General features: G+C 38.2%; 3 protein-coding genes across 4 annotated transcripts in view; 2 read left to right on the top strand and 1 right to left on the bottom strand.

Moving 5' to 3' along the window:
- The window catches only part of LOC115425538 (P2X purinoceptor 7-like), a 14968-nt gene extending 8756 nt beyond the window's left edge, over positions 1 to 6212 (top strand). Inside the window, 5 exon segments of the mRNA XM_030143169.1 lie at positions 1920 to 1985; positions 3120 to 3224; positions 3323 to 3447; positions 5478 to 5571; positions 5573 to 6212. Of these exon segments, the coding sequence (XP_029999029.1) occupies positions 1920 to 1985; positions 3120 to 3224; positions 3323 to 3447; positions 5478 to 5571; positions 5573 to 5980 (798 nt within the window). The 3' untranslated portion in view covers positions 5981 to 6212.
- A 28016-nt stretch (positions 6213 to 34228) lies between these two features.
- Positions 34229 to 35970, top strand: LOC115425106 (probable G-protein coupled receptor 21). The gene has a single exon (XM_030142459.1). The coding sequence runs from the start codon at positions 34651 to 34653 to the stop codon at positions 35722 to 35724; it is 1074 nt and encodes a 357-aa protein (XP_029998319.1). The 5' UTR covers positions 34229 to 34650; the 3' UTR covers positions 35725 to 35970.
- Positions 35971 to 82842: 46872 nt separating this feature from the next.
- Positions 82843 to 140716, bottom strand: LOC115425288 (spermatid perinuclear RNA-binding protein-like). 2 transcript variants are annotated; one of them, XM_030142722.1, is made up of 17 exons: positions 140675 to 140716; positions 134138 to 134418; positions 129254 to 129434; positions 122098 to 122242; positions 113849 to 113991; positions 107560 to 107655; positions 105820 to 105931; positions 103531 to 103628; positions 99085 to 99178; positions 97524 to 97592; positions 94123 to 94331; positions 93373 to 93522; positions 92350 to 92484; positions 89914 to 90054; positions 87948 to 88071; positions 87797 to 87847; positions 82843 to 83092 (listed from the first exon to the last, which is right to left on the bottom strand). In XM_030142722.1, exons 1-17 carry the CDS (start codon positions 140675 to 140677, stop codon positions 83004 to 83006), a joined length of 2121 nt encoding a protein of 706 aa, XP_029998582.1. In that variant the 5' UTR covers positions 140678 to 140716; the 3' UTR covers positions 82843 to 83003. The 2 variants fall into 2 exon arrangements, with proteins under 2 accessions (XP_029998582.1, XP_029998583.1); XM_030142723.1 differs by lacking the exon at positions 82843 to 83092 and adding an exon at positions 86388 to 87689.
- Positions 140717 to 144179: the final 3463 nt, after the last annotated feature.

The raw sequence follows: 144179 nt of genomic DNA, 5'->3' as shown, positions 1-144179 counted from the left end.
TTAAGCCTTTACACAGTCTTAATCGTCCTCTGTAGTTGAGTTTTTCACTGTAAAGCCTGTATTTTCTAGATTTAATTCACATACATGTTCATTAAGTTCAAAGGAAATTCAAAGGCTATTAAAAAAACAAAACAAAACTGAGGAAACTGAAGAAAAAAAGGAACTTTTTCAGCTAAAATAGATCATTAACTGATATAAAAGCAGACTTCTACAACTTATTTAATAATTTTTTTATTCATTTTTCTTATATTTTATTAATTCTGTTAGTTTTTTTATTCATTTTAATTATTTTGTTTGTTTTGGTTATTTTGTTTCCTATTTATGACAGTTTTTATTTAGTTTTGTGGCTTATTTAATCCTTTTTTTTTTTTTTTTTTTTTACTTCATTTAGTCAATTTCTTCTTATTATTTCCACATTATTTGTTATTTGAACATTTGTAATTTTTTTTTAAAACTATTTTATTACTTTGTTAATTTTTTTCATTCTTTTTCATTTTTTTATTATTTTTGATTAATTTTGTTCCTATTTTATGACTTTTTCTTCCACTTTTATTCAGTTTCTGGTTATTTTGTTCATGGTACATATTATTTTGTTGGTTTATTTTTCACTTTTGTCCAGTTTGTAGATTAAATTGACTATTTTTATTCATTTTGTAGCTTATTCTATCCTGTTTTTACTTCACTTAGTACCTTTATTTGCTTATTTATTTCACTTATATATTTTTTGTAATTTTGATTCATTTTTGTTCATTTTATATATTATTTAATCCACATAACCCCAGTGTGTCCATCCACTGTCACGTTCAGCTCCATGGGTTTTACTGGTGAATCATGCTGTAGAAGATGACTGTGTTTCCACAGTAACTACGGAGCCTCTGATGTCAAATATGGTCATATCTGATGACCATGAACATATGATAAACTGTATTTTACACCAATTATTTCCATGTATTGATCAGATTGTGGATCAGCAGGTATTAAACAGTTTAGATCAGTGGATGGTTTTGGTTAAAGTGTGGACGTTGGGGTTTAAGAGTGTTAAAAATCATTATTTTTTTTCTTGTTTCTTTGATTAAAAACCCAAATCTCTTTAAAAAAATGCCCCAGCGCCTGAGCAGTGTGTCTTCCTTGTTCGGCTTTAACTCTGTGACCTCAGTTTGTCAGTTAATCAGGTTTTCTTGGCTCCGATCTGCAGTGAGTCGATTTAACGCCGAGCTCTTATCAGCTGATCCCAAATGAGGCGCTGGTTTAAGTGGAAAGTTGTGGGAAAGCCCAGAGCGACGGGCGGCACTCGTCCAACTCTGCTCATCTGTGATGGTATTATGACTGGGATTTTACGCTTCGTCCGTCCATTCTGGAAAAAAAAGAAAAAATAAGGAATCAAATGAAAGTTATCGACTCCGAACGGGTAAATGAAAGGTGGAAAAAAACAGAAAGAAACAAAGGAAGAGTCAGTGAAATGAATAAAACTAATGAAGAGGAGGTCAGGTCACCTTTAGTTTGGTTTTTCAGGGTTTTAAGGGGTTCACGGTTTTTATTTTCGTCTCTTTAGAAAAAAACAAGAACATGCAGAAAGAAATATGTGCATTAGAATTAAAATACACAAAACATACAGATGTACATGTTTTCTGGCAGGTTCATGTCAGTATTTAAAGTGAAGTCTGTTTGGATTTAATTCATCTTGAACATCTCTAGAAGTTTTTTTTGTTTTGTTGAGTTTTATTTAAACTGGAAAAAATCCCATTGACATTAACTCTTAAAGGTCTGAGCCTATTCTGGCCATTTTGAGCACTTTTGATTTTGCCTTTGTATATTATATAAAGAAATGTTTACTATAGATAGAGGGATGGATGGATGGATGGATGGATATTTCAGCGATGGTTCCTTTCATATTTCAGACCTTGTTCTTTGTTTTTCAGGCAGGTCGGTTCAGTTTCATCCAGCTCATCCTCTACATCGGATCCACGTTGTCCTACTACGCTCTGGTGAGAACAAACGTACAGTCTGTTCAGAACATAAACAACTTCACACAGAAACAGCAGGTTTTTAGGATGTTTTGGTTTATAAACTAATATAATCTTTTCTGGTGTGGTAGACCTCAGTGGCGGCTGCTGGTCTTTCAGACAGGGGAAGCTCACTGTCGACTTACATCCAAAAATATTGTCGAGTTATTTAAACACAAACTCGTCCTCCGTTCCTGTTTAAGAAACTGCTCAGTGACCTTATCGTACCAAGTAAACAAGAAAACGCTGAAATTATGTTGAATTGAAACAAGGAAGTAGAATGAGTGTGTTTTATTTACAGTGTAAGAAATGAACAAGTAACGTCGTCGTGGTTTGTGTGATTTCACAGCAGAATGTGTGACGGTATTAAACTGAACTGTGTCAGTGAAGGAGCAGATCTGAAAACAGCTGTCAATCAAACCGCATTCAGCCTTTGGACCCATCCTCCAATCAGCACGTGGAAGCTCAGTGTCCGGCCCGGCTGAGCTCCGCCCACAGCTCCGCCCACAGCTCCATTCACCCCCAGAGACGCTGAGCGTCCGGGGGCGGGACAACATGGTGTCATTTATCCAATGCTGGTCCAGTTTAGAGTCAGTCTAAACCAGTTCCACTCAGTCCCATTGAAGTGCATGGACGCTGAGCGTCTACGACAAATGCACTGAGCAGAGATGGAGGAGAAAACACAGACACGGGAAGGGAGGAGAAGTGAACAACATCCAGTCCACTGATCTGGGATCAAACTGATTCTGAACCAACTGGTCTGAGAGATGAACGTGTTCCAACACATTTGGAGTCAATGAAATGAAAACAACTGAACAGATTTGAGCATTTAATTTCCTAATTTTAGGGGCAGCTGAGCTTCCACTGCAGTCTGACAGAAACCACCTCTGGTAGACCTCCACCTGGGGTCTGGTCTGGTCTAGTCTGGTGTGGTAGACCCCTCGTCCAGGTCGTTGACAGTTGAAGTCTACCTTTGTCTGTTTGGAGTCCGTTTCTGTCGCAGATGTTCCGTTCCCGTTGCAGATGTTCCGTTTTCCGTCGCAGATGTTCTGTTAAACGTTGGACCTGTTGTTGTTAAAGCGGTTTCCGTTCATCTGGGTCTTCTGTTCTCCTCAGACCACGGTTCTGTTGGACTGGCTCATCAACACCAGCTGCTACTCCGCAGATGTCGGAGAGAACTACGCAGAGATGAAGGTGGAGTCGGTCCGGGACAGGCAGAAGGTGATGTCAACAGTGATGTCATCATTGTGGGACAGTGTTTGGGCTGACCCTGTTACTGAACCGCCTGTTGTGTGTGTGTGTGTGTGTGTGTGTTCCAGTGCATCCTGTGTGTGTCCTACGTTGACGACAACTACGTCCGACTGGTCAAACCGTCGCAGAAGAAGAGTTTACAGGACGTTAAAGCGCTGTCGCTTCAGCTGCGGAAGGTAAAGAGTCCACAGGTGTTCGCATCTGTGTTTCCGATCTCTGTGAATATACTTTGTGTTTTAAAGTTTGTGTATAAAGTGACAAACTGTGATCATCGATGGTATTTTTTGGTATTTAAAAAAACAATTTGTCAGACACTCTTCACCTGATTTTTTTCAAATTTGACACTTGTTCTTTACATGTGCCTGCAGAAGCCGATAATGTAATAACAGCTGATATCATAGTAACGGTCGATAACGTAATAAATTTGCCAATTTTAAAATGTAATAAGACAGTAACGTAATATCTGGCCAACATCGTAATAAAAGTCCTGAACCGATTACGTAATATCTTTGGTCAATAACGTTATAACTTATTGGCTGCTTATTACGTTATTGGAATGATAAAAGAAATTCTTTGCAAAATGTAATAACTGAGCCGATAACGTAATAAGTTATAACGTTATTGGCCAAAAAACTATTACATTATCAGTTCAGGACTTTTATTACGTTATTGGCCAGATATTAGGTATGGGCTTATTACATTTAAAAAAATGGCAAATTTATTACGTTATCGGCCGTTATTACGTTATCGGTTGAGATTACATTATTGGCTTCTCCATGTCTTTTCTCAATTCTTGCATTTTTTGTTTTTTTTTTTTACACATTTTTGAAAAACATTTCTAAAACATGTTGTTAAAAAAAAAACATGTTCTCTGACAAAACTACAGGTCGAATTCATTTAAAATTTTAGATGTGTCTTCCTTGGACAATTTCTACGAAGTTTATTCACAGTTTTAAGAAATTTCGATTTTTGTTATTTTTGTCATTTTCAGTTCACCATATGTTGATGGTTTATACATGTAAATATTTACAGGTGTCAATATAATTCCTGTTGATCACTGATAGAAGTCATATTTGGATTTCATTTGGGTTCATGACCTTTGACCTTGAGTGACCTTGAAGGGTCAAACTGAAGGTCACCATCATTTAGATTTAAACAATCTTTTTCTCTGAAATTACTGGTTGGATTTTCAAATTTCAAATTTCAAAATTTTTATGCATCTTCTTTGGGACAATGTCTACAACATTTGTTTGCAGTTTTGAGAATTTTGAATATTTACATTTTTTTTACAGTTGTTTTTAATTCTTTTTTTTTTTTTTTTTTTTTTACATATTTATTTTATTAAAGAAACAAAAAAACATATATAATGCATTTAGGACACAGTGTCTTGAATTGTTTTTCTTCATTATTTTTGACAAATTTTTGACAGATTTTAAATTGTTCCTTTCCTTCTACTGGTCCATATTTTAATGGTTTTATATCATGTAAATGGTTCCAGATATCAATATATAACATTAGTGGTCACTGATAGAAGTCATATCTGGACTGTGATTGGATGAGTTCAGTTCTCCTCAGTGAAAGTCCCGCTCACTTCTATAGTTAGATTGATCTGCATCCAGAACCACAGGGACTGGAACCTAGAACAGAACCAGGACTGGAACCTAGAACAGAACAGGACTGGAACCTAGAACAGAACCAGGACTGGAACACAGAAAACAGAACCAGGACTGGAACCTAGAACGAACCAGGACTGGACACAGAACAGAACCAGGACTGGAACCTAGAACAGAACCAGGACTGGAACACAGAACAGAACCCAGGACTGGAACACAGAACAGAACCAGGACATGGAGCATAGAACCAAGTACTGGAAGAACACAGAACAGAACCAGGACTGGACCACAGAACAGAACCAGGACTGGAGCATAGAACAGAACCAGGACTGGAACACAGAACAGAACCAGGACTGGAACACAGAACAGACCTACACAGAACACATTCACCTGGTTCTGATCCACAATAGAAACAGACGCTGACGTACAGGGACACTGGTCCTTCTGTTGGTTTGTTCTGGTCACTGGGGACCAGACTCCGGTCACTGGACCAGACTTGGACTTGTAGAACCCAGATCCATCAGGTCTTGACCAGGGTCTGTACTTATCCAGTCTGAACAGGTTTGAACTTCTCTGTAAAATGATCCCACCCGTCTGGTCCGTCCATCAGTGAGGACACCGGACACCTGGAGGCCGTCCTCTGCCTTCCTGCAGTCCGACGCCAAAGTGGAGTTCGTTCCCCCGGCGACCGCTTCCCGACCCTCCATTCAGGACCCCCCCGTTCAGGACCCCCTGGTCCCCTGCCGTCCCGCCTGGTGTCGCTGCGGCCGCTGCGTCGCCTCCTCCGTCCACCAGGAGGAGCTGTGCTGTCGTCGCGGCGACGGCGCCTGCATCACGTCCTCCCCTCTGTTCCAGCGGCTGGTGTTGAGTCGCCCGCTGCTGGAGGCCGTCCTCCAGTACCGGGACCCCCTGTGGGCTCCGGCCGACCCGGCGGCGGCGCTGCGTCACTGCGCCTACAGACAGTACATCCGCTGGAGGGTCGGGGTCCCGCCTGACGACGCCCACCCCGTCATCCCCAGCTGCTGCGTTCGACGAATCAGGGACAAGTACCCGAGTCCTGACGGGAAATACAGCGGCCTTAGGACGGGCAGAAAACCCCCCACCCAGACCTGATCGAGACCCCCTACCCAGACCTGACAGAGACCTGAGACCCCCCCCCCAGACCTGACAGTGACCTGAGACCCCAACCCAGCCCCACCCAGACCTGATGAAGACCTAGGACCCCCCACCCACAGACCTGATAGAGACCTGCAACCCCAACCCAGACCTAACATAGACCAGACCCCCCACCCCCACCCAGACCTGATAGAGAGCCATGACACCCTGCCCCCCCAGACCTGACAGAAACCAGGGACCCCCCACCCAGACCTGACAGAGACCCAGGACCCCCCACACCCCCACTCAGACCTGATGGAAAACCAGGACCCCCCCCTGACCTGACCTGACAGAGACCAAGGACCCCCCACCCTCACCAAGACCTGATGGAGAAGCAGGACCTCCAAATCTGACAGAAACCAGGGACCCCCCACCCCCTACTCAGACCTGATGGACCCCCCCCCACTAACCCTTTAAACCCTCTAACTCTCTCTCCACTCATTTGTTGAAGGTGCACAAACTGGTCCTCAGTGAATAAATGGGATTTCCACAAACATCCTCTGACCGTTTCCTCTGTTTAAAAACAGCTGTTTTCACTTTAGAACCAGAACAGGATCAGAACCTGCTCACATGAAGGAGTCCACCTTCTGGAAAGTGTTCAACAAATCACACAGAAGGACGAAAAATTTATTCCTACATGAGACGCATCGACAAGATTAAAAAACACGAGCTAACATTAACGCAAATATGGAAGTAAATCTGTCTCATCAATTAAGTATCTGATTTTTTTTTGCACTAAAATTAAGGATCTGAATTTTTGTCTCTCAATTTTACTTTGTTCATAAATTTAGAATAAAAAATTCCGATCACACATCCAGGACACCAAGGATAATAAGTGATTCCATCTCAAGTCGAACTGACGGCAAGCCAATCAAGTTACGTAGGCTGGTCATGTGACACCGAAAAAATTCAGATGCTTAATTTCAGTGCAAAAAAATTCAGTTCTATAAATTCAGTGGTTTTTATAATTCAAAATCTGATGAGACAGATTTACTTCCATACACAAACTGTCTTATATGGGATTATCAACAACTGATGCCTTTGATCTTTGACCTTTGACCTTTGGAAAAATCTGAGAAAAACAGGAAATATGCGCACAGCCTTAAGACACATAAACAGACACTAACCCTAACTTTAACCACAAAGACTCTTATGAACGACGTTTTTTTTTTTACGAAATCTGGATGTCGTAGACATGCTCCCTCCATGAACAGAGGTGTGTATTGGCAAGAATCTGACGATACGATACAAATCACGATACAATATATCACGATATATCATGATGCTGTTAAAAAGGCCATTTTTTTGGTTTGTTTCTTTTTTTTTTTAAATTATTCCCTTGAAGAATTGAATTCCAGCAGAAATCTGCACAAATATTAAACACATTTTTATTTGATCCCAACAGGATCTAATGTTTTATCACAAAATGTTCCTGTGTTCAAACTGAAATTCTGTTTTACAGACATTAGTTTCAGATCCTGTTCAAATGTTCAGATTCTATTAGATCAGAACATTATTTTAGTTCAATTCCAACAAAGGAATTAGCATTATTTAATAAAACCGTATTAAGTAAAAAATAAAATATAAACAAAAAAGAAAAACAAAAAAACAAAAATGAACCTCCACAATATCTGCATTTGAATAAATACCTACAAATATCCCTACAGTACTTTTAATATCGGTACAGTATTGTGAAAGGAAATATCGCGATATATTGCAGAACTGATATTTTCTCACACCCCTATCCACGAATGTCTATGAACTCCAGTTTTTGTACAAACGGGAAGATTTGTACAAACCCATCGTTCGTAAGAATCTTTCCTTGAAAATGACCACATCTGGTCTGAGAAAAAGAAAAAATAACAGCTGTTTTTGGTCCGTTTTTCCATTTCTGTCAGGTAGTAACTTTATTTTTTGTTATTATTAGAAGGAAAAAAACAAAAATCAATCAGTTTTTTTAAATTTAGTTTATCTGTTCTGACACTGAAAAAGAAAAACGCCTTGAAATTCAATTTAAATTCTTCTATTTTAAAACGAACATCAATGAACCACTAATTTTCCTTTTGTTCCTGCGAAGAAAATCCAATTACCAACAGATCCTCGGACCCACACGTCCACACCAGTCAGTTTCCAGGGAAACCAGGTCCGTTACGCCTGTATTTGACGTCTTTGACGTTCAGCTCTTAGCTCCGCCCCCTTTAGTTTAATAAATACAATAAGTATAAGTATGAGTACAATAAGGTGCCTTTGTTAAACTGGGCCCCGTTGACCGCTGCTTTTGTTTGATCAGAACCTGCTGTCGTAATCTGCTGTCGTTTTGGACCGTTTTATTTCATTTGAGTTCATAAACGGTCCAGATGATGAACGAGTTCATGAACAGGAATAAAGTGGATTAAAGGACACACGTCAGCACAAAGGGCCCTGAATGAGTCTGTGTGTGTGGGTTTACGTCACAGCTGAATGGACGTACGGCGTTAAAAACCAGAACAAATAAAAGGAATAAATGTGACCCAGAGTCCACCTGGACATGTTGGAGACGTTGGACCTGAACTGAAGATGGAACTGAAAAACAGCCTCAAATTTAAAGAAAAAATGTAAATCCTAACGTGAGCAGAGGTCTGTGTCCAGAGCCAGTCACATTATTTCATTCTTATTTTCTTTATTTCTATCACGAATTTTCATCCAAATAAAAGACAATTTTATTCTGAAAATATCCTGATTTCTTCCAGTAATAAACTGAGTTTTTTCTTTTCAATTATGACATTTTTCTCTAAATATTCTGACTTTTTCCTTTAAAAATAAAAACACTATCTTCTATATTTAGATGGATGTGCATCCAAACCACAGGACTAGAACCTAGAACAGAACCAGGACTGGAACACAGAACAGAACCAGGACTGGAACACAGAACAGAACCAGAACTAGAACACAGAACAGAACTAGAACTAGAACTAGAACTAGAACACAGAACAGAACCAGACCTAGAACACAGAACAGAACCAGGACTGGAACACAGAACAGAACTAGAACTAGAACACAGAACAGAACCAGGACTGGAACACAGAACAGAACCAGGACTGGAACACAGAACAGAACCAGGACTGGAACACAGAACAGAACTAGAACTAGAACACAGAACAGAACCAGGACTGGAACACAGAACAGAACCAGGACTGAACACAGAACAGAACTAGAACTAGAACACAGAACAGAACCAGGACTGGAACACAGAACAGAACCAGGACCCGCCCCGTGGATGCTCCACTTATAGCACCAGTGGCGCCAAACCAATTAAGTTTAAACATAAAAATGGGAGAAATATGACAAAGATTAGAAAAATAGTGCGCAGTACCTACCAGTACCAGAGCCAATCCCAGACACTGTTCCATGAACTCCTTCTCCTCTTGTTGCCACAGTACTGGGCTCATATATGCAGTATACTTCTGGTCATTCTTGGTGCATTTTTCTACCACAGTACTGTGGCAACTGATGGAAGAAGCCACTAAGTAGCGATAGTTTATAGTATAGAATAGGAGTTATTGTTGTAAATGCTCTGTATGTTGTTTCATGGTGTTCTTTGCTCTGTGCAGTCAGTGAGGCTGGAGAAGGTGGGTGGAGCTACATGTTAGATGTACCATGTGACTTCTCAGTTCTGTGTCCGTTCAGCGCTGTGGTCTGAATTCTGCACACTGACCACTGTCGCAGTGGCAGATTTATATACATATTGGATTTACATACCGGCACCCTTGGTGCTGTGCCCCCCCCCCCCCCCCCCCCCATCACCACCAGCATTTAATAATTTGTTTCCTGAAAATATTATCCAAATCCGTCCAAAACTTTTTGACTTATCATGCTAACAGACAGACAAACAGGCAAACCCTGATGAAAACATAACCTCCGCTGTTTCTTGGCAGAGGTAAAAAAACTAGAAATGTACTCGGAGAGCGTAGACCTCCACCAAGACAGACCCCCCCCCCCCCAGTCACCACTAAAATTTCATAATTTGTTCCTTGTGCCAGTATTAACATTTCCTGAACATTTCATCCAAATCCTTCCATAACTTTTGGAGTTCTCTTGCTAACAGACAAACAAACCCAGATGAAAACATAACCTCCTTGGCAGAGGTTAAAAAAAAAGAAGCTATTTCAATTGGGAATTGAACCAAAGACTCAGTAATAGGATTCACTGGGTCATGTTACCAAGACGAAGCCTTTACTTTTATAAGCGTCAGTCTGCTGCTTCTGGCTAAATGTTTTTTTTGTCTTATGAAATTTAGCCTCTCCATTTCCGATGCCCTAGCCCCCGCCTATGACGAGGGTGCTGATTGGCTGTGTGGTCACAGACAAACCCATATTTCGTGCCACAGTACTGTGTCAGTACCCAGTTTGTTTTTTAAAGCCAGCTGAAGCAGCCTCTAGTGTCCGTCTGCGGTATTACACTGTGACACGCTCCAGTATGAGCTTCACTGTGGGTTGGATGTCGTCGTGTTCAGTGGTGGACGCAGCAGAAGCCGTCCCTTCTGTTCTGTTTTCTGTTCATGTGCTTTTCTGTCTTTGTGAAACACTTTGTTCTCCGTCTGTTTCTGTAAATGTTGTTATAAATAATCAGATGGAACTGAACATGACCCGCCTCCTCCTGGAATACAGGTGAATATCTACAACTGGAAACCAGTCACACACTGGTTTTTGTGTTTTCAGGATTTTTTTTGCTGTTTTCTTTCTTTTTTTTTGGAGCAAATTTGGTCGACATGTGCTTTAACCGTAAAGACCCAAACATCCACTGTCGACCAAAACCATCTACTGATCAGAACTGTTCAAATAATCCGATCAATACATGTCCATAATTGGTGTAAAATACAGTTCTTCATCTTTTCATGGTCATCAGATATGACCATATTTGGATGTTCAGAGGCTCTGTAGTTACCATGGAAACACGGTAATGGTGCACATATCAAAACAAAAATAAACTCTGTCCTTTCCATGATAATAATACTCATATTAAAAACAAACACACAATCCATTCATAACAATAACGCACAAAAATAAACTATAATTTCTTAGCAGTAATATACTCGTAAAAAATAAACTGTCCTTTCCATGACAATAATACTCATATTAATAAACACAAATAAACTCTGTCCATTTCATAACAATAATACACATATTAAAAAACACAAACTCTGTCCTTTCCATGACAATAATACTCATATTAAAAACAAAAATAACTCTGTCCATTTCATAACAATAATACACATATTAAAAAGCAAAATAAACTGTCCAATTTCATAACAATAATACTCATATTAAAAAACAAAATAAACTCTGTCCATTTCATAACAATAATACGCATATTAAAAAACAAAAATAAACTGTCCGTTTCATAACAATAATACACATATTAAAAAACAAAAATAAACTCTGTTTCATAACAATAATACACATATTAAAAACACAATAAACTCTGTCCATTTCATAACAATAATATTCATATTAAAAAACAAAATAAACTCTGTCCATTTCATAACAATAATACGCATATTAAAAAACACAAATAAACTCTGTCCTTTCCATGACAATAATACTCATATTAAAAACAAAATAAACTCTGTCCATTTCATAACAATAATACACATATTAAAAAACAAAATAAACTCTGTCCATTTCATAACAATAATACTCATATTAAAAAACAAAATAAACTCTGTCCATTTCATAACAATAATACGCATATTAAAAAACAAAAATAAACTCTGTCCGTTTCATAACAATAATACACATATTAAAAAACACAAATAAACTCTGTCTGTTTCATAACAATAATACACATATTAAAAAACAAAAATAAACTCTGTCTGTTTCATACCAATAATACACATATTAAAAAACACAAATAAAACTCTGTCTGTTTCATAACAATAATATTCATATTAAAAAACAAATAAACTCTGTCCATTTCATAACAATAATACGCATATTAAAAACCAAAATAAACTCTGTCCGTTTCATAACAATAATACACATATTAAAAAACACAAATAAACTCTGTCTGTTTCATAACAATAACATCTATGTGAAAAAAACAAGACAATCAAAACACAAACTTTGTCCATTTCATAACAATAATCCGCATTTAAAAAAACAAATAAACTCTGTCCATTTCATGACAATAATACACATATTAAAAACAAACATAAACTCTGTCCGTTTCATAATAATAATACACATTAAAAAACAAACATAAACTCTGTCCATTTCATAATAATATTACACCTGTCATAAACCAAAATAAACTATCTGCTTCATAACAGTGAAACCCAAGTCAAAATAAACATTCCATTTCTTAGCAGTGATATCCATATCCAAATTAAACTTTGTCCATTTCTTTGTATTTACTGAACATTTTGGATTTAATAGTCTTTTTAAATGTGTTATTTGATTTAACTGCGTAAACATAAACAACACTTTGTATTTGTCATCACTTATAGGTTGTTCTGTTCTTATTTGACTGGTTCTGATCCACTTTAGATCACATGGGTCTGAATGTGGAACCTGAACTTAAACATGGTTGATATGTCTGATCTGGGTCAAACCTCAGGTCAGAGCAGAGTTAAAAATAATACTGAGTCTTTTCTGGTGAAACACTGAAAACCATCAGTAAATGAAAACAGTAACTTTTATCACTGAAGACTTAAAATGACTCAGAGTACTAAACCTCTGGGGTCAGTGACTGAATATGGTCAAAAGTATCACATATCGTGTCAAATCTGTGGACTTCCTGTTGGGTTTAGGGTTTGGACTCTGGAGACTTTTCTGTGTGGTAGAGTTAGAGTTAGGACCAGATATGGACAATAACATAAGCAGGATTTAAATGTCACATGCAGCCAATAGTAAAAGAGTAAAAACACACACAGCACACCAGACAAAAAAAATAAATAAATAAAAAAATTATATGTATTATTATTTTGTGCTTGGTCAAATGTTTATGGAAGAGGATAGGGCCAATGGAAAAAACATTAAGGTCCTATATATATATATATATATAATATATATATATATATATATATATATATATATATATATATATATATATATATATATATATATATATTATTTATTTATTTATTTATTATTTTTATTTATTATTATTATTATTATTATTATTATTATTATTATTATTATTATTATTATTGAGATAAAAGTCAGAATTCTGACTTTTTTTCTCTCAGATTAATCTTAATCCACTCCTGTACATCTGTCAGTGATTCACATCAACATTAGTTCATATTATTATTGTGTTTGGTTACAGGTCAAATGTTAATGTGTGTATTTTGTACTCACTTGGTAGAAGGGTGTTAGTGTAGGAATTTAACACTGTTTATTATGGGATGGTTTTAGTCGATGGATCAGAATTTTAAAAATTAGACAAAAATGAACAACTGTTGAATTCAGACCTAAAATAAACTGTGTAAAATAATCTGATGCTTAAAGACATAAAGTTTTAAGTGTGTTTATATACTCACCTTCACTGTAAAAGAAAAAATCTGTAATTTAACACAATTTTCACTATTTATTTTACAAATTTTTTTCTGTATTTTTAAGATACAGGAAAAAATTACAAAAAAAAGACAAAAATAGACTCGTGATTTTACATATCAAATGTAAAATAACATGAAAAAACTGTAACTGTGAATAACCAGAAAATTTCCATTTTTTAAAAGAAATTTTTTCTTTTTTCACAGAAAAATGCAGTTAAAATACATTTGTAAATGTTTCGTAATTTCACAAATATTTCTTTTCTATTTATGAGATTAAACTGTTAATTTAAAGTTTAATAATGTAAAAGAATAATAAAACAAGATACAATTAATGACAATTAACCATAATAGTAGTATTAGTTCTGTCAGTTGAACCAGACTTGTTTGTTCATTGACAAATATCTTGTGTAATTACAGGAGGTTTCACAACAAAAATGTTGCATAAATGTATTTTTGTGAATGTATAACATGTATAAGCACTGATAAACTGTCCAAATACAGTTTTTATCAGTGGATTGGACAACTGAGTCTCACTGAAAATTATTTATATATATATTTATAGGTAATTTGATTGTTTTAATACATGTAAATATTCTTTATTAAACATTAAAATGTAAAAAAAAAAAAAGCAAAATCTCATGTAAAGTTAGGGCAAAAAACTATATTTTAATTATTGAAAATTACCGTATTTTTATGAGATGGTTATTTTCCGTTATTTAACAGTATTTTTTTGGCACCCCAGCTGCCGGAATATTGTCGTTTATTTATTTATTTATTTACAGTGTGGACGCCACAGGGTTAATCACAACTGTGCAAATGAATTCAAGAGGTGGATGTTTTAATTAAAAGCAGATCTGGAATCAGCTGTGAACGCTTGGGCCTCATTGGTCAGATTTCACTGTAGGGGAGGGGTGGGGGGGGGGGGGGGCATGTCCTCACTGGGTAAAGTGTGTTGAACCTACAGGGACCGGTCTAATCCGGAGCCATAAACTGAAACAATGGGATGTAATTATGATTATTGAGTCGTTAGGATGGTCGGCTGAGCAGCTGACGGCGCTCTGGGCCTCCTGGGTTCACTGGAATTATGGGTAAATCACATACAGTCAGTGAACGCCTCATGGAAATCCAACTGCGCTGCTTTTCATTTGTCGTGTTCAACCTTTTCATAGCGTTTCCTGGTTTGTTGATTCAAATGGAACGTCTCAACAGCTGATACGTGACCCAGTGCATCCAGGAGGTCAAAGGTCACCGCGCTTTCACCAGTTCCTCGTGTTGTTTTTCTGACACCACGATTTTCATGTGAATTTATGTAACTTTGGTGTAATCCATCTGACTCTGGTGCAGATTAATGATCATGACCAAACCAATGAGCTCATCGATATTCTTGAGTTATTAAACCATAAAATAAAAAAAATTTTAAAAAATCACAATATTTAACTTAGAAAGACTCAAACATCCACCAGGAACCAAAGGAGATTCACCAGTAAAATGTCGTCTTCATCATCATTGTCTATTTTATCATCGTCTTCACCAGCCTCATTATCTTTGTCATCTTCATTGTTGTCTTTGTTGTCGTCATTGTTGTCTTCGCCAGCATCATCATCTTCACCAGTGTTGTCATCTTCTTCGTCATTGTCGTTGTCGTCTTTGCCACCTTTGTCGTCTTTGTCATCTTCGTCATCTTTCGTTGTCATCTTCGTCATTGTCGTCTTTGTCGTCATTGTTGTCGCAATCATCTTCGTCACCTTCGTTGTCTTCATCTTCGTCAGTGTCATCACCATCTTTGGTGTCGTCGTCTTCCTCGTCTTTGTCATCGTCTTTGTCATTGTCATCTTTATCATCGTCATCTTCATTGTCTTCATCATCATTGGTGTCATCGTCATCTTTGTTGTCGTCGTCTACATCATCTTTGTCGTCGGCTTTGTCACCATCGTCTTCGTCATTGCCATCGTCGTCATCATCGTCTTCGTCGTCATTGTCTTCATCATCATTGTCTTCATCATTATCGTCTTCGTTGTTGTCGTCTTCGTTATCTTTGTCATCGTTATCGTCGTTGTCGCCTTCATCATCAAATTTGGATTTTGACTTTTTGGTACATTTTTGTAAATATTCTTAATGTTCCTGTCTTTCTACTGGTCCATATTCTGATGGTTTAGAACATGTAAATGGTTCCAGATATCAGTCTAGTTCCTATTCAACTGGTTCTGATTCACATAGAACATGAGGCTAACGTACAGGGACTCTGTTTTTATTTTCTCTTCTGTCATGTTACCTAAAGTTACCTCCATGTTACACAAACATGTACAGAGGAACTAGATCCAACCAGAGCCAATCCATCAGACAGAGTGTTTTCATGCTTTACAGACGGCTCTAGTTTCCCAGTGAATGCAGGTCAAAGGCTTACGGTAAAGTTTACGAAATGAAAACTCTGCTCTTAAGTGGAAACATGGGATGTTTTTACTGTGACTGGACTGTTTTTCACATTATCAGTGTTTTCTGAAGGTCATTATGTAAAAGTAGAGTCTGATACAAACTCATGTCAGACTCATTTTAGTTCAGTTCCACATTCAGTTAAATCTGATCTGCAGTGGGCTGAACCAGGAAAATGATAACAGAATAATATATAAATAATGTCAACTCCAAACTTTTCTCTATGGTTTACAGCAAAAAAAACAAGTTTACACAATGAAAAGGTTTACATCTCCAAACTATCCTTTCAAAAGATGTGAATAACATGAACAAACTGAAAAAATAAGTGTAATTTTAACAATATTCTGCCTCAGTTTATCATTTACACATGTTCATTATAACGTACAGATCACAGTGGATCTACAAACACACAAAACATTTAATAACAGGTGTGAAATTTTTAAAATTCTTAAAATTATTGTTAAAAGACTTCTCTTAAGAAATTTCAGGTTGTTCATAGTTGTTCAGGTGATTCACTTTTTTTTTGCGAAATTATACTTTGTTTTATTGTAAATACATGAAAATATTTACATTTACAAAAAGAAAAATTTGGAGTTGTCATTATTTCTGGAGATTGAATTGGTCTGAATGTGGAACCTGAACTAAAAGGATTGTTCATATCTTAGTGTAATTTTTGCATTCCACTAATTCATCCCAAGGGCCGGATTTGGCCCCCGGGCCGTTGTTTGACACCTGTGGTCTAATAGAAAGACACCATATGGACAAAAGTATGTGGACAGGTCGAATTCAGGCATTCCTTTGGACATAGAAACATCAATATTTTCTTAAAGTTTAATGGGAAGTTAAGATGGTTAGTTGTGGTAGAAAATTATTATTTGCAGTTGGAGCATGAAAAATATTTTATAAATTTTGAGGAAGAGCATTTAAAATCATAGTCATGGATAAAACAAACAAACAACAAAAAACACCTGAATTCAACATGTCCATATACTTTTGTCCATATATTGAACCAGTGTGGCTTGGTGTTTGTTCTTCAGTGTGAAACGTCTCTACAGCTGATGGACAGATGTTCTGTCTCTGCTGTTCCACCTTGTGTTCTTCTACGTCCCATTTGGTCGCTGACATGTCAACTCAAGGAAAACTAAAAACAATTGCAGCTCAGGTCGGGCTTCAGTGCGTCGGTGTGATTCTGGTGTATTCAGTCGGAAAGCGTCACTAATGCGATGGCAGATTCATTACGCTGGATTCACAGCAGCAGCGCGTGGTGATGGGAGGAGGATACTGGTGTGGAAGGTCACGCTAACGTTCTGAACAGGACGAATCCAGTCAGTGTGGAATCATTTCAGATACAGTTGAATTCAGTTTCATTTAAACCCTGACCACAGATGAAGACCTGCAGTGGGCTCTGAATACATACTATGAAATACTGGCTCTGGTACAGTAGGTGTGCATTATGGGTACTGTAGGTGTGCATGATGGGTACTGTAGGTGTGCATGATGGGTACTGTAGGAGTGCATTATGGGTACTGTAGGCGTGCATTATGGGTACTGTAGGTGTGCATTATGGGTACTGTAGGCGTGCGTTATAGGTACTGTAGGTGTGCATTATGGGTACTGTAGGTGTGCATGATGGGTACTGTAGGCGTGCGTTATAGGTACTGTAGGTGTGCATTATGGGTACTGTAGGTGTGCATGATGGGTACTGTAGGTGTGCATGATGGGTACTGTAGGAGTGCATTATGGGTACTGTAGGCGTGCATTATGGGTACTGTAGGCGTGCATTATGGGTACTGTAGGTTTGCATTATGGGTACTGTAGGCGTGCGTTATAGGTACTGTAGGTGTGCATTATGGGTACTGTAGGCGTGCATTATGGGTACTGTAGGTGTGCATTATGGGTACTGTAGGCGTGCGTTATAGGTACTGTAGGTGTGCATTATGGGTACTGTAGGCGTGCGTTATAGGTACTGGGTGCATTATGGGTACTGTAGGTGTGCATTATGGGTACTGTAGGTGTGCATTATGGGTACTGTAGGTGTGCATTATGGAATGCTTCAGTAGCAGCTCACAGCTCCTTATGTGTCCTAATTGTGCTAAATGCTAATGTTACATACTGTAGTGTGCATTGTGGGTAAAATGCAGAGACTGAGTTTCCCTAGAGGAATGATAAACTGTAAAGTATGTTAATATCCCCTCAGTCTGTACATTATGTCCATTATCCACCAGTATAATATGACTATATCTGTTCATTATATCTGTATCATTCATTTTTTATATTCATATACTATGTCTAGTGGTATTACACATTAATTTGACCTGATCTGTATATTATAGTCTGTAGAGTATATTTATAATAACCCACATATCTTCTCCAGTATATTTATGTGCATACTGTACTGGTCAGATGAACTACATTCCATGACCTTGTACCACAGTCCTGCACTGGGTCGGGTACCCGCGGATACCTGATGGGTAACCCGCAAAAACATGCGGGGGCGGGTAAAAAAAAAAAAGAATTTTTGCGGGTACGGGTAAAATTAAATGAAATGCGGGCGGGTAGTGAAGTGATAAAAGGAAGGGAAGGAAGTGGAAAAAATAAAATTCATGGATGAAAATAAGGTGCAGGACATTAATTAAGAATGATCATCTGATCCGGTTTGTTTTATTTTGAATGACCTTCACCTCTGTTTACTTCCGGCCAGTGACGTTCACTGAGCAGCGCAGACATGTACTGGCGGTGAAAAAGAAAAACACTGAAGAAGTTATGACTCAGAGCCAGAGCACCACAGTGGATGACAGAAAGACAAAGACAGCCACGGAGAATGCACAGGTGTGGACAGGCGGATGTTTGGCAGACAGGTAGGGTACTGCTGGACAGAACACATGTTAGCCTTTTTTAACCTTTTAAAATTAGCGCAGGTGCTATGCTAACTTGTAATCCTGTCATCCTATGGTGTTTTTCATTATATGTTAGCATCAAGCTAACTGTCCATGTCCTAATTATTGTCTATATATAGTTCATAGCAGTTATGCTAGCGATATTTCAAGCAGTTTAAGCTGAATGTCAGTCTATAATGGGCTGAACATGCTTCAGTTGTAATGATTCTAATATATATATATATATATATATATATATATATATATATATATATATGTATATATGTGTGTGTGTGTATATATATATATATATATATATGTATATGTGTGTGTGTATATATATATATATATATATATATATATATATATATATGTATATGTATATGTGTGTGTATATATATATATATATATATATAGATATATATAGATATATATAGATATATATATATGTATATGTATATATGTGTGTATATATATATATATATATATATATATATATATATATATATGTATATTTAATTTAGTTTTACATTCATTTATTGCGAGGCAGAAACTAAACAACTTTGAGAACTGTTTACCCATCTGACAAACTAAAGTGTGGATTGGGGGGGGGGGGGGGGCAGAAAATCTACAAACACTCAGAAGTGGAAGAACACAGAAATGCTTTTTGAGTAATGGCCTGAATTTCCCTGAAGAGATAATAAAGCAAGTTAACCTTTGACCTTTAACAGACAGCCCACGGGTCAGATGTGTTTTATAACATCTGTATTATGGCATCACTGAGTCCATTAAAATAACACTGGGTCTTACAATGTTGTCATGCTGTGTCTGCTGATAGTTTACATTATAGCTCTGTTAGCTTAGCTCTGTTAGCATAGCTCTGTTAGCGTAGCTCTGTTTTTAGACTGTAAAACCACTAATCACCTCCATTTCCTTTCCAGAGTAACCAGAGCTCCAGATGGAATGAGGACGAACACTGTGAAAGTGTGAAGATGGTGACCACTGCTGAGGTCAGAGTCAAAGGTCAGTCTAGTTACCTTGTCCTTCACATCACAGATTTTCCTCAACAGATTCTTCATTCAGGTAGAACACTGGGGAGACATCTACTTCCATGAGCGCTGCCTTCAGGGACTCACTGGTATGAAGGGTCACAGTTATACACTCACACACCGTCGTCTTTACTGTCAGTTTCTCAAACAGAATAAAACATGTGCATTTAATAATAACACACTGGTTGTGTTCGTGCGTCCGTCAGCGGCGAGGACACACTGTTGGTGGTGCAGACGGCGACTGTCGAATGTAATTGGTGGTGGCACCGAACAGGGCCTTCGCTAAATGAACCTAGTGCCTCGTTTTATTCATTAGGACGAAGTCTTCAGCAGGGTCCAGTGTTTGTACGGATGGAAATGGAAACAAAGAGGCAGGAAGTGGATCATGAGCACTGAATGATGCATGAACGCATGAATTATAGAGGAACACGGTAAAAGGGTTATGAACAGGGGGGTGGAAAGTGTTTTTCAGTTTGTAAATAAAAAAGAAGACGGAGAAGGTTTGAAAATGAACTCAGATTATGTCAAAGAATTCAGAATGATGATGGTTATTAGTCTTTTCTTTAACACTTTTAAAATGTTTGTTTTATTTTGAAGATGTTAACCCTCTTGTAGCCAGGCGAGCAAATTATCACACTTTACACTTCATGTTATTAAAGGTTATATTATTTTTCACAATTTGTTTCACGTCAGAATTCAAAGTTGTTCATTTTTGCATATTTTTTTTAAAATTCTGATCCATCCAGTAAAACATCCCATAATAAACAGTGTTAATTCCTACACCAACACCTTCTTCTACCAAGTGAGTACAAAATACACTGACACATTTACATTTGACCTAGAACCAAAGTATAATGGATATTAACCAGTGTTGGTGTTAATCACTGCATATGTACGGAAGATGATTAGGCCCTGGAAAAAAAAATAAAAAAAAGTTAAATTAAAGGTCCAATATATATATTTTTTATTATTATGCTGAAGAAAAAAAGTCAGAATTCTGACAAAAAAAAGTCAGAATTCAGACTTTTTTCTCAGAATAATAATAAAAAAATATATATTGGACCTTAATTTTTTCCCCATTGTGGCCCTAATCCTCTGCTGTACATATGACAGGATGAAAATTATAAAACAATAAACAATCAATATTTATGTTGATATTGAAAAAAAAAAGGTTTTGCATCAAAAAATAGGGTTTGTTTACATTATAAACATTTAAAGTGTTAAAAATATGACAGTTATTGAGTATTTGGTATTCTGTTTATGGCTCAGTTGATGAAATACAAAAAATGACAAAAAAAAAACACCCAATAAAAACAAATGGGTATGTGAAACATTTTGACATTACTGTGGTGTTGTGCAGATTATACACTTCAGGTGTTTTAAGGACGTCTATAAAAACCAGAGGGTTAACCAACGTGTGGAAATTTAGTAAAAATAAGTTCATAAAAGACACATTTACCGCAGTGACCTGTTTATTATTACACGTTTACTGGTTTAGATTCACCTGTTTGTTTGACCCACTTTAAATGAAAGTGTTTGCGCTGATATTTACTTTTAGTTAGTTTATTAGTTTATTATATTGTGGACAATCCCAATTAATAAACTGTATCAGTAACAGTAAAAAGTGGCAGTTTTAGCCAACAGGGCTGGTATCCTGCTGTAGCCACGGCCTGATGAGTAATAGACACCCGAAAAAAACAATATTTACAGCACATTAATTAAAAAAAGAGAGTTAAGACAATAAGAGGCAAAATAATCAATAAAGATAAAAAAGATCAAATTTAACAGATAGATTTAACCCACAGTTCTTTATATTCAATGTCCATTCACACTGATTAAACACCTTTTATTCATATCAGTGTGTGATATTTAGTGACATCTGTTGTTGCAGACTGGAACCAAATGAATATTCCTCAACTTGCTCCTATGACGATTAAATTTACAGTTTTTCAGTGTAGAAAACTTAAATTAGGCTCCGTTCACACAGCAGGTCTTAATGCACTCTTGGGATTTTTTGGTGGAAATCCAATTTGTTTGTGTGTTTCGTTCATATTCTACATTAATGCGACTTCTATCAGTTTTGAGTCTGAACTGAATGTGACCCTGACGTGGACCCACATGCACTAAAGAGGTCCTGAAGTGACCCCCATGTACCAAAGAGGTCCTGAAGTGACCCACATGCACTAAAGAGGTCCTGAAGTGACCCACATGGACTAAAGAGGTCCTGAAGTGACCCAATGCACTAAAGAGGTCCTGAAGTGACCCACATGTACCAAAGAGGGCCTGAAGTGACCCACATGCACTAAAGAGGTCCTGAAGTGACCACATGGACTAAAGAGGTCCTGAAGTGATCCACATGCACTAAAGAGGTCCTGAAGTGACCCACGTGCACTAAAGAGGTCCTGATGGAATACGAGACCACGCAGACACACACTGTGTTTATGGAAGGAAATATGGAGGATGAAGAATTATGATGTTTGTCACATTTCAATGACGTAAAGGTCGGATAATGCGACCTGGATGTTCAGACTGAAGTCACATTGGAAAATATCAGATACATGTCAGATTTAGGACCACATATGAAAGACCCACTTTCATATGTGGTCCTCAATCTGACCCGGACTACTTTTATATGTGGTCCTAAATCTGACCCAGACCACTTTTATATGTGGTCCTAAATCTGATATGTATCTGATATTTTCCAATGAGACTTCAGTCTGAACATCAAGGTCGCATTTATCCGACCTTTACGTCATTGAAATGCGACAAACATCATAATTCTTCGTCCTCCATATTTCCTTCTGTAAACACAGTGTGTGTCTGCGTGGTCTCATATTCCATCAGGACCTCTTTAGTGCATGTGGGTCACTTCAGGGTCACATTCAGTTCAGACTCAAAACTGATAAAAGTCGCATTTAATATGAAATATGAACGAACACACAGAAAAATCGGATTTCACCACAAAAAATCCGACTTGTGCATTGAACGTAGTTTTTGAAGATGGCGCTGACATTCAGGGACAGTGGAACTGTTTTTTTTCTACTCTACTGGGTTTTTTTTTTTTACCTCCACATATTCTTATAACGTCGTCTTTAATGTTTGCGATAAACTCTGCGACCTCGTCCTCAGTGCGCTCCTGTTCCTTCTAGTGTTCAGTGTATTTCAGAACCTGACAGAACACATGCACACCAGTGTTTGAACAGATCAAATGTGACTCTGCTCTGAAACAGTTGTAGCTCGGGGGCCGGTGCCATAACCGTACGGTCTGGATCTCTTGGCTCCGCCCACCTGGCCTCCAGTCACAGACATCACATTGGGTCACATGGTGGCTCCTCCTGCCGGCTGTTTGCCCGTCGCCTGGCAACGCAGCAGCGGCGGCGGCGGCGGTGCAGACTCAGGCGGCATCGGACACTGACCGCTTGTTCCTGTGTTGCCTCCATGTTCAGCCTCATAACCCCGGCAGATGTGCCCCCCCCCCCGACCTTTGACCCCAGAACATAAACCAGGCGTAAACATGGCCGCTGAGTGCGTTTCCAGCTCTGCACTCACCATATGTTGGGCTGGTGAATGGGGGCTCTGTTTAACGGTGGCGGCGCTGGTTTGATGCGGTCGATCAGCAGTTCGGTGGTGACGCACGCCGCTGGAAAACCTGGCGCGTCTTCCACTGTTTTGGCCTTTTGTGTTTACGGCACCGTTCAAACCCAGCTTTCCTTCGGTGCTTTCCAGGAGAAATTCTAGAAAAAAAACATCTGACTGTTATCGGTGATTTTTCACCGCTTTATTGTCATGTGATCATTAGACGTGATCACAACGAAATACAGTTACACATGAAATACACAGTAAAAAAATCTGTAGTTTAACAGACTTTTCACTGTTTATTTTACAGATTTTTCCTGTATTCTTAAGATACAGGAAAATATCAACGAATTGACAAACAGACTGTGATTTTACATGCCAAATGTAAAATAACATGAAAACACTGTAACTGTGAATAACCATAAAATTTCCATTTTTTAAAGAAATTTTTTCTTTTTCACAGAAAAATACAGTTAAAGCTCTACCCTACTGATGTGGCATTTCTCACAGCACTTAGTAAAAGTTTGAACATGAACAACCCGCCTCCCTCCAAAGCCCCGCCCCCTTCCCTCTGCCTGAGCTCTGAGGCTCCTCCTCCTCTCTCCTGATGCGCGATGGAAACGGAGGAGGAAGCAGAGGCGGAGGTCCGGTCCGTTTTGGCGTGTCTGCGGACCCCTCCCTCAGTAATCAGATGCATCATCCACCTGCCGCAGGCCCGCGGCTCCTGTTCCATCAGTAGACCTGTTCCATCAGTAGACCTGTTCCATCAGTAGACCTGTTCCATCAGTAGACCTGGTCCATCAGTAGACCTGGTCCATCAGTAGACCTGGTCTGTGCAGTACTGGGTCAGTGTTTTCACTGCAGTGCCCAGGGGATGGGCGCGCGCACTGTGAACGCACGGCCTCCGCGAATTTTCCGTGGACATTTGAAGTTCCATAGTCCATACAATTATCATCCTACATCATCTTACATGTGTGACACCATGTACATGCACATGTATGAGTCCCACCGTCATAAAAGCTGAGCTTTATGCAGACCTGTTCAGTCCAGTACAGCTGACTTCCGGACTTTTATCTCCATCCTTCATTCATCAGACTCCCGTTTGTGCCCCTCAGTTGTCGTTTCTGTTCATAAATCCGTTTCTTCCCTTCCACATGTGCATGTCAGTTCTATCATACACATCCTAGACAGTAGACTGTGGTCAGTGGTCAGTAGAAGCAGCGCCAGTGAAGCGTCAGATTCAGAGGGACACATGTCGGATGTGAGACGGAGATAATGGATCGGATGCTGGACGGCCGTAATGGATGATTGACAGGAGGCTCAGCCAGGTTCGGCCAATTATTTCATTCGGACCGACTAAAATGATTGGTCAGACTTTTAATATAAATATATGAGAATTAAACATTTTTGAGTTTCAATACCTGGTGGATTTCTTTTACATTTTAGTTTGACACACACTTATTAGGAGCATTTTAAGATGACAAAAGAAAAGTGTAAAAATGCCACATCATACGGTAGAGCTTTAAAATACATTTGCAAATGTATCGTAATTTCACAAATATTCTTTTCTATTTATGAGATTAAACTGTTAATTTAAAGTTTAATACTGTAAAAAAATAATAAAGCAAGATAAAATTACTGACAATAAACTGTAAAAGAAGTATTTGTTCTGTCAGTTTAACCAGACTTGTTTGTTCATTGACAAATATCTTGTGTAATTACAGGAGGTTTCACAACAAAAATGTTGAATAAATGTATATTTGTGAATGTATAACATGTATAAGCACTGATAAACTGTCCAAATACAGTTTTTATCAGTGGATTGTACAACTGAGTCTCACTGAAAATTATTTATATACATATTTACACACACCCACACACACACACACACACACACACACACACACACACCCACACACACACACATATATATATATATATATATATATATATATATATATATATATATGTATATATATATGTATGTATATAGGTCATTTGATTGTTTTAATACATGAAAATATTCTTTATTAAACATTAAAGAGTAAAAAAAATATGCAAAATCTCATGTAAAGTTAGGGCAAAAAACTGTATTTTAATTATGGAAAATTATCATATTTTAATGAAATGTTTATTTTCTGTTATTTAACAGTATTTTTTTTGGCGCCCTAGCTGCCGGAATAATACCGTTTTTTTTACAGGTTTTTTTTACAGTGTAGGATAAAATAATAAATAAAATAGATAAACGCTAAATAAAACTGAATAAAAACTAGCATATGATAAAATAAACCTTTGAATATGTACAATACACAGCAGCAGGCACAACTTAAGGTGATAATTATATTAATATTTTCAATAAAGGTCGACCGGTATGGGTTTTTCTATGGCCGACGACAATTTTTTAAAAATTTGGTCAGCCAATGGTCGATATCTACAACCGTTATTTAAGACACATTGACTGTAAAATACAATTAAACACTCAGATAATTAAGATTTTTATGTACCAATATAAATGAAATTATTAATACACGTACACATAGCACTCTTTTAACATTTATTGAACTTTAAGTGCTGCCCACACAGGTGCTTGATCAAATGTTGAATAACATTTTTACAGCTGATCAAATATCACCTTTCAAAAAAAAAAAAAAAAAAAAATTAAGGCCAATATTGAAAAAATCACTATATTGGTTCGATATATCGACCGTCCAATATATCGGTCTACCTCTAATATTCAAACATTTCATTAGTGAGTCATAATTGTACTCATTGCTCATTATTTACTAATATTTTATAAATTAAGTAATTTGATGGTTTTAAAAAAGTCTGTTGTCGCATTATTTTGTGCGACTGCGTATTAGGGCCACATAAGAAAATAAAAATACTTGTCACTACGAGAATAAAGTCATAAAATATTGAGATAAAACCCATAATTTTCTGAGAATAAAATCGTCATATTATGAGAATAAAGTCGTTTTCCAAAACAAAAACAACTCATAATTTAATGAAAATAATGTGCTTTTATGAGATTAAAGTTGTAATATTTTGAAAATAAATTTGCAATAGTGCGATAAAAAATCATAATTTATAAATCATCAGCCTTAATCCTTGTTGATGACAGAGTTTCCAGTTCCAGCAAACGGAACAAACAAAGCATCAACTTTCACTTCTGCTGGAGCGGGCGACTAATGCGTTGATGGTGGGCGGGGCTAATAGTCTCAGTATTTGGTGGGCGGGGCTAATAGTCTCAGCATTTGGTGGGCGGGGTTAGTAGTCTCAGTATTTGGTGGGCGGGGCTAATAGTCTCAGTATTTAGTGGGCGGGGCTAATAGTCTCAGCGTTTGGTGGGCGGGGTTAGTAGTCTCAGTATTTGGTGGGCGGGGCTAATAGTCTCAGTATTTGGTGGGCGGGGCTAATAGTCTCAGAATTTGGTGGGCGGGGCTAATAGTCTCAGTATTTGGTGGGCGGGGCTAATAGTCTCAGTGTTTGGCCTTTGTGCGTAAACCCCAAATGAAAGTAGAACCTCACACAATGTTCCAGTTCTACATACATTATGTGACGAGTGAGTATGACTTTTTTTCTTGTAAATTATGTTTTTCCTACCTGATTTTAAATTACGACATTATTCTTGTAAAAAAAATTTTTTTGGGGGGGATTCTAAATAATGTGGGAAAAATAAGCAAAACATTTTCTAAAATAAAATAAAAATGATTAAATAAGCAACAAAATTTACAAAAACGGTCAAAGTAATGAAAAACATTTATTTATTTATTATTTATTTGAAATTGGAAGTTGCTGTAATCAAGAAAATGTGCAAAATAATGAACAAATTGAACAAAATTATCAACCTAACCTCTGTCCACTGTCCTTGGGGGAGGTAATGAACATAAATGAAGAAAATAATTAATGAAATTAAGAATGATGAGACGATAAGATGAGATAAGATGAACAAAATAATGCACAAAATTAACAAGACCAATCAGTTTTAAATAATTATGGTGATTAAAAAGGTAATAAATAAATAAACAGATGTCCTTGTGGCTTCTCCAACATTGATTGTCCAGTCAAACCCATGCAGTTGGATCAGTGCCAGTGGATGGACACACTGGGATTATGTTCAGTTCATGACAGACTGGACTGAAAAAGACACTTTTCTTCAGTTTTCTCTGTTTTTGATAAAATAACCTTTGAATTTACTCTGAGTTTTAACGAACATCTACATGATCAGTGAATTAAATATAGAAAAATGCAGGATTTACACTGAAAAAGTACAAAATGCAGAGGATAATATCATAATAAATGGTGTTAAATCATTATAAAACAGTTCGATCTGGACAAACACTGAGCTGTGGATGGACCACAGCAGAAGTGTTACTGGGTCTGTACGCTTATGAAACTGGTTCTAGAACACACAGGAGTGTATTTGGGACAGAAATAACCATGTGTTTAGTGTGTGTGTGTTTTTTTCCTCTGGCTGACTTTGGTTCATGTGACGTTCACGTTACACAAACTCTTCATCATCATCTTCCTCAGCTGTTGTTTGCAGATGCTCTTCCACTCGTCTTCACTACATTATCCTGAACCTCATTTGTGTTTCAGACTCAGAGCTGGGAAAAGTTCTCACACTCTGTACTTAAGTAGAAGTACAGCTACTTATGTGAAAAAATACTCTTGTAAAAGTAGAAGTATTAATTCAACTCCTTTACTTAAGTAAAAGTAAAAAAGTACTATTTCTCATTTGTGATAATGTACAAAAGTAAAAAGTAAAACTACATTTTTCCTTTATTTATTTATTTATTTATTTATTTATTTATTTATTTATTTATTTATTTTTACATTTTTTTACATATTTTTTAAAGTGAAGCAGAAGTGAAAAAAATAAGTAAAAGTAAAAAAGTACTACTTCTCAATTGTAATAAAGTACAAAAGTAAAACTACATTTTTATGTTTTGTTTTTTTTATCGTATTTCACATATTTTTTAAAGGAAGTGGGAGAAAAAAAATAAGCAAAAGTAAAAAAGTACTACTTTTCAATTGTAATAAAGTACAAAAGTAAAAAGTAAAACTGCATGTTTACCTTTTTTTTTTTTTTTTTTTTTTTTTTTACATATTTAAAAAAAAAATTTTTAAGTGAAGTGGAAGCAAAAACAAAAAAAAAATTCATGGATGAAAATAATTTTCAGGACATTTAATGATGATGTTCATCTAAACTGACGGTTTCACCGCAGCCGGTTTGTTAGATTTTGCAGTGAGCTTCACCTCTGTTTACATCTGCCCACAGACGTCACTGAACAGCACAGATTACAGATTTATTGATGGCATGTGTTTTAGCCAGAAATACAGCCCTTAAAAGTGAGTTACTGTGCAGACAGTGCCTTTAATCACAGGTCAGTCCCTCCTCTCCTCTGGTTTTCCATCTGAAGCGACATATTTTCCGTACTGTCACATCCATTTAGTTTGAAAAAGTAACGAGCCTATTCTGAGAATGTACGGAGTAGAAAGTACAGATATGTATGCAAAAGGGGAGGGAGTAAAAGTAAAAAGCTGCCAGAAAAATAAATACTCAAGTAAAGTACAGATGTCTAAAAAAATCTACTAAAGTACAGTAATGCAGTACTTCTACTTGGTTACTTCCCACCTCTGCTCAGACTAAATATTGTGACTAAAGGTTGTTTATTCTGGTTCCATCGTGTTCCATCGTGTTTGTTCCACTGGTTTTTAACTTTGTGTTGGAAAACTCGGAAAATCAGCTCTGATTTACTGCCTGTTATGTGTGAACAGACTCATGACACAAACATTCTGATAAAAAAAAGTGACGTTTGACATTAAAATATAACAAAACAAAGAAGACGTTAAAGCAGAGGTGTCAAACATGTGGACTGTGGACCAAAACTGGTCCATCAAAGAGTCCAATGAGGGACAGGCTGTTAATACACATATATATATCCTACATCGTACATGTACATACTGTGTCTATCTATCTATCTATCTATCTATCTATCTATCTATCTATCTATCTATCTATCTATCTATCTATCTATCTATCTATCTATCTATCTGTCTGTCTGTCTGTCTGTCTGTCTGTCTGTCTGTCTGTCTGTCTGTCTGTCTGTCTATCTATGTATAAGTGCATGTGTGTGTGTACATATATATATATATATATATATATATATATATATACACACACACTGTACATATACATACAAATACATATAAATGGTATTGATTATAATTTTTATTTTTTCATCTATCATTGGTTCATATTATTATTATTTTTGGTTCTAGGTCAAATGTTAAATGTGTCAGTGTGTATTTTGTACTCACTTGGTCGATGGGTGTTAGTGTAGGAATTTTTTTTTCATACAATTTGTTAACTTTTTTTTAAAACCTTTTTTTGTATTTAATCAACTTCAGCCATAAACAAAAAATAGCAAATATTCAATATTTTTAACCCTTTAAATGACATGTTTGTACAACGCTGTATTAGGGCCGCATAAGAAAATAAAAACATCTGTCACTACGAGAATAAAGTCGCAAAATATTGAGATAAAACCAGTAATTTTATGAGAATAAAGTCAAATACAAAAAGACTCATAATTTTACAAGAATGAAGTCATAATATTATGAGAATAAAATCTTAGTTTTAAAAACACTCTTAATTTAATGAAAATAATGTCGTACTTTTATGAGATTAAAGCCATAATATTACGAGAATAACGTCATAATTTAAAAACAGGTGAAAAAATATAATTTACAGAATCCAGTCGTACCCACTGGTCTGATAATGTAGAACTGGGAACATTCTGTGAGGTTCGACTTTCATTTGAGGTTTACGTACAGAGGACAAATACTAAGACTATTTGCCCCGCCCACCAAATACTGAAACTATTAGCCTCGCCCACCATCAACACATTAGCATTAGTCGTCGGCTCCAACAGAAGTAAAAGTTGATGCTTCGTTTGTTGTGTTCGCTGTAAGTGGAAACTGTCATCATCAAGGTTTAAGGCTGATGATTTATAAATTATGACTTTTTATCGCACTATTGTGAATTTATTTTCAAAATATTACAATTTTAATCTCATAAAAGTATGACATTATTTTCGTTAAAGTATAAGGTTTTTAAAACTACGACTTTATTCTCATAATAATACAACTTCATTCTCGTGAAATTCAGGGTTTTATCTCGATATTTTGAGACTTTATTCTCGTAGTAACAAGTGTTTTTATTTTCTTCAGTGGCGCTAATACACGGTCGTATGTTTGTAATGTAAACAAATCATATTTTTTGCTGCAAAAACATGAACATCTTCAATATTCTACAAATAAATGGTATTAGTTATTTTTATTTCTCCATTTTGTCATATGTCAGTGATTAACACCAACACTGGTTCATATTATAGTTATGTTTTGGTTCTAGGTCAGATTTTAAATGTTAAATGTTTGTTAGTGTCGGAATTTAACATCGTCTACATTGGGATGATTTTAATGGATGGATCAGAATTTAAAAATTGAACATCTTTTGAATTCTGACATAGTACAATCCATGATATAACATGAAAACTGAACTGAAATAATGACGTTATTATGTAACAGTTGTGACAGATCCAGTGGTTGCGGTGGTTTTTGTGTACCTGACGGTCCCTGAAGGCATCATGTGGACCCTCAGCAGGTGTTTTAATGCACATGTGGGGGTGGGGGGTTCTTCTTCCTGTCTTCCACCTGTCCTCTCTGCTCTTTGTGTTCATTTGTCGGATGCCGGTAGCTGCAGGGCTTCTGCTCCGCTCATCTACAGACCTGCCGTCTTCATTCTGCGCTCGCGTGCGTCTTTGCACATGTGCAGAACATCCCCCGTCATGTCTCTGAACACGTGTGTCCGTGCGTTTCCATGGTCGGCTTCATATGTGGGGGAAGCATGCAGGGGCGGGAACGTGTGTGCACGTGGTCGGCCCAGGACGGGGGTGGGGCCCACCAGAGGCTGCCGGCGGCTCATTGGTGGACAGACTGGAGGGGGCGGGGCTTCCTCTGAGGGGGGATGCAGGGAGATGGAGGAGGAGGAAACAGGAGAAAAGATGATCAGTTTAACAAACAAACCTGAACATTTCATCATTTTATAGATTTTCCTTTTCTTTTTTGTCAGACATGAAAAAAACTAAAAGTAGATTTGTACCTTTGACATGTTTGGGCTCCAACCTGTGGCCGTCCTCTGAACAGTCACCACATGTTCTGGTTTTATCCAGGAATGACAGACAGCAGGGGATGACTCCGCCCCCTGTTGTCTGTCGTCCTATGGAGGACAGCGTCCCAGGTGTGTGATCAGGTCTAGGATCAGGTCTAGGATCATCCAGGACCACTGTGGTGTGGGATCAGGTCTAGGATCATCCAGGACCACTGTGATATGGGATCAGGTCTAGGATCATCCAGGACCACTGTGATATGGGATCAGGTCTAGGATCATCCAGGACCACTGTTGACAGAACTACAGACTAATGGTTGGACTGGACCTGGTGTCCTTCTCTGACACCATCATCCATCTTGGACAGTGATCCTGCCTGATCTGGACCTGATCTGAAACCTGATCTGGACCTGATCCTGCCTGATCTGGACCTGATCTGGAACCTGATATGGACCTTATCTGGACCTGATCTGGACCTGACCTGGAACCTGATCTGGACCTGACCTGGAACCTGATCTGGACCTGATCTGGACCTGAACTCCTGGTCAGTCTGAATCCATGGATCCTCTGCTCCAGAAATAATGTCTGTGAAGTGGGGACAGTAGAGTCCTGTTGGTGAATTCAGATTCGATGGAGAAAGAACAATCGTACGGTTGGATTTCGTGTTTGTAATTCTATCAAAACTTCTTCACTCGTATTCTGATAAAATACAGACAATACATTTTATGTACGACTGAACTCATTCAACAGTTTACAAATATTAATTTTTTGCACAACTCTGGTCTAATGTGCACACATACTGTATCTGTCTGATGCACATGTATATTTTGACAGCTTCCTGACTCCATACAGTTCAGTCAGAATTGTAGTCAGTTTGATTCTTTTCTAACTTTGTTTTGTCATAAAAATGTGAAATGTGTAGGTCTCAATGAATATATTCAAGTTATGTTTTTTTTTTTTAATTATTATTATTATTCATGTATATTATTCCTTTATTATATTTAATCCATATGTATTGATTATTTATGATTTATGTGTTTTATTTTGACATTTTTATTTAATTCATATTTGTATGTATTATTTGTGTTTTACTTTTATATTTTCATTAATATTTATGTTAATTATTTATTATTTATGTGTTTGGCCACCCCAGGTTCTGCACATTAAAGCTGTTAAATGGACAGTATTTGTCATGTGACATGTCTTTGAACCTCCTCAGACCCAAGAAAGTACAAGTTTTGGCTTTTTTTTATTCAATAATTGCCTATATAGGAAACATCATGATGCAACAGTTTTTTCAGATGCGTTTAAAAAAAAGAAAAAATGGAATGTCCTTTGTGGTGGACAGTTTTTTTTGTGTGTGTGTGTGTGTGGGGGGGGTGTTGTATGAAGTTGTCAAAGTCTTGTCCACAAACATGGACAGAAAACCCACAGCTAGGTCTGAGCAGGTTAAGTCTAACAGTATGTTATGTAATGTAACGGATAGTTTACTTTTGTTTTTAATATGTGTATTATTCTTATGAAGTGGACAGAGTTTATTTTATTTTTGATATGTGCACTATTATTGCTACAAAAAGGACAGAGTTTACTTAAATGTGATATGCTGCTGCATAATTGACAATCTATCTTTGATATGTACAGAAATTTAGTGTTTTGTGGAATTTTGGGTCGGTTGAAGGATGGGGTAAGGGGGCGGTAGATTACAAGTTAAACTTCCTCCTGCTCCTTTTCAAATGTTGGACTTTCTTTTATATAATCCTTTTGTTGTTTGATTTTAATACAAATTTGAAATAAATAAATGAACAAACAAACAATATATATATAAATGCCACAAAACTAATGGAATCATGTGGTATCACCAGCACTAATGTACAGATACTGGGGAAAGAGTTAAAAGAGGAGGGAGAGAGAGAGAGAGAGAGAAAAGGGGAGGGAGTAGAGGAGTGTAAGAGCGAGCAGGGGGAGGAGAAGCTGCATCTTCATCCTCCTCATCATTACCACTACTGGAGCAGAGCGAGTTTGCTCTGTCAGAGTCCAGAAGCTTCAGGACCTGCATCTGCTCCTTCTGCTGGTCTGGACTGGACTGTCCCTGGTGGGGGGGTCTCACATCAGGTCTGCGTCGTCGCCCCCCCTCCTCCCCTTCTTTAAGGAACGGAAGTGCTCTGGTGTTTTCTTTCTGGTGGCTCGGTGCTGGAGCAGAGTGCTTACCTCAGGATTTACAAAGAAGCAGCAGCAGAACAGCACAGGAGGCAAGAAGTGAGGAAGGAGGGGGGGGTCGTGGGGGGGGGTGGAGGAGGGGGTGGGGGGGCGCCGGATGACAAACAGCGAGGGGAGGATGGTTTGCACTGCAGCATCAGACTGGCATCTCCCCCGTCCAACACCGGGGATCCTTTCTTTTTTTTTTTTTTTTTTTTTCCCTGTGGTGGTCGAACACATGCGGCGTACGATGGCGACGCCTGGCTGCGTTCTGTGGACGCTGACAGATTACTGCTGCTTTAAGCCAAGCCTCTGGAGATCAAACGCCGGTTTAGGAGGTGAAGGAGCATAAACGTACTGAAGAAACAGCGGAAACATCCTTAAAATTCACTGACTCCGGCTGTTGTTTTTTTTTCCATTTTCAGTCTGAGGGAGCCACATTTATTTCGGTGATTTTTGATGTAGCATGACTGTGTTAGCAACAGGTTTACTGTTCCGGAGTTTCATCTGCGGAAAAAACTTCCCAGACATTTTCCAAAACAGTAACACAATGCTGCATTTGTTCTACTTTTTGTTTTACCAGACGTGTGTGACGTAGTCTGGGGCAAAACCTTCTTCAGTCCGTGAAGCGTTTGGTTCCAGCCCCTCAAATTTGGTCGATTACCTGAAATTGCGGCAACTTTGCGTCTCTAGAAGTGTTGGTAAAGAGGCTTTGTAGGATGCCGGCTGCCTCTAGCTGAGCTTCCTCCTCCTCCTCCTCCTCCTCTTCCTCCTCTTCCTCCTCCAGTCCAAACATGAACTCTTCTTCCAATGTGAACCAAAGCAGCGGCGCCGCCACCTTTTGCCTGCTGGGCGCTGTGGGCTACTCCCACAGCCTGGATACCTGCGTGCTGGAGGTGGTCGTCATCCTCTTCCTCACCGTCCTCATCATCAGCGGTAACCTGGTGGTGATCTTTGTCTTCCACTGCGCCCCCCTGCTGCACCACCACACCACCAGCCACTTCATCCAGACCATGGCCTACGCCGACCTGCTGGTGGGTGTCAGCTGCCTGGTGCCGTCGCTCTTCCTGCTTCACTACCTCCGAGACCTCAACGAGGAACTCACCTGCAAAGTTTTCGGCTACATGGTGTCCGTGTTGAAGAGCGTCTCCATGGCGTCGCTGGCGTGCATCAGCGTCGACCGCTACATCGCCATTACCCGCCCGTTGTCGTACTCCACCTTGGTGACCGCGTGCCGCCTGCGGGTGTGCATCGTCTTGATCTGGGTTTACTCCGCCCTCATCTTCCTGCCGTCCTTCTTCGGCTGGGGGAAACCGGGTTACCACGGCGACATATTCCAATGGTGCGCCGACTCTTGGAAGACCAGTCCCGGTTTCAGCACCTTCATCGTGGCCGTGCTGTACGCCCCGGCGGCGCTCACCGTCTGCTTCACCTACGGGAGTATTTTCCGGATCTGTCGACAGCACACCAGGGAGATCACGCAGCGACACGCCCGCTTCAGCTCGCAACTGGACGGCGAGAAAGGCGAGCGAGGGGAGCGCTGCGAGGGCTGTCCGGACAAGCGCTACGCCATGGTTCTGTTCCGCATCACCAGCGTCTTCTACGTGCTGTGGATGCCGTACATCCTCTACTTCCTCCTTGAGAGCGCCGGGCTGTACCAACACAAGGTGGCGTCCTTCCTCACCACGTGGCTGGCAATCAGCAACAGCTTCTGCAACTGCCTCATCTACAGCCTGTCCAACAGCGTCTTCCGGAAAGGTCTGGGTCGCCTCTTCAGCCCATTGTTCCCTTCGTGTCTGAGCTGCACGGACGCTAAAAAGGCCCTGGTGCCCGTCAGCCCCCGACCGGATTCACGATGCCAAGTATGAGCGCTGTCCGCCATGGATTTGTTTGGTCGCTTTAGGAGTGCTTTACCGTCGGATGCATCGCACACGTCACAGGGGTTTTTGTCCCGCAACGACATGCGTTGAGGACCCCTGCAGGACGGCGCAAGGAAGGCGCCCGTTGGTCGACTTGGAGGTTGATTCATGGAAACGAGGCTGAAGTTCCCTCTGGTTTTTCACAAATGAAGCTGTGAAGCAGTGACGACGCAGTCACTGAGCCACGTAATTGGGAGTAATCAGATAATTGTAATAATCAGATGTGATGCATTTACATGCACTTCAGAAATCCCTGGTTTAGACATTTCAGTCCATTATCGGATTTCTTTTGGAGTACTTACGTAGTGAAGGTAGAATCAAACTTCCTGTTATTGTTTGGCTATGTTAGGTCTGATTTCTTCTTTTTTTTTTACACATGTAAAGGATACAAATCAAATTAAAAGGTATACGTGCATGAAGACATCAGCAGAAATCAGGTGCGTTAATCTGATTTCTCATAATCAGATTTTACTGTTTATATGATCACTAGAATAATCTGGTTGGATGATGTGAAATTAGCCCAGTGTCATTGGCGTACATATTTAGACCTACATCGGAAAATTCATTAATGTAAACATATGAAGGACAGGGCTTAAGATGGTGCCCTGAGGGATCCCATTTTCAGTTTAATCCAACACATATTTCTGATCGCTTGAATAATCCGATAACTCCGTAAACCAGGTCACGATTGGAGTTTTAGTCTGAACGATATGTTGGATCTGATATGGACTGAAGGATTCGCATTTTGGTTTGGAGGGTTTTTAAAGACTTTTGTGAACTCCAGATGCAAAAAAAAAAGGCGAGTACAACACGGCTGGTGTTGTGCGATCCACTGAAAATGCAAAAAAAAACAAAAAAAAAAAAAACTGAACGCAAATTCTGCAAATTGTCTTTCAGGGTTGAAATACTGATGACGCAAAAAATGTTCTACTTGTACAAGTTTACTGATGTGTTTCCACTTGGATGTGCAGGTTAGGGGTCCAATGACGGGGTTTATTTATTTATTTTACTCGTTCAGAGTGAAAATGGGAGGAATTTGGACAAAGCACATGTTGTTATTAGTGATATTTAGTGTTGCTCCACCTTATAACAGTGACTGTTAAATGAAACCAAGTAAGATTTCAACGTTTCTCATCAGTTTGCACTTTGACCTGTGGGATTATTATTAAAAATACTTGTTTAACTGTTGGCTTCGGGATAAAGCTGCATTGATTATTGATTATCTGATGGTCAGCGGTTCCACCAATCAAGTGTTTTGTTTTTTTTTTTTTACTTATAATGAAGAAAAGCCAAAACATTCAGAATTTTGAGTGTTTTCTGGGTTTTTTCCACCTGTTTGACAGAAATGTGAGTTGTTATGAATAAGTCACCGTCGTTTTTCTGACATTTTTATCGACTAAAACAATCACGAAACAATCAAGGTTAGTCGAAAATGATGATAATCACTGTTGTAGCGCTGATATAACCCAGAGAGGCCTGCATCAGGACCAATGTAGCATGAAAAAATAAAAAAAAAACTAAGAATGATGACGAGGCAGGTCAATAATCGGTCGATCTGTGTAACTATGACAACCAGTCTGAGTCTGAGAGCGTGTTTGGCTCCATGTGAAGCTCACGTGTCCGTTCGTCGATAAGGATTTCTGTGTTTTTGAAGCTCTGTATGTTTATACAGGCTCCGCTTTCATGTGTAAGAATCCACTTTGCCTTCCAGACGTTTCCAGGCGTTAACTTGTGTTTCTCCAGAGCAGGGCTGTCAAACTCATTTTAGTTCAGGGGCCACATTCAGCTAAATTTGATCTGAAGTGGGCCGAACCAGTAAAATAATAACATAATAATATAAAAATAATGTCAACTCCAAACTTTTCTCTATGTTTTAGAGTGAAAAAAGGAAATTTACATTATGAACAGGTTTACATCTACAAACTATCCTTTCAAAAGATGTGAATAACATGAACAAAGAGAAAAAATAAGTGTAACTTTAACAGTATTATGTCTCAGTTTATCATTTACACACGTACATTACACTGTAAAAAAACAAAAACAAACAAACCATAAAAAAAGGTAGTATTCCAGCAGCAGGGGTGCCGAAAAAATACTGTTAAATAACAGAAAATAACCATCTCATAAAAATATGGCAATTTACCATAATTAAAATACAGTTTTTTGCCCTAATTTTACATGAGAGTTTGCATATTTTTTTGACTTTTTAATGTTTAATAAAGAATATTTACATGTATTAAAACAATCAAATTACCTATAAATATATATATAAAAAATAATTTTCAATGAGACTCAGTTGTACAATCCACTGATAAAAACTGTATTTGGACAGTTTATCAGTACTTATACATGTTATACATTCACAAAAATACATTTATTCAACATTTTTGTTGTGAAACCTCCTGTAATTACACAAGATATTTGTCAATTAACAAACAAGTCTGGTTAAACTTACAGAACAAATACTTCTGTTACGGTTAATTGTCAGTAATTTTATCTGGTTTCTTTTTTTTTTTTTTTTTTTTTACAGTATTAAACTTTAAATTAACAGTTCAATCTCATAAATGAAAATACAGGAAAAATCTGTAAAATAAACAATGAAAATTCTGTTAAATTACAGATTTTTTTTTACAGTGTATAACTTACAGATCACAGTGGATCTACAAATGCACAAAACATTGAGTAACAGGCAGAATATTGTTAAAATTGTACCCACTTCTCTTAAGACATTTCAAATTATTCACATTTTTTTTTTTTGCAAAATTATACTTTCTTTTAGTGTAAATACATGAAAATATTTACATTTACAAAGAGAAACATTTGGAGTTGTCATTATTTCTATGTTATTATGATAGTATTTGACTGGTCCTGCCCACTGGAGATGGAATTGTTCTGAATGTGGAACCTGAACTAAAAGGATTGTTCATATCTTCAGTGTAATTTTTGCATTTCATGAATTCATCCCAGGGGCCGGACTGGACTGTTTTGCAGGCCGGATTTGGCCCCTGGGCCGCGTGTTTGACACCTGTGGTCTAGAGGGTTTTAGTCTACATTTCCTGCTCAGGTTTATCAGGTTTATCTCCCAGCTGAAACAGTCCCAGACTCTGAACCCTCTGGTATCCCACCCATAGACGCCCTTAAAACCCCCAGTACTGAGGCAGGGCTCCGACACCTTCAATTTAAGACTTTTTTAAGACCAGGGACGCACCAATACCACTGTTTTCCAGACCCAGTACTTACATTTGATTACTTGCCGATACTTGCCGGCCCCTGGGCTACATGTTTGAGACCCCTGATATAAAGAAAGAGCCATTAACCACCAACGAACCCTCATGTTACAAAACCATACAATTCAATAATCCACTGTTGTATTTATATATGAGGCATTCACTCATTCATTGTTCTACAGAGTATACACAATATTTACAGAGGAGAACAGTTGTGTTTGGTCTTTAACCAGGTTTTGCTTCTGGTGGTGAACATCTCAAACTCAGACATGGATTTTATTTCTGATGGTAGTGAGTTCCACAGTTTAACACTGACCGCAGAATTAGATGACTGTCCCAAAGGGGTCCTGCAGGATGGGATTTTGGAATTCAGGTTTGAGGCAAGGTTATTATTGTTAATGAAAACTAATGAAATGATGAAACCAGAATAGAAAAATCATTTTCGTTAACTGACATAAATAAAAACTATAATTAAAAGAAAAAAAAAGATAACTAACTGAAACTGTATTGTGTGTTTACAAAACAAACTAAAACAGATAAAAATTACGGATAAAATTCCCTTAGTTTTCGTCAGTGTCAGTGTTTTCCTCTGATACGACCTTTTATTCCATGAAATTCAAACTGTACATCATATGTTCACCCAGACCAGAGGGTTACATCCTGAGTCGTGTACGGCGGTGGGCTGGTCACCTCCTGACGTCTGTGGCGTCTGCTGGAGTCTGACCCATTGTACTGGTGACGTTTCCAGAGGACTTATGTCTGTTTAAGAGGGTTCATGTAAATACACTTCAGAGCTGAAATATTTAAGGGGTTAACGGAGCCCGGGGGGGGGGGGGGGGGGGGGGGGGGGTCCAGACAGACACTGATGTCAAGTACACCAGTCTGTGGATGAAGTATGGTTGTTTTTCTGAAGATAAGTTATCCCTAGAACAGGGAAGTCACATTTTAGTTCAGGTTCCACATTCAGACCAGTAGGATCTGAAGTGGATCAGAACCAGTAAAATAATGACAGATTAACCTGTAAATAATGACAAATACTAACTTTGGTCTGTTTCATATGGAAGAGGATTAGGGCCACTGGAAATAAAAAAAATTAAATTAAAGTCTATATATATATATATATATATGTATATATATATATATATATATATATATATATATATATATATATATGTATTCAGAGGAAAAAAAGTCAGAATTCTGACTTTATTCCTGAAATTCTGACTGTTTTAAATATTTTTTTTATTATTGTTCTGAGAATAAAGTCAGAATTCTGAGAAAAAAAGTCTGAAATCTGACTTTTTTTTCCTCAGAATTCTGACTTTAATCTCAGAATTCTGACTTTTTCTCTGAATTTAGGCTGTTTTAATTTTTTTTTTGTTATTGTTCTGAGATTAAAGTCAGAATTCTGACTTTTTTCTCTGAATAAAAATAAATAAATAAATAAATAAATACATAAATATATATATATATATATATATATATATATATATATATATATATATATATATATATATATATTGGACCTTAACTTTATGTATTTATTTTTTTTGAACATAAATTTGACAAATCTGAACAAAATGAACAGAAATAAACCAAAAATAACAAAACATTTTCAAGTAATTTTACTTTTTAAATTTAATTAAAACTGTGTCATTATTTACAGGTTATTTACACTTAGTTTATTTGATCCTATTGGTCTGAATGTGGAACCTGAACTAAACTGACGTTAACGTTCTTTATTTTTAATATCTTCAGTGTCATTTGTGCTTTTTTATAAATTGACCCCACTGGTTGGACTGGACTTTTTGGCGGCTGGTTTTGGTCCACGGGCCGCATGTTTGACACCCGTGTCCTAGAGCTAAGAGTCCTAGAGCTGCGCCTCAGACTGACCTGTGGTGGTTGTTGTTGTTCTTGGATGTTTAGAAGGTGATGGAGGTGAATTTTCCAGAGCGTCTTGCTTTTGAATTCATCCTGAAGTTTAATGAAGTAAAAGTGAGTGAATGAGCTGGAGTTTCAGCCGCGTACGTGGACGTCCACATCTGGGAGTGTTTTCATGGACAAACGCTTTATCGAGTTTTCATCAGAAAAGGAAACTATTTGAAGCTGAAGTATTTTGATAAACGTCAAAGTAAAGTTAAAGGAAAATGTCCTGAATGTGTAGGTTTGTTCTTCTGGGCTTTTTGTCTGAGGTTTTACTGAGGATTAAAAGCTAAAAGTCAACTCAACTTTATTAATAAAGTACTTTAAAAACAACAGTCAGCCAAACGGCGGTACTACGACGGCGTATTAGGACCACATAAGGAAATAAAAACACTGTCACTACGAGGATAAAATCATAAAATATCACGATAAAACCCTTAATTTTATGAGAATAAAGTCAAATACAAAAAAGTCATAATTTTATGGGAATAAAATCATAGTTAAAAGAAAAATCATAATTTAACAAAAATAATGCCATACTTTTATGAGATTAAAGTCGTAATAAATTTGTAATGGTCCGATAAAAAATCATAATTTAGAAATTGTCGGTCTGAAGTAAGTGTAGTAATTTGCTCCAAATCCGTTCGGGCCCTACAATAAAACAAACCCAAATGTGTGCGAACTGTCTTCAAAGTCTACTAATGATAATGTGTCGATGGTGGGCGGGGCTAATAGGCTCAGTATTTGGCCTTTGTGCGTAAACCTCAAATGAAAGTAGAACCTCACAAAATGTTCCCAGTTCTACATTATGTGACGAGTGGGTACGACAGTATTCTGTAAATTAGGATATTTTTCCCGCCCGTTTTTAAATTACTATGTTATTCTCGTAATATTATGACTTTATTCTTGAAATATTATGACTTTAATTTCATAAACGTACAACAATATTTTCGTTAAATTATGAGTTTTTAAAAACTATGACATTGTTCTCAAAATATTGACTTTATTCTCAAAAAATTATGACTTTTTTGTATTTGACTTTATTCCCGTAATATTATGGCTTTATTCTCAAAATATTCCGACTTTAATCTCATAAAAGTATGATGGTGGGTGGGGCTAATAGGTTCAGTATTTGGTGGGCGGGGCTAATAGTCTCAGTATTTGTCCTTTGTGCGTAAACCCCAAATGAAAGTCGAACCTCACAGAATGTTCCCAGTTCTACATTATCAGACCAGTGGGTACGACTGGATTCTGGTAAATTACTGTGTTTTTTTCAATTACAACATTATTTTTGTAATATTATGGCTTTATTCACGCAAAGTTATGACTTTTTGTATTCGACTTTATGTCATAAAATTACGGGTTTTATCTCAATATTTTACAAATTTATTGTCATAGTGACAAGAGTTTTTATTTTCTTATGATAAATATGTTTTAAGAAGATTTAAAACAGACAGTGAGTCGACCTGACTGATGAGTAAAGGTTAAAAAAAAGAGTAAACAAACGGATAAACTGCTCTGTATCGTCCAAAAATATTAGAATATTCATCATGGTTTTTAGGTTGAAATGTTGTAACAGTTTGAATAAGATTTATCATCTGGTTTGTGGAAAATGAAACTATTTTAGTAAGTAACGACAGCTTTATTTAAAGTTTCAAACACATATCATCATCATAATTTTTAGGGTTTTCTACCATTTTAAAATCACAGTAGTCACTTTGCCATTGACCCTCAAATTGCGCAAATATAACTTTTGTATAAAAATTGACCTAATGGAAAAAGGGCAATTTTGCCAAAACTCTTGGTTTTTAATTAAAAGTTTTTGCGCTGGCAAGAGGTGGTTTTTCAGGCGTAGCACAAACAGTATATCACGCAAAACTGTTGCGGAAAGACCTTTTTCGCAACTAGAGTCAGGTGAATTAAAAAAAAACGGATGTTGACATGCGTTACAACAAGCGAAGAAGAAGAAGAAACGTGTGTGGGTATGTGTGGACACACCAGGGAACCCGATCATTTTTTAATTTAGTACGAGATCGAGGGGTAATGTAGAATAATAATGAATATATCTGTAAATCAACACCATATTTACGTTCGTCAGCATGTTTATTGAATGACTTCTCTTGTCATCTTGTGATAATAAATAAACAAATCATCGCATTTATGATTTAATGGAAAAACCGACATTATGCACGTCTGTTTTTTCGACATTTAGTAAATATCGGTAAAGTTTTGCGCAGATGTCCAATGGAAAAGTGACTAGTGAAATTTCATCCCTGTACAGAAGAGGATTAGACCCGCTGGAAAATCTTTTTTTTTTTAAAAAGTCCAATATATAGTCCAATAATATTTTTTTGTTACTATTCTGAGGAAAACATCTGATTTTTGACTCATTCGGTCATTTTTAATGTTTAAAAATCAAAATCCTGCACATGGGCACCGTTTAAAAATTAGTTTAAGCAATAAAATACAGCACGACCGTAGAAACATTCACAGAAAACGTATCAGAATAAACAGAAAAATGGCGTTTTGAGCTTTGGTTGAGGAAGAAAAGTTTCTCTAAGTTCAGTGTTGTGATTTTTGTGAGTTTCATGAAGCTCAAACGTGATTAATTGAACTGATTGGAATTATTTTCCTGGTTCAACATGTGAAAAAAAACCTTAAACACGTGAAAGTACGGACAGTCAAATGTTCCAATTCCGCTGTGACTTTAAAAGCATCTGTTTCTGTCTGGTTTCTCTTCGTGTTTTGCTCCTGGAACATAAACACAGCGTTTCCAGGGCGGGGGTTCAGGGGTCAAAGGTCAGCCTGCAGGTCAGGGTTCATCTGCAGGACAGATCTGGAGCCACTCCAGCCGCTGTCCACCATCCAAACCTTCAGACTGGAGGTAAATGTGGCCTGGATCTGATCTGTTTAACTCATATGTGACCTGGATCTGATCTGTTTAACCCATATGTGACCTGGATCTGATCTGTTTAACCCATATGTGACCTGGATCTGATCTGTTTAACCCATATGTGACCTGGATCTGATCTCTCTAACCCATATGTGACCTGGATCTGATCTCTCTAACCCATATGTGACCTGGATCTGATGTGTTTAACTCATATGTGACCTGGATCTGATCTGTTTAACCCATATGTGACCTGGATCTGATCTCTCTAACCCATATGTGACCTGGATCTGATCTCTCTAACCCATATGTGACCTGGATCTGATCTGTTTAACTCATATGTGACCTGGATCTGATCTGTTTAACCCATATGTGACCTGGATCTGATCTCTCTAACCCATATGTGACCTGGATCTGATCTCTCTAACCCATATGTGACCTGGATCTGATCTCTCTAACCCATATGTGACCTGGATCTGATCTGTTTAACCCATATGTGACCTGGATCTGATCTGTTTAACCCATATGTGACCTGGATCTGATCTGTTTAACCCTTTAACGCCAAACGTATCATATTTGATACATAAGTTTTGAACCCTCTACACGATCAGTGTGATATTTGTTTTTACTTGAAAAACCTGTCACCAGTCATAATTTTACTTGAAAAGTCATAGTTTAAAAAAAAAACAACAAAACCTCATAATTTAACAAAAATAATGTCATACTTTTATGAGATTAAAGTCAATAAATTCGCAATAATCCGATAAAAAGTCATAACTTTGAAATTGTCAGTCTTAACCCTGTAACACCAAACGTATCATATTTGATCCATGAGTTTTGACACCCTCTACATGATCAGTGTGATATTTTTTTCTGAAAAACCTGATGTATACAATTAGATACATGCAATACACAGATAATCCACCAGGGGGAGGAGTTCATTCCCCAGAGGCCTTTCCAGTGACACTACAAGACTGACATTAATGAGGAAGGAGGAAGAACTGGGACCATTTAGAAAGGAATTAACTTTTTGTTAGATATGTTTGTGTTATATCAACGTGATATCATGAATTGTGTACACATAACACGCCACTTTTAATCGGCGTGTTATCTGTACGCATTAGAAGGTTTCAGCGTGTATATTTACGCCAGGGTAAAATAGCACGCCATTAGCGCGATTAGCGGCTAACATGGTTAGGGTTAGATTTAGGGTTAGCGATTAGCACAATTAGCCGCTAGCACAATTTGCAGTTAGGGTTAGCAAAAACACGCCACTTTTTAAAAATTATTTATTTATTTTTAATTATTTTTATTTTTTTATATTACATGCCACTTTTAATTTGTGTGTTATCTGTACGCATTATAAGCTTTCAGCATGTATATTTACGCCGCATAAAGTAGCATGCAATTAGCGCAGTTTGGGTTAAGGTTAAGTGTAGGGTTAGCGATTAGCATGATTAGCCACTAGCGCGATTAGCGGTTAGGGTTAGCGTTAACACGCCACTTTTAAATGACGTGTTATCTGTACGCATTATAAGATTTCAGTGTGTATATTTACGCTGCGTAAAATAGCACACCATTAGCGCGATTAATAGTTTGCGTGGTTAGGGTTAGGTTTAGGGATAGCGATTAGCACTATTAGCCGCTGGCGCGATTAGCAGTTAGAGTTAGCAAAAAAACGCCACTTTTTAAAATGTATTTATTTATTTATTTATTTTTAAATTTTTTTATACTACACGCTGCTTTTAATTGGCATGTTATCTGTACGCATTTTAAGCTTTCAGCGTGTGTATTTACACCGCATAAAATAGCACGCCATTAGCTGCAGATGTTTTACCTGACGCACTTTTGTCTACATTTCATGAGCACTTTTTGAGTTGACTTTGGAAGGTTTGACTTGTCTATGTGCTTTTTATGTATTCGTTTTATGTATGGAAATCTGTCTGTAACTATTTAATGTACTGCTGCCCGTCTGGGCCAGGACACTCTGGAAAAAGAGATTCTTAATCTCAATGAGGTTTTCCTGATTAAATAAAGGTAAAATAAATAAAAATAAATTAGTGCAATTAGCGGCTAGCGCAGTTAGGGTTAGGGTTAGGTTTAGGGTTAGCATGATTGGCTGGTAGTACGATAAGCGGTTAGGGTTAGCGATTAGTGCGATTACTATGATTAGCGGTTAGTGCATTGACACGCCATCAAATGGCATTAAATAAGATGCAAAAGGATGAAAATGCGTACGTATAGCACGCCAAATGCAATAAACTGCCGTCACATAGATCAGTCTGGTTATATTATGTTTTTGTTTGTTCAAAAATAATAATATTTGAGCATTAAGACCCGATGGATCAAATATGATACAAAGTTGGAACTCATACTTGGAAATTGATATTTGAAAAGAAAAAAAAAAAAAAAAAAAAAATTGGGGGGGGGGGTGTTCAGAAGGACCAATAAAGGCTCCAGTTTCAAAGAACTGGAATTTTCTGTCAGTGATTTAATGGTTCAGGTTTTACAGGGTTGAAGACTGTTGTTTTTTTGTTTTTTTATTGATTTATTTTTGAATATAGAAATGGTACAAGCTGCCTGATTGCTACTAGTTGACTTCTTTGCACAACATAATATAGAAATGAAAATTCAAGGAGGCAAAAAAAAATATCGCATATGAATGAGCACACACAAAAAAATCGGATTTCACCCAAAAATCCGAACTGTTCATTAAGACCTGCTGTGTGAACGTAGCCTCAGTTGTTGTTGTTGTTGTTGTTTTTTTTTTCTGTGTGTTCCGTGTACAGTATCTGCTCTGAAAACCTCATTTCCTGCTCGGTTCTTCTAATTGTTGAATTAAATTCTGTCGGACTTGACTCGCATGATTCCGGTTCCGACTCGTCTCATGAACGACTGAACCTCATATCCAAACCGTCGTCGCGTAATAATCAACAGGCTCTTCGGACACAAAAAAACCCCAAAACACACAAACCTGCAGATAAATAAATGCTTCCAGGTTTGTTTGTTTTTTTCAGTTTTACACCAAACCTTGTGTTTTCAGTCATGTGACGCCACGCTGCTCTAATGTGGGATTTACTGCAATACAGCTCACAACCAATCAGCAACAAGGACGTAAAAGCAGCTGGAAAACTCACATTCAAAGGGCTTTACTTATTGAAACTGGTGGACTGATTATTGATTATTGTAAATACACAGATGTCCTGTTGGATTGAAATAAAACTGTGACTCTAACGGCCTTGGGTGTTTATATGTTCAGTGTCATTTTTACTTTTCATAACTTCATTCATTCATGGGTGGGGATCGGACCCTTTGGTGCCTTATGTTTGACACTCCTGACTTAAAATATGACAATTTCCTGTATTCTGAAATATTTGTCAAGAAAAGCTAAATGTCATTCAAAAGGAATAAAAGTAGTTAAAGACACAACACCAAGATAAAACTTCAAAGTTGAATTTATTTACACTAAACTGGAAAAATTTGGATTTTTTAAAATGCATTTATTTATTTTTTAATTAATAAAAAATTCTAATAAAAAATAAAAAAATAAATAGGTAATTTTCATTAGTTTTTTTATTACTTTTTATTTTTTAATTAATAAAGAAATAAAAATTAATTAATTAAAATAAATAAAACATTTTAAGAAAAAACATTTGGAGGTTTTTTTTAAATTATTTTTTATTATTATTATTTTAATTAATAAAAAATATAAATAAATTAAAGAATAAATAAGTAATTTATAGATAAAATAAATAAATAAATTTAAATTAAATGAATAATGTCTCCTCCTCTCTCCTCCTCTCTCCTCCTCTCTCCTCCTGTCTCCTCCTGTCTCCTCCTCTCTCCTCTCTCCTCTCTCCTCCTGTCTCCTCCTCTCTCTTCCTCTCTCCTCCTCTCTCCTCCTGTCTCCTCTCTCCTCCTGTCTCCTCCTCTCTCCTTTCTCCTCCTGTCTCCTCCTGTCTCCTCCTCTCTCCTGTCTCCTCCTCTCTCCTCCTGTCTCCTCCTCTCTCCTCCTCTCTCCTCCTGTCTCCTCCTGTCTCCTCCTCTCTCCTCTCTCCTCCTGTCTCCTCCTCCTCCTCTCTCCTCCTGTCTCCTCCTGTCTCCTCCTCTCTCCTCCTCTCTCCTCCTGTCTCCTCCTGTCTCCTCCTCTCTCCTCTCTCCTCCTGTCTCCTCCTCTCTCCTCCTGTCTCCTCCTGTCTCCTCCTCTCTCCTCTCTCCTCCTCTCTCCTCCTGTCTCCTCCTCTTTCCTCTCTCCTCCTCTCTCCTGTCTCCTCCTCTCTCCTCCTGTCTCCTCCTCTCTCCTCTCTCCTCCTGTCTCCTCTCTCCTCCTGTCTCCTCCTGTCTCCTCCTCTCTCCTCCTCTCTCCTGTCTCCTCCTCTCTCCTCCTGTCTCCTTCTCTCTCCTCCTGTCTCCTTCTCTCTCCTCTCTCCTCCTGTCTCCTCCTGTCTCCTCCTCTCTCTTCCTCTCTCCTCCTGTCTCCTCCTCTCTCCTCTCTCCTCCTGTCTCCTCCTCTCTCCTCTCTCCTCCTCTCTCCTCCTGTCTCCTCCTCTCTCCTCCTCTCTCCTCCTGTCTCCTCCTCCTGTCTCCTCCTCTCTCCTCCTCTCTCCTCCTGTCTCCTCCTGTCTCCTCCTCTCTCCTCCTCTCTCCTCCTGTCTCCTCCTCCTGTCTCCTCCTCTCTCCTCCTGTCTCCTCCTCTCTCCTCCTCTCTCCTCCTGTCTCCTCCTCCTGTCTCCTCCTCTCTCCTCCTCTCTCCTCCTGTCTCCTCCTCCTCCTCCTCCTCTCTCCTCTCTCAGTCTTTCCACACTCTCATCTCTCTCACATGACTGCTAAAGCGTCGTCGCTCACGTGGCGCTCACATTAGTGTTTAGTCAAACTGATTGGACTCACATGCAGGTTATTGATCACATGCAGGTTATTGATCAGGTGGACGGACGCTGACCGTCCAGGACGCTGACCGTCCAGGACGCCGTCGGTGCGTCCCACAGACGAGGCTTCAGGTCTAAACTGGATTGGTTCCGGGGTTTTCCCTCCTGTTCCAGGAATTAGACACAGACTCAGAGCAGCAGTGGACCAGGCTATGGACGTAAAACAGAAAAACACAGACAGGCCTGACGGTGGAGAATGTGTGTGTTTTACAGTGTGATGCATCATGGGTAATCTGTAGTATTAATGATGATAATCTAATGAGTAGCGCTGCAGTAAGTCTACCTGCATTTACTCTGATTACTCTACTTTTGGTGATTGGTTCCTGGATTTCTTCCTAAATATTTGGTTTGATTTTTACCTCCACCAAGGAGGTTCTGTTTTCAACAGGGTTTGTCTGTTTGTTTGTCTCTGTCATTATTCTTATTCTTATTGTTAGTAGTAGTAGTAGTAGTAGTAGTAGTAGTTGTGGTAGTATATTCATCTTCTTCTTATTATTATTATTACTAGCTGCATTGTACCCGTGGTGCAGAGGCTATCTCCCAGCATACCTCACAACATTTGAATAGGGACATAAAATTGTGCCTTGTAGATGGTCAGGTAAGGTTTCTATTCATTTGACGAGTTTGGTGGCAATCAGGCCTGTGAAGGTCTGTGGTTGGCCTGGACCTGGTCCGAGGTGAGCTGGGACCGGTCTGTGGTGAGCTGGGACCCTGTTAAAATCTCCCAGCATACCTCACAACATTTAAATAGGGACATGAAACTGTGCCTAGTAGATCGTCAGGTAATGTTTGTATTCATTTGGTGAGTTTGGTGGCGATGGGGTCTGTGAAGGCTGAGGAAAACCTGAACAAACGCCCTCATGTGCTGCAACATCCAGCGGACATCAATGGGACGTTGGGCGGACATCGGTGAGATGCAGCAGTAGTGAACTGCAGCCTTCACATTTTAGCGTGGTCTGCTAGCAGTAGAAATATCATGAACAGCAGCAGAACCACGTCCGAAAATGGAGTAGGGCGGCAGGGATGAAGAATTCAAAGTAGAGAGAGGCTAAAATGGCCCAGCATACCTCACAACATTTGAATATGAACTGTGCTGCAACATCGAGCGGACATCGATGGAACGCCAGGTGGACAGACACAGAACGTGCATTATATAGTAGGATTATCATCATTATTATTATTATTATTATTATTATTATTATTATCGTTATTATTATTATTATTATTATTATTATTATCCATCCATGTGGCTGCAGATGTTGACAGTACTATATCTAATATCACTTATTCTTTATTTGTGACTAACGCAGATGTTTGTTGCAGCAGAAACTCAAACGTCAGAGAAAACACTGATCTAAAAGTGAATGTTTTGGCTGTAAATTCAGTCCAAACTGCCAACTTTTTTCCCAACAGAAAGTGTTGGGAAAAGCCTCTTAAATGTCCTGTGATGTACATGAAGGTCTATTATCAGTACAGATGTGCGGGTTGTAGCGCTGTACCCCCCCCCCCCATGTGTTTGGTCCTTTCATTCAGGAACATGTGATGTCAAAGTTGATGTTTTTCTTTTCCTGTGGGAAAATCTGAGGCTGGCAGACTGAGGCTGGACTGCACAGTTCCACCACGGACCCCAGGGAAAAGCCTTTCACACACCCACACACAGATACAGGGCCAAATTTGGACCAGGACTCAGTGTTTGGAGGGGGGGGGGGGGGGGGGGGTTAATACATTTAACTTGGATTTGGATCACGAGGATTTCATTGTGTTGTTTTTGAATAGTTTATTAATAAAGTTGATTTGAATTGGATTAGATTAGATTATATAGAACAACAAGGACTGAAAACACACCAGTTTACACAGTTTAGGAGAAACAGGAGTAGGAGTAGTAGTATTAGTAGTGGTAGTAGTAGTAATAGTAGTAGTAGTAGTAGTAGTAGTGGTAATAATAGTAGTAGTAGTAGTTGTTGTAATAGTACTATTAGTATTAGTTACAGCAGTAGTAGAAGTATTAGTCGTAGTAGTAGTAGTAGTATTAGTATTATTAGTAGTATTAGTCGTAGTAGTAGTAATATTAGTCATAGTAGTAGTAGTAGTAGTAGTAGTGGTAATAATAGTAGTAGTAGTAGTTGTTGTAATAGTACTATTAGTATTAGTTACAGCAGTAGTAGTAGTATTAGTCGTAGTAGTAGTATTAGTATTAGTTGTAGTAGTAGTATTAGTAGTATTAGTAGTAGTAGTAGTAGTATTAGTTGTAGTAGTAGTAGTAGTAGTAGTAGTATTAGTATTATTAGTAGTATTAGTCGTAGTAGTAGCAGTATTAGTATTAGTCATAGTAGTAGTAGTAGTAGTAGTAGTGGTAATAATAGTAGTAGTAGTAGTTGTTGTAATAGTACTATTAGTATTAGTTACAGCAGTAGTAGTAGTATTAGTCGTAGTAGTAGTATTAGTATTAGTTGTAGTAGTATTAGCATTAGTCATAGTAGTAGTAGTATTAGTCGTAGTAGTAGTAGTAGTATTAGTATTAGTATTAGTCGTAGTAGTAGTAGTAGTAATATTATTCGTAGTAGTATTAGTATTAGTCATAGTATTAGTAGTAGTAATATTAGTCGTAGTAGTAGTAGTAGTATTAGTCGTAGTATTAGTAGTAGTAGTATTCGTATCCATTGTGTCCACTGTCGTCTTTGTCGGTTTCATCTTCTCTGGTCGGATTCATTTTAAATTTGATCTGTTTCTTCTTTGGGTCAGTGTTGGTAAAGTTTGTTCACAGTTTAGAGAAAATTTGCTTTTTCAGTTTTTGGTGAATTTTGTCAATATTCTAAATGTTCCTTTCCTTCTACTGGTCCATGTGTTGATGGTTTAGAACATGTAAATGGTTCCAGATATCAGTCTAGTTCCTATTGGTCACTGATAGAAGTCATATCTGGACTGTGATTGGATGAGTTCAGTTCTCCTCCAGTGAAAGTCCCGCCCACTTCTATAGTTAGATTGATCTGCATCCAGAACCACAGGACCGGAACATAGAACAGAACCTGAGATAGAACACATTCCACTAGTTCTGATCCACGTAGAACCAGTGGTGTGCACAGGAGGGGGGCAGTGCGGGCAGTTGCCCCCCCTCATGGTCCGATTGTTGAAAAACATGTGCTAAAGTGTCCTCTTGGGAGCTAATATGTGTGCTAAAGTGTCCTCTTGGGAGCTAATACGTGTGCTAAAGTGTCCTCTTGGGAGCTAATACGTGTGCTAAAGTGTCCTCTTGGGAGCTAATACGTGTGCTAAAGTGTCCTCTTGGGAGCTAATACGTGTGCTAAAGTGTCCTCTTGGGAGCTAATACGTGTGCTAAAGTGTCCTCTTGGGAGCTAATACGTGTGCTAAAGTGCCGCTGCACAGAACAGACACTAACGCATGGACTGTTTAATTTGTCCATGAATAGGAAACAGGATAACACCATGTGTGCGTTTGTCTTTTTGTGCCTCCACTGTGTCATGAGTTACACAAATGACGACCATGTGCCGACAACGACGGCAAACACAACAGCAGAAGTGTTTTCGCCGCAGAAGACAGATGCGACCCAGAGGCGTTTCCAGGAAGTCCGACGGTCTGGAGAAGAGTTAAAGAAACGACGGGGACAGTAAATCTGCATCTATGGAGGACCACCGCAGGGAAAAGACGAATGTAACGGATTAATGGAACATCCAAACACAGCGAAAACGCACACAACAGAGCCATTATTCAGACCATCAGTGACGTCCACATAAATTATGGACATTATCATGAAAGTATACTGGAGGTATTTACACAGAGCGTCCACACAAATGAAACATTTACTTGAATCTGTGTTCATCTGATGTCCAGACCACACAAACACTCAGACTTAAACAGTTGAGCGGTGATTTATACAAGAATTCAGTCATATTTGTATTTTATTATTCCTTAAGGACAGAAGAAACTGAAAAGAAATAAAAACAGTGGATTTTGTTCAGTTGTTTTAAAGGAGTGACATTCAGCTTTTTGTTTTTTTAAATGTTCTTCTTCCTTTTCCCTCATTTCCCTGTGCTCTCCATAAACTGTAAATGCTCTGCTTGGCTCTGAATTCTTCATTCATTCAACTCCACAGCTCCATCTTCAACCCTATGTCTGAGGAATGACACCAGAAAGGTGGTTTGGAGCGCTGGCCCTTTAAATGCACAGGAGACACTTCAGGCCCCGCCCCCTCCAGGTTATTGGCTGTGCTGCTCTGTCCGTTCAACAACTGAACATTTGAGGTAATGGGCTCTGAGTTTGGACAGATTTACCTCCAACCAAGGAGCTGATGTTTTCATCTGGGTTTGTCTGTTTGTTTGTTTGTTTGTTTGTCTGTTTATTTGTTTGTTTGTCTTTTTTAACATTTGTTTCTCTGTCTGTTTGTTTGTTTATTGTTTGTTTGTCTGTTAGCAAGATAACGCAAAAAGTTTTAGACAGATTTGGATGAAATTTTCAGTAAATGTTGATACTGGCACAAGGAACAAATGATTACATTTTGGTGTGTGTGTGTGTGTGTGTGTGTGTGTGTGTGTATAGGTGTGTGTGTTGTAATGCTGTGTGTGTGTGTGTGTGTGTGTGTGTGTGTTCTGTGATCAGCAGGAGGTTCAGTTTGCTTTTATCTGATCAGAGGTAGATCGTTGTGAAAACAGAGCGTTTATGCCCAAAGTTATTTATAGAACCGAGGAAATGAGCCTGGAGCCAAGAGCACCTGACACACACACACACACACACACACACAACATATACACACACACAACATACACACACACACACACACACACACACAAAACATACACACACACACACACAACATACACACACACACACAACATACACACACACACACAACATACACACACACACACACAACATACACACACACAACATACACACACACACACACAAACACACACACACACACAAACACACACACAACATACACACACACACAACATACACACACACACAGACAAAATACACACACACACACACAACATACACACAAACACACACACAACATACACACACACACAACATACACACACACACACAACATACACACACACACACACACACACAAAACACACACACATACACACACACACACACACAAACACACACAAACACACACACACACAAAACATACACACACACACAAAACACACACAAAACACACAAAACACACACACAAACACACATACACACACACACACAACATACACACACACACACAACATACACACACATACACACACACACACACACAACATACACACACACACATACACACACACACACACACAAACAAACACACACACAAAACACACACACATACACACACACAGTTGTAGTTTTTAGTTTAAAATCACTGTCGTTTGTCGTCTGTTTCTTTGTTTTTACTGTTTGTTTTCTCAGTTTTTTGCGTCTTTTCATCCTGTTCTTCTGTTTCTTTTCTTTTCATGCAGACATGGAACAGGTCTGAGCTTCACCAGCTCAGGTTTTGCCTCTTATGTGTCTGTTTTTGTTTTTTTTCATGCTTTTTTGTGTCTTTTTTCTATTTGTTTCATTTTAACGTCATTTTCTTCTTTTTTTTTCCTTTTGTTGTTTCTTTTCTGTTTTTGTCTCATAGTCATTCTTCATTGTCACATCTTTTTTTTTAATCTCATTTGAATCTTTTTTCGTCCTTTTCATCTTTTCTTTCCTTAAACTCGTTTGAATCCTCGTTAAACAAACGAAGCGCAGATCCACATTATTTATTATGGGGTTCATGTCATGAGTTGGTTTCCCTCCAGGATCATCCTGTTTGTGGTTTTTATAAATAAAACTGAACCCTGGAGTCAGTCAGATGTTTTTCTGCAGTAAAAATACTCAGAACACACTTCACAAATACTCCACTACTAGTACAAGTACTGCATATCTGAGGATTATCAGCAAAATGGGAGTAAATGTTCACAGTCGGAGTGTTTTTGATGCATTTTCCTGGTTTTACTTTAACCCTCAGATCTGTGCCACAGGTGCATTCTGGGTAAATTACCTTTACAATAGTGTCCATCTCCTTATATGGACATCCTGGGCAGGGTTTATTGGTCACATGTTCAGATTTTACAAACTGCTTTTTTTTTCATCTTTCGAAACCTGAAAAATGTTCGGTTAAAAAAAAAAAAAAAAAACCCTCTAAAGGCGACAGATGTTTTTACCACAGTTTCATGAAGTTTAGTTTATGTTTTTGTTCTTTTCTGCTATAGAAACACGGTTCAGATTCTGTAAATGACAACGTTTACACTCAGAAAAAAAACAATATTACAAAAGGTATTGTGAAAATGAACCAAAAAATGAACAAAATTATGAAAATGAACAAGAAAGTGAATGAAATTATTATAAAAATGAACAAAAATGAACCAAATTATTTTGAAAATGAACAAAAAAATGAAGGAAATTATTATAAAAATGAACAAAAATGAACCAAATTATTTTGAAAATGAACAAAAAAATGAAGGAAATTATTATAAAAATAAACAAAAATGAACCAAATTATTATTCTTTAAAAAAAAAATGGAATAACTTCTTGTTTTGTTTTTGTTTTTCTGGACTAACTTTTTTGTTTGTTTGTTTTTCTGGACTAACTTCTTTTTTTTTGTTTTTTAGGACTACTTTTTGTTTTTCTGGACTAACTCCTTTTTTTTGGGACTAACTTCTTTTCTTTGTTTTTCGGGACTAACTTCTTGTTTTATTTTTTGGACTAACTTCTCTTTTTTTGGGACTAGCTTCTTTTTTTTGTTGTTTTTCTGGACTAACTTTTTTTTGTTTTTCAGGACTAACTCATCTTTTTTCGGGACTAGCTTCTTTTTTTTGTTTTTCTGGACTAACTTTTTTTGTTTTTTGGGACTAACTTCTTGTTTTGTTTTTTGAACTAACTTCTTTTTTTTGTTGTTTTTCTGGACTAACTTTTTGTTGTTTTTCAGGACTAACTTATCTTTTTTCGGGACTAGCTTCTTTTTTTTAATGGTTTTTCTGGACTAACTTTTTTGTTTTTTGGGACTAACTTCTTGTTTTGTTTTTTGGACTAACTTCTTTTTTTCTGGACTAACTTCTAACTTTGGACTTTTCCAAATGTTCCAAATGTTTGTGGTTTGTCCTCTGTGGGGGGGTCCGGCGGTGGGGTTGTGGGGGTCAGAGGGTCTGGGGGTTCTAGTGGGGGGTCTGGGGGTCTGGGGGGGGTCAGGGGGTCTGGGGGGGGTTGATCCTCAGGCCTGCTCTTGGACAGTCCAGTGTTGGTCAGAGCTGCTGTGTTTTCAGTTCCATGTCTGGATGCACAAACACACCTGAGCTGAAGGCGGAGCTGTGGTTGAATGACAGACGGAGAAACAAAGGGTTCAGATCCAACAGACGTTTATTGAGCTGAAGGCAGAAGGCTTCACCCACAGGAGTTCACATCTGCAGGACACAGGTTCAGACCAGACAGGAAGCACAACGGAAGGAAAACGGAACAGGAAACAAGAGGAAACTGATGGAAAATAAAATAATAAAGGAAACATGATAAAAGTACGTACAATTTAAAAAAGAAGGAAAAACAAGAGGAAAATGAAATAAAAATATAAAAGACAAAAGCGACAGAAGCAGAAGAGGCAAAGAAATAGATGAATAGAAGACAAAAGATTAAAAAAATGAAAATATATAAAAGGATTTCAAATATGAACAAAGGAAAGAAAAACAAAGGAAAAGAAAAGAAAGGCCTGTATCAGAGTATCCTCTTCTTCTTCTCCTCCTCCTCCTTCTTCTTTTTCTTCCTCCTATTCTTCTTCTTCTCCTCCTCCTCCTTCTTCTTCCTCCTCTTCTTCTGCTCCTCCTCCTCCTTCTTCTCTTCTTCTTCTTCCTCCTCTTCTTCTTCTCCCTCCTCCTCCTCCTTCTTCTTCTTCCTCTTCTTCTTCCTCCTCTTCTTCTCCTTCTTCTTCTTCTTCTCCTTCCTCCTCCTCATCCTCCTCCTCCTTCTTCTTCATCTTCTTCTTCCTCCTCTTCCTCCTCCTCCTTCCACATCCTCATCCTCCTCGTCTTTCTTCTTCTCCTTCTCCTCCTCCTCTTCTTCATCCTCCTCCTGTTCTTCTTCTTTTCATGTCCTGTTCATTTGCTTCCCCCTAGTGGTTGAATCGAACATGTGCTGAAATAAAAAAAAAAAGACTTTTCTATGAAAAAGCACCAACAGTTCTTATTACATCCTTTCTTCTGTTCAGTTTTCCATCTGAATTTCCTTATTTCACTTCATATTGTCCTTTTTTTCTTCCATCTTTATTCTTGAGTGTTTTCTTTCCCTTCACACGTCAGTCAAATAATCACATTGGCCTGTTTTTAGTTTTATTTATATCAGTTTAGTCTTTATTTAATTTGTGTCATATTCAGCTGAAATAGACATAAATAAATAAATAAATAAATAACATGACATAACATAAAATCACAGAATTGACTAAACAGATTGTTTGAAGCCTCTTGTACCTTTTTTTTTTTTTTAAACATTAATAATTTTATTCAGCTCATATTTTATATTTGGGTGTTGATAATAAATGTTATATGGACCAAACTCCCCAAATCAAACTTCATGTACACTAGTTTTCACAGCTCTGCTTCATATCAGATGAATTATTTTAATATCAATCATGTTTTTAATGTATTTCTCTAAAAACCGTCCAGAAATTAACTCATTTATGAAAATTCTTCATGTTTCATAGTGAATTTTAATCAACATCTGTAAAACTAAAAGGAAAATGTACAGATTATTGCTGTTTGAGGCATTAATCTGTTAATTTCCTGAATATTGATGATAAATGACATGTTAAAGGTTAATATCAGAACAGTTTACATCAGGCCGGACCAGAAAAAAATCACATCATAACTTTTAAATAAACTCAACTTCAAACTTTTGTCAGTTTTAAGCTGAAAATCAACTTTATGGAACTGTTCACATCTACAAACTATCCTTTAAAAAACATGAATAACATGAACCTGAAGATTCTCAAGAAAATTCTTCTAATTTGACCAATATTCTACCTCTGTTTATTATTTATCCATGTTCATTAAAACGTACAGATACAGTGGATCTACAAATACATAAAACATTTAATAACAGAATATTGGTCAAATTACGCTGATTGAAATGAACAAATCTATAGTTGTTCATATTTGTTCAGGTTATTCATATTTTTAAAGGATGGTTTGTCAATGTTTTTTTTTTGTAATTTCACTTTTTTCAATTACTTAAAACAAAACAAAACAGAAATTATCATTATTTATAGTATTTATAATTAATATTTCTCCCAAGACATTTCATGTTGTTTGTATTTGTTCAGATTATTCATATATTTTATTATTCACAGACAAATAGGATCTCAAACAGGTCCAATCAGAGAAATAAGAACATAAGAACATATGAATAATGTCAAAAATAAGCACAATTTTAAATAACATCAACAAAATTATGTTAAAATTCCACTAGTTTCTTTTCAGACTTTTAAGGTTATGTTAAAAACATGGTACATATATTTTTTTTTAATGTAATTTTACTTTTCTACACTGGAATAAACATATAAACTCAGAGTTTGTATAATTTATAGGTTAATCTGTTCTTATTTTACTGGTTCTGATCCACTTTACATCGTGTTGGTCTGAATGTGAATCAGTTCCTGATCTTTTCTCTGTTTGTCTTTTTTTTTATTTCCATATGTTTGATGAAGTGAAAATCATCAGATGAGGCTGTTTGTTCTGAAGTGGACCAGCAGAGGACGCTGTCGCCACACAGAAGAATCAGACAGCCTCAACGTTTAAATCTGAGGTTCAGTTAAAACAGGAGTAAAACATGAGGCCCATGGACCAAAACTGGACCACCAAAGAGTCCAGTCCAGTCTGAGGGGGGTTAGGGTCAGGGTTAGGGTTAGAGTTAGGGATTAGGATGGGTTAGGGTTATGTTTAGGGTCAGGGGAAGGACCATGATTGGACGTCATACTATAGTCTTATGAAAATTCCGTTTGGAGCCTCTGATACGATCTGAAAAAGGTGATGACACGACCTGAAACATCTGAGGGAGCTTTTATTATGAGCTTAGGAACGTCCTAAAACACTTTTTAACCTTTCATTAAGATATGTTCAAAAGGACCAATTTTGGACGTATGTGCTCCAAAAAGGGTAACTTTGGACCATGTTCAAATCTGATTAAAAAGTGATCTAGATCATTATAGATGCCCATTCACATGTTTCCAGAGGTATTTCAAGATATTTCAAGGTTTAAACATTCATTGGCGCCCCCTGGTGTTCAGTTGGTCTGGCTATAGTATGTTCTCTGAAAAGGGTAATTTTTTACCAATTGCAAATCTGATTAAAAAGTGATGTAGATCAATATAGATGCCCATCTGCGTGTTTCTGAAGGTGTTTCAAGATGTTTCAAGCGTTTATTCAAACATTCTTCGGCGCCCCCTGGTGTTCAGATGGTAATGCTATAGTATGTGCTCCAAAAGGGTAATTTTGGACCATCTTCAAATCTGAGTAAAATGTGCTCTAGATCATTATTTATGCTCATCTATATGTTTCCAGAGGTGTTTCACGATGTTTTTAGACTTTATTCAAACATTCATCGGCGCCCCCTGGTGCTCAAATGGTAAGGCTATAGTATGTGCTCCAAAAGGGTAATTTTGGACCATTTTCAAATCTGATTAAAAGTGTTCTAGATCATTTTAGATGCCCATTCACATGTTTCCAGAGGTGATTCAAGATATTTCAAGCATTTACTCAAACATTCATTGGAGCCCCCTGGTGCTGAAATGGTAAGGCTAGTATGTGCTCCAAAAATGGTCATTTTGGACCATGTTCAAATCTGACTAAAATGTGCTCTAGCTCATCATTTATGCTCACCCATGTGTTTCCAGAAGTGTTTCAAGATGTTTCAAGCTTTTATTCAAACATTCATCGGCGCCCCCTGGTGGTCGAATGGTAAGGTTATAGTATGTGCTCCAAAAAGGGTAATTTTGGACCCAGTTCAAATCTGATTAAAAAGTGTTCTAGATCATTATAGATGCAGATCTACGTGTTTCTGAAGGTATTTCAAGATTTTTTGAGCTTTTATTCAAACATTCATTGGCGCCCCCTGGTGGTCAAATGGTAAGGCTATAGTATGTGCTCCAAAAGGGTAATTTTAGACCATCTTCAAATCTGAGTAAAATGTGCTCTAGATCATTATTTATGCTCATCTATATGTTTTCAGAGGTGTTTCAAGATGTTTCAAGCTTTTATTCAAACATTCATCAGCGCCCCCTGGTGGTCAAATGGTAAGGCTATAGTATGTGCTCGAAAAAGGGGTAATTTTGGACCATTTGCAAATCTGAGTAAAAAGTGTTCTAGATCAATATAGATGCCCATCTGCATGTTTCTGGAGGTGTTTCAAGATGTTTCAAGCTTTTATTCAAACATTCATCGGCGCCCCCTGGTGCTCAAATGGTAAGGCCATAGTATGTGCTCTAAAAGGGTAATTTTGGACCATTTTCAAATCTGATTAAAAAGTGTTCTAGATAATTTTAGATTCCCATTCACATGTTTCCAGAGGTGTTTCAAGATATTTCAAGCATTTACTCAAACATTCATGTGCGCCCCGTGGTGCTGAAATGGTAAGGCTATAGTATGTGCTCCAAAAATGGTCATTTTGGACCATGTTCAAATCTGACTAAAATGTGCTCTAGATCATCATTTATGCTCACCTATGTGTTTCCAGAAGTGTTTCAAGATGTTTCAAGCTTTTATTCAAACATTCATCAGCGCCCCCTGGTGGTCAAATGGTAAGGCTAGTATGTGCTCCAAAAGGGTAATTTTGGACCATTTTCAAATCTGATTAAAAAGTGTTCTAAATTTTAGATGCCCATTCACATGTTTCCAGAGGTGTTTCAAGATGTTTCAAGCATTTATTCAAACATTCATATATTCATATGCGCCCCCTGGTGTTCAGTTGGTAAGGCTATATAGTATGTGCTCCAAAAAGGGTCATTTTGGACCATGTTCAAATCTGACTAAAATGTGCTCTAGATCATCATTTATGCTCACTTATGTGTTTCCAGAAGTGTTTCAAGATGTTTCAAGCTTTTATTCAAACATTCATCAGCGCCCCCTGGTGGTCAAACAGTAAGGTATGTGCTCCAAAAAGGGGTAATTTTGGACTATTTGCAAATCTGAGTAAAAAGTGATCTAGATCAATATAGATGCCCATCTGCATGTTTCTGGAGGTGTTTCAAGATGTTTCAAGCATTTATTCAAACATTCATCGGCGCCCCCTGGTGTTCAGATGGTAAGGCTATAGTATGTGCTCCGAAGAGGGTAATTTTGGACCATCTTCAAATCTGAGTAAAATGTGCTCTAGATCATTATTTATGCTCATCTATATGTTTCCAGAGGTGTTTCACGATGTTTTTAGACTTTATTCAAACATTCTTTGGCGCCCCCTGGTCCTCAAATGGTAAGGATCCACATGGTATGTGCTCCAAAAAGGGTACTTTTGGACCAATTGCAAATCTGATTAAAAAGTGATCTAGATCAATATAGATGCCCATCTGCGTGTTTCTCGAGGTGTTTCAAGATGTTTCGAGCATTCAAACATTCATCGGCGCCCCCTGGTGTTCAGATGGTAAGGCTATAGTATGTGCTCCAAAAAGGGTAATTTTGGACCATGTTGAAATCTAAATTAAAAGTGATCTACATCAATATAGATGCCCATCTGCGTGTTTCTGGAGGTGTTTCAAGATTGTTTGAGCTTTTATTCAAACATTCATCAGCGCCCCCTGGTGGTCAAATGGTAAGGCTATAGTATGTGCTCCGAAAAGGGTAATTTTGGACCATGTTCAAATCTGATTAAAAAGTGTTCTACATCATTTTAAATGCCCATTCACATGTTTCCAGAGGTGTTTCAAGATGTTTCAAGCTTTTATTCAAACATTTATCAGCGCCCCCTGGTGGTCAAATGGTAAGGCTATAGTATGTGCTCCAAAAAGGGTAATTTTGGACCATTTTCAAATCTGATTAAAAAGTGTTCTAGATCATTTTAGATGCCCATTCACATGTTTCCAGAGGTGTTTCAAGATATATCAAGCATTTACTCAAACATTCATCGGAGCCCCCTGGTGCTGAAATGGTAAGGCTAGTATGTGCTCCAAAAATGGTCATTTTGGACCATGGTCAAATCTCACTAAAATGTGCTCTAGATCATCATTTATGCTCACCTATGTGTTTCCAGAAGTGTTTCAAGATGTTTCAAGCTTTTATTCAAACATTCATCAGCGCCCCCTGGTGGTCAAATGGTAAGGCTATAGTATGTGCTCCAAAAAGGGTAATTTTGAACCCTGTTCAAATCTGATTAAAAAGTGTTCTAAATCATTTCAGATGCCTATTCACATGTTTCCAGAGGTGTTTCAAGAAATTTCAAGCATTTATTCAAACATTCATATATTCATATGCGCCCCCTGGTGTTCAGTTGGTAAGGCTATAGTATGTGCTCCAAAAAGGGTCATTTTGGATACTGTTTAAATCTGATTAAAATGTGTTCTAGATCATTTTGATGCCCATTAAAGATTTTCTCCAGGTATTTTAAGAATTTTTGAGCTTTTATTGAAACATTCATCGGCGCCCCCTGGTGGTCAAATGGTAAGGCTATAGTATGTGCTCCAAAAAGGGTAATTTTGGACCATGTTGAAATCTAAATAAAAAGTGATCTACATCAATATAGATGCCCATCTGCGTGTTTCTGGAGGTGTTTCACGATGTTTTTAGACTTTATTCAAACATTCATCAGCGCCCCCTGGTATTCAGATGGTAAGGCTATAGTATGTGCTCCAAAAAGGGTAATTTTGGATCATTTGAAATTCTGATTAAAAAGTGTTCTAGATCATTTTAAATGCCCATTCACATGTTTCCAGAGGTGTTTCAAGATGTTTCAAGCTTTTATTCAAACATTCATCAGCGCCCCCTGGTGGTCAAATGGTAAGGCTATAGTATGTGCTCCAAAAGGGTAATTTTGGACCATCTTCAAATCTGAGTAAAATGTGCTCTAGATCATTATTTATGCTCATCTATATGTTTCCAGAGGTGTTTCACAATGTTTTTAGACTTTATTCAAACATTCTTTGGCGCCCCCTGGTGCTCAAATGGTAAGGGTATAGTATGTGCTCCAAAAAGGGTACTTTTGGACCATTTGCAAATCTGATTAAAAAGTGTTCTAGATCAATATAGATGCCCATCTGCATGTTTCTGGAGGTATTTCAAGATGTTTTGAGCATTTATTCAAACATTCATCGGCGCCCCCTGGTGTTCAGATGGTAAGGCTATAGTATGTGCTCCAAAAAGGGTAATTTTGGACCATGTTGAAATCTAAATAAAAAGTGATCTACATCAATATAGATCCCCATCTGCGTGTTTCTGGAGGTGTTTCACGATGTTTTAGACTTTATTCAAACATTCATCAGCGCCCCCTGGTATTCAGATGGTAAGGCTATAGTATGTGCTCCAAAAAGGGTAAATTTGGATCATTTGAAATTCTGATTAAAAAGTGTTCTAGATCATTTTAAATGCCCATTCACATGTTTCCAGAGGTGTTTCAAGATGTTTCAAGCTTTTATTCAAACATTCATCAGCGCCCCCTGGTGGTCAAATGGTAAGGCTATAGTATGTGCTCCAAAAAGGGTAATTTTGGACCATTTGCACATCTGAGTAAAAAGTGATCGAGATCAATATAGATGCCCATCTGCGTGTTTCTGGAGGTCTTTCAAGATGTTTCGAGCATTTATTCAAACATTCATCGGCGCCCCCTGGTGGTCAAATGGTAAGGCTATAGTATGTGCTCCGAAGAGGGTAATTTTTGACCATCTTCAAATCTGAGTAAAAAGTTGTCTAGATCAATATAGATGCCCATCTGCGCGTTTCTGGAGGTGTTTCAAGATGTTTCGAGCATTTATTCAAACATTCATCGGCGCCCCCTGGTGTTCAGATGGTAAGGCTAAAGTATGTGCTCCGAAGAGGGTCATTTTGGACCATCTTCAAATCTGAGTAAAATGTGCTCTAGATAATAATTTATGCTCATCTATATGTTTCCAGAGGTGTTTCACGATGTTTTTAGACTTTATTCAAACATTCTTTGGCACCCCCTGGTCCTCAAATGGTAAGGCTATAGTATGTGCTCCGAAGAGGGTAATTTTGGACCATTTGCAAATCTGATTAAAAAGTGATCTAGATCAATATAGATGCCCATCTGCGTGTTTCTGGAGGTGTTTCAAGATGTTTCGAGCATTTATTCAAACATTCTTCGGCGCCCCCTGGTGTTCAGATGGTAAGGCTATAGTATGTGCTCCGAAAAGGGTAATTTTGGACCATGTTGAAATCTAAATAAAAAGTGATCTAGATCAATATAGATGCCCATCTGCATGTTTCTGGAGGTGCTTCAAGATGTTTCAAGCATTTATTCAAACATTCATCGGCGCCCCCTGGTGGTCAAATGGTAAGGCTTTAGTATGTGCTCCAAAAGGGTAATTTTGGACCATTTTCAAATCTGATTAAAAAGTATTCTAGATCATTTTAGATGCCTATTCACATGTTTCCAGAGGTGTTTCAAGATATTTCAAGCATTTACTCAAACATTCATCAGCGCCCCCTGGTGGTCAAATGGTAAGGCTATAGTATGTGCTCCAAAAAGGGTCATTTTGGACTATTTTCAAATCTGATTAAAAAGTGTTCTAAATCATTTTAGATGCCCATTCACATGTTTCCAGAGGTGTTTCAAGATGTTTCAAGCATTTATTCAAACATTCATATATTCATATGTGCCCCCTGGTGTTCAGTTGGTAAGGCTATAGTATGTGCTCCAAAAAGGGTCAGTTTGGACCATGTTCAAATCTGACTAAAATGTGCTCTGGATCATCATTTATGCTCACTTACGTGTTTCCAGAAGTGTTTCAAGATGTTTCAAGCTTTTATTCAAATATTCATCGGCGCCCCCTTGTGGTCAAACGGTAAGGCTATAGTATGTGCTCCGAAGAGGGTAATTTTGGACCATTTGCAAATCTGATTAAAAAGTGATCTAGATCAATATAGATGCCCATCTGCGTGTTTCTGGAGGTGTTTCAAGATGTTTCAAGCATTTATTCAAACATTCATCAGCGCCCCCTGGTGGTCAAATGGTAAGGCTATAGTATGTGCTCCAAAAGGGTAATTTTGGACCATCTTCAAATCTGAGTAAAATGTGCTCTAGATCATTATTTATGCTCATCTATATGTTTCCAGAGGTGTTTCACAATGTTTTTAGACTTTATTCAAACATTCTTTGGCGCCCCCTGGTGCTCAAATGGTAAGGGTATAGTATGTGCTCCAAAAAGGGTACTTTTGGACCATTTGCAAATCTGATTAAAAAGTGTTCTAGATCAATATAGATGCCCATCTGCATGTTTCTGGAGGTATTTCAAGATGTTTTGAGCATTTATTCAAACATTCATCGGCGCCCCTGGTGTTCAGATGGTAAGGCTATAGTATGTGCTCCAAAAAGGGTAATTTTGGACCATGTTGAAATCTAAATAAAAAGTGATCTACATCAATATAGATGCCCATCTGCGTGTTTCTGGAGATGTTTCACGATGTTTTTAGACTTTATTCAAACATTCATCAGCGCCCCCTGGTATTCAGATGGTAAGGCTATAGTATGTGCTCCAAAAAGGGTAATTTTGGATCATTTGAAATTCTGATTAAAAAGATTTCTAGATCATTTTAAATGCCCATTCACATGTTTCCAGAGGTGTTTCAAGATGTTTCAAGCTTTTATTCAAACATTCATCAGCGCCCCCTGGTGGTCAAATGGTAAGGCTATAGTATGTGCTCCAAAAAGGGTAATTTTGGACCATTTGCACATCTGAGTAAAAAGTGATCTAGATCAATATACATGCCCATCTGCGTGTTTCTGGAGGTCTTTCAAGATGTTTCGAGCATTTATTCAAACATTCATCGGCGCCCCCTGGTGGACAAATGGTAAGGCTATAGTATGTGCTCCAAAAATGGTCATTTTGGACCATTTGCAAATCTGATTAAAAAGTGTTTTAGATCGTTTTAGATGCCCATTCACATGTTTCCAGAGGTGTTTCAAGATATTTCAAGCATTTACTCAAACATTCATCGGAGCCCCCTGGTGCTGAAATGGTAAGGCTATAGTATGTGCTCCAAAAATGGTCATTTTGGACCATGGTCAAATCTCACCAAAATGTGCTCTAGATCATCATTTATGCTCACCTATGTGTTTCCAGAAGTGTTTCAAGATGTTTCAAGCTTTTATTCAAACATTCATCGGCGCCCCCTGGTGGTCAAATGGTAAGGCTATAGTATGTGCTCCAAAAAGGGTAATTTTGAACCCTGTTCAAATCTGGTTAAAAAGTGATCTAGATCAATATAGATGCCCATCTGCGTGTTTCTGGAGGTGTTTCAAGATGTTTTGAGCATTTATTCAAACATTCATCGGCGCCCCCTGGTGTTCAGATGGTAAGGCTATAGTATGTGCTCCGAAAAGGGTAATTTTGGACCATTTGCAAATCTGAGTAAAAAGTGATCTAGATCAATATAGATGCCCATCTGCATGTTTCTGGAGGTGCTTCAAGATGTTTCAAGCATTTATTCAAACATTCATCGGCGCCCCCTGGTGGTCAAATGGTAAGGCTATTGTATGTGCTCCAAAAGGGTAATTTTGGACCATTTTCAAATCTGATTAAAAAGTATTCTAGATCATTTTAGATGCCTATTCACATGTTTCCAGAGGTGTTTCAAGATATTTCAAGCATTTACTCAAACATTCATATGCGCCCCCTGGTGTTCAGATGGTAAGGCTATAGTATGTGCTCCGAAGAGGGTAATTTTGGACCATTTGCAAATCTGATTAAAAAGTGATCTAGATCAATATAGATGCCCATCTGCGTGTTTCTGGAGGTGTTTCAAGATGTTTCGAGCATTTATTCAAACATTCTTCGGCGCCCCCTGGTGTTCAGATGGTAAGGCTATAGTATGCGCTCCAAAAAGGGTAATTTTGGACCATGTTGAAATCTAAATAAAAAGTGATCTAGATCAATATAGATGCCCATCTGCATGTTTCTGGAGGTGCTTCAAGATGTTTCAAGCATTTATTCAAACATTCATCGGCGCCCCCTGGTGGTCAAATGGTAAGGCTTTAGTATGTGCTCCAAAAGGGTAATTTTGGACCATTTTAAAATCTGATTAAAAAGTATTCTAGATCATTTTAGATGCCTATTCACATGTTTCCAGAGGTGTTTCAAGATATTTCAAGCATTTACTCAAACATTCATATGCGCCCCCTGGTGCTCAAATGGTAAGGCTATAGTATGTGCTCCAAAAAGGGTCATTTTGGACTATTTTCAAATCTGATTAAAAAGTGTTCTAAATCATTTTAGATGCCCATTCACATGTTTCCAGAGGTGTTTCAAGATGTTTCAAGCATTTATTCAAACATTCATATATTCATATGCGCCCCCTGGTGTTCAGTTGGTAAGGCTATAGTATGTGCTCCAAAAAGGGTCAGTTTGGACCATGTTCAAATCTGACTAAAATGTGCTCTGGATCATCATTTATGCTCACTTATGTGTTTCCAGAAGTGCTTCAAGATGTTTCAAGCTTTTATTCAAACATTCATCGGCGCCCCCTTGTGGTCAAACGGTAAGGCTATAGTATGTGCTCCGAAGAGGGTAATTTTGGACCATTTGCAAATCTGATTAAAAAGTGATCTAGATCAATATAGATGCCCATCTGCGTGTTTCTGGAGGTGTTTCAAGATGTTTCAAGCATTTATTCAAACAGTCTTCGGCGCCCCCTGGTGTTCAGATGGTAAGGCTATAGTATGTGCTCCGAAAAGGGTAATTTTTGACCATCTTCAAATCTGAGTAAAAAGTTGTCTAGATCAATATAGATGCCCATCTGCGTGTTTCTGGAGGTGTTTCAAGATGTTTCGAGCATTTATTCAAACATTCATCGGCGCCCCCTGGTGTTCAGATCGTAAGGCTAAAGTATGTGCTCCGAAGAGGGTCATTTTGGACCATCTTCAAATCTGAGTAAAATGTGCTGTAGATCATTATTTATGCTCATCTATATGTTTCCAGAGGTATTTCACGATGTTTTTAGACTTTATTCAAACATTCTTTGGCACCCCCTGGTCCTCAAATGGTAAGGCTATAGTATGTGCTCCGAAGAGGGTAATTTTGGACCATTTGCAAATCTGATTAAAAAGTGATCTAGATCAATATAGATGCCCATCTGCGTGTTTCTGGAGGTGTTTCAAGATGTTTCGAGCATTTATTCAAACATTCTTCGGCGCCCCCTGGTGTTCAGATGGTAAGGCTATAGTATGTGGTCCGAAAAGGGTAATTTTGGACCATGTTGAAATCTAAATAAAAAGTGATCTACATCAATATAGATGCCCATCTGCGTGTTTCTGGAGGTGTTTCAAGATTGTTTGAGCTTTTATTCAAACATTCATCAGCGCCCCCTGGTGGTCAAATGGTAAGGCTATAGTATGTGCCCCGAAAAGGGTAATTTTGGACCATGTTCAAATCTGATTAAAAAGTGTTCTAGATCATTTTAAATGCCCATTCACATGTTTCCAGAGGTGTTTCAAGATGTTTCAAGCTTTTATTCAAACATTCATCAGCGCCTTCTGGTGGTCAAATGGTAAGGCTATAGTATGTGCTCCAAAAAGGGGTAATTTTGGACCATTTGCAAATCTGAGTAAAAAGTGTTCTAGATCAATATAGATGCCCATCTGCGTGTTTCCAGAGGTGTTTCAAGATGTTTTAAGCTTTTATTCAAACATTCATCAGCGCCCCCTGGTGGTCAAATGGTAAGGCTATAGTATGTGCTCCAAAAAGGGTAATTTTGGACCATTTTCAAATCTGATTAAAAAGTGTTCTAGATCATTTTAGATGCCCATTCACATGTTTCCAGAGGTGTTTCAAGATATTTTAAGCATTTACTCAAACATTCATCGGAGCCCCCTGGTGCTGAAATGGTAAGGCTAGTATGTGCTCCAAAAATGGTCATTTTGGACCATGGTCAAATCTCACTAAAATGTGCTCTAGATCATCATTTATGCTCACCTATTTGTTTCCAGAAGTGTTTCAAGATGTTTCAAGCACTTACTCAAACATTCATCGGAGCCCCCTGGTGCTGAAATGGTAAGGCTAGTATGTGCTCCAAAAATGGTCATTTTGGACCATGGTCAAATCTCACTAAAATGTGCTCTAGATCATCATTTATGCTCACCTATGTGTTTCCAGAGGTGTTTCAAGATGTTTCAAGCTTTTATTCAAACATTCATCGGCGCCCCCTGGTGGTCAAATGGTAAGGCTATAGTATGTGCTCTAAAACGGGGTAATTTTGAAACCTTTTCAAATCTGGTTAAAAAGTGATCTAGATCATTATAGATGCCCATCTGCGTGTTTCTGGAGGTGTTTCAAGATTTTTTGAGCTTTTATATAAACATTCATCGGCGCCCCCTGGTGTTCAGATGGTAAGGCTATAGTATGTGCTCCAAAAAGGGTAATTTTGGACCATCTTCAAATCCGACTAAAATGTGCTCTAGATCATTATTTATGTTCATCTACATTTTTCCAGAGGTGTTTAAAGATGTTTCGAGCATTTATTCAAACATTCTTCAGCGCCCTCTGGTGTTTAAATGGTAAGGCTATGAAAATTCCATTTTTAGCCTCTTCGTGACCATCTGAAAAAAGTGTTGAAATAACCTGAAACATTTCAAGGAATGTTTTTTGATTCCTTAGGAATGTACTAAAACACATTTGGAGGATCTATTAAAATATGTTCTAAATGACCGTTTTTGGACGTCATGAAAATTCCTTTTTGAGCCTCTTGGTGACCATGTGAACAAGGTGTTGAAATAACTTGAAACATCTCAGGGAGTGTTCATTATGAACTCAGGAACGTCCTAAAACACTTTTGGAGGATCTATTAAAATATGTTCAAAATGACCATTTCTGGACGTTTGTCAGTTACAGACACAGCACCACTTCTACACACAGTTCTAGTGGAAACACTGGGTCTGGTGTTCCAGGGTTCAAAGTCCTTTCTTCTGTTTTTTGAAGCTTCTTTATCTCAGTTTCCTAACTGACGCAGATGGTCTTTATCTGATCTGTTGTGGGTTTTCCTGCTGTAACTGATCCGGTTCTGGGTAAACCGGGTCCGTTGCGGTCCCAGATCAGGGTTAGGATCAGGTCGGATCTGCTGCGACATGTTGATCCTCGGATTCAGGTGAAAATGACAAAGTGACAGAAGTTTAAAGAATGAAATCAGAGACCAGAACCCAGATGTGGACGCTATCTGGAATCAAAGAGACGAGTGGAAAACAAACAGCTGATGGCATCGACGAGTTCAACAGGAAGGAACGACCTCTGAAAAGAAAAGAAGAGAAGAGAAGCACAGAGGACCACGACCATAGACTGAAATATGAAGAAAGAGATGAAGAGAACAATGAAACCAAGTTAAATAGAAATAAAAACAGATAAATACAGATAAAAACTGAAGCTACAGACAGGAGAACTGTTCTAACATATGTGCGTGTGTGTGTATATATATATATATATATATATATATATATATATATATATATATACACAGTACAGGCCAAAAGTTTGGACACACCTTCTCATTCTTCGCATTTTCTTTATTTTCATGACTATTTTCATTGTAGATTCTCACTGAAGGCATCAAAACTATGAATGAACACATGTGGAATTATGTACTTAACAAAAAAGTGTGAAATAACTGAAAACATCTCTTATATTCTAGTTTCTTCAAAGTAGCCACCCTTAGCTCTGATGACTGCCTTGCACACTCTTGGCATTCTCTTGATGAGCTTCCAGAGGTAGTCACCTGAAATGGTTTCCACTTCATAGCTGTGCCTTGTCAGGGTTACTTAGTGGAATTTCTTGCCTTATTGATGGGGTTGGGACCATCAGTTGTGTTGTGCAGAAGTCAGGTTGATGCACAGCTGACAGCCCTATTGGACAACTGTTAGAATGCATGTTATGGCGAGAACCAATCAGCTAAGTAAAGACAAACGAGTGGCCATCATTACTTTAAGAAATGAAGGTCAGTCAGTCTAGAACATTTCAAAAACTTTGAATGTGTCCCCAAGTGCAGTCGCAAAAACCATCTAGCGCTCCAACGAAACTGGCTCACATGAGGACCGCCCCAGGAAAGGAGGACCAAGAGTCACCTCTGATGCTGAAGATAAGTTCATCTGAGTCACCAGCCTCAGAAATCGCAAATTAACAGCAGCTCAGATTAGAGACCAGATGAATACCACACAGAGCTCTAGCAGCAGACACATCTCTACAACAACTGTTAAGAGGAGACTGCGTGAATCAGGCCTTCATGGTCAAACAGCTGCTAGGAAACCACTGCTCAGGAGAGGCAACAAACACAAGAGATTATTTGGGCCAAGAAACCCAAGGAATGGACATTAGACCAGTGGAAATCTGTGCTTTGGTCTGATGAGTCCAAATTTCAGATCTTTGGATCCAACCGCCGTGTCTTTGTGCGACGCAGAAAAGGTGAACGGATGGATGCTACATGCCTGGTTCCCACCGTGAAGCATGGAGGGGGAGGTGTGATGGTGTGGGGGTGCTTTGCTGGTGACGCTGTTGGGGATTTATTCAAGATTGAAGGCAACCTGAATCAGCATGGCTACCACAGCATCCTGAAGTGACATGCCATTCCATCCGGTCTGCGTTTAGTTGGACCATCATTTATGTTTCAACAGGACAATGACCCCAAACACACCTCCAGGCTGTGTGAGGGATATTTGACCAAGAAGGAGAGTGATGGAGTGCTGCGCCAGATGACCTGGCCTCCACAGTCACCGGACCTGAACCCAATCGAGATGGTTTGGGGTGAGCTGGACCGCAGAGTGAAGGCAAAAGGACCAACAAGTGCTAAGCATCTGTGGGAACTTCTTCAAGACTGTTAGGAAACCATTTCAGGTGACTACCTCTGGAAGCTCATCAAGAGAATGGCAAGAGTGTGCAAAGCAGTCATCAGAGCTAAGGGTGGATACTTTGAAGAAACTAGAATATAAGAGATGTTTTCAGTTATTTCACACTTTTTTGTTAAGTACATAATTCCACATGTGTTCATTCATAGTTTTGATGCCTTCAGTGAGAATCTACAATGAAAATAGTCATGAAAATAAAGAAAATGCGAAGAATGAGAAGGTGTGTCCAAACTTTTGGCCTGTACTGTATATAGGGTGGGGAAGCAAAATGTACAATATTTTGAGGCAGGGATTGAAAGACAGTGTATGACCAATTAGTTTATTGAAAGTCATGAGAATTTATTTGCCACAAGAAAATTTCCGTAATAGAAAATGTTTTTATTCTCTGTGTCCTCCTTCTTTCTCAATAACTGCCTTCACATGCTTCCTGAAACTTGCGCAAGTGTTCCTCAAATATTGGGGTGACAACTTCTCCCATTCTTCTTTAATAGTATCTTCTGGACTTTATGGACACTCCAACTATTTTTGAAATCTCCTTTGGTGTGACGAGTGCATTCAGCAAATCACACACTCTTTGACGTTTGCTTTCCTGATTACTCATATGGGCAAAAGTTTGTGAAAAGGTATGGATAATAGTGTTAGGTATGATTATGACATCAATATATGTTTGGGTTCAAAACAACTGACGTAGTGTCTGCTGAGAAAAAACAACTAAATGTTCATTGTAAATTTTGCTTCCCCACCTTGTACACACACACACATATATATATATATATATATATATATATATATATATATATATATATATATATATATATATATATATATATATATATATATGCACTATCCTAGAACTGTTGTTTAGAACTCCACTGAAGAACAAAGAAGTTCCTTTCACTTGTGTGAATGGTTTTGTGTTGAACCCAGTCCTCCACATCAGAGACAGTGGTGTTCATCATCAGTACATCTGTAGAAATCTCTCTATATACAGGGTGTGATTTGTCAAAAAACCAGAGGGGTGATGTTTGTTTGTTTTGTCAGAGGGAGTGGGGGGGTGGGGGGCAGCAGTTATACATTGCGCAGACCTCCACCAAGACAGATCTGTCTACCCCCCCCCCCCCCATCACCACCAAAATGTAATCATTTCTTCCTTGTGCCAGGATCAACATTTCCTGAAAATTTTATTAAAATCCTTCCACAACTTTTTGAGTTATCTTGCTAACAAACAAACAAACAAAGTGATCACCATACCTCCTGGCGGAGGTAAAAATCTGTATGTAACACGGTCAAAAGGACACAAAAAATACACTATTATTTTCTTAATATTTCTTTCTTCTCTCACAGGTACCTTTTGGGAATTGAACTAAATATTCAAGGCAGAGTGTTTGACAAAAATGGCCACTGTCGTAAAATCACTCATGATTTATTAGTGTTTAAATGTTCAGGTTCCGTATGTAACACCAGTGGACGTGATGAGTTCCACACCAAACCTGGAATTAGACTGAGACTGATGAAAAACCCACGTGTGGATTAGAAAAAACACTAGGATCATCAAATTTTCTTTTTTTTCCTCCCTTTTTTCGGACCCAATATTTGATTATAAATTCATCAATTATGGGATGGATCAGAGCTAGAGTATAATTTTTTTGTGCATTTCTCTGAGGTCATCATTCGGTCCATCCTGGGGTCAATCTGTCTACATGTACCTTTGATTATTGGGTCTAAAAAGATGGAACAGTGACAGATACTAAAATAAACCCAGTTTCATGGACAGACCCATTTATCAACACTGTAGAAATGACTCAAAACGGTTCTGAAAGACAAACTGAAACATCCTGTCGACAGGTCCAGTCCGGTCCGGTCTGGTCCGGTCCAGGCTTTGGTTTGTTTCTAAGGTGTTTTGTTTTGTATAATGTTCTGACTTCGTTCATGTTTCTACAGACGGCTCCAAAAACATGAAGATGAGCAGTTTTTTGGGCGTTTTCCCCGCTTCACCTTCGACGGCTCCAGTTTAAAGGTGAAGCCGGTGCAGCTGAAGTGCTTTATCGCTGCAGTGCATCATGGTCCTGAGCGCTGATAGAAGATGACAAACTGCCGTCAGGACGGCGGCATGTGCCCACGTTGCGTAATCCAACACCTTCTGGCTTCTATCTCACTGCTAAAAATACCAGAACCTCCATCTGATCCCATCCTCGCCGTCTGCACTCGCATGCCTCCGCCAAAAAACAAACAACCAGCACGATACGCCGCCGCCGCCATAGGAGGGGAGTCGCCAGGCAGTCGCACGTTTTAAAAAAAACACCAGAAAAAAACACACTGGACACCTGAGGAGGAGGAGTTAATGTTGAATGAAACCAGAGGACGACGATAGAAACAGGAAACAGAAGCAAAAATATGAAGAAAAAACAAAGAAAATACAGAGAAAATTCTGCACAAGTTACAGATAGAAAATGTATTAAAAAAAAAAAAACTGGAAAAAAAAAAAAAGAGTAAAAGTATGCAACTGGAAAATACAGAGGATGATTAGGGCCGCTGGGAAACAAAAAAAAACAAAACAAAACAAAAAAAGCACGTTCTACAAAAAGTACCAAAAAAAACCAAAACCAAAAACACACAAACCTGAACGGAAGGAGTTAATGTGTGAATAAAACCAGATGATGACGGTAGAAACAGGAAACAGAAGCAGAAATATGAAGAAAATACAGAGAAAATACTGCACAAGTTAAAGATAGAAAATATATATATTAAAAAAAAAGAAAAAAAAGAAAAACGTAAAATTATGCAACTGGAAAGTACGGAAGAGGATTAGGGCCACTGGAAAATAAATTAATTAATTAAGGTTCAATAAATTCTATTTTTATTCTTATTCTGAGAAAAAAGTCAGAATTCACACTTTTTTTCTCTTTTTTCCCAAATCCTGACTTTTTTTCAGAATTTTTTTTTTTCAGAACAATAAAAAAAATTTAAACAGTCAAAATTCTGAGATTAAAGTCAGAATTCTGCCTTTTTTTTCTCTTTTTCACAAAATTCTGACTGTTTTAAATATTTTTTAAAATTATTGTTCTGAGATTAAAGTCAGAATTCTGAGAAAAAAAAGTCTGAATTCTGACTTTTCCTCAGAATTCTGACTTTAATCTCAGAACAACAATAACCCAAAAAATAAATAAAACAGAATTTTGAGAAAAAGAGAAAAAAGGCAGAATTCTGACTTTTTTGTTTGTTTTTTTTTCTTTTTTTTTTTTTTAGAATTCTGACTTTTTCCCAGAACAATAATAATAATAATAAAAAATTTTTGGACCCAAATGTTTTTTTCCCAGTGGCCCCAACCCTCTTCTGTAAATTTTTATGTAGAATATTGGAGGAAAAAAAAATTGTTTGCGTGTTTTTTTGCATCAAAAAATATAGTTTGTTTCTATTGCAAACATGGCGTTTAAAGGGTTAAAAATCTGACAGTTATTGAGCATTTGGTGTTTTTGTTTGTGGCTCAAGTTGATGAAACACAAAAACATGTAAAAAAAAAAAACAAAAAAAAAAGAAAACAATGAATGATCCTGTAGATCAGATCCAGGATCAGATCCAGGGTCCTGTTGCTCAGATCTGGACTAGCTGGTCCTGGTTCAGTCTCCTTCTTCTTCCAGTGGCTGCAGATCCTCAGACGTTTCTTCGGTTTCTTCTTGTTTTCAGGCGTCGTCGTCGTTTCATCACCACAGTCTGAGCGTCCGCCGTCGCAGAAGAACATGTGAACATGTGCAGCTGCCGGACCACATGTGTGAGCTGCTCCAGAACGTGGGTTTACTTCACAGCCTGTTCTTTTATTTCAGCACATGTTTACCCCACAGACTCTGACAACGAACATCTGATTAAACTGAAGAAACCACAAAACAGACGCCACGTCCGCAGTTTTATTCTCATGTTTATTGTCTTTCATTCGTTTGTCAGAGGGTCATCAAGTCCAATCTACGTCATACAGAGGATTTCAGTGGATTTCAGTGGATTTCAGTGGATTTCAGCTCATATTCAACATTTCAGGGTTCAAATCTACAGAGTCCTGAAGTAAATAAAGAAAAAAAAACTGCACATCCAGGCCACGTTTTATGAAACTGAGCAGAAAGAAAACTATGGACATCACATACAGGCTGTTCCCACGTTTGAATCCAATTATTCCCACATTTTAATCCAATTATTCCTGTTTTTTAATACAATTATTCCCACGTTTGAATCATATTATTCCCATTTTTTAAGACAATTATTCCTATTTTTTAATTATTCCCACATTTTAATACAATTATTCCCATTTTTTCATCCAATTATTCCCACATTTGAATCCAATTATTCCCATTTTTTAATCCTATTATTCCTATTTTTAATACAATTATTCCCACGTTTTAATCCAATTATTCCCATTTTTTAATACAGTTATTCTCACGTTTTAATACAATTATTCTCACGTTTTAATACAATTATTCTCACGTTTTAATCCAATTATTCCCACCTTTTGAGAAATTAATTCAAATGTATTGTAATTGATTTGTTCCCAAATTTTAATTATCATGATTCAATGTATTGAAAATTTTTCTTTTAATACGTTTTAACAAACTCAGTCACACTTCAATTCATTTGTTTCCATATTTTCATTAATTTGTTCCCACTTTTGGACAAATTAATACCAATGTTTTTGTTCTGAGTTTTTTTAACCGATTCAAAAGTTACAGTTTGATTAAATTGTTCCCACATCTTCAAATATTTGTTCCCATCATTTATTACTTATTACTTTATTTGTACTTACTTCCCACATTTTAACAAATTTCTTCCCATGTTTTGATTCATTTGTTCCCTTTTTGATCCAATTTTTTCATGTTTTTGAGTAAATTCTTCCCATGTTTTGATAAATTTGCTTCTATATTTTGTAAACTTTGTTTTGACTCATTTTGTTCCCATATTGTATCATATATGTTCCACATTTTGACAAATTAATACCATTGATTTTAGGTTTTTCCCACTTTTTAAGTCATAAAAGTTTGATACATTTGTTTAAACTAATTTCTTCTCATGTTTTAATTCATACATTCTCATGTTTTATTTAATTTGTTCTATGGTTTGAATAAAATCTTGTTATATTTTGATAAATTTGCTTCTATATTTTAAAAACTCATTAATTTACATGTTTTGACCGATGTGTTCCCATTGTGGAATCAGTTTGTTCCCATGTTTCTATTAATTAATCCCATAGTTTTTATTTATTTATTTATTTATTTTACTTTAAATAAACCAGTTCATTGACAGCGATTCTACTGCTTATTTTTTCCACTTTTTTTTTTCATTTTTAATTTCTTTTTATGACTTTGTTCCCATATTTTGTTAGATTTTCTGGCCATATTGGGTGAAAAATATACTTTCTGCATAATTTAGAAGGACTGAAGTGAAACATTTCACACATTAAATGTGGTTTTTATTTGACAGGAGACGCTGATCTGAATATATTTGTCTTTATTTTCATACTTTAGTGACAAAAACGGGTCTATTCTGTTATTTTTTTGGTGGATACACATAGATTTTGAAGCTTTGAATTCATTCAAATGTGAGAAAAAACTGTATTTGTTGCACATGTAGCAGTAAAACATGGCTTTGACTCAGACTGATTCCTCTTAAAGACAGTAATCGCTTTTCCGTTGAGCCTCAAATTGCGCGAATATAACTTTTGGATAAAAATTTACCAAATGGAAAAACGACAATTTTGCCCAAACTCTTGTTTTTGCGCTGGCAAGAGGTGGTTTTTCAGACGTAGCTGAATTAGTTAATCACACAAAACTGAAATAGAAAGACCTTTTAGCGCAATTAGAGTCACATGAACAAAAAAAAAAAACGTACGAGGGCTAACGAGCATTTTAGATTCAAAACAACAGATATTTACGTTCATCAACATGTTTATGGAATGACTTCTTGTGTCGTCTCACGATAATAAATCAACAAATCATCGCATTTTTGATTTAATGGAAAAACCGTCATTCCGCACTGTAGAAGCCAATAATGTAATAACGACCGATAACGTAACAAATTTGCCATTTTTAAAATGTAATAGGCCAATAACGTAATAAAAGTCCTGAACTGATAACGGAACAGCTTTTGGCCGACAACGTCATAACTTATTACGTTATTTACTCAGTTATTACATTTGCAAAGATTTTTTTTTTTTTAATCGGGCCAATAACGCAATAACCAGCCGATAAGTTCTAACATTATTGACCAAAAGTTATTATGTTATCGGTTCAAGACTTTTATTACGTTATTGGCCTATTACACTTTAAAAACAGCAAATTTATTTCGTTATCGGCTGTTATTACATTATTGGCTTTTACACGCACTTCTGTTTTTTCGACATTTAGTAAATATCGGTAAAGTTTCGCGCACATGTCCGATGGAAAAGCGACTACCGAGGCTCCGTAAAAATCATCTAAATTTCACGAACAAATAAAACCAGCGCTGACGTCGACAGTTTTTTTTTTTTTACATTCAGCATCAAAAACATTCGAGGTGACGTCGACATTCGGTCTCAGTTTTCATTCGTTTATTTTCACATTCTTTTATTTCGTGTCCGTTCTCGTCTCGGAGGTTCCTGAGTTGAATATTGCTTTAAACACTTGTGCTTTTCCGCTAAATAATGGAAACTCGCACCAGAGATAAAGGACTTCAGCTACTGTTCATGTATTTGAACTGTTACTAAATGTTCAAATGAGGCTCGTTTGTGTTTTGGATCCACTTTATAAATCTGTCAAAGGATCCGTTCAATGTGTTTTTGAAAAAAAAAAGATTATTTATGAAGGAGTTGAGTTGGTTTTCCAGACAGTGAACACATCTGTGTGCAGAATTTAACAGATGAACGGCAGAAAAAAGTTTTTAATTTAACAAATCACATACATTTATTCAGTTTTAGAGGCAGGTTTTCAGTATTTTAGATTTGATTTCAGACCAACATCCAGGTGACGTTAAAGCCTCGTGTTCTGGGCTGTTCTCTTTTTTCATTTCTTATAGTGGATCATTTTTTGGGGGGGGTGGTTCTCTTTTGTTTTTTTATAGTGGATAATTTTTGGGCTGTTCTCTTTTTTTCTTACAGTGGATAATTTTTTGGGCTGTTCTCTTTCTTATAGTGGACAATTTTTTGGACTGTTCTCTTTTGTTTCTTATAGTGGATAATTTTTTGGGCTGTTCTCTTTTTTTTCTTATAGTGGATAATTTTTTGGGCTGTTCTCTTTTTTTTCTTACAGTGGATAATTTTTTGGGCTGTTCTCTTTCTTATAGTGGACAATTTTTTTGGACTGTTCTCTTTTGTTTCTTATAGTGGATAATTTTTTGGGCTGTTCTCTTTTTTTTCTGATAGTGGATAATTTTTGGGCTGTTCTCTTTTTTTTTCTTATAGTGGACAATTTTTTTGGACTGTTCTCTTTTGTTTCTTATAGTGGATAATTTTTTGGGCTGTTCTCTTTTTTTGTAGTGGGTAATTTTTTTGGGCCGTTCTCTTTTTTTCTTACAGTGGATAAATTTTTGGGCTGTTCTCTTTTTTTTTCTTATAGTGGATAATTTTTTGCACCTCTGGGCCACCACATTTATGAACCTTAAAAACCAATTAAATATTAAAAAACATTTACTTAATTATGTTTTATTTGAGGTAAAAGTGTCCGGTGGTTCTGCTTCAGGACACATTTGATCACTTCGCTTTAACAGCGTAAATACTCATCGGTTGAATATTATCATCAGACCTCGATACTGAAAAAAATATCAGCGATGAAGATACTTTTACAAATCATCAAAGTCCGAGTTTGTTTAACGAACTGAATCTATCGGAACGTTTCATCTGGTTCAAGTAAAAAGTCGTTAAAAAGGTTAAAATCACAACAGTTTTTGTTGTTGTTGAAGCTGCAGATTCACTTTCATCAGCTTTAATTATGTTCAGAATATGCACAAAAGTATCTGGACACATTGAACGCATCGTTTTGATGCTAGAAAGGGGCGGAGCTACAACACTATATTAAAAATGCCATAATTATGTGATATAATGCGATAAATATCATTGCAATAAACATTTGTATTTCATTTTTTAAGCTTAATTTTTTTTACAGTGTCACCTACAATTTCAACAAAATGCTTTGTTGTTTTTCATTTATTTTACTCAACATTAATTTTTTTTAAACATTATTAGAACTTTATTTTTTTTTAATTTTCTAAATTTGTGAAATATTTGTCACATTTTTTACCGTAAATACTCATTTTAATCAACAAGTCACCATCTGTTTTCTTCAACTTTATTCTTTAGAAAGTAAATTAAACCCTCAAACTTTAAATTAATACTGATTTGAAATTGATCGTGATAATTATTGATCGTATTATCATGATCACATGTCAAACCAACCAAACAGGAAGTCTGTTCAACTGCAGATCGGATGCATTTTCAACAGCGCTTTTGTAAAATCCTCTTTTAAATGTACAAACATCGCATTTTCCTCGTTGAAAACCTGTTCTTCGGTCGTTTTCTGAAGCGTTCGACAAAACTGGGATTGTTCGTTCACTGGAGGTCCAGTTAAAAATCACATTCACTTGGATATCGTCAAATTTATCGGAGTTTGGAGTCGTCTTATTTGTCCTGTAGTTGTCAAAGAAGTGACGCAGATGGAATAAAATCTGAACTCATGGTAAAAAAAACAAACAAAAAAAAAAACTGGACGCGTTCTAAAACCAACTGTATCAGGATCAAACGTCCAGAATAAACCGATTTTATAATTTTCAAAAGCTCGTTTCATGACGTTAACGCTACATTTGGACGGTTTAACCACATAGTTTACAGACGATCTGGAACATTTCAACAGCTTATATTCAATATTTAAGACAGAATTTGGCAAAAATGTCAGAAGTTTTGTTTGTATAAAGTTATTACAAACTTTTAAGATGTCATAAAAACAAGGTTCTGTTCACACTGAAGGTAAATGTGACACCAGTCTGATTTTTTCACCCATATGTGACCTGGATCTGATCTGATAAAGACAGTCTGAACAGCACTAATCCGACCCAGACCACTTTCATATGTGGTCCTAAATCTGACCCGGACCACTTTCATATGTGGTCCTAAATCTGACCCGGACCACTTTCATATGTGGTCCTAAATCTGACCCGGACCACTTTCATATGTGGTCCTAAATCTGACCCGGACCACTTTCATATGTGGTCCTAAATCTGACCCGGACCACTTTCATATGTGGTCCTAAATCTGACCCAGACCACTTTCATATGTGGTCCTAAATCTGATACGTATCTGATATTTTAAAATGTGACTTCAGTCTGAACGGGCAGGTCGCATTTATCCGAACTTTACGTCATTGAAATGAAACAAATGTCACAACTGTATGAAGGTAGATTTATTTCTTGCTTTAACAAAAAAAAAAAAAAAAAAAATCTATAAAAAAAACCCTTTTTCAATCAAAGAAAAAAGTGTTTGAATGCAAAAAAAAAAAAAAAAATTAAAAATTGTATTTAAACACTTTTTTTAAGGGTTGAAAAGGTTTTTTTTTTTAATTGAAGTGACTTATTTTTGGATTGGGATTGAATAATAAAAACACAAGTGTCCTACCCATAATATGGCCCAAATCCAAAAAAGATGACTTCAATCAAAAAATTTTTTTCAATTAAAAAAAAATTTCACTTCAATAAAGAAAATCTTTTCCATTAAAGAAAAAAAAGTGTTCAAATGCAATTTTTTGGATCTCAAATATATATATTTTTTGCATTCAAACACTTTTTTTTTCTTTATTTGAAAAGTTTTTTTTTTTTATTGAAAATTTTTTTGTTTTTTGCTTGAAAATATTTTGTTTTGTTAAAGCACTATAGAAACAAATTGAAATGCGACAAATGTCACAGCTGTATGAAGGTAGATTTGTTTCTTTATTCCTTTAACCAAAAAAAAAAAAAATCAAATGAAAAATCTTTCCCATCCAAAAAATATTTTCCATCAAAAAAACCTTTTCAATAAAAAAAAGTGTTTAAATGAAAAAAAAAAAAAATTTGAGATCCAAAAAACATTTAAGCATTTTAACCCTTTTTTTCTTTGATAGAAAAGGTTTTTTTTTTGTTTTTTTTTTTTTTTGTTAAAGCAGTTAAGAAACAGCTCTACCTTCATACAGTTCTGCGTCCCAGGAGTGGTCCTAAATCTGATGCATAGCCGATATTTTGCAATGCGATTTTAGCCTGAATGACCAGGTCGCATTTATTCGATCTTTACATCGTTGAAATGTGACTGTACGGATTTAGTGTGAATCTGTGGACACACACACACACACACACACACACACACACACACACACACACACACACACACACACACACATATGTGAAAGCACAAAGAGGCCACTTGGCTTTTATTATATAGATTGTTTATAACGTGCAGATTTTAGTGGATGGGTCGGAATTTTAAAAGTCATGCAAAAATCAACAACTTCTGAATTCTGCCTTAAAGCAAACTGTGAAAAATAATATGACCTGTAATAATATATTATCATTTTCGAGGGCAGAAAAATTTAGTTCGACCATGTTGCACGGTTCTTTGTTGTGAGCTTGAAATAAAACTATGCTAAAAAAAAAAAAAAAAAAGTAATGTGTGTATAATCTGTTCAGCTGTCGAAAAGTTCCAAATCGTCTAAACTCTGCGTCAGGACGACCCAAACGTAACAAAGGGCCAGTTTGACGTGGAAATACTACCTAGCATATTATACGTAAAGATGTTTATTTTAGGGATTAAATAGCGTTACCATAGCAATACATGTTTTCGACAGTTAGCTGTAAAATGTTTGTATAGTTCTGCTGTAAATACAAAGCTACTACTGTCTGTACATCCCATAATAGAAATACAGCCGCTGTTTAACAGATTCCCACCTATTAACATGTGTATAGATTCAAACTCACACATATGTACACGTATGTACAGGAGGTCACATGGTCACATGGTGTCCCGGCGTGGCCCACAGCAGAAGTATTGCTTTGTGTCGGATCGGCCTTTCCTTCTTCTGTGGTTTTGTTCAGTCCTCCATATTGCTTTCAGTGTCTCTGCTGCAGGAGGAGAAGAAGAGAAAAAGGAGGAGGAAGAAGAGGGGCGTGGCCTGTACTGACCCGACGGCGCCCACAGAGTTAGAAAAGGGCGGGGGGCGGGGTCAGAAAAGGTCCTGAGGGCCCAGGTGGATGATGATGGGCGTGGCTATGGTCTGGGGCTGGTAGTAGGCACTGTCGATGTACAGGCCGCCTGGAAGTACACAGGAAGTACACACAAGTACACGTTAATGAAGTATTCAGCAGGAAGTACACAGGAAGTACACACAAGTACACGTTAATGAAGTATTCAGCAGGAAGTACACAGGAAGTACACACAAGTACACGTTAATGAAGTATTCAGCAGGAAGTACACAGGAAGTACACACAAGTACACGTTAATGAAGTATTCAGCAGGAAGTACACAGGAAGTACACACAAGTACACGTTAATGAAGTATTCAGCAGGAAGTACACAGGAAGTACACACAAGTACACGTTAATGAAGTATTCAGCAGGAAGTACACAGGAAGTACACACAAGTACACGTTAATGAAGTATTCAGCAGGAAGTACACAGGAAGTACACACAAGTACACGTTAATGAAGTATTCAGCAGGAAGTACACAGGAAGTACACACAAGTACATGTTAATGAAGTATTCAGCAGGAAGTACACAGGAAGTACACACAAGTACACGTTAATGAAGTATTCAGCAGGAAGTACACAGGAAGTACACACAAGTACACATTAATGAAGTACTCAGCAGGAAGTACACAGGAAGTACACACAAGTACACGTTAATGAAGTACTCAGCAGGAAGTACACAGGAAGTACACACAAGTACACGTTAATGAAGTATTCAGCAGGAAGTACACAGGAAGTACACACAAGTACACGTTAATGAAGTACTGAGCAGGAAGTACACAGGAAGTACACACAAGTACACGTTAATGAAGTACTCAGCAGGAAGTACACAGGAAGTACACACAAGTACACGTTAATTAAGTACTGAGCAGGAAGTACACAGGAAGTACACACAAGTACACGTTAATGAAGTATTCAGCAGGATGTACACAGAAGTACATGTTAATGAGTACTGAGCATACATCTGTACACAGGAAGTACATGTTAATGGACTATTCAGCAGGAAGTACACAGGAAGCACACGTTAATGAAGTACTGAGCATAGATCTGTACACAGGAAGTACACATGAATGGAGTATTCAGCAGGAAGTACACAGGTCGTACACATTAATGAAGTACTGAGCATACGTCTGTACACAGGAAGTACATGTTAATGAAGTACTGAGCAGGAAGTACACTGGAAGTACACGGTAATGAAGTATGGAGCTCATATATATACATAGGAAGTACACAGGAAGTACATGTTAATGGAGTACTGAGCATACACCTGTACACAGGAAGTACACAGGAATTACACATTAATGAAGTACTGAGCATATATCTGTACAGAGGAAGCACAGAGGAAGTACACAGGAAGTACATGTTAATGGAGTACTGAGCTTATATCTGTACACAGGAAGTACACAGGAAGTACACGTTAATGGAGTACTGAGCTCATATCTGTACACAGGAAATACACAGGAAGTACACATTAATGGAGTACTGAGCTTATATCTGTACACAGGAAGTACACATTAATGAAGTACTCAACAGGAAGTACACCTTAATGGAGTACTGCGAATATATCTGTATACAGGAAGTACACAGGAAGTACACATTAATGAAGTACTCAACAGGAAGTACACCTTAATGGAGTACTGAGAATATATCTATATACAGGAAGTACACAAGAAGTACACATTAATGAAGTAATGAGCATATATCTGTACATAGGAAGTACATGTTAATGAAGCCCTCAAAATATATCTGTACACAGGAAGTACACACTGATGAAGTATTCAACAGGAAGTACTCAACAAACATCTATACACAGGAAGTACACATTAATGAAGTACTCAACAGGAAGTACACGTTAATGAAGTACTCAGCATATATCTGTACCCAGGAAGTACACGTCAATGAAGTATTCAACAGGAAGTACACATTAATGAAGTATTCAACAGGAAGTACACGTTAATAAAGTATTCAACATACATCTGTACACAGGAAGTACACGTTAATAAAGTATTCAACATACATCTGTACACAGGAAGTACACGTTAATAAAGTATTCAACAGGAAGTACTCATTAATGAAGTATTCAACAGGAAGTACACGTTAATGAAGTATTCAGCAGGAAGTACATGTTAATGAAGTATTCATTATCATTATTAAGTATTCAGGAAGTGTTTTATTGTTTTGCTTTGTTCATTATGTCAACCATTTTATTCAGTTTTGTACATTTTTATTATTTTGTCAATTTTTATTTATTGTTCAATTTCTTCATGTTTCTCAAAGTTTGCTTTTGGTGTTTGTTGATTTGTGTAAAGCGCGTATCACAGAATACTTTTACATATTATATATATTCTATTGGCATCAGAGACACAGCTGTGAATAGTTTATAGATAATCTGGAAGTGGTAGGAAATTCTACTACAGCCACAGTTACACTAGACCAAGGTGTTCCTCAGGGATCTACTATAGTGCCTCTGTTATTCACCTTTTTTTCCTATAAAAGATTCAGGGAATCAAATAGAGGTCGTTAATTACTTTTATTTATTACTTTATTGCAAGTTTTCCTTCATATCATTGATTATTTTGTTGATTTTCTAATAATTTCATTAATTATTTTGTTGATTATGCTGAAATAGAAACTTCTTTCACAACATTACGACTCAAATCACAAACAGTAAAATGTTGTAGCCACGTATTAATAATTTAAAAATCAGATGAAGTGAATCAATGTGAGGGAAAATGTGTGAATCACGATAAAATCACCAATGACACGTTTTATGACAAAAATATTCATTTATTTAAAAAGACTTTTACCTACAAACAGGTCAAAATAAAACGTCTCTGAAAAGAAACGCAAACTCAACACAAATGGCTCGTAGTCGACAGTAAAGTGTAAACTGATGGAAGATGTAAACTCGCGAAAAATAAAACAGTCAAAAAAAAAAAAAAATCAAACAAACGGCTTCAATGTCAGCAGCTCAATGTCACAGGAATAAATCAGGGTTTGACAGTGAAACTTTAGCTCTAAACTAAACTAAATTAAGATAAACTAAACTAAACTGAATTAAGATAAACTAAACTAAATTAAACTGAACTAAATGCTGGGTTTGTTCCTCCTGCTCCAGTTTTATCTGTGATTTAACGTAAAAAGAAATCACCTTTTTGTCTGAAAAAGCACAAAATGGTGGAAGATTTGATCAGATTAAATTAGATTAGATTAGATTCAATTAGATTATATTAGATTCAATTAGATTATATTAAATTAAATTAGATTAAATTAGATTAGATTAGATTCAGTTAGATTACATTAGATTAAACTAGGTTAGATCAAATTAAATTAAATTAGATTCAATTAGATTAGATCAAATTAAATTAAAATAGATTACATTCAATTAGATTAGATTAGATTAGATTAATTAAATTCGATTAGATTAAATTAGATTAGATTAGATGTTTATAAACTATGTCGATATTTCAAGGATGTTTTATAAACTGGGCTTTGACGGCGACTGATGTTCGGATCAGTTTTATGTACGCGAAAAAATATGAAATATACCCAGAATAAAAAGTCTCATTAATAAATATAAATAATCATCCAGAGTTAGATTTATTTTCAGATCTACTTTAGCGTCTGAACGAACAGGAGGAACCGACCCGGCGGCGGATCAGACGGACGCCAAACACAGAGTAGCGAAGAATGAAGACGACGCAGATCCAACCTGAAGGTTCAATGATGAAGATTATTCATCGAAGTCAGAAAAGAATGAAAAAACTGAAGTAAAACGTCTGTGAACGAAACAGAACGAACTGAAGCAGGACCCGACAGAAACCGGATCAGACCCAGAGTCCGACTGGAGGATCAGAGTAAAACAAGTGTAAACAGAGTCAGGACCGGACCCCCAGGACCGGACCCCCAGGACTGGGACGAGGAGGGGGTTTAGAAGGGACCGAGCCAGTCTGATGGGGGTCTGATGGGGTACAGGGAGTTTGATAGGGTTCAGGTGGTCTGATGGGGTCTGAAGGAGGAAGATGTGGTCTGATGGGGATAATGGTGGGGGTACAGGTGGTCTGATGGAGGACAGGTGGTCTGATAGGGTACAAGTGGTCTGATGAAGTAGAGGTGGTCTTAGTAGGGGCACAGGTGGTCTGATGGGGTACAGGTGGTCTTAGTAGGGGTACAGATGGTCTGATCGGGGACAGGTGGTCTTAGTAGGGGTACAGGTGGTCTGATGGGGGACAGGTGGTCTTAGTAGGGGTACAGGTGGTCTGATGGGGGACAGGTGGTCTTAGTAGGGGTACAGGTGGTCTGATCGAGGACAGGTGGTCTTAGTAGGGGTACAGGTGGTCTGATGGGGGACAGGTGGTCTTAGTAGGGGTACAGGTGGTCTGATCGAGGACAGGTGGTCTTAGTAGGGGTACAGGTGGTCTGATGGGGGACAGGTGGACTTAGTAGAGGTACAGATAGTCTTAGTAGGGGTACAGGTGATCTTATGGGGGACAGGTGGTCTTAGTAGGGGTACAGGTGGTCTTATGGGGGACAGGTGGTCTTAGTAGGGGTACAGGTGGTCTTATGGGGGACAGGTGGTCTTAGTAGGGGTACAGGTGGGTGACGGGGTAAGTTGTGGGGACTCTGATGACAGGAACGACTACTGAGGGCATTCTGGAGGGAAAACCTGAGGAAGAGCAAAGAAAAAGAAAATAAAAGGAACTCAAAGGCCTCGACATGCAGATGGACTGATGGAGCAGATGGAGCGATTACTGATGACTGATCAGGACTCACCGTAGGTAGGGAGGGCGCCTGCAGGGCTGTAACCGTAAGGAGCTCCGAAACCTGCCAAAAGACCCGTAACCCACCAGGAGTTAGTTCCATCTGGTCTAAAAGGTAACAAGAGACTAAAACCAGACCGCCGTGGTCATGTGACTGCTCTCACCTGGGGGGATGTACCCGGGCGTGGGCGGGGTGCTGATGTACGGCGCTCTGGGGATGACGGGGACCCGCTGAGGCCTGGCGGCGAGTGCCGGGAGGGTCAGCACCGAGGTCACGGGTCGCTTCGGCTGGAACACAAACACAGAGATGGTGGTCAAGGATGGGGGTCAGTGATGGTGGTCAATGATGGTGGTCAATGACGGCGGTCAATGGTTGTGGTCAATAATGACGGTCAGTGATGGTGGTCAATGACGGCTATCAATGATGGCAGTCAGTGATGGTGGTCAATGATGGTGGTCAATGATAGCAGTTGATGACGGTGGTCAATGACGGCGGCCAACGATGCCAGTCAAAGACGGTGGTAAAGGACGGTGGTCAATAATGGTGGTTAGTGACGGCAGTCAGTGATGGTGGTCAATGATGAAGGTCAATGATGGGGGTCAATAATGGAGGACAGTGACTGTGGTCAGTGATGGCGGTCAATGATGGAGGTTAGTGATGGCGGTCAGTGATGGTGGTCAATGATGATGGTCATTGATGGGGGTCAATGATGGCGGTCAGTGACAGTGGTCAGTGATGGTGGTCAATGATGGGGGTCAATGATGGTGGTCAGTGACGGTGGTCAGTGATGGTGGTCAATGATGGTGGTCAATGATGGAGGTCAGTGATGGAGGTCAATGATGGAGGTTAGTGATGGCGGTCAGTGATGGCGGTCAATGATGGGGGTCAATGATGGCGATCAGTGATGGCGGTCAATGATGGGGGTCAGTGACGGTGGTCAGTGATGGTGGTCAATGATGGGGGTCAATGATGGAGGTCAGTGATGGCGGTCAATGATGGGGGTCAATGATGGTGATCAGTGACAGCCGTCAATGATGGGGGTCAATGATGGTGGTCAGTGATGGTGGTCAATGATAGCAGTTGATGACGGTAGTCAATGACGGCGGCCAACAATGCCAGTCAAAGACGGTGGTAAAGGATGGTGGTCAATAATGGTGGTTAGTGACGGCAGTCAGTGATGGTGGTCAATGATGAACGTCAATGATGGAGGTCAATAATGGAGGACAGTGACGGTGGTCAGTGATGGCGGTCAATGATGGAGGTCAGTGATGGCGGTCAGTGATGGTGGTCAATGATGATGGTCATTGATGGGGGTCAATGATGGCGGTCAGTGATGGTGGTCAATGATGGGGGTCAATGATGGTGGTCAGTGACGGTGGTCAGTGACGGTGGTCAATGATGGAGGTCAGTGATGGCGGTCAATGATGGAGGTTAGTGATGGCGGTCAGTGATGGCGGTCAATGATGGGGGTCAATGATGGCGATCAGTGATAGCGGTCAGTGATGGGGGTCAATGATGGTGGTCAGTGATGGTGGTCAATGATGATGGTCAATGATGGGGGTCAATGATGGAGGTCAGTGATGGCGGTCAATGATGGAGGTCAGTGATGGCGGTCAGTGATGGCGGTCAATGATGGGGGTCAATGATGGCGATCAGTGATAGCGGTCAGTGATGGGGGTCAATGATGGTGGTCAGTGATGGTGGTCAATGATGATGGTCAATGATGGTGGTCAGTGATGGTGGTCAATGATGATGGTCAATGATGGGGGTCAATGATGGAGGTCAGTGATGGCGGTCAATGATGGGGTCAATGATGGGGGTCAGTGACAGCGGTCAATGATGGTGGTCAATGATGGTGGTCAGTGATGGTGGTCAATGATGATGGTCAATGATGGGGGTCAATGATGGAGGTCAGTGATGGCGGTCAATGATGGGGTCAATGATGGGGGTCAGTGACAGCGGTCAATGATGGTGGTCAATGATGGTGGTCAGTGATGGTGGTCAATGATGGGGATCAATGATGCAGGTCAGTGATGGTGGTCAATGATGGTGGTCAGTGATGGTGGTCAGTGACAGCGTTCTGCTTTGGTCTGGACACCGTGGCGTTCGTCCGGACTTGGCGGACTCACCGGAGGATTGGGTCTCTTCTTCTTGTTGGTCGTAGATTTGGATCCGGTGAAAAGGCTGTTGAGAGCGGCGAGGGCGGCGCTGGCTTTGGCCACTTTTTTATTGGGACCAGTTCCCCGGAAAACCTGTTTGTCCACCTCGACCTGTCGACATGGAAACGGAAAACACGCCGTCAGGTGAGTGGTCACATGTTACGATCCTCTGAGGCTACGTTCAGACAGAAGGCCTTAATCTGATCCAACTGTATTTAAAGGGCTGTACGGAAGAAGAAATGAAACCGAAATAAAAGAATCAAATACAAGAAGAGATTAAAAAAACATAAAAAGCTGTACAATTAAAAAACAACAAAAAATAACAATAAACCAATACCAAATACAACAACAATAAAAATAAAACATTCACACATCTCACATGGTTTCAAAAGCCAAGGAGAAAAAAAAGACGCACAATTTGGATTTTTTAGTGAAATCTGATTTTTTTGTGTTCGTTCATATTCACATTAAATGCGACTTCTATCAGTTTTAAGTCTGAACTGAATGTGACCCTGAAGTGACCCACATGCACTAAAGAGGTCCTGAAGTGACCCACATGCACTAAAGAGGTCCTGAAGTGACCCACATGGACTAAAGAGGTCCTGAAGTGACCCACATGCACTAAAGAGGTCCTGAAGTGACCCACATGCACTAAAGAGGTCCTGAAGTGACCCACATGCACTAAAGAGGTCCTGATAGAACACTAGACCACGCAGACACACACTGTGTTTACAGATATAAAGGTCCTGATGTTTGTCGCATTTCAATGACGTAAAGGTCAGATAAATGTGATCTGGCCGTTCAGACTGAAGTCACATTGGAAAATATCAGATCCGGGTCGGATTTAGGACCATATACAAAAGTGGTCTGGGTCAGATTTAGGACCGCATACGAAAGTGGTCCGGGTCAGATTTAGGACCACATATGAAAATGGTCCAGATCAGATTTAGAACCACATATGAAAGTGGTCCAGGTCAGATTTAGGACCACATATGAAAGTGGTCCGGGTCAGATTTAGGACCACATATGAAAGTGGTCCGGGTCAGATTTAGGACCACATATGAAAGTGGTCCAGGTCAGATTTAGAACCACATATGAAAGTGGTCCAGGTCAGATTTAGGACCACATATGAAAGTGGTCTGGGTCAGATTTAGGACCACATATGGATCAGATCTGATGCGTTCTGGTCCTATTCCTCATTATTCCCTCTGTTCTAGAACCAACGCGTGTTTTTTCTCGTCTTGTTTGGACAGATGATTAAAACCCGAATTCCCTCAGAAGTCGTCGGTAAAGTGCGATTGATTTCAAAGATGGCGTGGTTTCATGTTCTGCCATCGTTTCCTGCTGTTTTGAAGAAGTCGGAGACGTTTTGAAATGCAGAAAGCGCCGACATCAAAGGCGTTCCCTCGTTAATTCCTGATCAGAACCGACGGAAGAGACAGAAAATCTATAAGACAGTCCGCTCTGTTTACGGACGACGACACGTGTTTTATGGACGATGTTTACATGAAAACATCCCAAATGAAAGCTTTTATACTGGAATAATAAGAGTAAATAAATACGATACATGTGAATAAGTGAAATGGAAACAGATTCAGTGAATATTCACTGGAGCCTCGAGACGTTCAACGATCACAGAATGAATAAAAAACATAAAAGATTCATTAAAAACAATAATGAAACACAGTCAAATATGAAAGAAATAATAAATAATAAATAAATAATAATAATGTCAGACGAAGGCTTCAGCAAAACGGAAAAATAAAAAATAATCTCAAACCACATTCACATATTTGGTCAAATCTACCTTCAGTTTGTATTTTATTGACATTTAACTGGAAAAGATTCAACCATGATAATAATGAGTGAAAACACAGATAAACAAAAATAAAAACATGTTTACGTTTGTGAGTCTGACGCATTTAATGAAACTGAAAAACCTGAACTGACAGAGTGAAAAGTGTTCTGTTGTGTTGTTTTGTGTTATATTGTTGTGTCGTCGTGTTGTTGTTGTATTGTTGTGCATCCTACTGTTGTGTGCGTCCTACTGTTGTTGTGCGTCCTACTGTTGTTGTGCGTCCTACTGTTGTTGTGTGTCCTACTGTTGTGTGTGTCCTACTGTTGTGTGCATCCTACCGTTGTGTGCATCCTACCGTTGTGTGCGTCTTACTGTTGTGTGCGTCCTACTGTTGTGAGTCCTACTGTTGTGTGCGTCCTACCGTTGTGTGCGTCTTACCGTTGTGTGCGTCCTACCGTTGTGTGCGTCCTACCGTTGTGTGCGTCCTACCGTTGTGTGCGTACTACCGTTGTGTGCGTACTACTGTTGTGTGCGTCCTACCGTTGTGTGCGTCCTACCGTTGTGTGCGTCCTACCGTTGTGTGCGTCCTACCGTTGTGTGCGTCCTACCTCTATGATGAAGCGTTTGTCGTAGCTGCTGCCGCTCTCTGATATCAGCTCATATTTCAGACCTCGACGTTTCTCGTTCAGTTCCATCACCGGGTTTTTTCCACCGGCCGTCAGGATGGGACCGGGAGCTCTGGACTGAGGATGGACAGATGGACGGAAGGATGGATGGACAGAAGGATGGATGGACAAATGGACAGAAGGACGGACAGAAAGACAGACGGACAATTAGACAGATGGACGGATGGAAAAATGGACAGAAATGTCACCAATATCCATTTGTAGTTTTTCATGGTAAAAATAAAAACAGAATAAAAAAAGGTTAGTTTTGTTGAGTTTATCAGACGCAAAGATTGTGTCCATTATCCCCCTGAGTATGTGTGTGTGTGTGTGTGTATATATGTGTAAGTGTGTATTTAGGTGCGTATGTGCATGTATATGTGTGTATGTGTATGTATGTATATGCATGCGTGTGTGTGTGTGTATGTGTGTGTATATTTGTGTGTGTCTATATGTGTGTATGTGTGCAAATGTGTATATTTATGTATATGTGTATGGGTATGTGTGCGTAAGTGTTTGTATATGTGCGTATGTGTACATATGTATACATGTGTATATGTATGTTTCTGTGTATGTGTATACAGTATGTATGTGTGTATATTTATGTATATGTGTATAAGTGTTTGTATATGTGTGTATGTATATATGTGTATATATGTGTATGTATGTTTCCATGTGGTCCTCACCTCCTGTCTGTCTGTGTGTATATATATATATATATATATATATGTATGTGTGTGTGTGTCTGTGTGGTCCTCACCTGCTGTCTGTCTGTGTATATATATATATATATATATATATATATATATATATATATCTCTATATCTATGTGTGTGTGTGTGTTTCCATGTAGTCCTCACCTCCTGTCTGTATATATATGTATATATATGTGTTTATATATATATATATATATATATATATATATATATGTATATATGTATATATGTGTTTCCCTGTGGTCCTCACCTCCTGTGTGTCTGTGGATGAGGTGATGGACGTGGAGCTGGAACTGGTCGACATGCGGTCGTTCTTTCCTTCTCCGTCCGATTTCTCGTCTGCGCTCAGAGAGTCCACGTCTGCGTCTGCGCCCACGACGTAACCGAGGGCCTGCAGCGCCTGACGACGGGACACAAACACAGCGCAGATGATCAGATATGAGCGTTTACTCAGACAAAGAAGAAGTGAAACACACATCAGAACACAAGTAAACAACAAGTAAACAACAACGACAGCAGCAGCAGCAGCAGAGCGTCTGGACTGAACAGATCTGCAGAATGTGTGAAAAAGGAGGTTCATCAGTTTTCTGCTGTTTAAACTACTGCTGCCATTCTGTCCTCCAGTTCTGGGTGTTTTTCAAGTGTTTGTTTTTGTCATTTTTTGGGTGTTTTCAAGAGTTTTCTGGTGTACTTCATTTGGTTTCAGGTGTTTTCTAATATTTTCTGGTTGGTTTCAGGTGTTTTCTGGTGTTTTTTAGTGTTTTTAGTTGTTTTTCTGTGTTTTTGTTGGTGTTTCCAATTGCTTTTTGTGTGTTTTTAGACGTTTCTAGCAGTTTTTTCTGTTTTCAGGTGTTGGTAGGTATTTTCTGTGGGTTTGTTGTGTGTTTCTAGCTGTTTTTTGTGCGTTTTTAGCTGTTTTCTGTGTTTTTCTTGGACGTTTCCAGTGTTTTTTGTCTGTTTTCAGTGTATTTTCCGGCGTGGTACCGAGTCATGGACGTACCTTGAGCGCCACCTGCAGCTTGGCGGTCCTCTTGGAGTTGCCGGTGGCCTGGTAGGTGGTTCCCTGGATGTCCACGGACATGGTGAAGACCGGGGCGTGGACCGGACCGGACTGGGACAGCAGGCGGTACTGGAGGCCCGGTTGGATCTGGTTCAGGCGCATCAGGGCGTTCATGGGGTGGTTGGGGTCCGTCATCCTCCAGTCCAGGACTGAAGGGGGAGGATGGAGACGTTAATGTGGCGTTCAGGGACATCAGGGGAAATCTGAGAGCTTTTAGACCCAGTTACTGTAAAACACTGGAACTGAGACGGTTTCATGTGTTTCATATGTTTCATATGTGACTTTTCTACAGATGAAACTGAAATAAACCAGTTTACAGAACATGACCCACTTCTATTATTATGATACGAGTTTATCCATCTGCCCATCCATCCATCCATCCATCCATCCATCCTCATAAATGAATCTTCCACTGCTGTTCCTGCTCTGGTGTGTTCTAGTTTTTATATCTCCATGAACTCCATAAATCCTAAACGTATACTTGGGTTCAGATTTTCAGATCTGATGGTTCAGTAAAGACCAGATCCAGGATAAATATGGACAGAGATGGTTCTGATGATGGACAGCTGCTGCAGGGGGGAGGGGGAGGTGTCCCCCCACTGGGAGGCAGCTGTGGGGGGGCGGTGAGATAATTGAATGGCGGCAGGAGGCGGGATTAATCCATCAGAGCGTCAGCCTCCTGATACCTCCTCTGAACAGGAGGAAGTGAAGAGTGAAGGAGGACGAAAGGACGAGGTTAATTACACCGAATATGAGGAGGAGGAGGAGGAGGAGGAAGAAGAAAAGGAGGAGGAAGAGGGGGGAAAAATAAAAATAAACAGAATCATGGCTGAACTGGAGGAATATTTTTGCTATAATTCAGCAGCTGTTTGATACGTACGGAGGCGTAATGCATTCACACAAAAAATTAATTCGGCTCTGTTTTTCTGAATTAATTAATTAATTCAGAAAAACAGCCAAATTTAAATTTTTTCAGAAAACAGGATCTTGTTAATTCGGAAAATTCCGTTTGTTTATTTTTTTCCAAGTAACGACTCCTTCTGAGTCAGACAACTGAAAATAACAAAATCAAATGAAACAGTCGTTATCTGTTTTTTTCCATTTTTCATTTGAGCACAAAATCAGGAAATGGAAAAACAAACCGTTATCCATTTTTCATTGCGGTTTTGAAAATGAAACACAAAAAAATGAGTGGCTTTTTAGTTTCTTTTTTTTTATTTTTGGTTTTAAATTGGAAAACGAATGAACGAATAGTACACAGATGGAGCTCCTGCCGTTTCCGCTTCGTGTCTGTTCAGCTGCAGCTGTCAGGCGGCTGTGCCAACCTCTGCTTCCCACAACGCAAGTCGCGACAAAATTCCAAAGATACCGGAGTTCTCTCCTGGCTGTGTTTGTAAACACAGGGTTTGTTTGTGGTGGATGGAACTCAGAAACTGTTCAGCATGAGGAAGAGGTTCAGCTGAGGAATGACAGACTTCATGATCCTGAGGATATGACTGAGGATGGACAGATCTGAGGAAAAACTGGTCATGAAAGTCTCCTGCACTTTTAAAGACATGAGGTCATTCTTTGAACTGGACACACAGTGGACATGTGTCTAAAAACGGTCCATATTCTGTTCATGTTCATATCTGTGTCCAGTTCTTTGTTTGTTTGTTTGTTTGTTTCTTTCTTTCTTTCCTTTGATCAACTGGTTTGTGGACGTTCCTTCTTCATTTCCTGTTCTGGACGTTGGGCTTCACCTCTGCTCGTCTTTAACGTCTCTCTTCTTCTTCTTCTTTGGACACGTTTCCAGTATTTGACAGGACTGTGATGAAGATGTGGTGGACAGTTTGACGTGGACTGAACGCTGGAGCAGATCGTTTCCAGATGAACTCACTGACTCCTTTTATTTGTTTTTTTTATTTTTAGCTCCTCCTCCTCCTGTCCGTCTGAAATCTGATAACTTCACATCATTTTCTGCTTCATGGGTGCGTTTGCGTTAACAGTTGCCGGTTTAACGGCTCCTCCAGGGGTTTGAACCTGTTTTCTTTTTTTTTTTGCGGTGGTGGATGATGCCTCTTTCAGATACAGGAATAAACTCAGCTGTCGAATCCGTTCAGTGGTTCTTCATATGATCCTGGGGCCGATATCACAAATGTCAGATGAATACCAAACGCTGCCTGACAAAAGATCGCATTCAGGCCCAATCCGACAAAGCGTCTGGAATCCGTGGCTTTGACGCTAAGCTCCGCTGCCCGACAAAGACTCACACCTGGACCATCACAACCTTTTGTGTTTGTTATTAGCAACAAACTCAGCCACAAACCCCAGAATATTTAAACCTCTGCTGGACCTCAGCACAACACTGTAAAAAATATAAATGGGACCAAGTGTGGTTTTTTTTCTCATTTCTAGTCCAAATATCTGATCACACTTAAAATAAGACGGAATCACCTGAAGAGGAACTGTTCAGTCAGACAGAAGAACTGATTTATACATAAGGGTAAGGAGGGGGAAGGGGGAGGGGTAAGCGGGAAGGGTATGGGGGAAAGGGGTAAGGAGAGGGCAAGGGGTAGGGGTAAGAGGGAGGGCCAAGGGATAGGGGTAAGAGGGAGGGGTAAGGAGGGGCAAGGGGGAGGGGTAAGGGATTAGGCCAAGGGGGAAGGGTATGGGGGAGGGGGGATGGCCAAAGGGGTGGGCCAAGGGAAAGGGGTAAAGGGGAGGGCCAACAAGGGAAAGGGGTAAGGGGGAGGGGTAAGGGGGAGGACCAAGGGGTAGAGGTGATGGGGAGGGCCAGCGGATAGGGGTAAGGGGAAGCGCCAAGGGGGAGGGATAAGGGGAGGGCCAAGAGACAGGGTAAGAGAGAGGGGAGGGCCAACGGGTAGGGGTAAGGGGGAGGGGAGGGCCAAGGGGGAGGGCTAAGGGGGAGGGTCAAGGGGGAGAGCTAAGGGGGAGGGTCAAGGGGGAGGGGCCAAGGAGGGATTGGACCAATAACTCATCGACCGTTGCGATAAAAACAGATAAAAACCAGGTGAACGTCGCCTCATGGTTAAAACCATCTGAACAGATGCTTCAGTTTCAGTTCCAACGTGTGCAGCTGCTTTAAATAAAATGAGCAACAAACGTGAAACTGATTCTGAAACGTGTGTTTTTAATGTAAACGTAGAATATGAGTGAAGAGGATGAAACCTGAGGTGATGATCGAATGTGGACGTGAGACTCAGAGGTTTAAGATGACGTCCACATCCTGAAACTGAACCCAGATCCATTCCACTTTAATTCACTGTTTGGTTCCTGGACGCTTCTGTCTGTCTGTCTGTGGTTAAGGTCAAAGGTCAGAGGTCAGAGGTCACAGTCACCTTTCATCCGTTTGATGAAGTCTCTGTCGTCTGATCCCACGTCGTCACGATGCCTCTTCAGAACGCCGCCTGCACAGAGCGAGAAAATATGAAGAAAAACACAAAAGCATTAATATTTACACTGAAGAGGAAGAAAGGAAGAAAATATGAAGAAAAACAAATAAAAGCATTAACATTTACATTTAAGAGGCTGAAAAATGGAGAATGCTAGGGTTTTTTGATTGGTCGTTTATAATAACAGATCATAAATTTCTTAACCGTCTGGTGTCCGCCCATAAACGTCCTTTAATCATGTGTCGTAATAATATCAAAATGATTTTCATTTGTTTTCAACTTTTTTTTGTATTTAATCAAGTTGAGCCATAAACATAACCATAGGTAGTTTTTTTTTTTTTCAGAATTCATGTATAAAAGGGTTAAAACATGACCGTTTCCGTAGCTTTAATGAAGCTTTAATCTAATAAGTTACTCCAGGATCAGACTTCAGTATTTGTTGTTTCCATTTTCTACAGATTCCTTCTATTCTTCTCTGTCTGTCTGTAAATATTGTCCTTTTCCCTCCACTGTGTTTGTCTGACAGCTTTAATGCCTTCGACAGTTTTTCATTTCCTTCGTGTCCAGAGAAAAATCACCAAATGTTTGAGAGAAACTGAGGGATGACGCTCCAAACCCTCCCCCCCCTCCTCCTCCCCCCCCCCCTCCTCCTCCTCTTCCTCCTCCTCCTTAAGCTCAAGGAACTCTTCAAAAAATGCTTCAAAACCCTCGGATTTCATGGAAAACGCATCAATTCAAAGGCGAAAACTTGCCTGTTTTTCAACGACGTTATAAACATGTAGAGATTTGATAGAATATGATGCACATAATAATATAAACATAACAACGTAAACACAACGGACGTAAACATGGAGATAAACATGGAGATAAACAAAATGGATGTAAACATAATAGACAAACATAATGTACTTAAATATGGACATAAACACGGACGTAAATAAAATGGACGTAAACATCATGGACATAAATATAAACATGGAGATAAACAAAATGGACGTAAACATAACAGAAATAAACATAATGGATGTAAATATAATGGACATAAACATGGACGTAAACAAAATGGACGTAAACATAATAGACAAACATAATGGGCATAAACATGGACATAAACATGGAAGTAAACAAAATGGACGTAAACATCATGGACATAAACATGGACGTAAACATGGAAATAAAAATGGACGTAAACATCATGGACATAAACATGGATGTAAACATGGACATAAACAAAATGGACGTAACCATGGACGTAAACGTGGACATAAACATAAACTCAGTCCCACAAAACATCAGGAACTCAGACTCAATACAAAACTTCCAATCACGACTCAAAACTCACCTGTTCAAACCTGCATTTTCTTGAGCCTCTCTTTTTTTCCTCTCTGTTCTTTTTGTTTTGTTTGTTTGTGAAGCGTCTTTGAGTGTCCAAAAAAGCGCTATATAAGTGTAATGTATTATTATTATTAACATGGACGTAACCATGTACATAAACGTGGACTCTGACCTTCGAGGTGTCTCGCTGAAGGTTTACTGGCGGGAAGAGGATCCATATTCAGGACTTTGTACAGCTGTCCAAAGGCCAGGAGACGTAACGCATGCTGCAAAACCACACAGACACACACCGTTCAGACCGAAACATCACAACAGTTTATCTGTAACGCAACGGAACACAACAGACAGCAGCTACGGCGTTTATCCACCGATCAGTGCCCTTTAATTATTTTTGATTTATTTTTCATAACTTTTACTCATATTGTCACCAAACAGCAGTATGTTCAGAGTAAAAAGAAGTGGTCCGAGTACGGCGCCCTGTGGGACACCGTAATTAACCTTAGTTTGAATGAATGACTCATGATTACTATGTACAAATTAGGATGTTTCAGAAAAGTATGATATGAGGATTGTGATAAAAAATAATGTAAAGAAGGACTGAAAGACATTAAAATAGGAAGTATTTTGATATTTAAAAAAACGTATTTGTTAACGTGATAATAACAAACAAAAATAAGAAAACAAAACAAAACAAAAGGCAACAGTGGTATCAGTATCCGTTATCAGTCAAAAATCTGATTTTATAAATTGGTATCAAGAATTTTGAAAACAACACATCCTAATTTTCACTTCTTTGAAAGAATCTAAACTCACACAAATACATGATGAATTCCAACAGATCTACATTTACCTTTAAATAAACTTCCACCGTAAAACTGTCTCGGAAAGTCTCTTTTATGTCATTTTCATCTTTAACCTCATTTCTGTCACTACATCATTTTCGTCTTTTTACAGTTGACACCTGTTTTTTTTTTTTTTTTTCATTTCACGGTGCTTTGTTGAGGTAAACATTTATTGTTTCTATCTTTATTCATCAAGAATAAATTTACCTGTTATATCAGTTCTATATATTTGATTCTGCCAGTTAGATAATTAATAAAAATAGTTCCACAACCTATTTTGGGACCATCACAGTGAATATTTACATAATTTTTCCTCATATTGTCAAAAAACAGCAGTATTTTCAGAGTAAAAGAAGTGGTCCAAGTATGACGTCCTGTGGGACACCGTAATTAACCTTAGTTTGGATAAATGACTCGAGGATGATATGTACAAATTATGATGTTTCAGAAAAGTAGACGAGGATTATGATGCAAACAAAACCATTTGTTCTAGAGGTTTTTTTTTTCACTAGTTCACTGAGAATCAACACGGAATCAAATCAATAACCTATATCGATAAGGGAACCATAATCGCTAAACCCTCATTAATTCCCCTCCTTAAACACAACAGAAACAGAAACAACAAGCAGCACCAACAGTGTTTATCCACCGATCAATGCGCTTTAATTATCGATGAAACTGGTGTAAATGACTGAATGTGCAGAGACAAACCTCATGCATTATAAAGGACGAAATAAACAGCCAAAGGAAACATTCCCAGGATGCATTTGGGACGTTTTCATGTGAACCCCACAGAGTAAAACAAAGACACAGAGGCAGGAGATGAATCTGAGGAGGTGTGTCATCACCATCACAGTGGATATTTAGAGAATTTTTACTCATATTGTCACCAAACAGCAGTAAAAAGAAGTGGTCCGAGTATGACGCCCTGTGGAACACCATAATTAACCTTAGTTTGGATGGATGACCCATAGATAATATGTACAAATTAGGAAGTTTCGGAAAACTAGATGAGGATGTTGATGCAAACAAAACCCCTTATTCTAGAGTTTGTTTTTTTTCACTAGTTCAATGAGAATCAACACAGAATCAAATCAATAACTTGTATCGATAATGGAACCGTATTCGTTGAATCCTCATTAATTCTCCTCCTTAAACACAACAGAAACAGAAACAACAGGCAGCACCAACAGTGTTTATCCACCGATCAATGCGCTTTAATTATTGATGAAACTGGTGTAAACGACTGAATGTGCAGAGACAAACCTCATGCATTATAAAGGACGGAATAAACAGTCAAAAGAAACATTCCCAGGATGCATTTGGGACGTTTTCATGTGAACCTCGCAGAGTAAAACAAAGACACAGAGGTAGGAGATGAATCTGAGGAGGTGTGTCATCACCATCACAGTGGATATTTAGAGAATTTTTACTCATATTGTCACCAAACAGCAGTATCTTCAGAGTAAAAAGAAGTGGTCCAAGTACGATGCCCTGTGGAACACCATAATTAACCTTAGTTTGGATGAATGACTCATGGATAATATGTACAAATTAAGAAGTTTTAGAAAAGTAGATCAGGATTATGATAAAAATAATTAAAAAAAACAGCAGTAAAATGAAGTGGTCCGAGTACGACGCCCTGTGGGACACCGTAATTAACCTTAGTTTGGATGAATGACTCAGATAATATGTACAAAATTGGAAGTTTCAGAAAAGCAGATGAGGATTATGACGCAGTTCTAGAGTTTTTTTTTCTCTAGTTCAATGAGAATCAATAGAGAATCAAATCAATAACTTAACTAAACAAAGGAATAAACAGTCAAAGGAAACATTCCCAGGATGCATTTGGGACGTTTTCATGTGAACCCCACAGAAAAGAAAACAAAGACGCAGAGGCAGGAGATGAATCTGAGAATGTCTTCCCATTTTGTATCCACTCAGGGGTTGTCTTTGTTGTGGTATGAGCGGCGGCCGTGGCGGCGGCGGTAGTGGAGTCGGCATGGGTGTAAACGGCGGCGAGTGTTCCCACGCTCATTAGGTGGATAATTATGCCAGCGCTGCTCCGAGGGGCTGCTGATCCCAGGTCAGAGCGGACCGTCAGCTATTTATAGAACTGACGTGGTCTCGGCCTTTCAGCGGGAACGCCGTTAAAGAACCCCCCTCCTCCACCGCTGCCGCCGTTTCCTCAAAGAAGCGCTGACTTGGGCGCAGTGGAAGCGTGGAACTACACCTCCATTAGACGTCTGAAGGTCTCAGGAGCTGCTCCTCCATAATTACGCTCAATTAAGTCAAAGTCTGCAGCTCGTTTTATTATTGCAGGCAAACAGGAAGGGAAGTTTTATTACGTCCCGAGGCTCAGGTGGAAAAGAAACGTCCATAAAGCAGCGTTTATATCAGAGACTATTAATGACGGTTCAGCCTCTGGAGCCGGTTTGATCCTCTCAAACCTCTGAGTGCAGAAAAAAACCACCCCTCAGCCTTTTAATCCTGTGTTTCCAACCTTTTTGCGTGGTGTTTCCCCTCAGGTGTCACTTCACTGACACCAGTATATTAGCTTCAAATGGAAGAGGAGATAATGAAGCAGAGGAGAAGCCTCCAGAGGCCCAGGGGGTACCGGCTTTGGAACCGTTTCAGAAAAGAACACAGCAACGACAAAGAGGCAATAATGAAGAAACTTTCCTCCAGAGTCCAGTCGTTCTGCAGATGCAGCGACACAGACTTAAGATACGTTCAGAATGCAGACGAATGTGGTCCAAATGGGACCTGGATCTGATCTGTTAAAGACAGTCTGAACAGCACTAATCTGACCCGGACCACTTTCACATGTGGTCCTAAATCTGGCCCAGACCCCTTTCATACGTGGTCCTAAATCTGGCCCAGACCCCTTTCATACGTGGTCCTAAATCTGACCCGGACCCCTTTCATACGTGGTCCTAAATCTGACCCGGACCACTTTCATACGTGGTCCTAAATCTGGCCCAGACTATCATCCAGGTACAAAAAACACAAACTCTGGATCTGAGCCACGTCTGTGTAAAACTGATGAGTGTGTTGTGAAGGTTTTCTTTGGTTTTTTTTTTTTTTTTTTTTTAATATTTAGGTATGTAAGACACATAAATTTTGAACAAACATCAAGATGTAAAAAAAAAACAACAAAAAAAAAAACATTTGAACAAATAAATTTTAAAAAATTACATACATTTAAAGGCGTAAACAGAATAGACAAATAATTGTATTTAAAAAAAACAAACATATCTAACAAAAATAAATAAATCAGTGTTCAGTCTCTTAAAGAATTTTTTTTTAATATGCCAGTGTTTTTTTGTTAAAATAAATTCTAATGATTTAATATATTTTTCAAATTCCATCAGAAAGATTTTAAAATTTGGGTGTGTTTTGGTATATTTATTTTTGTGCATATGAAATTTTCCAAATAAAATGATCAAATTTACAACAAATTCTAAATTGCGAATGTCATGTTTAAAATATGTAATTACATTTTGAGATGTTATAGTTATTTTTTCATTACTTTTAGATATGATATATTTTTCAATTTTGGACCAGAAATTAGAGGAGTGTTCACACAGAAAGAATAAGTGTAGAGTAGTTTCAGGACAAGGACAAAAGTTACACATTTCTTCCACGTCAGAAAATCCAGACAAAATAGTGTTGGAGGTAATATATGTTATGTAAAATCTGGAGACGTAGAATTGTAATTTTGTTTGTAATAGAGTATTTATATGGTAATGGGTGTGTTGTGAAGGTGGCCGTACCTGTGCGTTGTTGGTGACGGCGTCCGCCTGCTGGGCGTTCAGCTCGGACAGGGCGTCGGTGGGTTCCCTCTCACAGGGGTCGTGAACTCCAGGACCACCTGCAACGGACAAACAGGAAAAGGTTTACAGACGAACAAATACAGATAAAAGAGACGACGGCACAGGGTTAAAAGAGTAGATGATGTGTTCAGATATGTAACACAACTTCAACTCTGTAAATTAGAGATAAATGGGGGGGGGGGTGGGGGTGGACAGCATGTGTGCTGTACTTTCTGGACTATAAGCTGCTACTTTTTTCTTGTTTTGAACCCTGCGGCTTACACAGCGACTCAGCTCCAGTATAGATTTATACAGGTTAACGGCCTCCAGGGGGCGCTCTAACAGGAAGAGCAAAAGTAGAGAAAGGAGGAAGAGGTGATGAAGAGGAGGAGTTTGAATCTGAACTTTGAACAATCATTTTACATGTCATGCACAAACCCTCATCATGGAAAACACACGAGGAAATGCAAATGATGCAGCTTTGAAGTTAGAACCAGTCGATGTGTCTAAGAAGGAAATAGAGCTGCAGCACCGAAGTGCCATTGAGCAACAACGGAGGAGAGACGTAGAGGGAGTGTGACGGAGCTGAGGATGTTCAAGTGAAGAACACTGAAGAAGACGACTGCAGTGGTTTAATGAGCAGAAGAAGATGAAGACAGATACGGACTGTTGTGGGTTTGTGAACCAGCCTGTTCCTGACGTTAGACTGACGTTCCAGACACTGTTTGGACAAAAGCAGTGAAGGGATGGAAAGAAATATTTATATAATCTGTCTGTTTACCATCTGTCTGTGGAAATATCTCATGTGACAACGTGGACACCTGCGGCTTATAGTCAGCCACAGCTTATATTCTAGTGCGGCTCATAGCCTGGAAAGTACGGCACACGTTTGTGTTTATGTACTGTATATAACACCAACTACTGGAGGGTGTTTTTATTAGTGTTTGTACGAAGAGTTATTTTTACTCCAGTTACTTCAGGGTGGGAAATTCAGCATGACATTAACCCTTAATTGGGCAAGTGACTATTTCTGGTCATTTCCACAACATTACAGAACAATAGACGCTTTTCCATTGGACTCATGCACAAAACTTTACTGATATTTACTAAATGTTGAAAAAACAGAAGTGCGTAATGTTGGTTTTTCCATTAAATCGCAAATGCAATGATTTCGACTAATGCTAATGTGTTGATGGTGGGCGGGGCTAATAGGCTCAGTATTTGGTGGGCGGGGCTAATAGGCTCAGTATTTGGTGGGCGGGGCTAATAGGCTCAGTATTTGGCTTTTGCGCATAAAAACCAAATGAAAGTAGAACTTCACAAAATGTTCCAAGTTCTACATTATGTAGCGAATGGGTATGATTTTAGTCTTGTGAATTATGATATTTTTCTGCCTATTTGTAAATTACGTTGTTATTCTCATAATATTATGGCTTTATTCTTGATTTTTTTGTTTTTTGTTTTATATTTATTTTATTCAAGAAAGGAAAAACAATATATAATGCGTGTCTTGAATTATTTTTCTTAGTTTAACCACCTGAATCCCCTCCCCCCCACCCTTCCCACGTACATACAAACTACCACTAAACATGAAACAAACAAAAAATTATTATTATTATTATTATTATTATTGAAATATGACGATGTTATCCTCATAATATTATGACTTCATTCTCATAAAACTATGACTCTTTTTGTATTTGACTTCATTCTCATAAAATTTCGGGTTTTATCTTGATATTTCACAACTTTATTCTTGTTGTGACAGGTGTTTTTATTTTCTTATGTGGTCCTAATACGCTGTTGTAACATACAACCTGTAAAACCAGACACTAAAACTCAACTAAAACTAGTCGAATCACGAATCAGAACCTAAAAACACCTGCACATTGACGACTGAACCATGAATATTTTACTCAGATAATCACTGACCTAATGAAAACATCTCATTTCAGGTCCGGATCCTTTTCAGTTACCTTGCCTTTTGTTTAGTTTTATCAACCGTGCATAAAAATCTGAAAATATGTGCGATACAGTTTGTTTTTGACATTTTACTGCTCGGGGATCTTCCTCCAGGGGACGATTGGACTCTGAAACAAACCTCGACTCGCTCTAGTGACTGAAAATAAGTGACAGAAAACCAAAGCCTGAGCATTTGGGAGGTTTGCATTTGTTCCCTCGTCTTGTTTATGTGGCGTTGATGTCACCCTGGATGTGGTGGATTGTGGGTAAACGCCACCGCTCACTGACCTGGGAGGAGGATCCCCGAGGCGATGCATTCAATGACACGTCGCAGGGCTTCGCCGGGTCCCAGCGGGCGGTTACAGGTGGCGATGGCCTTTTCACAGATCAGCTCCAGAGGCTGCGGATCCACCGAGAAAACAAACAAACAAACAAACAAACAAACAGTGCATGGTTACTGGTGAACTGTCAGAATCAGACCCCAGGGTTTTTTTTAACCCTAAAAACCCATAAAACTGAAGAAACGTCCAAATCTTCACAGATTTAAGAACACAGATATGGAACAGATAAAAGGGAGGGATCAGAGTCTAAGGGATCATTACTGTTACTGTAATAAAGCTGACGGTAAGAATAATGATATTATTATTATTATTATTACTATTATTATTAGAATAGAATAGAATAGAATAGAATCTTTATTGTCATTATGCGAGGCACAATGAAATTTCGTCCATTTACATTGACTAGTAAATATACAGATATAATATGATTGTATCAGTGTTACAATTATTATTTAATATATGATATGATATATTGGTGATAGTAATAAAAACAACATTATTGTTGGTTTAATTGTAATTGATGGTATAATATATATTTAACATAAGTAACAGTAAAGCTGGAATAATAGATGGTGTATATTTGTATATGTGTGTATATGTGTATACTGTATAAATGTATGTATGTACTGTATGTATTTTTACTATTGTTACCATTGATACTATTGTTATTATTGTAACTATTGATACTATTTTTTACTGTTGTTACTATTGATATTATTGAACTATTGATACTATTATTACTGTTGTTACTATTTTTTACTATTGTAACTATTGTTATTGTCATTTCTATTGATATTATTGATACTATTGTTATTATGGTAACTATTGATACTCTTTCTACTATTGTTACTATTGTAACTTTTGTTACTATTTTTTTTGCTATTTATACTACTGTTACTACTGTAACTATTGTTACTATTATAACTATTGTTATTCTTGTAACTATTTTATTATTGTTTCTATTGATACTATTGTAACTATTGATAATACTGATATTATTTTTTACTATTGCTACTATTGATAATATTATTATTGTTTCTATTGATACTATTGTAACTATTGTTACTATTGATACTATCGTTATTATTGTTACTATTGATACTATTATAACTATTGTTACTGTTGATACTATTGTTATTATTGTTACTATTTATACTGTTTTTACTACTGATACTATTGTTACTATTGTAACTATTGTTATTCTTGTAATTATTTTATTATTGTTTCTATTGATACTGTTGTAACTATTGATAATACTGATATTTTTTTTTTACTATTGTTACTATTGATACTATTTTTATTATTGTTTCTATTGATACTATTGTAACTATTGTTACTATTGTTACTATTTTTATTATTGTTTCTATTGATACTATTGTAACTATTGTTACTATTGTTACTATTGATACAATTGTTATTATTGGTTCTATTGGTACTATTGTTATTACTGATACTGTTTTTACCACTGATACTACTGATATCATTTTTTACTATTGTTACTATTGATACTATTGTTATTATTGATACTATTATTACTATTGATACTATTTTTACTATTGTTACTATTTTTGTAACTATTGTTACTGTGCTTGTTTTTGTTGTTGTCATGTCTGAGGCCAACAGTAAACAGTGTTTCCATGGTTACAAAGGGGCAGAAGTGGGCGTGGTCATGTGCAGTGTCACATACCCATCCCTTCAGAGGCTGCCACACAGGAAGTCTGTTACACATGTCTCTGAGAATCCTCAAAACGATGACGCAGGACTTCAGATCTGCGACTCTGGCCTGAGGGACGAAAGACCACAGTTAGAGACCACGTCAGCAGAATCTGAACAACAACAAAAAACAAATGTGACACATCCAGGAGTCAGCAACATCTGCAGACGACACCACCGCAAACACAAAAGTACAGAGGAAGGAGGGAGGAGCTACCAGGGCAGAGGGAGGAGCTACCAGACCAGAGGGAGGAGCTGCCAGACCAGAGGGAGGAGCTGCCAGACCAGTGACTAAAGCTGGTCCAAAAACAGGACAGAGGGGCTAAACATTCAAACCAGACGTAGATGAATGTTATGAAGCAGGTTTGGGTCGATTTTCAACATAAATATTTACTGAGATAAAACAAACTATTTTTCACATGAAACATATTTTTATTTTCCACTCATACATAAATCCGCGTGTAACACAGACACCAGGTTTCTATAATGAACTCCTGTGTCTTTTTCTTTCAGGATTCTTTTTCCAATACTCACACTATTACATAAGACAAATCCACAGATAACTCAGTGATATCGGAGTTTTCCCCTGAAACTAAAACTGTTCAGTATTCAAACAGTGCGTCGATGATTCTGCAGCAATGATTACCCCGACGGAACCAAAGGGAAAAGGACACGGAGAATACACACTACTGTTTTTTCAAATATCTTTTTATTCTCTCATGTACGGAAGAGGATTAGGGCCGCTGGGAAAAAAAATATTAAGGTCCAATATATGTTTTTTTTTATTATTCTGAGAAAAAAAGTCAGAATTCTAGCCTTTTTTCCAAATAATTCTGGCTTTTTGTCTCTAAATCAAAAACTTTTGCTTTGAAGTTCAACTGAATGTGATGGGTGGGATCAAAATGCAAAACTTTTCTACTAACAAACGATTTTGACCCAGAAGTAAATACCACTTGAACTTGAAAGCAAAACTTTTTGATTTGCAAAAGATTTAGAAGGTGCAAAACCCTTGGACTTAAAAAACAAAACTTTGAAAATGATAAAACATTTTGTCTGCAAGTTGAAATTTCAGATCTGAAACGAAAGAAAATGAAAACACAATTGATTTTGCTAAGCTTAAAATTTTTAAACCTTCTTATTTATTTATTTATTTATTTATTTATTTAACCAGGAAGTCCCATTAAGATTAGGAATCTCTTTTGCAAGGGAGACCAGGCCAAGGTATCAGCCATCCAAAGTCCAAACAACAGAAAACACTTCCATGACACACAATTAACAATAAAACACAATGACAACTATTCAACCATATTTGACTCAAGAAAAACAGTGACATTCCTCCTTCACTGTATTCTCGATGATACGTTTAAAATCATTAACAGAGATGAATGTGCGCATTTTTGTTTTCAAATCTTCATTTTTTGTTTCAAAACTATATTTTTTGTTTGCCTTTTTGTCCCTTTGCTTGAATAACAAGGACACAAAATTATCTCCATTGATTAATAGATGTCATTTCTTTTTTTTTTTATCCATTTGTCGACATTATTTTCATTATTTCCATCTATTTTTGTCTAAATGTCTAATGTTTGTATATCTTATTTAGAAACAAACCTACAGGTACCTTTTGACAGAGAATGTGTCATTAGTTTACATTATATTAACTCTTAATCAGCCCTGAGTATTGGAAAGAGGAGTTGATCACATTATTGATCTAGTTTTTTTTTTTTTGGTTTGTCTGTTTTTTTTACTTCTTTTTTGGGGGGTTTAATAGGTTTGTAGGTTTGTTGTATAATTTGTTAGTATATATTGCGTCTGTGTGGTTCCTTATGTATAAGTGCATGTTTATGTAAATGTATAATTTGAAATAATTTAAAAAAAGAAACAAAACCTACAGGACTTGAAAGGGTCTCTGTGACTGAACTCTGTTTCTGAACAATGTAAAAGGAAGAGACGGGATAAAGATGATGATGAAGACGCGAAAACCAATTACAAAGGACACTTCAATTTGCACCAGACGACAATTCAGTGAAATTAAATAGATGATTTAATTCTGCGCTCTGAGACGAGCTGGACGGAGCAGATGATGTTATTAGTCTGCAGGTCTGGATCTGATCACACCCATCGTCCTTCACTCTGACGATGCTTGGCGTTTCCTCGTCCTTCCTGCGGGGGGTGTGGGTGGGGTGGGGGAGGGGCTTCACCCGACCTTGACTCCAGTGGAATAACAGTGGTGGGTTCAGTACAGTTAAAGCTGATGCTCCGTCCTCTTCTTCTTTATTCTGGTCCTGTTGTCGTTTTGACACGTCCATCTCCTGTGGTGTTCGTTCTGTTGGTGTTTGCACAGTTCACTGCTGGACTGAACAAGCCGTCAGCGGAACCAACGTGAACACTGAGCTTTTACAGAAACACTTTAAAGAAACTGAGCGACTGTGGATGACGACTGGACTCAGACTGGTTCTGCAGTTGGTTTTACACTGGAAAAAATCTAAATCTCACCCAGTGTATGTTTGTCATTTCTATTCAACAAGATCATTTTCACTTGGTCCATTGGCAGATTTCTTTTTTGCTTGAATTAAGCAAAAAATCTTGAATTACGATAAAAAATTTTGAATTAAGCAAAAAAAAAAAAAAAACAACAACAACCTTGAGTTAAGCAAAAAAAATATTGAATTATGCAAAAAATGTTGAACTAAACAAAAAAAATCTCAAAGTAAGCAAAAAAATCTTGAATTAAGCCATAAAAAGGTTGAATTAAGCAAAAAAAATTCTTGAATTAAGCAAAAAAATCTTGGATTAAGCAAAAAAATCTTGAATTAAGCATAAAAAAATCTTGAATTAAGACAAAAATCTTGAATTAAGCATAAAAAAATCTTGAATTAAGACAAAAATCTTGAATTAAGCAAAAAAAAAAAAAAATCTTGAATTAAGACAAAAATCTTGAATTAAGCAAAAATAAAACCTTGACTTAAGCAAAATAAATCTTGAATTAAGCAAATTATCTTGAATTAAGCCAAAAATCTTGAATTAAGCCAAACAAAGGTTGAATTCAGCCAAAAAAAAAAAAAAAAAATCTTAAATTAAGCAAAAAAAACTTGAATTAATAAAAAAAAAAATCTTGAATTAAGCAAAAAAGAAATCTTGAATTAAGCATGAAAAATCCTGAATTACGCAAAAAATATTGAATTAAGCAAAAAAAGGTTGAATTAAGCAAGAAAAAAAATCTTGAATTAAGCAAAAAGTCTTGAATTAAGCAAAATAAATCTTGAATTAAGCAAAAAAACAAAAACAAACGTTGAATGAAACCAAAAAAAAATCTGCCTTTGGAACAGGTGAAAATGATCTTGTTCAGATTTGTTGAACTCAGATTTTCCAGATCTATTGTCTCTAAATCAGTTCTTCTATCTCGTAAAGTTCCTCTTCAGGTGATTCTGTCTGATTTTTAAGTCTGATCAGATATTTGGACTAGAAATGAGAAAAAAATACACTTTGTCAGATTTAGATTTTTTCCGTGTTGTAAAAGCAGCGTCTATTTGATCCATGTCCTGTGAAGAAGTAACACTGAGACTTTATTACTCATGGTCTTCACTTCATCTGGATCTGAATGTTCCAGAATTCAAGGCCACAACTGGTGAACAGACACTGGTTTTCATTTGGAAGAACTGAAGGTTCATTTCTTTTAATTATTCAACAGAAATAAGGTCAACAGGAGGAATTCACCAGAAGACAACAGGAGGGTTATCTTTAGCCCCGCCCCCTTCAATTAGCAGCCTGTTCTAAACAACTTTTCATTATTATTATTATTATTATTATTATTATTATTATTATTATTATTATTATTCTGGGCAGGTCCTCCTATTGCCCCCCCCCCCCCCCCCGACCATGTGCTCAAACAGAGCTTTGCCTTTGTCGTCCTCTGGGAGGCGCTGTCTCACTCCCAGCAGGAAAACTACAGTATCCACCCGTTCTTTTCTTCTGCCATCAGACGTTTAAATGCCAGTGACAGTGTGCAGTGAAGGGAGTATTCTGTTCATTTAAAGGTGTCGGTTTCATCTGTTTCTTCTACTGCTGGACCCTTCATCTGTCCTGCGGAGGGAAATGAACTCAGCATGTTTTCATCTAGTTTCAGGGGATCGGACACACACTGCAGAGTTCTCCATGTATCTCAGAGCAGCGACACTTCCATGGACTCCTGTTGTCAAAGAAATATGCACCATCTTCTGGGTCATGGAGGGGTCAATAGTTCCAAACACTGAGTGCAATGCCGTCGAAACACATTCATTTCCATTACAGCTAATCTATCAACTCCAGTGCTAAGTTAATAAGATATGGTCATCTTTCAAATTATCGAGTGTGTTTCCTGTATTAGCGGACATTCATGTTGTAAATTCAGATGTCTTTGGTTATGGTTTGTACAAATTTATGTCTTAAACAACTGTTCCATTCGATTGTCAGCTGTAGTCCTACAGTTCGCTAGCTGACTTGGACAGCTGTTGAGATTTAACCACTATAAGCACAAATTATGGAGTTGTTACGATAAGGTAACGTCAGTGCAAATGTTGTTCTCAGTGGGTTTTATTTTAGTTGTTTGTTGAACCTGGTGGTGTTGGGTTCAGTTTGTCAGCTGAGGTCATGTGATCATTAGGAGGACAGTTACTGTAGAGCTGAGCTCTGACAAATAAAAGTTATAAATAAAGTAAAGTTATTATTCATTAGTTAAAGGAAGCAAAACTTCTGTAACTTCATGTCTGTAAGATCCGACTCATCCTATACGAATTCTGTTGAGTGTGAGTTTGATAATGTTGAGTTTTTAATCAGTTCAGCGGTCCGTGCTAATGCTAACATGCTAAGTTAGCCTGTATGCTATCCTGTGGTTAATGCCTTATTGTGTTTGTGCTAACGCTAACATGCTGAGTTAGCCACTATGCTATCCTGTGGTTATTGTCGTATTGTGCGTGTTCTCAGAGCAGAGCTGGGCAGACACACAGTGTTCACAGATAAACACTGTTTTCTGATTGGACCACAGTCCTAGAAGAGGAAAACTGAAAAATGGTAAATTCTATATCTCCGTACCAGTACAATTACAGAATGAATGAACTTGTAAAGTTAGCACCACTCATGTAAGTAGCCTATCCTAGCTAACACCAACTTTTCCTCCCAAAATGTCAGTTTTCCCAGTATTACAGTCAGTCCTTTCAGTGGTCGACCCCACTACGCAAAAGTAGAACACACACAACAGTACACACAGCAGTGACACAACGGTTGTGTGTGGTTTATTTTCAGATTTACCACGATCACTGCTGTCTGTCCCATGAAATAACATGGGAGCGCTTAGTTTGTTTGGAACTATTCAGGCTGACATAAACCATGTGATCAGTGGAGCCTTAGACAAATTTTACTGATCCACAAGACACATTACGTGGTCACAATAATTCGGTTTTGTACAAAAACACAAAAAAGAAAAAAGAAAAAGGAAAGTATGTGTGAACGGATAAAAGCAATAAACAATATAAATAGAATGAACTACCCATCCATCCATCCATCCTCTCCCTCTTATCCGGGGCCGGGTCACGGAGGCAACAGTCTAAGCAGGGATTCCCAAACTCCTCCCTCTCCCCAGACTCCTCCCTCTCCTCAGACTCCTCCTCCAGCTCTTCCAGGTGGACCCCAGGCGTTCCCAGTCCAGCCCACAGACATAGTCTCTCCAGCGTGTCCTAGGTCTTCCCCGGGGTCTCCTCCCGGTGGGACATGCCCAGAACACCTCCCCAGGGAGGAGTCCAGGAGGATCTGAAACAGATGTCTGATCCACCTCAGCTGGTTCCTCTGGATGTGGAGGAGCAGCGGCTCTACTCTGAGTTCCTCCCTGGTGACTGAGCTCCTCCCCCTATCCCTAAGGGTGCGCCCAGCCACCCTGCGGAGGAAACTCATTTGGACCGCTTGTATCTGGGATCTTGTCCTTTTGGTCCTGACCCAAAGCTCGTGACCACAGGTGAGGGTAGGAATGTAGATTGACTGGTAAATCCAGAGCTTCTCCTCTTGGCTCAGCTCCTTCTGAACCACAACAGACTGATGCAGCGACTGCATCACTGCAGACACTGGACCAATCCATCTGTCAATCATATGTTCCATCCTTCCCTCACTCGTGAACCAGACCCCAGATACTTAAATTCCTCCACTTTGGGCAAGGCCTAGGATAAACTAATAAAGCAGAAAAAATCCAACTTTTGCATGCGTCCAAACCCCTGGTCGGACTTTTTGCGTCCACTCACCTGGAACCACTTGGCGTGACGAAGCGCCGCCAATGCCACCAGGCACTTCTGCCGGTCCAGGACATCCTCCTCTTTCTCCTCCTCCTCCTCGACGTCATCTTTGTCCTGCCTCCTCTGCTTCCCCTCCTCTTGATCGCCCTCTTCTGGAGAGAGGAAGAGGATGAGACGATGGTTGGACCTCCCACTCCCACTCCGACCCTCGGACAGTGTTAGCAGACCCACTGATCTGACCCAGTGAGCTACCAAGGGGGGAATTTGACAGATTGGGTGGATTTTCTGGGGGGTGGGGTTTCTCATGCACAAGGGTCGGTCGTAACGTAGACGTGCATGCTGCCCGCCGCAGTCTCACTGTAGATGCAGATCAGTGGCTGAAGGTGATGGAAGACGCCAGATTAGTGTGTTATCGAGGACAGAGGACGCAGGACGAAAATGAGAGCATGGCGTTTAGGAGGCGATGGAACCACCAGAGACCAGGTCAGATTAAAACCAGGTCAGATTAAAACCAGATCAGATTAAAACAGAAGTTGGTCACAGTAGCTGGGTTTCCATTACAGTTTTCTGCAAAATAAAAGTGATATTTCTACGATTTGGCCAAAGTACTTTGTGAGTCTGGTTTCGACCGTCTCTATGTGTAAAATAATAATAAACAACAACTAGCGGCATTGTACCCGTGGTGCCATTGTACGATAGCATGAGAGGCTAAAATCTCCCAGTATACCTGACAACATTTGAATACAGACATAAAATTGTGCCCAGTAGATGGTCAGGTCATGTTTCTATTCTTTTGGCGGCAATCGGGCCTGTAAAGGCTGAGGAAAACCCGTACAAACGCCCTCCTGCGCTGCTACATCGATCGGACGGAAACAGAACGTGCATTATAGTAGGATACATCACACTTGTATAGCGCTTTTTTGGACACTCAAAGACGCTTCACAAACAAACACAACAAAAAGAACAGAATAAAAAAAGAGGCTCAAGAAAATGCAAGTCTTAACAGATGACTTTTGTGTAGTGATCTGAAGTTTTGTAACGAGTCTGAGTGTAAAGTGTCATGAGATAGCTTTTGTTAAGAATTTGCGTTATATATGAATAAAATTTGATTGATTGATTTCTACTTGTAGGTGTTTCCATTGAACAGTGTTTGTCTTCTGCTGTGTGGTTCTAGTCCAGTCCCGTCTGTCCACACGTGTTCATTGTGGTCCAGTCCTGTCTAGTTGTGTTCCGGTTCTAGTTTAAGGTTTGGACCTGGTGTGGTCTGTTTAGACCTGGTGTGGTCTGTTTAGACCTGGTGTCGTCTTTTTGGACCGTTTCTGTCTCAACACCATGTTGTCTTTGTTCTGACCAAAACAATGCAGCGTACATGTGATGTCATCGCGCATGTGCAACGAAGGCGGAATCGATAAACAGAATCGTTAAGCAGAGAAACGATTCCAAGGAATCGAGCTACTGGGATCCGGTTCTCAAAAAGAACCGGTTCTGGATTCCCATCCCTATCCACAACGTTTACCTTTCATGGGGCTCACAGTGGATAGCGGCGCCCCCTGCTGAGGGTCATGGAAACCCAGTTACTGATGCGTTAATTCTGGCTCAGGAACGCCTGAGGTTCAACGGCGGCTCTGGCTGTTTTCGTTAGCGCCATGCTAGTATTCTCAGTCTTGCGATGTGGGTCAGATGTTTATGTTTGACTAAAAACTCCCCACGTCGGGCTCCTGTGGGAGGATTCCACCCATGACCGGAGGCCGAGCCATGGGAGGAGGACAGAAGAAGAGCGACAGCAGAAGAAGAACAACAGAAGATGACAAAAGGCCACATAAACATCTGAGAGCGAGAACGCCACCCTGGAAAGAAAGTGAAGGCTGTCGGTTCTCAGGACAAGCTAAAGGGAAACCCACTGTGGAAACGCCCACTGTGGAAACGCCCACTGTGGAACCGCCCACTGTGGACGAACAGAGGGAACAGACCGCCGACTCCAACCCACTGACTGGGACCGGACCCACAACGGGCCGGGTCCTGGTTCTGCTTCGACAAGTTAGCTCCTGTTAACCCTTTCATGCATGAATTATATGAACCTTAGGGAAGATTTGAATGTTTTTATCCGTCTTTAGGCCTGAAAAAAAAAAAACAATGCAATTGAATTTTTTTTAATGAACCTATTTTTCATGGAGTTCCATAAAAGTCCACATGGGCCTGATTTACTAAGATCGCAAAGAGCAGGCGCTAATGTGCTTGCTCGTGCTAAAAAATGTGTGTGCTATTGATTAGTGTCACAGGTGATCAGCTAAGATTACATGTGCAATAAAGCCGTAATACTACCAGAATAATGTCGTAGTTTCAAAACAAGCGGGAAAAATATAATTAATGAGAATAAAGCCGATTACAAAAAAAGAGTCATAATTTTACCAGAATAAAGCTATAACATTACGAGAATAATGTCATAATTTAAAAACGGGCGGGAAAAATATCGTAATTTACTAGAATACAGTCGTACCCACTTGTTACATAAAACTGTGAACATTCTGTGAGGTTCTACTTTCATCTGGGGTTTACACACAAAGGCCAAATACTGAGACTATTAGCCCCGCCCACCAAATACTAAGCCTATTAGCCCCACCCACCAAATACTGAGCCTATTAGCCCCACCCACCATCAACAGCCTTAGTTAAAGGACTTTGAAGACAGTTCATACACGTTTGGGTTTGTTTCGTCGTAAGAACTGAACAGATTTGGAGTAAATATCCTCTTTTGTGGAGGAGGAACTGACTGGAAGGAAGTGGTCGGCTGGAAACTCTATCGCACTATTGTGAATTTATTTTCAAAATATTCCGATTTTAATCTAATAAAAGTACTACATTATTTTGTTAAATTATGAGGTTTTTTTTTATAACTATGACTTTATTCTCCTAAAAGTACTACATTATTTTTGTTAAATTTTGTCTTTTTTTTTAAAACTACGACTTTTCTCATAATATTATGGCTTTATTGTCGAAATATTGCGACTCTATTCTCGTAGTGTTTTTATTTTTCTGATGTGTCCCTGAAACGCAGTCGTAAATATCAGAGCAACTACAGAAACAGTCTGATTCTTGGTGTGTTTTCAACATTTCTGAACCATTTGTCTTAAATAAGCAGAACCCAGATGTTCTTTTATCGGAACTGTAGCTCCGTGTTATCGGTTCTACTCGTCTGTGGCGGTTCTGGACGCTCTCGCTCGTCCATATGCGATCTGTGTTCCAGGTGGAGCAGATACTAAATGTTGATAAATGCTCCATCAGGCTGGAATCAGAGTCATTACGCTGTGGAACGTCCACACTTTAAATCATCGCTACTTTCTGCGACGCTGACAGTAACGCTGACGCAGAGCATTAAAGATGGGGGGTGGGGGGGGCGTGGCTCGGCGGTCTGTTGCCATAGAGACCGTGGTGGAAGCTGAACAGGATGAAAGAGGTGGAAGACAAACGGAGGAAGCAGACAGGACCAGTGTCTGTCCTCCTATAGACCACAGACGAACACCTGCATGTCCTGCCCCGAGGACTTCTGGGTAATCTGAGGATGGAAAACTGTGTGTATGTGTAAGTGTGTGTATGTGTGTGTGTGTGTCTGTGTGTCTTCTATGTGTGTGTGTATGTGTGTGTCTTCTATGTGTGTGTGTGTGTGTGTTTGTGTGTGTAGGTGTGTGTGTGTGTTTGTGTGTGTAGGTGTGTGTGTGTCTGTGTGTCTTCTATGTGTGTGTGTGTGTGTTTGTGTGTGTAGGTGTGTGTGTGTGTGTAGGTGTGTGTGTGTGTGTGTTTGTGTGTGTAGGTGTGTGTTTGTGTGTGTAGGTGTGTGTGTGTCTGTGTGTCTTCTATGTGTGTGTGTGTGTGTGTGTGTTTGTGTGTGTAGGTGTGTGTGTGTGTGTGTGTCTGTGTCTTCTATGTGTGTGTGTGTGTGTGTGTGTGTCTGTGTCTTCTATGTGTGTGTGTGTGTGTGTGTGTGTGTGTTTGTGTGTGTGTGTCTGTGTGTTTTCTGTGTGTGTGTGTGTGTGTGTTTGTGTGTGTAGGTGTGTGTGTGTCTATGTGTCTTCTGTGTGTGTGTGTGTGTCTTCTATGTGTGTTTGTGTGTGTGTGTGTTTTCTATGTGTGTTTGTGTCTTCTATGTGTGTGTGTGTGTGTGTGTCTTCTATGTGTGTGTGTGTGTGTGTGTGTGTGTGTGTCTTCTATGTGTGTGTGTGTGTGTGTGTCTTCTGTGTGTGTGTGTTTGTGTGTGTGTGTCTTCTATGTGTGTGTGTGTTAGTGTGTGTGTCTTCTATGTGTGTGTGTGTTAGTGTGTGTGTCTTCTATGTGTGTGTGTGTGTGTGTGTGTGTGTGTGTGTGTCTTCTGTGTGTGTGTGTTTGTGTGTGTGTCTTCTATGTGTGTGTGTGTTAGTGTGTGTGTGTCTTCTATGTGTTTGTGTGTGTGTTTTCGGGGACACTCCTTCAAACCCTGTTGGACATCATATCTGTATCCCACTGATCCGGACTGGACCAGGTCAGGACCAGGTTCCCAGGGGGCGGGGCATGAAGGAGCCGTCACTCAGAGGTCAGACTACATACAGATAAGAACAGCCCCCCCACCCACCCCCCCCGACACCATCATCTTAATAGAATCTCAATTAGTGACCAGGACGTCACATTAATTCCATTACCACCAGTTTTACTGCATGAAATTATGGGATGTCAGTCTGAGCCAATAGAAATTGATGGACAGACAGGGGGGTCAGCCCCAGGTTTAAAGCAGTGGTCTGGACAGGGGGCTGATGGGTAATGTAGTCGTTTTAGTCTGACAGTGGACCAGAATTTCATGGTGACCCACAAAGAAGTCCAGTCTACGGGGGTGGGGGTGGGGGGGGGGGGGGGGGGGGCTGATTGGTTTGTCGGGAAAGCCCCTTGTACCCGGGGGTTCCTGCTGCTGGGTGGGGGGGCGCCTCATCGGCAGCGGGGGGGCCGAAGGTCAGTCCACGGCGAGTGCCCACCTGCGGAACTACGGCAACAAAACCAACAGTGAGTGAGGAGAGGTCAGCGGAAGGTCAACGATGGCAGACAGGAAGTGCAAAACCATGACTGAGGCATTTTAGAAACAATTTAAACCAAACGAACCAAAGAAATGAGATTTAACCCATTATATCAAACTATATTCTGACATTAGTCCTTATTGTTTTGTATCCCAGACCCCTGTTAGAAAAGAAACACCTGGATTCAACGTGTCCACATACTTTTGTCCATATGGTGTATTTATCTCTGTAAACATATATATATATATTATCCATAACTCTGATTTTAAATGTTCTTCTTCTACATCCCTAAAATATTTTTCTTGCTCTGACTGTAAATAATATTTTTCTTTACCACATCTAACCATCTACTTTCTTCACATCTGACTGAGGAAGAAAAATCTCCCATTAAACTTTAAGGAAATATTGATGTTTCTAAACTACATGGACATAAATATTGGGACACATCATGTCTACAGCTGTAAGGTGTCCTTGAAACATCAATATTAATAATCAATATGATATCTATCCCATAATATAAAACTATATTCTTACATTAGTCACTATTGTTTTGTATCCCAGACCCGTTAGAAAAGAAACACCTGGATTCAACGTGTCCACATACTTTTGTCCACATACTTTTGTCCATAATGCCAGTTCATATTTTTACCGTTAATGTTTAATTTCTCTCGTGTGCGAACAGATCGTCGGACGTCGTTCACGGCTCACTAACTCATCCAGCTGTAAACTGAAATGATGAGCTGAGCCTGAGGACAGGTTTTCGTTTGTGTTTAAATCTGTCAAAAACGCTGACGTGCGTTCGTGTTCATCAGCAAATCAACCTGTCCGTCAGCCGATAAAACGTCCTGTGGTCACTGTGCTTCCACCACAGACAGACGGACGGACGGACAGATGGACAGACGGACGGACGCAGGTATTTATGGGCGTCCACGGTGTGAAAACACAGCGGACCGGAGGAAAAGGCCGGCCTGGTTTGTGCTGACATCATGTTGAACCTGAAGGAAAATGGATTTGTTCTCCCCCGTCGGACACAATCCATTTTTCCACCTTGTGTGATGCCTCAGTTCAGTATTTTCCCACTGGGTTTGGGACCGTGAACGCCTCGGCTCTTCACTTCTGACTTCTCGCTTTCATTCATTTTTCATTTGGTTCCCAGTTTGTGCAGGAAACGAACGGAGGGGTTTGACTGAAGCAGAAGCCTGGACTTCTACAGCGTAAGTCTGATCTGCTGAAGGCGGTGGTTTAGTCCAGAGTATACGACGGAATATGACGTTTAATTATTTTTCAGTCAGTAATTGCGTATACCCACTTTTAAATCCCCCCCGATTCGCACCATTCAGTCGTATTTTTTCCCCTCGGACAGTGAAGCCATGACCCGCCCTACTCTGCCTCTAATTGGCTAGTACTCACTGCCTTCACTGATTAGATTGGTTAACTTTAGACATGAGGACTGATGAGCCAATCAGAGGCAGAGTAGGCTAACATTATGAAAGGCTAATGTTATGAAAGCCCAACTTATGAAAGGCTAACGGTATGAAAGTTACGAAAGGCTAATGTTATGAAGGGCTAATGTTATTAAAGGCTAACGTTATGAAAGGCTAACATAATGAAAGGCTAATGTTATGAAAGTTATGAAAGGCTAATGTTATGAAAGGCTAACGTTATGAAAGGCTAACGTTATGAAAGTTATGAAAGGCTAATGTTAGGACAGGCTAACATTATGAAAGGCTAATGTTATGAAAGGCCAATGTATGAAAGGCTAACGGTATGAAAGTTATGAAAGGCTAATGTTATGAAGAGCTAACGTTATTAAAGGCTAACGTTATGAAAGTTATGAAAGGCTAATGGTATGAAAGGTTAACATTTTGAAAGGCTGTTATGAAAGTTATGAAAGGCTAATGTTATGAAAGGCTAACATTTTGAAAGTTATGAAAGGCTAATGTTACGAAAGGCTAACGGTATGAAAGGCTAATGTTATGAAAGCTATGAAAGGCTAATGGTATGAAAGGCTACCATTGTGAAAGTTATGAAAGGCTCACAGTATGAAAGGCTAACATTATGAAAGGCTAACGTTATGAATGTTGAATCCATTTCCATTCATGCAGCTGTCATGATCATGTCATCATCAAGTCATGATAATTTCATAATAGTGAACAAATACTACTGATGGATTTTTGGGTAAACTAGAGTAGTCAACTACCTAAAAAAAAAAAAAAAAAAGCAAAAATTTAGAGTACACCCCCTTCTCCAGGGACCACTACACCACTGTTAAAGGGACTTTGAATGAAATTCAAGCAATTTAGTTTCCTTTTTTTTTTTTTTTTTTTTTTAAATGTTATTATGGTTTTGGATGGGTGATTATAACAAGTACTTGTCTGTATTTTTTTCTTTATAGTTCGGAGACACACACACCTGCAGTGTCCGAGACAATATGTCACATCTGCTGTTTCCTGTTTAATAATGATAGAAATGTTCGTATTTAATGTGATACTTCACTGTAATTTGCTCATTTTGTTTAAAAAAAACCCCAATTATTTCAATACACTCAACACGTCTTTAACTCAGTGGAACATTTCAATACATAGTAAGAATTTATTGGTAAATGTGTTTTGTTTTGTTTTTTTTTTTTGTGGGGGTGGGCTGTTACTTTGCTGTTGTGTTCCAGGTGAGTTAATCTGATTTATTGTAATCAGATTATCCTGTTTATATGATCAATAATAATCTGATTACTCTATAAATCCAGTACTGATCAGAGTTTTTAGTGTGGATGGTTCTCACTGATTCAGTCTCTACCGGATCAGTCTGTTTCTACCCTTGAATGCCCCGCCCCCCCCCTTAAATCTGGACTGCTGACTCCTCCCCCCTGATCTGTGATGGAGGACGATGTGAGGCGACACCTGACACTGACGTCTCCTTTTTCACCTCCCATCGCCACACTTCCCGGGTGGAATCAGTCCTCAGCCACCATCTGCCGTTTCCACTGACCCAGATCCATATCACCCCCCCCATCCACCCCCCCCCCATCCACCCCCACCTCCACCACCTCCTCCTGTTTGTTTCCCGTTTCTGTCTCCTGTTTCAGTACTTCTATACCTCCGTTCCTTCCTGTAAGTCCCGCCCCCGTCTCCATAGTTACATAAAGGTCAAATACATCATCCTGAGCAGAAGGTGCTGCAGGGGGCGGGGTTAGGGGGCGGAGCTGTGGGAAAAGGCGGGGTCTTACCTGAATCCGTGGCGCCGCGGTCATCCCTCATGGCTAAAGAGGACAGGGTGACCTTCAGGGTCAGGCGGGGGTCTGTGGTCCTGCAGACCCGGATCGCAGCCTCGGGGACGCAGGAGTGGACCTCATACCTGTCATCTGTCATCGTCTGTAAACGAAGGGGCGTCAACCGTTAAGTAAGAGTGTGATGTCACATGTATGGACAGATATGGACAGATATGAACGAGACGACGAGCATGGACGCAAACACACACACAGATACACAAACACACACACAAACACACACATGCACAGATACACAAACACACTAACGCACAAACACACACAGATACGCAAACACACACACAACCACAGAAACACCCAAACTACCACACAAACACACAAACACACAGATACAGGAACGCACAAGTACATAAACACATGCACAGATACACAAACAAACACACACTGAACCAGTGTTGTTGTTTTTTTTCACTAAACCCACAGAATGAACCAGGTCTAAACTCATGTACAAACAAACACTACTGGATTAAACAGTTAAACGTTTATATCTGTATATTTATAAAAACATGTTTAACTGGAGCGTCACCGTCAAGAAGTCTGAATTAGTCCAAAAAAAAAAAAAAAAAAAAAAAAACTGACTTAAATATCTTTTCTTTTTTAAGACACTATTAGATCACATCAGATCAGATCAGATTAAACACTGTTTAAACACATATTATCAGAATTAGAAGATAAAAAATAAATAAGATAATAATAATAATAATAATAATAATAATAATAATAATAATAATAATAATAATAATAATAATAATATGATGATGATGATGATGATGATGATGAAGCAGATGGAATCTGTTGGAATCCAGGGGTTGAGTCGGTTTCATTCACAGGCTTTTATTGATCTGTTATTGATCTGCATCTGAACCGTTCACGGCTTTCTGTAAAACCACTGCAGTCAGATCAATAATGATGATCAGCTGATTAGGAGATAATTACAACAGCGCTCATGTTCCAGTGAAATGTTTAACAGACGCCACAGTGACGATAAAACACAGAAATAAAACCGATAAACGTAGAAACAGAAGGATGAACCAAATCCAGCAGATGTTTTAGGTCTGATTCCGTCTGAACGTGTTCACTGTTCCTCTGCACGGACCGAATATGATCAAACATTATAAACATAATAACTGTGATGATGATGGTGATGGTGATGAAGGCTGGACTGACTCAGAGTTCAGTCCCATGACTCACATTCAACTGTTCAACATGAAAACAGAACTATTCAACCCTTTATACGTTTGATTTTCATGTCGGAAAATCCACTGGAATGAGTTTCAGTGATTATTTTGATCCAGTTCAGAGCACGACAGACGTCTGTTCTACACTCATAGAACCGTCCTGGGAACAGCTGAGATCCTGAACAGAACCCTCAGACTCCAGGACCTGAATCTGAAGGAGACTCCACCCAGGACCCAGGACCCAGGATCCAGGACCCGGGTCCTGGGACCCGGGACCCGGGACCCGGGTCAGGAAATGTTTGGGCTTTTTTTCATTAAATAATCGTCTTGAATGGAAACAGCATGAGGCGACAGTTTTATCACATACATTTTCTTTTCTTTTCTTTTCGTGCTGTGAAACTCTTGTCTCCTACACAAGGTTATTATCGTTAGCGAAAACTAATGAAATGACAAAAACTAGAATTGTAAAAACATTTTTGTTAACTGAAATAAATAAAAACTAGAATTAAAAGAAAAAAACCATAACTAACTGAAACTGTATTATGTGTTTACAAAACTAAAATGGATAAAAATTACGACAAAAATTCCTGTTTTCATCTTTATCAGCATCAGATTGATACAAAATGGATTTATTTTGTTCTAGCAATTTTAGCTAGCGTCTCCATACGACACTTTTTGCTCCGTCACTTGTGTTCACTTGTGGTTTCCAGTCGTCTTCTGGTCCCCACTCTACCTGGAAACATGGAGACTAAAGCAGCAGAGTCCTGTCTGGGACTGATTTGAATAGGAGCACAGAGAAGAAGAGAAAAGAGACCACTGAACTAAAACTAAGCATTTAGAAAAAAATGAAAACTAATAAAAACTAGCAAACCTGCTCTAAAAACGAATTAAAACGAACTGAATTAGAGAAAAAAAAAAAGTCAAGACTAAATAAAAACAAACTATAATGAAAAATCCAAAACTATTAGAACCTTGCTCCTACAGAGAACACAAATGCATTATTGTCTTTCAGGAGTATTAAGTATTGATAATTAAATGATTTGTTTAATCGATCATTCCTTTCCTGCTTCTTTTTATTACATTTAAATGGAGAAACTGTAACACGTGATCATTTCCCCTGTTAATAATAAAGTCTTCAGATTCTGATTAATGATCAATGTTAAGAGTAAAGATGCACAAATGGAGTGAAACTGTGAAGCGTGAGTGTCATGGTGGCAGCCCATATCCTCTGTTCTCAGGCTCTGGGCCTGGGTCTGGGTCTGGGTCTGGGCCTGGGCCTGGGTCTGGGTCTGGGCCTGGGCCTGGGTCGGAGTGACGGGGGAGCATGGGTTTGGACCTGCTAGCTTAGCTGGTCTAGTTTTGTTTGTTTCTATTAATCATATTTTCATTTCATATTTATTATTTTTGCATCCTTAGAAATAGTTCCATTCTGGGCCCACAGGTCAAAACACACTTTGCACAGCTTAGTCTGTTCCTGTTGTTCCTTTTGTTCCTTTTGTTACCTGTTTGATGCTCTCTCCATCTCATCACCAGAGTCCAGGCCTGACAGACAAACAGGAAGAGGGAGGTTCCCAAAGCTTTTATAGCAGAGGGCATCAGGAACGTACCAAGGGTGGCAGCCATCAGAGGGGAGTTCTGTGAGCTGGCCACTAGTTCACCTTTAAAATGGTCTGAACCAGGTTTAAACTGTTGGAGACTTTTTGGGGAAGTATTAAATAAAAGTAGTGAAATGAGGTTTAGGTCAAGATATCAGTGTTATTCCAGTAAATGTTAATTGAAAGGTAAATTGAACATTTGTGATTGGTTTGTTCATGTGGGAGGGGCAACAGCTATAAAAAGCCTGGAGGAGAAGTGTGGCTCTGCTTCAGTGAAGCAGGACGCTGAAGCTGGTTTCCTGTAGCCATGGGCTGAGCTTTAGTTTCTGTTGTTGAAGACTGATTTTCCTTATGTTTTGTCAAACTGTTTTTCATCAGTTAGTTTAGCTTTTTTTAAATTTTTTTTTTAGTTTTTTTTTCACTAACACAGCTCAATCAGCGATGTCCCCTGGGCAAACACTGTACATAAATCATACTGCAGTGAAGATTATTCCAGCCTCCTGCTGTTTCCTCCTCCACATGGTCAACCATCACAATGAGGATAAAGTCAAACTGTAAGGGTCACAAAGTAAACACAAAACACTCAACTCTGCTCCTTAAAGGTTAACTTATGGACTATTTTCCATATATATATATATATATATATATATATATATATATATGTGTGTGTGTATATATATTTGATCTGAGTTCAGGGCGGTTGTGGGCGTTAACCTTCATTTGTACAGGATGTAAAAAGGAAACAGTATAAAAATAGAGCAGCAGCGTTTAGTGAAAAAGTCACATTGAAATGATTGAGGATGATTCTGTGATTAGAAACTGTGTCTGCCTGGTTTTCAAGGAAAATACACAGATTATTCATAAACCTTCAGTTTCATTTATTCATTCAGGACTAAAACATCCACTTCTAAAAAACAAAAACAAAAACAAAAAACTGCTGTAAAAACTTTTTTTTTTTTTTTTGCATTAATCTCTTAAATTCAACCCTAATCAAAACTATCATTCATTCATTTATTTTAAGGATTTTAACTCTTCAACTGTTGTTATTTATGAAAAATACACATAAAACATTAGTTATTTTCCATATAATAAAGGTTTTAAATGCTGGGATGTCAAACATGAGCTGAAATATTGGCTTTGGTTCATTGTTAGTTTTTGTGTTTCATCAGATTAAACATTTACTGCTTTATTTTTACTATTTTTATATAAGTTTTTGGACTTTTTGGACCCAATTGACTCAAGAGTTGAGTAAATTTTATGTTTGGTAAATATGATGTTACAGAAAAACTAAATATCAATATTTAGTCCAAATTTGGGCTAATGTTCTACATTTTCCGAATGATTAAAAGAGTTTGTTCTAAGTGCAGGTCATATTATCTTCACAGTTTGTTTTTGGTCAGAGTTCAAAAGTTTTTCATTTTTTACCTGATTTTTAAAATTATGACCCATCCACTAAAATCATCATATTATAAACAAGTGAGTGCTAAATACACACTGACACATTTTAGCATTTAATATTTGACCTAGAACAAAAAAAAAGTATATTAACCAATGTTGGTGTTAATCAATGACAACTTTTATGTAGAATATTGGAAAAAATTCATGTTTTGTGTATTTTGTATCAAAAAAATCTAGTCATATCATGAACAAAATAGGGTTAAAATAGGGTTATTAAAGGATTAAAGAAAATGTAAAATAAATGAATGTTTGATATTTATGATTAGGGCTGACGGTGCTTCAAAAAAATTCAAATTAAAGTAGAAAAGTAAATTTGTAATATTTAATAGCTTGATTTTTAGTTGAGTATTTTATAGACAGTTAGTGACCGGTGCCAGTATTTTAGAACATTTGGTCTAGAACAAAAAATAATAATAATGTATATTAAACAATGTTGGTGTTAATCACTGACAACTTTTATGTAGAATATTGAAAAAAACCTTTTTTTTTTGCATCAAAAATATAGTTAAATATGGTTTGTTTCCACTATAAACATGGCATTTAAAGGGTTAAAAATATGACAGTTCAGATCAGTGAATTAAATATAGGAATATATCTGATTTTCACTGAAAAAAAAAACACAAAATACAGAAGATAATATTACAATAAATGGTGATAAATTGCTCAAGGAAGGTTAAATATAGAGAAAAAAACTCATTTGGGAAGTGACATTAAAGTACCACTGGGTCTGTAAGGGTGAAATAAATGTTAAATATAGAGAATAATTCATCTGGAAACTGGAGCAAAAACAGCTGTGGGTCTGTAAGGGTTAAATCTGAGAAACTGAAAGCCCATGTAAAACATACAGAGCATGTGTGTGTCTGCGGACACAAACTCAAGTGTGACGGCTGCTTATTTATTTATTTATTTATTTATTTTCCTGCCGTCTCAGACGTTTCAAGGAGAGTGAACGTCAGATAAATCACATCTGCTCTGTGTGGAACCCTCCACTTTTCCTCCTCCATTACATCTGCTCCTCTGTGTCTGATTTCTCTGCTTCGAAAATAAAAAAAACTCTCTTATCTGCTTTGGGAATGAAAACATTTTTGCCCTCACAAATTATTTATTTTGCCCGATGCGTCAGATTGAAGCTCCAGCTGCAGAATAAGAAATGAAGAAGAACTGGAGGTCCAACAACAACAGAAAAAAACAGAAAAAACAGATGAACAGATGAACAGACGAGTTCAAAGAGCTGCTGGAGGGTCAAACACCACAGAGGGTTTAAGACGACGGATCCGATCCAATGAGGAGGTTAAAGACGGAAAAGAACCGATTTATTTAGTGAAATTCAGCTCAGTATCTGCACTAACATGTTCTCTGATTAGTTCAAATACAGCAGGGGTGTCAAACATGCGGCCCGGGGGCCAAATACGGCCCAAAAAAGGTCCAACCCGACCCCTGGGATGAATTTACAAAGTGTATAAATTCCACAGTCCAGGCTGTGGAACTCATTTTAGTGTGGGTTCCACATCCAGACCAATCTGATCTACAGTCAAATAAGAACAGCAGAAGAACCCACACAGAAGAACCACTGCAGATTTACTACTGGGTTTGATGTGAAAAAAACAAAGATATTACATTATGTCTATAAATAATGACAACTTCAAATATTTGTCTTTGTTTTAGTCCAAAAAATAACATTAAATTATGAAAATATTTACATTTACAAACTATCCTGTAACAATAAAATGTGAACAACCTGAACAAATATGAACAACCTGAAATGTCTAAAGAAAATTAAACACAATTTGAACTCTTTTCTTCCTGTTCCTCAGTGTTTAGTGTCTTTGTAGATGTGATCCAGAATGCACATGGACTAATGAGAAACTGAAGTATAATATTGTTAAAATTGCACTGATTTTTGTGAAGAAATGTCAGTTTTTTCAGGTTATTCACATTTTTTTTGTTTGGATAGTTTATAAAAGTAAGTATTTTCATAATTTAATGGCAGTTTTTTGCACTAAAACAGACAAAAATTGTCAGTTGTCATTATTTCTAGGTTCTTCTGTTCTTATTTTACTGGTTGGGTCCACTGCAGATCAGATCAGACTGAATGTGGAACCTGAAAGAACAGGAGTTTGAGAACCCTGGTGTACAGTGTAATTCTACTTTAACAAATCTGCTGATTTTAGAACAAAAAATGTGAGTGTTTTTAATCCTGTTTCAATAAACTTTTCTAATGCCTTATTATAAATAACCTCAGGCATAAATGACAAAACAACAACATTAACTCTACAAGGACTAAGAAAAGAGTTCAGAGATACAACAGTCGTCCAAATCTACAGTTTCATTTGTCTAAATGTGTCTCATCTACAGCTCAGTTGTGTATCAGGTCTGAAGGGTTCAAACTGTGGAGCCAGTGTTCACATGTTCATGGAAAAAGCACATCACACATGTACACACAATGCACATTAATAATCGTTTTTTCTCGATTACATAATTTTTGCAATCGTTGAGTGTAATAATCGAAATCGTAATTGAATTTTGATTAATTGCACAGCCCTATACACACATTTAGAGAAGATTTACAGATACAATACAACTATCAATCAACTCTACAAACTGGAAAAAATACAGAGAAAAACAAGGAAACTTGACAAAAACACACCAGTAGAACACTCCAAAACTACGCTATCACTATTCTATACAATTATGGACATGAATTCAACGCTAAAACCTCATTAAAACACTAATAAAAGTCATAAAAATCTTCCATGTCTCTCTCTCTGACTGCACTCTGCTGCTCTAAGCTCCGCCCCCTCCCCCTCAGCTCCACCCTGTTGTGTTCTAGACTGTTTGTGTCCGTCCATGGGTGCGTCCTCCTACCTGGATCTGCAGCGGCAGGTTAGCGCTGACCGTGTACAGCAGCACTTTGGTGGGTTTGTCTCTGCACATCAGAACCAGTTCCAGGTCCAGGTCCCCTTTGATCAGGAGGCCTTCAGCCACCAGACCCACCCGGGTCACCCCGCACAGCGCCGGCGCCACGGCCGGAGTCAGGGCGTCGGACCTGAGGGGAGATGGACAGTAAAAAAATCTGAATTCTAACTGTTTCTATAAATACTGGTAATGTCTACTGACACACAAAATATGGGCGTGTCTATAACCACAGACCAATCAGATGTTAGCATTTGTACCAGAGCCAATCACAGATCCTGTTCCATGAACGCATTACCCTCGTGTTGCCACAGTACTGTGCTCATGTATGCAGTATACTTCAGTTCATTCTTTTGTGCATTTTTCTACCACAGTACTGTGGCAGCTGATGGAGGACACCACTGAGTAGTGACAGTTTCTGGTGCAGAAGAGGAATTATATTACTGATGTAAATACTCTGTTATTTTATGGTGTTCTTTACTGCGACAAGTATGGACTGCTAATCACCCCGCTCCGACACCCCCCCCCCCCATCCTTTATCATCATGAGACGAGACAAGAAGTCATTCCATAAACATGGTGATGAATGTAAACATGATGTTTATTTACAGATATATTCATTATTATTCTGTATTACCGCTCTATCCCGTACAAAATTATAAAATGATTCAGTTTCCTGGTGCGTCCACACATACTGCACCATGTTTGTTTTAAAACTACTCTTCTTCACTTGTAACGTCCGTCAACATTGTTTTTTATTTTTACTAGCGGCATTGTACCCCCCCTGTGGTGCAACAGTGGCATTGCACCCAAACGCCCTCCTGTTTTGATGTTTTGCAACATCGATTGGACGGACGGACATCGATGGGATGGACACGGGGCGGGGCCAAAATGTGCATTATACAGTAGGATTCATGTGACTAGTTGTAGATAAAGGTCTTTCTGTTGCAGTTTTGCGCGATATACCAATTTAACCACACCTGAAAAACCACCTCTTGCCAGCGTAAAACTTTTAATCAAAAAACGAGAGTTTTGGCAAAATTGTCATTTTTCCATTTGGTAAATTTTTATGTGCAAGTTATATTTACGCAATATGAGGGAAAATGGAAAAGCGACTAGTGTTATCAATTTAAAAAAAACTATGCATGACCTGCAATATCCCAATACTAGCTTTGTATTATACAAACAACAGAGCAAAATACCCATGAAGATATAGAAATAAAAGACAAAAAAACAAAAATGAACCTCCACCATGTCTGAATATTTAAAAATATTCATACAGTACTTTTTAATATCGATAAAGTATCGTGAAATGAAATATTGCGATATATTGCAGAACCGATATTTTGGCCTGGACGCTGCCTGTGATGGTTCTGCATCTGTTAACGACGACAGAACTACGACTCAGAACAGTTCCGACCCTTTTTCACCTGCTCCGACACGATCACAAAAGTACTTTCTGATGTAAACTAAGTATTCGGTTCAGTCATTTTTACAGTGAGTTGCACATCTTGGATTTGTTCGGAAACAGAAATATCACATGACCTATTACATCACCTCTTAACAAGCCGATACATACACAGAACCTAGCATTAGCAATTAGCATTAGCATGTAGCATACATTAGTATCAGTGAGTTGCTACTTTAACTTATGGACAAAATTATTCTGAAGCCTTGGTTTGACACCAGAAAATCCTGCTAATGCTAATGCTAACACAGAGTGCACTGCTATCTAGCTAACATGTTCAGCACCACCACGTTGCCTCTAAAAAAAGGTTAACGAAAAGGTTAAGGTTAACTTTATTATCTTTATCATCCCTGTGGGGAAATTCAGTTTCTGCATTTAATCAAATGCATATTGTTGTGGAAAAAATACTCTGCTCATTCATCCTCAAAATAAGAAATGGTCGATTCAGACGTCTTCAGTTTAAAGTTAATTGGAGCTCCAGGTACAGGTTGCACAGAGGCAACGCTGTCTGCATGAGTGTACAACAAATTACAGTCGTCATTGTCTCTTATATGAAAACTGATAAAAAAAAATCATGCTCTCTCTGTGTCACAACGATAACCCATGTGTGCTAGAATGGAATGTCTGCAAGAGATAACTCCTGTGAGAAAACTGTTTCCAACACAGATGTCCTTATGTCCGAGACCAAACACAGAGTGCAACACTATCATTTGTCCAACAGGAAGAAAACCCAGTCTCATATAATACAGAGTTCAACCAAACACATGTAATATAGAATATATGTTAAGTTGCCATTACAATATGTACCACCTAGCATTAGCATTAGCACGTAGCATAAATGAGTATCAGTGAGCTGCCACTTTAACTTATGGACAAAATCATTCTGAAGCCTTGATTTGACACCAGAAAATTCTGCTAATGCTAATGCTAACACAGAGTGGGCTGCTGTCTAGCTAACATGTTCAGCACCACTACGTTGCGTCTAAAAAAAGGTTAACGAAAAGGTTAAGGTTAACTTTATTATCTTTATCCTGCCTGTGGGGAAATTCAGTTTCTGCATTTAATCAAATGCATATACACTACCTAGCATTAGCATTAGCATATATTTGTATCAGTGAGCTGCCGTTGAAGATGCTAAGGGACCGACTCCAGATCTTCATCAGCACCGTTGTCAAGGATACTGATGGCAAGAAAATAAATAAATAAAAATAAAAAGTAAATAAATAAAAATAAATGAATAAATTAAAAAAAAATAAAAATAAACAGCAAAATCAATAATCCCCAAAAATATATATATTTTTTAATTTATTCATTTGTTTATTTTATTTCTTTACTTTTATTTCTATTTATTTCTTTTCTTTCCCCTACACTTCTTTCTATACTATTATTTAAAACCCTTTTCTGAACACACACACACACACACACACACAAAAATAAAAATAATAATAATAACAACACATTTTATTTGTATAGTACTTTTAATGGAACTCTTAATAAAATTAAATAATAAAAAAAAAATTATAAATAACCACACACACACAATATATATATATATGTATGTATATGTATATATATATATTTGTTTTGCTTAATGTCTCTGTCTTATGAATTGTCTTTTGTTTGTTTGTTTGTCTTTGTTACCCCGTCACAATATTTTGTCGAGCACTAAGTAAAAAAAAAAAAGAAGTATACCGACGGCAGAATGAACCAACGTTCTTCTACAGGAAACAGGAACAATATGGACGTTGTTCTCGTTCTTCAAACTGTGAAACTGAACACATTTGTGTGTTTTTGCTGAATGTGTAAAAAGCTGAACTTTGTGACTCCTCCTCCTTCTTTGTGAGCATCAACAGCATCAGTTTCATTTCTGAACCGAAGCTCATTCCACTTCTATTAGTTGTGATTAAAGGCCTTTTAAACCCATGAAACCTGCTCTGTTGGAGTTCAGCTCCTCATGAGTCCGTCCATTTCTGCTTTTGTCTCATTTTGTTTCCAGTAAATGAACAAATTCTCCCAAATACATTGTAAAAAAATCAATAACGTTTCCTTTGTCCAATCCTCCACAGAAGCCTCAGTCAGCAGTTTTTACTCAGACTTCATGGAACGTTGTTGAAATACAAATCAAATACAAAGAGTAAATGTGATTTTTATTCAAACAAAGACGTTTACTTCAGTGTCTGCCCGTCGTGTTGAAGGCAGAAGTACGTGAGGGTTAAAACACACAAGAACAGCAACATTTAGCAGATTTTTTTTGCAAAATAAAATGTAAATGTATGCAGTTTGAAATCCAAAACATAAATGTTCAGAATATTCTGGAGCACATTTAGGAAATTACAGCATCAGTTACATCTGGAAGGACTGAATGTTTTATTTCTGACACATAAAAAATACAAAACAACCAACAAAAGAAAACACTCTGAAACAAAGAATCAACATAAAATAAAAAAATGAAATGAAAACTATTATATGAAAACAATTATTCAAACACTTGTAAAGTTATTTAGGAGCAGGAAGAGGAGAACAATATTAATATTTATTGATATTTATTTAATCCACCTCTTTATTACAATACAACAAATAAACTATATCAGTCTATATTAGCACACATATATTCATCTATATCAATGGAAATAAATGTGTTTTTTTTTTCTTTTTCTTTGTGAATTCAAAATAAAACTAAGATGTTGAAAAGAACAGTGTTAAAAAATATTTTCCGCTGTTGTTTATCAGCATTTGAAAATACTTTAAAGGTTTTCATAAGAGACCAATAATTTCATCCATTACTGTAAAATATAATCCAGAGTGGATTCTCCTGCAGGTCAGTAAACGCATCATTATGGACTACAACAGACTAAAAGGAACCTGAATGTTACACATGAACACAGAGACAAAAGTAGCAAATCAAATCCTATTGTGACTGAAGTTAACATCTGACTCTTGGATCCAGGACAGATTCTCCTGGAGGTCAGTAAACGCCTCATTATGAACTAAAATGGGCTAAAATGGACCTGAACGTCTCACACACACACACACACACACACACACACACACACACACAGACAAAATGAACACATTAAATCCTGTTGTGACTAAAGTTAACGTCTGATTCTTGGGTCTAGAACAGATTTTCCTGCAGGTCAGTGAATGCCTCATTATGGATTAAAATGGACCTGAACGCCACACACAAACACAGACAGAAGTAACACATTAAATCCTGTTGTGAATAAAGTTGATGTCTGACTTGAATCCAGGCCAGATTTTCCTACAGGTCAGTAAACGCCTCATTATGGACTTATTCTACATTGATGTCCATAAGTATTTGGACAGTGACACACGCTGACAGCGGTGTTAAAACCTTCTTGTACAAACCTGTCTCTGGTGGCGTCCTGGTCCTGGTCCACGCCGTCTCCGTGTCCGTCTCCGTGTCCGTCTCCGTCTCCGTCTCTTTCTCCGTCTCCGTGTCCGTCCTGGGCGCAGATCTTCCCTGAGGGTCGGGCGAGGCCGTCCATCCAATCAGAGACCTTCTTGAGCGCCCCCTCCACCGTGGACACCATGGTCTGGACCGCCTCCAGCTCCTCCGGCGCCGGGTAGATGCTGGCGTGTTTGGCCATGACGTGGCGGTCGTCGTTGGCGAACGATCGGAAAGACCTCTGCGTCAAAACAAAGGGAAGATGTTAGGAGCGGCGTTCGGAGGAATCGTTTCTGCAGAAGGACGGAAATGTTATCATCACAGGTCATGTCATGAACTAAATACATTTACGGAAACGCTAATCCTTCAGTTTTACTCTGAGTTTGACAGGTGTCGGATAAAAAGCCGATTCCATTTGGATTTTGTTTCTATTTCAACATATTTTTGTTCTTCAACACTTTATCCACGAATGAAGACAACTTCAAATACACATTTACGAAAAACAAAGTTAATACAAGTTCCTAAACTTTTGTTACTTATGGTGTCCCACAGGGTGCCGTACATGGGCCAGTTCTTTTACTCTGTACTTAGGCGTCCATTTGGATTTTTGTTTCTATTTCAACATATTTTCATTCTTCAACGCATTATCCACGAATGAAGACAACTTCAGATACACATTTACGAAAAACAAAATTAATACAAGTTCCCGAACATCCTTTTTTACACGTTAATAATCAGTCACCCATCGAACTGCAGTTACTTCTGGTGTCCCACAGGGCGCCGTACATGGGCCTGTTCTTTTTCCTCTGTACGTACTGTCCTTAGGCGTCCATTTGGATTTTCTGATTTCGTCTTCATCTGAGCAGCGTTTTACGACTAAAACCTGTTGAATACGCTGATGTTATTCTGTTTTTATGAGTAGGAGTGTGTATCGGCAAGAATCTAGCGATATGATACAAATCACAATGCTTGGATCACAATACGATATATATTACGATATATCAGGACACTGTTAGAAAGGCTTTTTTTTTTTTGTTTTCTTTTTGTTTTTTAAGATTATTTCCTAGAAGAATTAAATTACACCAGATATTTGCACAAATACTAAACACATTTTTATTTTTATTTTTATTCTAATGCCATGTCACCAAACTTTTTTTTTTTAACTTAAACCTTAAATTATGTTTTACAGACATTACAGTTGAAGATCCTGCTCAAATGTTCATATTCTTCATATTTTGTGCGATCTCAACCAAGAAAAAATCATCTGCCTCTTTAGGATGCTTCAAATAACCATTATTTAATAAAACAGTGTTAACTAAGAATAAATAAGATATACACAATAAAGAAAAACAAAAATGAACCTCCACCACTTCTGCATTTTAATAAATACCTAAAAATACAGTACTTTTTAGTATCGATACAGTATCATGAAATGAAATATCGCGATATATTGCAGAGCCGATATTTTTTTTATCGTGGATCAACAGGTATTAAACAGTTTAGATCAGTAGATGGTTTTGGTTTTTGAGGGTTAACTGAATAAATATAGAGTTCTGGATGGGATGAAATGATGAATTCTCTGCATTTCACAAGTATTTTCCAAATTTTCTCCTCATTTTAAAAGGATTTGTTCACTTTTATGGCATATTTTAAGGTTTTTTTTTTAATCATGTTTCCTTATTTTTCAAATATTTTGGTCATTTTATTCTCATTTAACCAGTTTTGGTACATTTTTATGGGTTAATTCCCTTTTATTCATATTACATTTTGTATATATATATATTCTGTAAGTGTCCAGCTATACACTTAGCTATATTGCTAAAATTTTAAGCAATTTTGTATTTATTCAGTTAACCCTCAAAAACCAAAACCATCTACTGATGTAAACTGTTTAATACCTGCTGATCCACTAATCCGATCAACACATGGAAAGAATTGGTGTAAATACAGTTGGAACTCAAAAATTCATAGGATAAAATGTACAAAAACATGTTAAATGAGCAAAATACTTCATAAATAGGCTATATATATATTCTGTAAGTGTCCAGCTCTAGTTGTAGAATTTTCATCCATTCAACCATTTTTATTCCTTATTTCAAACTTCAAAAACCCGTTCATGGACATAAAACTAACGCTCTGAGCGTCTCCATCTTCAGCTCGTCCAATCACAGTGCAGATAACAGACGTACACACAGAGGCTCAGCGTCTGCACCTTCATGGTATTTTTTTCTCCACATGAAACCTAATGAACGGAAAACCAACTAAAACGCGTCTCCTGCATCCAGCGGTTGCCGTCGGTTACGGGCGGACGCCTTTAACAGGTTTCATTTCAGGCTTTTCACATGTTGTTTATTTCCGTCTGTCCTTCCTGTTCACGAACGCTGTCAAAAATAACCGAGAGCAACGGCTCCGAAATGGACTGAAATCCCAGAATGCACCAGGAAACGTGATGTGGATGGAGACGTTTGATATTAGAGTGGATGAGTGGAAGTGTCCATATATGGTTCTGATCAGCAGCAGATCCAGGACCAGTACTGATGGGGGTCACATTCAGATCCACATTTACTGAAGGGGTTTTATTATCGACCTCCGAACACTTCACACACTGAGCGTTTATGGACGAGCTGGGATTTACACTCATGTCCTCTGGAAAAGAAGAAGGATTTTGTCTGTTTTCAGTTTAACGGTTGTGTTTTCTATTCAGTTTGTGTTTTCCACTTGAATCTGCAGAGAAACTGGAGTTCACTGTTCACAACAAAGACCCATTCTGTTCTATTCTATTCCATTCTATTCCATTCTATTCCTGATGGGACTCTGTTTTGGTCCACAGACTGTACATTTTTACGTTCGTATGTTTGACTCCTCTCAGGTTCAGACGTCGTTCTTTAACAGTTACATTTATAAACTCAGTCATAATTTGATCCAGAATCAGATCCACCAGGATTTAGCATCAAGGTCAAACTTCTATCACCATCAGACACCCCCCCCCCCCTCATTACAGTGGGTTATTTATGACTCTGCTTTCCTCATTCATGCTCCTGCTCGTGTCTCGGGGGCGTGTGCTGGAGTTGTGAGGTCGTTCATCATGACCTCACTAATCTCTCACCGATGCACCGCGGGCGTTCGAGGCTGAAGCAGCGTCAACAACCGCAACACAAACACACACACACCGACACACACACACACACACACAAACATTAACAACATCTACATGACAGATTAAGACTTTAACGGCTCCAACACGGGTCCTAGACCTGGATCTGGATCTGGACCTGGACCCGGACCTGGACCAGGGCCCAGACCAGACCGGATCACCTGTTTCCTTTTCTTTATTGGAGTTCGGCCTCACGATGCAATTAGGAGATAATGAAGTTCGGAGCTTTAATTAATTGCATTGCCGGGTTTGTGGGAAATAAATCAGATCAGATTTAATTCCGGTAACGTTTCCTTTTCTCTGTCCAATCACACGGAGGAAAACCTGTGACACGACGACGACGATGAAGGTGACGAGCATCTGTCAACGATGAAATCTGCATTTACCGACTTCACACGTTAGAAAATAAACAGAACTCTGAACCGTTCACATACTGACAAAATACAAACGGTATCTGAAAGCTGAGATTCACCATAAAACACACCACAGTAGATTTCATATGAACGTAAGTGTCTAGAATAACGAAAAACACAAAATAGTAAAACAAAAAAGGTTTAAAATGGCAAAAAATTGAGTTAAAATGGCAGAAATTTTTGTTAAAATGCCAGAATTTTTGTTAAAATGGTAAAAAATTTAGTTAACATACCATACCAACTTTATTTATAAAGGACTTTAAGAACTTTACAGCTGGCCAAAGTGCCGTACACCAAACATAAAACAAGGGATTAAATAAATAAATAAAACTAGTGAAAACACAGGGTGTTAAGTGGGCTACGAGCAACACAATACAAACATCATAAAAACAAAGACAAGTTAAAATCTGTTAAAAACAGCATTAAAAAAAAATTTTAAAAAAAGACAGACATGTCACTCACTGATTAAAAGCTAATGAGAAAAAGTGCATTTTTAAATGTGATTTAAAGACAGGTACAGACTGAGCCTGTTGAACAACTGAGGGCAACTGGTTCCACAACTTTGGGGCGACAACAGAAAAGGCACGATCCCCACAAAGCTTCTTTTTAGTTTTTGGAACCACAAGCTGCAGCTGATCTGACCTGAGAGCACGAGGGGGGGCGTAGGGGTGGGTCAGGTCAGACAGGTAGGAGGGGGCAAGGCCATTCAAACATTTAAAAACAAATAGAAGAATTTTAAAATCAACTCTTAAACGCACTGGCAACCAATGGAGTGAAGCTAAAACATGAAATATGTTGATGTTTGCGTGTCCCTGTTAAAAGCCGAGCTGCAGCAATTGAGTTAAAATGGAAAAAAACGTCACTAAAACTAGAAAAATGTTCTATAATATGTATAAAACCAGTCGTATCTGCTCAGTTTATGTATGTGTTACTTCAGAGAAGAATCAATAAAATGAGAATCCTGATCTTAACACAGGAAAATGGTTTTATTTATCTGGTCTATCTGAATAAAACAGATATTTTAAGCAAAATTTTAAGCAATTTTGTATTTATTCAGCTAACCCTCAAAAACCAAAACCATCTACTGATGTAAACTGTTTAATACCTGCGGATCCACTAATCTGATCAATACATGGAAAGAACTGGTGTAAAATACAGTTTGAACTCAAAAATTCATAGGATAAAATGTACAAAAACATGTTAAATGAGCAAAATACTTCAAAAATAGGGAAAACATTAACCATAAAACCTTGAACTTGTGCATAAAAATTTGCCTAATGGAAAAATTCAATTTCGCCAAAACTCTTATTTTTCGATTAAAAGTTTTGTTCTGGCAAGAGGTGGTTTTTTCAGGCGTAGTGAAATTGGTATATCATGCAAAACTGCAATGGAGAGAATTTTTACCGCAACTGGAGTCACATGAACAAAACAAAAAAAAATCTATGCTGACGGACGTTACAAGAGAAAAAGAAGAATTTAAAAAGAAACGTGTGGGTGTGTGTGGACACACCAGGAAACTGAATCATTTTATAATTTAGTACAAGATAGAGGAGTAATATATAATAATAATAATAATAATAATGAATATATCTGTAAATTAACACTATATTTACGTTTGTCGTCATGTTTATGGAATGACTTCTCGTGTCATCTCGCGATAATAAATAAACAAATCATCCCATTTGTGATTTAATGGAAAAACCGACATTACGCACTTCTGTTTTTAGTAAATATCAGTAAAGTTTTGCACAGATGTCCAATGGAAAAGAGACCAGTGTTTGTGAGTTAGAGATAAAACCTGCACTAATTAAGTAAAATCTGCACTGATTAAGTAAAAGTGACAAGAAACTTACTGGTGTACGGAAAGTTGGAAGTTATTATAAAATGCGTCAAAGTTTATTAGAAAATGCGTTCAAGAACTTTGTTACAAAATGCGACGTTATTACATAATGAGGTGAAAAATTATTACATTATTACATATTGCAAAATTATTACATAATGCGGCGCCACAAGCCCGCCCCCCAGAATTCAGAGTACTCTTAGAAGTCCAGTCGTCGTCCCAGAGCAGAGCTCCGAACTCCTGTTCTGTCAGGTTCCACATTCAGCCTGATCTGATCTGCAGTGGACCGGACCAGTCAAAAAGAACAGAAGAACCTGTAAATATGACAACTGACTATTTATGTCTGTGTTTTAGTGCAAAAAAACCCCATCAATTTACGAAAATACTTACTTTTATAAACTATTCAAACAAAAAAAGAATAATCTGAAAAAACTGAAATTTCTTAAGAAAAATCAGTGCATTTTTAACAATCTTCTGCCTCAGTTTCTCATTAGTCCATGTGCATTCTGGATCAGATCTCCAAAGACACTAAACACTGAGGAACAGAAGAAAAGAGTTCAAACTGGACTGAATTTAATACAGACATTTCAGGTTGTTCATATTTGTTCAGGTTATTCACATTTCATTGTTACAGGAGAGTTTGGAAATGGAAATATTTTCATAATTTAATGTTATTTTTTGCACTAAAACAAAGACAAACATTGAAGTTGTCATTACTTATAGACATAATGTTATATTATTTTTCTCCCATCAAACCCAGTAGTAAATCTGCAGTGGTTCTTCTGTGTGGGTTCTTCTGCTGTTCTTATTGGACTGTAGATCAGATTGGTCTGGATGTGGAACCCACACTAAAATGAGTTCCACAGCCTGGACTGTGGAATTATATACTTTGTAAATTCATCCCAGGGCCCAGACTGGACCCTTTGGCGGGCCGGATTTGGCCCGGACCGCATGTTTGACACCCGTGTCCTAGAACCTTCTATCAGTGGAATTACCAGGTAAGTTGAGTGGAAACACACTGAGGTTTTCCAGAATCCAGGTAAATGGAAAAGAGTCTGATGTGAGTTTATTAGTGTTGGTGGTGACTCACCATGTCCAGGCAGTGGGGGTGGGGGGGTCGTGGGGGGGGGTCTATGTGAGGACCAGGGTCCAGTCACTGGGCCTCTTCATGCAGTCGGACGGTGGAACGGCAGATCTGCACTGGAGGAAGAAGAAGAAGAAGAAGAACAGCTGATCAGGGTTTAGGAAGTATGTAACAAAACATGTGAAGGACATTTTTTATTTTTTTTATTTTTTTTATTAGACTTTTACTTGAGTTTGTGATCTGTTTTATAAGTGTGACCTGATCCCAGAGGTCAGCAGGAAAAGAAAAAAGAAATGAAAGAAAAGAGAGGTAATAAAAATAAAACAAACAGTAATAATAAAAAAAAAAAAAAAAAAAAAAACGAAACAAAAAGAGATACTGATGAGATATTTATCATAATACACTGAGGTGTGTGTGTGTGTGTGTCTGTGTCTGTGTGTGTATGAGAAATTAAAGAAAAGACAAAAGTAATCGGTAACAACAACAAATAATTAATATTAAACAGTTTAAAAAAAACAACTGTGATAATAGTGACAATATTAACAGAAATCAAAATGAACAAAAACAAATAATAATAACAAAAAATAAATAAATAAATAAATAAATAAATAATAGTAATATTAATAGTAATAATAATAATAATAATAATGATAAACAATAATAATAATAATAATAATAATGATAAAAAGACAATTAAAAATAATAACAGTAAAATTATTATTATTATTATTATTATTATTATTATTATTATTATTATTATCATCATTATTAATAATAATAATAATAATAATAATAATAATAATAATAATAATAATAATAATAATAATGAAACAGCTGGATAAAGGGTCTTATACTGGACTTGTTAATGTTGTGTTTCAGTGTTTAAATGAACATGGTGGACAGTGGTTTGTGTTTGTTTGTACTGGACGTCCATTTAACCCCAGTATTGGTTAACGATGGTCATTTATCCCGTAAACGTACGTGATCCAGGATTTACAGATTATTCTAAGCTGCTCTGAATAAGCAGCCGCTGAAAGCCTCTGACACGGGCTGAGTTCTAACCAGCGGAAAACCATCATCCAAACAGCACTGCCCTGGCACTGGACGGCATCTGGTACAGGCACCGAGCATGGAAGAGTCAGCACCGAGGGATCGGAAAAACATACAGACTTTGGCTCAAACTGCACCTGAACGCACCCTGGTTTATAATGTTAAAAGTTACACCGATGGCTGAACCTTTATGTTAGTGATTAAGTGTTTTAAGTATTTGCTTTTCCATTGAACCTCAAACTGCGTAAATAGAACTTGTGCATAAAAATCTGTCAAACAGAAAAACGACAATTTCACCAAAACTCTTGTTATTCGATGAAAATTTTTTGCACTTACAAGAGGTGTCTTCTCAGGTGTAGTTAAACTAGTATATCGCACAAAACTGTAATGAAAAGACCTTTTAGCACAACTAGAGTCACATGACCAAAAACATGGATGTTGATGGATGTTAGAACAAGAGAAGAAGAAGAGCTGAACCCAAACGTGTGTGTGTGTGTGTGTGTGTGTGTGTGTGGACACACCAGGAAACCACATCAGTTTAGAATTTAGGAGACAGAGGAGGAACGAGTGGGGAGGAAAATTATCAATCAATCCATTAATCATTAGTTGGTTGACCTTGTCGATTGCTTAACGATCAAGGAAAGAGCACTAATGCCACAGTTACAAAGATTCTTTCGAACGACGGGTTTGTATGAATCTTCCAGTTCGTACTAAATCTGGGCATCGTAGACAAGCTCCCTCCAAGAATGGTCTACGAACTCCAGATTTCATTCCTTGAAAATGACGTCTGGTCTCAGAAAATGAAAAAAAAAAAAAAAAAAAAAGGTGTTTTTGTTCCGTTTTTCCATTTCTGTCAGGTAGTAAATTCATTTTTTTGTTATTAGAAAGAGAAAATGAATATCAATCTGTTTTTTAAATTTCGTTTATCTGTTTTGACACTGAAAAAGAAAAACACCTTGAAATTCAATTTTAATACTTGTATTTTAAAATTAAAATCATCTAACCACTAGTTTTTTTTGTTTCTGAAAAAAAAAAAATCCAATTACCAATAGGGCTGTAAGAAAATATCAGTTCTGCAATATATTGTGATATTTCCTTTCACAATACTGTATCAATATGAAAAAGTACTGTATGGATATTTTTAAGTATTATTCAAATGGCAGATATTGTGGGGGTTAATTTTTGTTTTCTTTTTTGTTTCTATTTTATTTATTATTATTTCACACTCTTTTATTAAATAATGTTCGTTCCTTTGTTGGGATTGAACTCAATCCTGTTCTGATGTTAGTTGTGAACTAATAGAATCTGAACATTTGAACAGGATCTGAAACTGGAATGTCTGGAAAACAGAATTTCAGTTTGAACACAGTTGGAACATTGCTGATAGAACATTAGATCCTGTTGGGATCAAATACAAATGTGTTTAGTATTTGTGCAGATTTCTGCTGGAATTCAATTCTTCAAGGAAATAATCATTAAAAAAAAGAAAAGAAAAGAAACCAATAAAAAATCACCTTTTTAACAGTATCATGATATTGTGATATATCATATCATGATCCTAGTATTGTCATTTGTATCGTATCGCCAGATTCTTGCCGATACACAGCCCTAATTACCAACAGATACACGGACTTCTCATCAACAATTTTAAGCTATTTATCACAATATTATCATTATTATTATTATTATTATTATTATTATTAGACAGTCTGTTGAACATGTTTCCTGACAGATTTTCACTTTAGTTCTTGTATTTTATCGTTAAATTAAACGGAGCTAAAGCAGATGTTTTACTTCTTATCAGGATCAGAAATAACCCGACCATGAACGCTACTTCTTCTTCTTTTTTTTTTTTGTCCTGAGTGCTTTGATAGTGCTGCAGCTGTGAAATTGTTTCAGTGTTATCTGTGCACGCTCTGCCACCGCACATTAATTGAATTACTCTGAATATATTCTGACTGTTAAATGCAGGAGGCGAAGCTGCAGCTTTAGCCCACGCGGTCAAATGCTAATGAGATGTGAGCGGCAGGCGGTGGTGGAGGTGGGGGGGCTGTTTTATGTCCCATGGGAGCTGGGGGGGGGGGGGGGGGGTTGCACCGAGCGTCAATTAGATTCTCAGTCACCTTGACCTGGTTTTCAGTGACAGAGTGCAGGATGGAAGGCAAGACCCCTCCCCGACAAACACAGCAAGAAAAAAAAAAAAAAAAAAAATCTGGGAAAAAACAGGACGTTGATCGATCGACACACAGCTGTTCTACATTTGGGACCGAACCCCCCCCCCCCCAAAAAAAACACTGAACTTCAAAGCATTTACAACTCCTCCATAATGAAAGATGCCTCTGAGTGAGCGCGAGGGACACGGCGCATGAATGTTAACGAGTTTTATTCGACACCAGACGAGGCCTAGCGCCGTTCACACCTCCACCACCCCAGGGCTGTGTACCGGCAAGAATCTGGAGAT

The sequence above is a fragment of the Sphaeramia orbicularis genome, chromosome 9 (genome assembly GCF_902148855.1).
Source record: "Sphaeramia orbicularis chromosome 9, fSphaOr1.1, whole genome shotgun sequence".
NCBI classification, from domain to species: domain Eukaryota; kingdom Metazoa; phylum Chordata; class Actinopteri; order Kurtiformes; family Apogonidae; genus Sphaeramia; species Sphaeramia orbicularis.
This window is presented reverse-complemented; position numbering and strand designations above follow the sequence as displayed.

What these genes read in the sequence shown, in the direction of transcription:
- LOC115425106 (XM_030142459.1), top strand. Translation starts at nt 34,651, where the DNA reads ATGAACTCTTCTTCCAATGTGAACCAAAGCAGCGGCGCCGCCACCTTT.
- LOC115425288 (XM_030142722.1), bottom strand. An exon ending in ACCTGCCGCTGCAGATCCAG is followed by an intron (nt 122,243 to 129,253) that starts GTAGGAGGACGC and finishes CTTCGTTTACAG; the next exon opens with ACGATGACAGATGACAGGTA. An exon ending in CTCGGGGATCCTCCTCCCAG is followed by an intron (nt 103,629 to 105,819) that starts GTCAGTGAGCGG and finishes TGTCCGTTGCAG; the next exon opens with GTGGTCCTGGAGTTCACGAC.